At 43.9% G+C, this 129,190-nt stretch overlaps 1 protein-coding gene across 1 annotated transcript; it reads right to left on the reverse strand.

Moving 5' to 3' along the window:
- Positions 1–20,936: 20,936 nt before the first annotated feature.
- LOC143960761 (melanin-concentrating hormone receptor 1-like) lies at positions 20,937–88,178 on the reverse strand. Its single transcript, XM_077469636.1, has 4 exons — positions 87,679–88,178; positions 86,415–87,101; positions 66,926–67,477; positions 20,937–24,990 (listed from the first exon to the last, which is right to left on the reverse strand). Exons 2-4 carry the CDS (start codon positions 86,771–86,773, stop codon positions 24,774–24,776), a joined length of 1,128 nt encoding a protein of 375 aa, XP_077325762.1. The 5' UTR covers positions 86,774–87,101; positions 87,679–88,178; the 3' UTR covers positions 20,937–24,773.
- Between the last annotated feature and the right edge of the window lie 41,012 nt (positions 88,179–129,190).

A 129,190-nucleotide genomic window follows, 5' to 3' on the forward strand; every position in this document is an offset into this window, starting at 1 on the left:
GGCACTTTTAACCCTCGCTAGCAGCCGAAAAAGAGCTAAAACTGCTCGCAACCCGCAGCTGCAGTGGTGCTTTGTCAGCGCTTCGTCTGTGCTGCCCGTTGATTTCAATGGGCAGGGGCGCTTTAGGAGCAGTGTATTCACCGCTCCTACGGCGCTGCAAAGATGCTGCTTGCAGGACTTTTTTTGACTTCCTGTCAGTGCAGCACCCCAGCGTGAAAGCACTCGGGCTTTCACACTGGGATTGCAGCTGAGGTCTTTACAGGCGCTATTTTTAGTGCTAAAGCACCCAAAAAAAACACTTCCAGTGTGAAAGGGGTCTTACTGCTGACCTCTGCCTTACTACTGTCCTCTTGTCAGTCAGGGCTGGGCTCAGCCCTTCCTTCTCTGCGCTGGTTGCTCAGCTGTCGGCTAATTGCCAGGCACATCCTGATCCTATGTTACCTTTTAGCCTTGAGGTTGATGCTTTTGAGACTGGTGTTGGCTCCCCTTCTGTCTCAACGTCCTACCTCTGAAAGTGCTATGCATCCTTGTGGCTACTTTTCCAAGAAATTGTCACCTGCAGAGTGCAACTACGAGATTGGTGCCAGAGAGCTGTTGGCGATCATTTTAGCCCTGAAAGAATGGAGACATCTGTGCAGATTCTCATTCTTACTGACCATAAGAATCTCACATTCTTGTCTGAGCCTAAACGCCTCTCTCCCAGAACAGCACAATGCGCTCTTTTCTTGTCAAGTTTCGTTGTCTCATACTTACGCGGTACTAAGAATGTAAGGGCTAACTCCTTGTCGCAACAAATTTCCTCCACTTCCAGTTGGAGTCAGTTCCTGTGATTCCTCCTGATTGTATTCTGGCTATGGTTCATACCAGTCTCACTTCTCCTTTGGGTGACAAAATACTTGCTGCTCAGGTCCATGCTCCTCCTGAGAAATCTTGTGACCGCTGCTGTGTCCCAGAGAGTCTTCATACTGCCACGCTCCAGACTTACCATTCTCCCAAGGCAGCTGGCCACCCTGGAAGAATAAACTCGTTTGGGCCATTTCCCAACAATTCTGGTGGCCTAGTCTACTTGCTGATGAAACTGCCTTCATAGCTGCCTGTTCCGTGTGTGCTTAGTAGGGTTATCCCAATACGATACTAGTATCGGGACCGATACCGAGCATTTGCGTGAGTACTTTTACTCACACAAATGCTCCCGATACTTGGGAGAGGCGGGCGGAATCACAGGCTGTGTGCAACCGGAAGTCAGTGGGCGGGGTCAGCGGATCGGGGAGCGAGTCCATAACGGCAGTGGAACTAGTTAGGTAAGCCGACAGGGCACAGACGCATCAGGATTGGTGACCGGAGCCATCACATTCGGTCACCGTCAGCGGTCAAACATCCCAACACCTTTTTTGGTACACCCTACACCCGGCCGCAATAAGCCAGCAGCGGACATTGTGTTACACCCAGCCCATATAGTTCAGGCTGGGTGTAACAAGATGTCCACTGTTGCTTACTGTGGCCGAGTGCAGGTTGTACCAAGATGGGTGTCGCAGCATAGCATTACAAAATAAATCCTTTCCTCTCATGTCATTTATTGCTGCATTTCAGTGCCAGCAACCTGTCAGTGCCATCTATTAGTGCCAGCCACCTATCAGTGCCCATAAGTGCCGCCTATCAGTGCCAGCCACCTATAAGTGCCATCTATCCATGCCAGCCACCTATCAGTGCAAGCCATCAGTGAGTGCAACCTATCAGTGCCCATCAGTCAAACTGTCACATGACATAAAAAAAAAGGATCGGTATCGGCGAGTACCTGGAAAAAAAAGTATTGGTACTTGTACTTGGTCTTAAAGTGGTATTGGGACAACTCGTGCTCAGAGTAAAGCCGCGTACACACGGGCGGACTGTATGGCCAACTTAGTCCGTCAGACAATCCGACGGACAGTCCGTCCTACTTTCTAATGAACGGACTTGACCACACACGGATGCAAAACAGTCCGTCGAAAGTTTGCGCGATGACGTGTACAGCACGTACGACGGGACTAGAAATAGGAAGTCCAATACACAGCAATGCAACCTTTTGCCATGTAAATCCTTTCTGAGCATGCGCCATACTTAGTCCGTCGAACTAGCCTACTCACGAGCGGATTGTCCACTGAAACCAAAGTACGACGGACAATATTACGGAAATTCCGAAATACTTAGTCCGCCAGACTGCACGCTGAAAAAGTCAGCTGAAGCCCACACACGAGCGGAGTGTCCGCTGAAATGTGTTTCGACGGACTAAGTTGGCCAGACAGTCCGCCCGTGTGTACGCGGCTTAAGATTCCTCAACACCTTCCAGTGGGCCTCCTACAACCCATACCCAATGGAGAGAGGCCCTGGACCCACCTGTCTATGGATTTCATTGTGGAGTTACCCAACTCCCAAGGCAGCACTGTAAGCCCTTGTACACACGGTCGGAGATTCCGACAACCAAATCCGTCGGATCTTGTCCGAAACTGTTGCATACACATGGTCGGACAAAGTTGTCGGAAAATCCGATCTTTCAGAACGTGATGACGTAATTTCGTTACGATGGGACTACGTTCAGGCTAGTAGCCAATAGCTCTGATGTAGGAATTTGATTTGAGCATGCGTGGCACTTTGTCCGATCGGAATTCTCTACACATGATCGGAGTATGTCCGATCGGAGCAGTTTGTCGGAAAATATTTCCAGCAAGTTGGAAAATTTGGTCCGTCGGATATTCAGATGGAAACAGTCCAATGCATACCACACACAGTCGGAATATCCGACAAACCGCTCCGATCGGACACATTCCGACGGAATCTCCGACCGTGTGTACAAGGGCTTATCCTTATGGTAAAAACCAAAAATACCAAGTTGTACCGGCGCTCAACCTCCCCCTTGCTGTGCTTGAGGGTCCGCTGCAATCCCAGTCTTAGTCCCCCCCAGAAAAACCAGGGTAAGTGAATGATGTATATATATATATCTTTAGGGATTGCGCCTCCCACTCACTATTTATACTACCCCCTTCTCAATAGAGTATGCTTAATAATAATATTCACTAAATAATCACTGTGCCCCCATATTATCCAAAATATATACACAAGACATTAATTTATAATTGCAAAAAATATAGCGTCTTTATTGTGCGATATTTTAATTCGATTGCTCCAACTGTGCCGTCTTAATCACTGATCATCTTCTAATCAAAAGTCCACTTGTGTCAACTAAAATAACCAAAACCGTGCCACCGTCACCAAGCAGAATGGCCACTCACCAGATGTTCCCAATCAGTAAGCCTTCGGTTCATTCAACGGATAACCAATCCACAACGCATTCCTCCCGTTAGCAATTCCTCAATGTCCATATATTCATACAAAATTAAATGGAACCAATATAGTGTAAAACCTTTTTGACTTTAATGGAAAAATCAATAAAAAACGTAATGCACTCACATTTCAATGTGTCTATTGGCCGACACCAAGCCTTTCCAGCAATGAGAAAACCGTTCTAAAATCGGGCAAGCCACTGATGTTCCGCAGGTGGTGTTAGTCTCCCTCCACTGGGCCGACCTGTTCCTGGCTTGTATTCAAGGACCGTATGTCTCCCACATACCTTACTTACTGCTGTCCTCTGCCTTACTACTGTCCTCTGCCTTACTTACTACTGTCCTTGGCCATACTTACTGCTGACCTCTCCTGTCCTCTGCTGTTTCTGTCTTACTACTGTCCTCTGCCACACTTACTACTGTCCTTTGCCATACTACTGACCTCTCCTGTCCTCTGCCTTACTACTGTCCTCTGCCATACTTACTACGGACCTCTCCTGTCCTCTGCCTTACTACTGTCTTCTGCTATACTTACTACTGACTTCTCCTATGCATGGTGTTGTCATAAAAGTGTTCGGGGACCTGGGTCCTGCCCCAGGGGACATGTATCAATGCAAAAAATGATTTTAATAATGCTTAAAGTGAAACCATAAAAGTGAAATGCCTCTGCCTTACTACTGATCTGTGCATTACTTTGTTTATTATTTCGTACCTGGGGTGTGTCTATAGTATGCCTGTAAAGTGGCACATTTTTCCTGTGTTTAGAACAGTCCCTGCACAAAATGACAGGAGAAAAAGTAATTTAAAATTACTTGCGGCTATAATGAATTGTCGGATCTCGGCAATACAGATAAAAGTCATCGAAAAAACGGCATGGGGTCTCCCCAAAAATCCACACCAGGCCCTTTGGGTTTGGTATGAATATTAAGGGGAACCCCGAACCAAAATTTAAAAAAAATTGCGTGTGGTCCCCCCAAATTCCATACCAGGCCCTTCAGGTCTGGTATGGATATTAAGGGGAACTCTGCACTATTTTTTTTTTAAATGGCGTAGGGGTCCCCCTCAAAATCCATACCAGATCCTTCAGGTCTGGCATGGATTTTAAAAGGAACCTCATTCCAAAATAAAAAAAAAATGGCATGAGGGTCCCCCCAAAAATCCATACCAGACCCTTATCCGAGCACCCAACCTGGCAGCCCGTGAGAGAGCGCTCCCCCCCCCCCCCCTGAACCGTACCAGGCCACATGCCCTCAACATGGGGAGGGTGCTTTGGGGTAGCCCGCCAAAGCACCTAGTCCCCATGTTGATGGGGACAAGGGCCTCATCCCCACAACCCTTGCCCGGTGGTTGTGAGGGTCTGTGGGCAGGGGGCTTATCGGAATCTGGAAGCCCCTTTTAACAAGTGGACCCCCAAATCCCAGCCCCCTCTGGGGTCTGGTACGGATTTTTGGGGGACCCCTACACCATTTTTTTTTATTTTGGCGTGGGGTTCCCCTTAAAATCCATATCTTCAGGTCTGGTATGGATTTTAAGGGGGGGCCCCTATGCCATTTAAAAAAAAAAACTGGAGCAGGGTTCCCCTTAATATCAATACCTGACTTGAAGGACCTGGTATGGAATTTGGGGGGGGGGCCCATGCAATTTTTTTAAAATTTTGGTTTGGGGTTTCCTTAATATTTATACCAGACCCAAAGGGCCTGATATGGATTTTTTGGAGGACCTCCCTGTCGTTTTTTTCAATGACTTTTATCTGTATTGCCGGGGCCGACAATTCATTATAGCCGCGAGTAGTTTTAAATTACCTTTTTTCCTTTAGAAATGTAATTTTGTGCAGGGACTGTTCTAAATACAGGACAAATGCGCCACTTTACAGGCATATTATAGACACCCCCAGGCACAAAATTTAAAGTAATATTTTACTATTATTGTTTCACTTTAAGCATTCTTAAAATCACTGCTCCCGAAAAAAAGGCTGTTTTTAAAACTTTTTTTTGCATTGATACATGTCCCCTGGGGCAGGACTCAGGTCCCCAAACACTTTTTTTGACAATACCAAGCATACCAGCCTTTAAAATTAGCACTTTTGATTTCTCCCATAGACTTTTAAAGGGTGTTCCGCGGCTTTGGAATTTGCTGTGAAAACCCCAAATTGTTCTCTATTCAGCGAACAGGGAAACATCCGATGTTCGAGTCGAACTTACATTCAACTCTAACATTGGGCTCATCCCTAGTAGTAATGCAGAGTTCAGGGATCACTATTAATACAGAGTACAGGGGTCAGTAGTAAGTAATGCAGAGTTCAGAGATCAGTATTAACAAAGAGTGCCGGGACCAGCAGTAAGTGCTCACTTTAACCCTCCTGGCGGTATTCCCGAGTATGGCTCAGGGTGAAAATTTAGTACCAATAGCGGTAACCCCGAGCCAGACTCGGGACCGCATCGCTGGATCCAGGAAGAGGTTACTTACCTTGTCCCCTGGATCCAGAGATGTTTCCCCGCAGTGTGAGTGAGCCGTCCCATCTATCACATCGCCGGGCTCCGTTCCTTGCGAGCGTTGCAACGCACGTGGCCCGAGAACTGCACCAAATTTAAAAAGTAAAACACACGCATTACATACATTATAATGTAATCTTACAGATTACATTGCTGTTTGTAATTATTTCACATCCCCTTTGTCCCTAGTGGTCTGCCCAGTGTCCTGCATGCAGTTTTATATTATAAAAACTGTTCTTTCTGCCTGGAAACTGGAGATTGTCCATAGCAACTAAAACTGTCCCTTTACATCAAAATTGATTTCAGACCAGCTAGTAAACAGAGATAATAAATTGGAATCACTCGTCCTCAAACACTGAAAAGTAATGACAGTGACAATTCTGCAACTGAGCAAATTTCAGTGTTTTTGATTTGATTACATTATTGAATAATTTTTATTATTGTTATATTATTATTTGGTATAATTATTTATAGTTATTTATTATATTATGATTTCATTTTTCAAACTTTATCATACCCGGTATGTCTGCTAGACTCTTGTTTGGACAGATTTATGTGAGTTCTTCCTAAGAATTACAGGACTACAATATAAAATGCCAAATTTTCATGCAAAATAATTGTACCGCTTTCAGCACCTAAAATCTGAAATAATAATACCGCCAAGGAGGTTAAGCATTATTAAAATCACTGCTCCCGAAAAAACTGCAGTTTTTAAAACTTTTTTTTGCACTTATGCATGTTCCCTGGGGCAGGACCAAGGTCCCCAAACACTTTTTATGAAAATAACTTGCATATTAAAATGAGCACTTTTGATTTTTCACGTTCCCATAGACTTTAACGGTGTGTGCGTGTTTGATAAAATTTTTTGCCTGTTCGCATGTTCTGCTGCGAACTCCCGGGGGTGTTCGGCTCATCTCTACTTACTACTGACCCCTGTACTCTGCATTAATAGTGATCCCTGAACTTCACTTTACTACTGATCTTTGAACTCTGCTTTACATATATTGATCCCTGAACTCTGCATTGCTTACCACTGATCTGTACACTCTGCATTAATAGTGATCCCTGAACTCTGTTCTGTTTACTACTATTCCCTGAACTCTGAATTACTTACTACTGATCCCTGAACTCTGCATTACTTACTACTGATCCATGAACTCTGCATTACTACTGATCCACTTAGGCCGCGTACACACGGGCGGACTGTTCGCCCAACTTAGTCCGCTGAACAGTGTTTCAGCGGACAATCCGCTCGTGTGTGGGCTTCAGCGGACTGTTTCAGCGCACAGTCTGACGAACAAAGTCTTACGGAATTTCCGTAAGACAGTCCGTCCAAACTTGGTTTCAGCGGACAGTCCGCTCGTGTGTAGACTAGTTCGACAGACTAAGTTTGGCGCATGCTCAGAAAGGATTTACACGGCGAAGGTTGCATTGCAGTGTATTGGACGTCGAATTTCTCGTCCCGTCGTACGTGCCGTTCACGTCATCGCGCACGCTTTCAGCGGACTGTCTGCTCATCGTGTGTGGTCAAGTCCGTTCATGCAAATTTTGAACGGACTGTCGGATTGTTTGACGAACTTAGTTGGGCGAACAGTCCGCCGTGTGTACGCGGCCTTACTCTGCATTGCTTACTACTTGTCTCTGAACTCTCTGTTAAATAGTACTAACCTCCACATTACTTACTCTTGCCCCTGAACTCTATGTTACATACTAATGACCTCTAAATTCTGCATTATTTACTACTGAATCCTGCACTTAAAGCACATCTTCATGTCTGACTAGTCCATGGTGAGCCCCCAGGGGTCCACAGTGCACCATCACTACCCCCAGTCTCCCCATATGACTGCTTATTGTCATGATTGCCGGTATAATTGCTTAAGTATTGTCAAGATTACCCATTTGTTGCCCATGTAATCTAACAATTTTCAGTATCCCAGAGAGCATGGATAACTTGCCACAAATTTGTAGCAGTGTTGAACATTTTCACTGGCAAGTTGTACACTTGCAGAACACTTGAAGCACAAGTTCTTGTTGACACTTTTCCAATTTGTTCAAATTTGCGTAGCAAGTCTCTAGCAAGTGCAAAGTTGCAGTGGTGAGTCTACAGCAAGAGCTCTGCAAGTCTACAGCTTGAAAATTTGGCCACAGGGACCCCTTAGTGGGATGACTATTGCACAACATAACTGAACCAGAACTTGCTGCAGACTTGCAGAATATTTGCAAAGGAAGTTGATCTGGAGTCACACAATGCAGACTTGCTGCAATTGTACTACAAACTTGTGAAGCCTGGCAAGTCTAGCAGTTGCTTAGCATATAATTTTCAAACTCACAGCTCAATTGCTTGCTATCTGGGATAGGTGACATATGGAAGAAAAAAAAATGTGGGTGGTCTTGGCGTCAGGACCTTGGAAACTGAACAGACATTGCAGTGTAATGTCAAGGACTGGTAAATACAATTGAAGGTGGAATTTGTGCTGGAGACACTTTTGGTATGGTGGGTGGCAGTGGCAGCCATAATGCAGGGCGCAGAGGCGCTGCCTCCTTATCTATGCGTCCGGCCCCCTCATCTACATGTGGGACACATGGGTTCAAATGTTTTTTTTTTTTTTGTTTTTTGAAGCTCGTGATTAGAGCCAGAAGCTCTAACAGGCTTCAAAAAAGGGTGGGCTCTGGGTACAGAGCACTTCGCCCTAAGCCCACCCAGCTGAGTAATGATAGTGAATGAAGCGGGACTTGAGACGCATTTCCTGATTGGTCGAAAGGAGAAGCAATCCTATTGGCCTAGGAGGAGGAGGGAGGAGACACATGGCCACCGTAATGCAGAGGAGAAGACGCAGGGGAAGCCGCCACTCTATGAATGGTCCCTCAAGCATGTAGTCAGATAGAGTACAGATAGCTGAAAAAGTTTTCCCAATGTGGCTCTTTATTATTTGATAAGGTTTTGTTAGTTGTCCTCTCCACAATCTTGGCCGATGCACCTTGTCCAAGCCTTCTCTTCTTGGGAAAGCAGGATAGATTTCTTAAGCCAATCATTACTGTTCCCCGCAAGGCAGATGCCACCTTCAGTTCTCCTCTCTCTTTCCTGTATGGATACACATACAGTGGGAAAATAATTATTTGATCCCCTGCAGATTTTGTAAGTTTGCCCACTTACAAAGAAATTAAGGGTCTATAATTATTATCATAGGTGTATTTTAAATGATAGAGAAGGCATATCAACCAAAATCCAGAAAAAAAAAAACATGATACATATTTTTCCCACTGTATGTAATTCCACCAATGCAAACTCACATCTCACAGAGAAATCATTCATTGCAAAGATTGTTTAATGGCCAAGATGCTCATACACATCCAGCTGCAGTGTAATGTAGGCATCTTGAAGGTGAGGTATGTGCAACCTCCCCTTCTGGCTATGGGCACTTTTAGAAGTAAAAAAAAAAAAATACAAATAACTTGATAATTTTCAGAACAGCCAAATATCATTTTTTTCCAGTTTAGGGTTTGTGAAGATTGGTTGGGTGTAATAATTAAAGTACATTGCATCCGGAAAGTATTCACAACTCTTCACTTTTTCCACATTTTGTTATGTTACAGCCTTATTCCAAAATAGATTCAATTTATTATTTTCTTGAAAATTTACAAACAATACCCCATAATGACAATGTGAAAGTTTGCTTGGAATCTTTGTAAATTTATTAAAAACTTAAAATTTTTAAAACCACATGTACATAAGTATTCACAGCCCTTGCTCAATACTTTGTTGAAGCACCTTTGGCACCAATTACAGCCTCAAGTCTTTTTGAGTATGATGCTACAAGCTTGGCACACCTATTTTTGGGCAGTTTCTCCCACTCTTCTTTGCAGGACCTCTCAAGCTCCATCAGGTTGGTTGGGGAGCGTCAGTGGACAGACATTTTCAAATCTCTCCAGAGTAGTCCAATTGGGTTAAAGTCTGGGCTGTGGCTGGGTCACTCAAGGACATTCACAGAGTTGTCCTGTAGCCATTCCTTTGTTATCTTGGCTGTGTGCTTAGGGTTGTTGTCCTGTTGGAAGATGAACCTTTGCCCCAGTCCGAGGTCCACGGCACTCTGGAGCAGGTTTTCATCAAGGATGTCTCTGTACATTGCTGCATTCATCTTTCCCTTGATCCTGACTAGTCACCCAGTTAGTCCCACTTAAAAACATCCCCACAGCATGATGCTGCCACCAACATTCTTCACTATAGTGATGGTATTGGCCAGGTGATGAGTGGTGCTTGGTTTCCTCCAGACATGACGCTTGCCATTCAGGCCAAAGAGTTCAATCTTTGTTTCATCAGACCAGAGAATTTTGTTTCTCATGGTCAGAGTCCTTCAGGCGCCTTTTGGCAAATTCCAGGTGGGAGGTCATGTGCCTTTTACTGAGGATGGGCTTCCGTCTGGCCACTCTACTATACAGGCCTGATTGGTGGAGTGCTGCAGAGAAGGTGTTCTTCTGGAAGGTTCGCCTTTCTCCACAGAGAATTGCTGAAGCTCTGTCAGTGACCATCGAGTTCTTGGTCACCTCCCTGACTAAGGTCCTTCTCCCCCCGATCGTTCAGTTTGGCTGGGTGGCCCACTCTAGGAAAATTCTTGGTAGTTCCAAACATCTTCCATCTATGGATGATGGAGGCCGCTGTGCTCATTGGGACCTTCAACGCAGCAAAATATTTTCTGTACCCTTCCCTAGATCTGTGCCTCGTTACAATCCTGTCTCAGAGGTCTACAGACAATTCCTTGGACTTCATGGCTTGGTTTGTGCTCTTACATGCACTGTTAACTGTGGGACCTTACATAGACAGGTGTGTGCCTTTCCAAATCATGTCCAATCAACTGAATTTACCACAGGTGGACTCCAGTCAAGTTGTAGAAACATCTTAACAGCTTCCGAACCAGCGTACACCGATATACGTTGGCAGAATGGTACTGGTGAGCAAAAGAGCATACAGGTACATCCCCTTTAAAAAGCAGCACTGTGCGTGCCCACCACTTTCTCCGTGACCTCGGGTCCCGCAGACTCGATGTCCGCCGGGTGCCCGCGATAGTATCACGGAGAGGTAGAACGGGGAGATACTTTTGTAAACAATTCATTTCCCTGTTCTACCTAGTGGCAGGACAGAGATCACTGCTCTCTGTCGAGAGCAGTGATTGATGTCATGTGTGTTGTAGCCCCTCCCCTCCACAGTTAGAATCACTCCCTAGGACACACTTAACCCCTTCATCGCCCCCTAGTGGTTAACCCCTTCACTACCAGTGGCATTTACACAGTAATCAATTCATTTTTATAGCACTGATCACTGTATAAATGACAATGGCCCCAAAATAGTTTAAAAAATGTCCGATGTGTCCGCCATAATGTCGCAGTCCCGATAAAAATCGCAGATCGCCACCATTACTAATAAAAAAAATGAAAAATAAAAATGCCATAAAACTATCCCCTATTTTGTATACGCTGTAACTTTTGTGCAAACCAATCAATATACGCTTATTGCGATTTTATTACCAAAAATATGTAGAAGAATACATAGCCTAAACCGAGGAAAAAAATCGTTTTTTTTTTATATATATTTATTATAGCAAAAATGTAAAAATAATGTGTTTTTTTTTTTCAAAATTGCCGCTCTTTTTTTGTTTATAAATAAAACCGGATTTGAGGTGATCAAATACCACCAAAAGAAAGCTCTATTTGTGGGAAAAAAAAGGACGTTGATTTTATTTGGGTCCAACGCCGCACATCCGCGCAATTGTCAGTTAAAACAACGTAGTGCCGAATCGCAAAAAGTGCTCTGGTCAGGAAGAGGGTAAATCCGTCTGGGGCTGAAGTGGTAAAGGATGATCGGTTGGAAACAGGATGCACCTGAGCTAAATTTTGAGTGTCATGGCAAAGGCTGTGAATACTTATGTACATGTGATTTTTTTTTTTTTATTTGTAATAAATTGGCAAAGATTTCAAACAAACTATTTTCATGTTGTCATTATGGGGTATTGTTTGTCTAATTTTGAGGAAATGAATGAATTGAATCCATTTTGGAATAGCGCTGTAACATAATAAAATGAAAAAAGTGAAGCGCTGTGAATACTTTCTGGATGCACTGTAAATGTAAACTCCTCCTTATGCTGACTCATTTGTGTTTTGATGGTACTTTATGCTTTGCTGATATCTTTTATTTCTTTATGGAAATTACTTGTTTTGTACAATGTTTCTCACTCTTTATCCCACAGGGTTTTCTTTGTTATCTAGTGATGGCTGCATGGATTTTCCTGATGGTGACAACATTGGACATTGCTTGTGTAATGTGAGTTCAAACGGCCACTTGTAGTCTTCATTGGGAGCCCATGTGACCATGTAGGAGCACTGAGAGACCAGGACTGAATGTGGTCACCCTATAATAGGAAGAACCTGAATGAGGACTTTCATGGCAGGATCACCAGGTAATATTATAATAATGTTGAAATTTAACTTGCATGTTAAAGTTTATTTGAGATTTTAGTGACTAAATATACAAATACCTTTATGACAAATTATGAATCAACTTTCTCTCATCAGTACAAAATAAAAGTCATCTTTATTTTCTTTGTTTCCAAGCAAACAGCAACAAATATATTGGGTGTTGAGAGATACATATGAACCCATCACAATATTATATTGCATGTTAGGACCTTAAATTATAGTCACATTAAAACAATATTTGCTGTAGATTATTCCTATAGTTACAGATCAGAGTTGCTAGGGTCACTGTTTGGTCCACATTATGGGATGAATTTACTAAAGGCAAATTTGCAAGTGCAGTTTCACTCATTTTCCCAAGAACTTGGTGAGTGTGGTAAAGCTCTGCTGATTTCCAACATCCAATCACATGCAAGCGAAAATGCATTTTTTTTGTTTTTTTCCCTTGCACGTGATTGGGTATTTTTTACAAAGTGAAGCTTCGCAACATACGCTAAACTCTGCACAGTCTACTTGCCTTTAGTAAATCCTCCCCAATGTCTGGATTCACTGTTACATTGTATTCTGGAGCTGCCACATTTACATTTCCAAAAAGTGCATAGAAATTCTTCAATGTTTCATGTTGACCTTGCTCCCTCAGACACAGATATTTGTGGGTACAAATGGGGAAGATTGCTAATGTCACACACCTATCTTATGCTAGCCAGATATCAGTAATCCTGACGGCTATTTTGCTCTGACAGCCAGCACATGCAGCTGTCAGAATACGCAGTCACCGTTTGCTTGACAGTGTTCCATCTGGCTCCCTGACAGCACCACCTATAGCTCCAATTTCTGCTGATTCAGCAGGGTTAAAACTAAAGCTAAAATCCAAGCTATCTACAGCAGTGTTTATTAGAAACTCCAGCATAAACAAACCAGCTATGGGAGGTCTTATTAATTTGACCCTTTCTCAAAGCCAGGATATTCACAAGTAAAGTTTTTACAAATTTGACTTTACAAAGATACCGTATATACTCGAGTATAAGCCGAGATTTTCAGCCTCTTTTTTGAGGCTGAAAGTGCCCCCTCGGCTTATACTCGAGTCACCGCTGTCTGACTGCTCGATCAGCGTATCGAGCAGACAGACGGCGGACATTAAAATTCAAAAGCCGCGCCTCCTTCTCCGCCTCCGCCTGTGATAGGCGGAACACTGAATTTCCCAGCAGTCAGTGTTCCGCCTATCACGGACATCCGCTCATTCTCATACTACGGACGAGTATGAGAGGATGTCCGTGATAGGCGGAACACAGGCTGCTGGGAAATTGAGTGTTCCGCCTATCACAGGCGGAGGCGGAGGCGCGGCTTTTGAATTGTAGAATGGCCGCCGAGAAGAGCGGCGATCCTGGAGCGGCGATCCATCGGCACGACACGGGACGGAGGAGGCACGGAACGGAGGAGGCACGGGACGGAGGAGGCTCGGGACGACGGCGGCTCGGGACGGAGGCTTGGGACACAGGTAGGCTGGACACACACACAAGGCTGCACGGACACACACACACACACACACACACACAGGGATGGATGGATGGATGGATGGATACACACACACACACACACACACACACACACAGGGATGGATGGATACACACACACACACACACACACACACACAGGGATGGATGGATGGATGAATACACACACACACACACACACACACACACACAGGGATGGATGGATGGATGGATACACACACAGGGATGGATGGACGGACACACACACAGGGATGGATGGATGGATGGATGGACACACACACAGGGATGGACGGACACACAGGGATGGACAGCCATGTCTCACCCTCGGCTTATACACGAGTCAATAAGTTTTCCAGTTTTTTGGGGGTAAATTGGGGGCCTCGGCTTATATTCGGGTCGGCCTATACTCGAGTATATACGGTAAGTGAACATTTTTTTTTCGGTTTGCAATGCATTTTTCATGCAAAATCCATATATACTGTATATTGAGGCTTTTCTCCAATTTTGTAAAATCTTATATACGGTAACGCTTAACCGCTTAAGCCCCAGACCATTTGGCTGGCCGAAGACCAGAGCACTTTTTGCGATTCGGCACTGCATCATTTTAACTGACAGTTGCGCAGTCGTGCGACGTGGCTCCCAAATAAAATTGATGTCCTTTTTTTCCCCACAAATAGAGCTTTCTTTTGATGGGATTTGATCACCTCTGCGGTTTTTATTTTTTGTGCTATCAACAAAAAAAGAGTGACTATTTTGAAAAAAAATGCATTATTTTTTACTTTTTGCTATAATAAATATTCCCCATTAAAAATATAATTTTTTTTTATTTTTCCTCAGTTTAGGCAGATACGTATTCTTCTACATATTTTTGGTAAAAACAAAAAATCGCAGTAAGCCTTTATAGATTGGTTTGCGCAAAACTTATAGCGCCTACAAAATAAGGGATAGTTTTATGGCATTTTTATTAATATTTTTTTTTTACTAGTAATGGTGGTGATCAGCGATTTTTATCGTGACTGCAACATTATGGCAGACAGATCGGACACTTTTGCATTGCTTTTTATACAGCGATCAGTGCGATTAAAAATGCATTGATTTCTGTGTAAATGTGACTGGCAGTGAAGGGGTTAACCAAAAGGGAGCACTGCAGGTGTTAAGTGTGTCCTAGGGATGTTTTTAACTGTAGGGGGGGATGGACTACGTGTGTCATGACACTGATCACCGCTCCCGATCACAGGAGAAATGTAGCAGAATGTATTTTGGCCATACATTAATGAAGAAAGAGTACTCATTTGCAAAATGTTATCACAGAAAAAAAGAAAAACATGTTTTTTTTTCCAAACTCTTTTGCCCGATATTTGTTTATTTAAGAATTAAAAAATCTCAGTGATGATTAAATACCACCAAAAGAAAGCTCTATTTGTGTGAAAAAAAATAAGAATTTCACACGGGTACAGTGTTGCATGACTGAGCAATCGTCATTCAAAGTGTGACAGTGCTGAAAATTGGCCTGGGCAGGAAGGGAATAAAAGCGCCAAATATTGAAGTGGTTAAGGTATATATTGCTATATGTGTCTTTGGTGGGGAGATAAGCTCTCACTTCCTGTCTGGACAGGAAATGTTGGAAAATCTCTCCACCAGGAACAAAAACAAAATCAAATTGATAGTAGAATGAGGAAGGATTCGAATATTTGACAATGTCTTCATTGCTATCTGTGCCTTCCTATCCCTGTGAGGATCACACTTCCCATTTTATGTAGTTACAGGCTTCACAGGAACAAGAAGTTGGGAAGATCTCCCGAATGGGGTCACAGACAGAAATTAAAAGATAAACAATTAAAAAAAGAAAAAGAAAAATTGGCTTGAAACTAGTTTCATTTAGTATACCCGCATTCCAAATATCTAGAATGGTGAAAAAATTTTGGTTTCAATGTATTTGAAATTAGAAAGCAAAATCAGGAAAGGAAAAAAGAAATCAGCCAGTAGATGTAAATCAGTGATCAGGAAAAGGTCAGTATCAGCAGGGCAGTCAATATGGTATTTTGGCAGGCAGGAGATGTATCCAGTTATCAGGCAAAGATCATTATTAGATGGACAGGTCACTGTACAAAACAGATATGCAGGAGACAAAAATCAGTTATAAGGCAAAGGTGGGCAGGGCAGTAAGTATGTGACAATCAGCAGTCAGTAGGCATAAATGAGATGGGAGACAAGAGTCAACCTCGGCTGTACTACCTGTAAAAGGAAATATTTGGAGCAGTGGTGCTGAGAAAACATTGAAATTCTGATGTTTCTGTTCTGTGTGTTATTTTCATTCTATTCTCAATGCATATTGGCTCCGAGTTCCAGTAAGCTGCAGTGTTACATTCCTCCTCTGGATGGTGCCTGTGTGTTGTATATGCTTATTTACCCAGCTCCCTGTTATGAAACCCCAAAAGCCTTGTGATATATTCACTTACTATTCCCATTCTACCAGTAGATCACAATTGACTGGTTACCAACCATGATTTTAGACACTTTAATAAATAGGGGTCAATAAGTCAGTAAGTAATCCATGTTGAAGAGCAGTGTGTGCTGTAGGAGACTGATATTTACTCTCATTTACTATTGCACATATTACAAATTGTGAGGATTTCTTATGTGTTTATTTAAAAAAAACTGAGAAAATAAATGTGTCTGCATTGCCCATAACAACTAATCAACAAAAGTTTTAGCTTTTAAAAGGAATCAAAAAAAAAATTAAATAAATCATACTCACCTAGATGGCTGCAGCTGTCCCCCACTGCCTTTAAGACCGAGAGCGGATCGATCAAACACCAATGAATGCTCAGCTCTCAGTCCTTAGCCTGCAGAGAGCTGGGCTGTGGAGGAGGTAGGAGCAGCTGGCTCATGCTCTCAGGAATGAGAGGCGGCGCAAACTGCCGTTCCAGGAATCTGGGCAGGTCCCGATTATAAAGTCAGGATCTTTCCCGAGCCTGGACCTCTGTGATGTCAGCTGACAGCAAGCTTTAGAATAACTGCACTCCTGTGACCCACAGAAGTATAGTCAAAACCACTTTGGCCATACTTCTCCTTTAAGAGTCAGGTCTTAAAGCACATCCTAACCCAAAGACATTTGAATATATTACAGCTTACCAGTTCTTAGATGAGGAGGCTGCATACTGTAAGTGTTTTTGTTTCAGGTTTTTCTTCACCCTGTAATAAAATTAATAACACAATTCTAACCCTTGGGTGGCTATGCTAACTCCTTCTCTGTATCTATAGAGGGAGCCATGGTTGTCTTCCGGACTGGATTTCAGACATGTCTTTTTCTCTTCATCTTCTTTACACAGGTGGGTGGGGAGTAATAATTTTATGGAAGGAAGATAACATTGTTTGTACATTTAGTTCAGCTCATAGGAAGTAACAGGCACTGCATTTTGACAAGATAAACTGTCTTTTTTTGTAGTTGCTGAACATTTTTTGAAATTTAAAATGAAAATGAATGCAGCCATTACAAGGGCTAATTAGTTGCAATATATAACTTTTTTTGGGGGGGGCTAACATATGTATTAAAGTTCCACTCCGCTTATCCCCCCCCGCCTCCGGTGTCACATTTGGCACCTTTCAGGGGAGAGGGTGGAACAGTTACCTGTTTTTGACAGGTACCGTTATCCACTTCCGGAGACGGCGCTGTCTCTCGGAAGTTCGGCTCCCCCTCCACCTTCCTCCACCGCTGGGCCAATTAGAAAGAGCAGCGCTCTTCGCGCATAAGCAGTAGGAAGCTGACTGTAAAGCCAAAAGGTTTCACTGTCGGGTTCCTCTACCAGTAATGATGGTGGCTGCACCCAACAGTCGATCCAAAGATTGGCTGGGGTGCCGACATTGTGGGCTCCCTGGACAGGTAAGTGTCCATATTTTAAAAATCACCAGCTGCTGTATTTGTAGCTGCTGACTTAAAATTTTCTGTGGTGGGCTGGATCTCCATTTCAGAATAGTTTAGAAAATGAATGTAGACATAACGCTGTATGCTACTGCCATCATAGACTTTCAGTTCTTACAGGCATTATGAAATACAGGGGCGGCCCGTCCATTCAGGATGCATGAGCGCCGCCTCCCCTATCCAGCACTGCCCCCCCATTCATGCATCCCATCCCTTGCAGGATGCCGGGCGCATGAATTCTTATGGCGGGGGTGTTTTTTTGAAGCACTGATTAGAGCCAGAGGCTCTAATAGGCTTCAAAATAGGGTGGGCTCGGTGCACAGAGTGCCCTCACAGCCCACCCAGGTGTGTTAAAATAGCGAATGAATATTCGCTATTGAAACATTGATCCTCCTCCCAGCCTATTAGGAAGCGAGTCTGAGACGATTGGCTGAAAGGACAGGCGATTCCATTGGTTGCCTAGGAGAAGGGGATGAGGCGAATGGCAGAAACGAGGAGAGGACACAGGAGCCGATGCACGCTGCTCGGATGCCCGCCATCTAGGTGGGGTAAGTGCCAAATCGGCAGACAGCAAAGCTGGCGCACGGGGAGGGAATTGTGGTGCCGCCAGGGGGGTTGTTTGCTGCCCCCCCCCCCAAAAAAAACAGCCGCCACTGTATACATATAAAATACACATATACAATACAAATATTTAGGACCTGATTACATCTTCAGAACACCCTATCAGATTCAGAAGTGCAGTTGGAAGTACAGTTTGGCTCAACTTCGTTGCAGCCAAAGCATGTGAATAAATATTTTATGAGGCAGGTTGATGAACAAGCTCCATGCCAGCTGATTTAAATGGATCAAGGATACTGGTCAAAGGCAAAGACAGGTGTATGTGTTTATATACAGCACATTTCATGGTTCATTGTCTTTTACTGTAAATCTTTATATACAAGTGTAATATTTTATTACAAAAATAACAGCATAACAACAACAGGATGCAGAAAAATTGCAATGTACACATAATAACATTTCTCTGAAAATTTTATATAGATTTGAAATAATATATAACTTGCATATAGTTACTCAGTATGAAATTTTAATGTGTTTTTAGCAAAAAAATAATAACCTGTTACTCTCTTCTGTTAGACACTTGGTGGGCATAATGGAATTTGTAAATGGAGACCTTCAAGTTATCCAAGGGCTCTTTTACACTGATCCATTTTTCATGTGTTTTTGGGGTAAAAAAGCAGAAGCAAGATGCATGATGACTGTATCCTTTTAAAGTGGTTGTAAACCCTTACAACCAACTTTGACCTACAGGTAAGCCTAGATTAAGGCTTACCTGTTGGTCTAAGAAATATCTCCTCAACCTACACGGTTTAGGAGATATTTGCCGAAAGACAGGCACTGCTGTCTATGGCACATGTGCCATAGACAGTGGCGCGCAGGCGCACTGAGCGCGCCGCTGTCAACGGCGATATGCCGCGTGTGGCCGCTCTCGTGCGCATGCGCGGGAGCGACGCCACCACGGCTTCGCTGAATGACTGCGGCGGAGCAGCGAGACCCACCGAGAAGATGGATGCTCCGGACTACAGGGGACAGCGGTGACTTCGCTGGCTCCTGTGTCAGGTAAGTGACACATAATGGACTACTATGCGATGCATAGTAATCCATTATGCTTTACCTTTGCAGGGAATCAAAGAGGAAGTAAACTCATCAGGGTTTACTTCCTCTTTAAACCCTGTGGGTGTGGTACATTTTTGAAAGTACTGCATGCTGCATCTTTGGTGCACATTTCAAAAGCACGCAAAAACACATCTCCCATTTATTCCTATAGAAAACGTAGCAAAAACACCCACAGTGCATTTTTTGTGTGCGTTTCTTGAGTCGCATATCCAGGTTTCATGAATAAAGTCAGGAGTCCAGAAAACATGGCAAAAATGCATCAAATATTTGTTTTTTACAAAGTTTATTTCAATGGGCAGTGTGAAAGCAGCCTAAATTCTTCTGTGAATTGAAGCTGCTATTTTAAACACTCTGCTACTCTTTTTTTTATGGTATGAAATTGATCGGGGAACTTATAAACAAACTTTATATTTGTAGATCACTTTGTTTTGCATTTAAAGGTAAGTGGGTTTAGATGCCTTCATAGTATCTAATCTGTTCCTGGATGCAATGATTTCTATTTATTCCAAATGCAACTAACAGAATGCACCTGAACGAAAGTTTACCACAGTGTGAATTATGCCATTTTAAATCATTACATACATTTATATCTGCTTCAAAATGACCCATAAAGTTTATTTTTAGTGGGCTGTTCATTTTTATCTTGCTATTTTGGCTGGGTTTCTTATTAAAAAAAAAAACTTCATAGTATATGTCATACATTCACTAGGTATATCTTGCTAGTAATGGGTTGGACCCCCTTTTGTCTTCAAAACTGTCTTAATTCTTTATGGCATAGATCAACAAGGTGTTGGCAACATTCCTCAGAGATTTTGGTCCATATTGACACGATAGCATCACGCAGTTGCTGCAGATTTGTCAGCTGTACATCCATGATGCGACTCTCCCGTTCCACAACATCCCAAAGGATATCTCTATTGGATTAAGATCTAGTGACTGTGGTGGCCATTGGAGTACAGTGACCTCATTGTCATGTTCAAGAAACCACTTTGAAGTGATTTGAGCTTTGTGACATGGCGCATTATCCTGCTGAAAGGAGCCGTCATAAGATGGGTACACTGTAGTCATAGGGATGGACATGGTCAGCAACAATACTCAGGTTGGCCATGGCATTTAAACGATGCTCAATTTGTACTAATGGGCCCAAAGTGTGCCAAGAAAATATCCCCCACACCCTTATGCCCTGTAGACACAGTCAGACATTCCGACGACAAAATCCGTCGGATTTTATCCGATGGATTATGGCCCAAACTTGTCATGCATACAAACGGTCAGACAAAGTTGTTGGAAAATCTGAGTGTTCAGAACGAGGTGACATAACACACATACGACGGGACTATAAAGAGGCCAGTAGTCAATAGCTTTCTTGCGTGGCACTTTGCGCATCGGAATTGTCTACACACAATTGGAATTTAAACAATCAGAACATTTTAGATCCAGCTCTCAAACTTTGTGTGTCGGAAATTCTGATGGGAAAAAGTCTGATGGAGCCCACACACGATTGGATTTTCTGACAACACGATCCGATCGCTCATTTTCCGTTGAACAGTCTGAACCGTTGATACAAGGCAGGATGGATCCATGCTTTCATGTTGTTTATGCCAAATTCTGTTCCGACCATCTGAATGTTGCAGCTGAAATCGAGACTCTTGAGACTAGGCAATGATTTTTTAATCTTCTATTGTCCAATTTTGGTGAGCCTGTGAGAATTGTAGTCTCAGTTTCCTGTTCTTGGCTGACAGGAGTGCCACCAGGTGTGGTCTTCTGCTGCTGTAGTCCATCTGCTTCAAGGCTCGATATGTTGTGCGTTCAGAGATGGTTGGTTGTAACAAATGGTTATTTTAGTTATTGTTGCCTTTCTATCATCTCAAACCAGTCTGCCCATTCTCCTCTGACATTAGCAAGGCATTTTCACTTTCGCTCAGGCACATTCAGAAAAAATATAAATGAGTGCACCCAGAATCAGATTAGATACTCTGAGCACCTCTAAACCCATATATCTAGATGCAAAATAAAGTGATCTAGGAATTAGAAAGTTAAACTTCATAAACTGATTTCTCCTGCATTTAAATAAAACAGATGCAGAAGTGTGAATGAGGGCTATGAAATCAAAGACTGATCAATACAGTTTTTAGTGATACTGCAGTTTAGTAACTCCTCAGTCTGAAAGTTTTAGAAGAAAAAAAAAGATTTCAAAAGGGATGTTCTTTTTGTGAAGTGGAAGAAGTGAGGCCTAGAGGCTCCAGTCCTTTTTGCTTTGGGCTCTTGAGTTTCTGTGGACAGCTGATAACTTTTTTTTAACCACATAATATAGCCAAAGGTTTTGGCCTAGTAAAAGTTACACTTTTAATGATCCTCACATAATCAACATACACGGGCTCCTCAATGGCATGTATTCTTTGATGTTTAGGGTCAGGCAAGGCAATGCCAAAGTTGCTTACCCTTCTATGTCCTCTCCTAGGAGAAATGGTTGTCCTTTATACATAAGGATGCAATCAGGTACAACTTAAATGCATGCTGTCAGGCATTGCCAGAAGAAAGCCACTAGGACCTAGCTGTTTTATTTAATTCCAGAACTCCAGTGGAAATGCACTGCACACTTTCTTACAAAAAGAGAGAAGGAAAAAGAGCCTTGGTCAATGTGCATGATTCATGGAGCAGAAGTGGAGATTCGCCAGGTTAAAGACAGTGCCCGAATTTGCAGGAAGACAGACAGAGCACATACTGTTTTTCCATCAAGGTAAAAAGCCCAAACAGACAGATATATATTAAAAAGAAAAACATTTCCATTAGCTAAAAGTAATGGTAGGCAGGATTCAGGTAAAATTGATTAACAGACATAGGTCAGAGCTGGCTGCATTCAGGCGGAATCAGTTTAGGCTTGGTTCACATGGGATCTGACTTGTGAAACCCCAAGTAGCATGACATGTCAAATGCAATGTTTCCCTATGAGAGCCATCTTAACTGATGTACACAAGTCTCTCCAACTTTAGGAAGTTCCTGCACTACTTTGATCTGACTTGGGTTTGATTTCAGCCCTTGCACAAGCTCCTAAATAGCATCCAAGTCGGATCAAGTTGGAAGGAAGTTGCAGGGGAAGTCGTATGACTTTGCCGTCACAGCAGTGTGAACCAAGTGTTAAAGGGAAGTTCAAGCAAGAATCAAATTTAGTCAAAATTAGATTATAAGTTAAAATATGTGCTACACATACAGTGCCTTGAAAAGTATTCATACCCCTTGAAATTTTCCACATTTTGCCATGTTACTACCAAAAACATAAATTTATTTTATGTGATAGACCAACACAAAGTGGCACGTAATTGTGAAGTGGAAGGAAAATGATAAATGGTTTTCGATTTGTTTACAAATAAATACAGTATCTGAAAAGTGTGGCGTGCATTTGTATTCAGCTCTCTTTACTCCGATAGTCCTAACTAAAAATCCAATGGAACCAATTGCCTACAGAAGTCACCTAATTAGTAAATAGAGTCCACCTGTGTGTAATTTAATCTCAGTATAAATACAGCTGTTCTGTGAAGCCCTCAGAGGTTTTTTAGAGAACCTTAGTGAACAAACCGCATCATAAAGGCCAAGGAACACACCAGACAGGTCAGAGATAAAATTGTGGAGAAGTTTAAAGCAGCGTTAGGTTATAAAAAAATATCCCAATCTTTAAACATCTCAGGGACACTGTTCAATCCATCATCTGAAAATGGAAAGAGTATGGCACTGCAAACCTACCAAGACATGGCCGTCCACCTAAACTGACAAGCCGGGCAAAGAGAGCATTATCAGAGAAGCAGCCAGGAGGCCCATGGTAACTCTCGAGGAGCTGCAGAGATCCACAGCTCAGGTGGGAAAATCTGTCCACAGGACAACTATTAGTTATGCACTCCACAAATCTGGCCTTTATGGAAGAGTGGCAAGAATAAAAACATTGTTGAAAGCCATAAGAAGTCCTGTTTGCAGTTTGCAAGAAGCCATGTGGGGGACACAGCAAACATGTGGAAGAAGGTGCTCTGGTCAGATGAGACCAAAATTCAACTTTTTGGCCTTAAAGCAAAATGCTATATGTGCAGGAGAATTAACACTACACACCATCCCCACCGTGAAACATGGTGATTGCAGCATCATTTTATGGGGATGCTTTTCTTCAGCAGGGACAGGGTAGCTGGTCAGAGGTGATGGATAGAGCCAAATACAAGGCAATCTTAGAAGAACTTGTTAGAGTCTACAAAAGACTTGAGGCTGGGGTGAGGTTCACCTTCCAGCAGGACAGAGACCCTAAACATACTGCCAGAGCTACAATGGAATGGTTTAGATCAAAGCATATTCATGGGTTAGAATGGCCCAGTCAAAGTGCAGACCTAAATCCAATTGAGAATCTGTGGCAAGACTTGAAAATTGCTGTTGGCAGACACTCTCCATCCAATCTCATAAAGCTTGCACTATTTTGCAAAGATTTATTGGGTAAAAATCTCACTCTCTAGATGTGCATAGCCTGTAGAGACATACCCAAAAAAGACTTACAGCTGTAATTGCTGTGAAAAGTGGTTGGGGGGCTGAATACAAATGCACGCCACACTTTTATGATATTTTTTTTTTTAAACCATTTATCCATTTCACAATTATGTGCCACTTTGTGTTGGTCTATCACATAAAATCCCAATAAAATAAATTTATGTTTTTGGTTGTAACATGACAAAATGTGGAAAATTTCAAGAGGTATGAATATTTTTTTCAAGCTACTTTACCTAAGCTCAGAAAAATTTAAGCAAACTTTGGGGATGATACTTTAAAAATATGAAAAAGAAAAAAAGAATACACATGTAGTTAATGTTAACATCTCTTGCTCTTATTTTCTTATGTCATCTTTTAATGAATCATCCCATGCATATTTGCTGTCTGTTCATGCTTTTGTTGCTATACTCTTTTAGGCCAGCAGACATGACAGTATGTCCTGCCCAAATAGACAGTGCCATGTGAATGGATGCTGGCCATGTGAACAGAGGACTCACAGCTGCCCTCTGTGGGTGAGTGGGAGCTGCCAGTTCTTTGCAGCAGCTATTGGCCAGTTTTGCTTTTTGCTTGGAGTTACCCTTTAAACCAAAGAAAACACTGCAACTTTAATTCCAGGAGCAATAAACCTGAGAAGACAATTCACTGGTACACAAGTTGTTTGCAACATTGTACACTAACAATATTGGTTTAAACACTTTAAAATACAACAAAACAATTACTGCACAGCTAATTCTTATCCAGCACTTCAAAATCTGCATCCCTTGTGAAAATTGTACTGGAAAATTGATACCTGGAATTTGACTGGATGCTTTGTGTTATTTCTGGGGCAAGAATATATGTGAGGATCTGTAGCTGTATTTTGTGCTGATCATAAAATGCTGCTCTCATCCCTTACTCCCAGACTGATCCTAGTGCTTTCAGTGATGGAACATGGTGGGGTCTCCAAATGTATTGTCCTTCTTCGATGCTGAGGGGTGCACAATCCATCAAGAGGTGGACTATTAACAGCAGAAGTTGGTGCATGGTGGGGTAAGGCTGAAATTGGCCAGAATCCTGCCCAGCGACGGAAAAGAAAACGGCAACACCTATAAATAAAAATGAAGCAGAAATAAATGATTGTGGCATTTGAAACACTAAAACAAGTTCATTGTTGAGTTGTACACATGCATATCATTTTACATTATAGCAAACAGTCAAAAAAATGCAGAGCTCTACAAGGAAATATCCTAGGTATCAGTTGCAGTCTACAGGAGGGTGCTCAGGCTACGATGTCCTCACAACAGCACGTAATCGGCAAATTCCAATAGAAGAAGCCGACACTCCAAATACTTAGTGAATGGTTTATTAGGTACACATAAAAGGGTACAAGGGGCTAATGTTTTGGCACAACCACCTTGATCGCCTTTTACATTATTGTCTTACCCTTCAGCCAGTGGCAATGTCTGGCTGTTATAGATGCCTATACTTAGCTATTCTGAAGCTGCTCTGGTCCGGACACATGATTGGGTCCCAGCACCGGCTTCAGTGTAGTGTAGAGGAGAGGCAGCGACAACGGCTGCAGAGCCTAGGCGATGATGTCACCTATAGGCTTACTATGGGGCAGCCGTTGTTGGCTGTACCTTCTCTGCACTCAAGCTGGCGCTAGAAGCTGGTCATGTGACTGGACCAGCTTCAGAATAGGTAAGTATAGATATCTTTTATTTTACAGGGTAGATAGAATAGTCTTAAAATGGGGGCGGGAACCTTTAGGGAATATTTCTCAGGCCTCTATAATCTAACTCCATCATCATTATTGGAGGATAAGGGAGCTGGAGACGATATTATTGGGGAATATGTGCGGGAAAATGCTATTCCGACAATAGATAATGTTACTAGGGAATCTTTGGATTCTCCATTTTCGCTCGAGGAACTATTAGAAGTAATTGCTAATACTCCAACAAATAAGAGCCCAGGTCCCGACGGGTTTACATCAAAATTCTATAAGACGTTTAAAGAGCATATAGCCCCGTTTATGCTTCAAGTGTTTAATTCTATTTCTTCTATGAACCAATTTCCAATACAGACCTTGGAATCTCATATTACTTTGATCCCCAAACCAGAAAAGGATTTAACACTTTGCTCTAGTTATCGACCTATATCATTGATTGGGATAGATTTAAAGATATATGCTAAATTGATTGCACTCCGTCTTCAACCACTCCTCCCAAGCTTAATACATACGGACCAGGTAGGATTCGTTCAGAATAGAGAAGCACGCGATAACACGATCAAAACTTTTCTGTTGATGAACTATGCACAAAGGGCTAAAATTCCAGTATGCCTTCTTTCAGTTGATGCAGAAAAGGCATTTGATCGGGTGGGATGGCCCTTTCTTAAACACTCTTTAATGCAAATAGGATTGGGGTTGAATATATTGCATAAGATCATGGCACTTTATACTAAACCGGCAGCCAGAATAAAAATTAATGGTTCATTGACAACAAGTTTTAATATACAAAATGGTACCCGCCAGGGATGCCCGTTATCCCCTCTACTTTATGTTATAGTAATGGAATATTTAGCGACGGCTATTAGACGGAACCCCTCTATTTCTGGTGTACAGATAAAACAGAAGGAAATAAAAATGGCTTTGTTTGCTGATGATTTACTACTTTATATCACTAATCCACACATTGCAATTCCCTCTGTGTTAGCTGAATTCCAGCGGTTTGGAAAATTGAGCAATTTTAAAGTAAATGTATCAAAATCAGAAATTCTCAACGTGTCGCTCGTACCCGAACAGGTTGCAAGGTTGAGAGCCAATTTTATGTTTAGGATTTGCCCTGTAGCTGTAAAATATTTAGGTGTTAAAATCACCCCGGACTCAAAGTATTTATACTCAATGAACTATGTTCCTCTTCTGCAACGTACCCTACAAGATCTAAAAAAATATGATGTTAAGCAATATTCATGGTTTGGGAGGATTAATATACTGAAAATGGATATAATACCGCGGTTTCTGTATTTTTTTCAAACTATCCCAATTAGTGTCCCTCGATCATTTTTCTCCACTCTGCAATCGGCTTTTACAAAATGTATTTGGGGACATAAAAAACCAAGATTACAAAAGAAATTATTATTATTACCTAAAACGAAGGGAGGTGCGGGTGCACCTGATCTATATTATTATTATGTTTCGGCTGTTTTGACTAGACTGGTGGACTGGTTTTATTGCTCGGAAACCAAACAATGGGTAAAAATAGAACAAGGGTTAAATCAACTGGATTTAAAGGTGTTACCATGGTTAGATCTGTCTGATAGCAATTTAAATCAGGAGTTGAAAGAGTCTATGCCCTCCCTCACATCCCATGTGCTGAATATATGGGGAAAAACAGCTATAAAATTGGAACTTTCCTCCTATGAAGGACCTATGACACCTTTATTTGGCAACCCTTTCTTTCCACCGGCATTAAATAGGACAAGTTTTCTTATATGGAATAGGGAATCCCATTATAGATTGAGCAATATTCTAAGCCAGGGGACAATTCCGTCTTTATTAAATCTATTCTCTACACAGCGACCATCACCTATGCAAATGTTGGAGTTTTGGCAGTTGCGGTCATTTTGGTATACAATTCATTCAAATAAGTCTCTGGGTAGAGATTTAACAGAACTTGAAACCCTCTTGACACAAGATCAGAAACCAAAGCATGTTATATCAATACTGTATAAGATGTTTATCATTAAAAATCACCCGGAGCCCCCAGAATATATAAACAAATGGGTTAATGAGATCAACGCTCAGATTACGGTCGGGGAATGGGAGAAGGCATTTAGTTTCACTCACTGTTTATCACTGTCGATTAAAGCACAAGAGACGAATTATAAATTGCTCTCAAGATGGTATTGGAGCCCAGTGACACTCCATCGTATATACCCAGAAAAATCAGATATATGTTGGCGGTGCCATAGAGACAAGGGTACATTGCTCCACATCTGGTGGGAATGCCCCCTAATTTTCAGATTTTGGGAAAAGCTTATGCAATTATATACAACAATCACTGGGGAGGTAATTCCAAATACACCACAAGTCACCCTTGTTTCTATGTTACCAAGAACATATAAAAACGTTAAAAAGAATCTTCTGGGATACTGGTTGACGGCGGCAAGAACTGTGATACCGCGGCATTGGCGATCATCCCAATCCCCTACGATAAACGAATGGGCTTTAGAAATGGATAACATAGAGAGAATGGAGATACTCTTAGCTCAAGAATTAGATACATATGAAAGGTGTCTCTTGGTCTGGACTCCCTGGAGTCAGCATAGGAAATTGGTAAAGGACTGAGGAATTAGGAGGGAAGAGGGGGGAGGGAGGGACTTGTGGAGGAGAGAGGAGTGAGAAGTGGAGGAGGGGGAGAAACCAGATATATATTCTTCCCCTTTTCCTCCTTTTTGTGTTTTTTTTTTTTCTCTTTGGAGGGAGGGAGGGAGGGAAGAGGAAATAAAATAATAAATGTGATTATTATATATGTAAGCAATATATAATCATATGTATGAAATTGCTTAATTATGTATAATGTTTTATAATAATTGAAAATAAAAACAGAATTGGAATAAAATGGGGGCGGGAGCAGATGTAGCCTTATGCTGCGTACACACAACCGGACTTTTCGACGGACTAGGTCCGACGGTCTTCCCGACGGACTTTCGGCGGAGTTTCGACTGACTTTTCCGAATGAACGGACTTGGCCACCCACAATCACACCAAAGTCCGACGGATTCAAACGTGATGACATACGACTGGACTAGAATAAGGAAGTTCATAGCCAGCAGCCAATAGCTGCCCTAGCGTCAGTTTTCATCCGTCGGACTAACATACACACGAGCGGATTTCTCGATAGGAACTGGGTCCGGCGGAGTTCCGTCAAAAAAATTTGAAACATGTTCCATTTCTAAAGTTCGTAAGATTTTTCGACAGCAAAGGTCCGATGGACCCCACACACGATCGAATTGCCCGACAGATTCGCTCTGTCAGACCTTTGCTGTCGAAAAGTCTGGTTGTGTGTACGTGGCATTAGTTATAATTGTACTGGGATCACACTTCAAATGAAAGAAAAGAAAGTGTTAAAAAAAAGTTCCAACCATAATAGATGTTCTGGATAAAATCTACATTTACTGTCAAATGTTCACAAGTGAATGCAATTTTATTCCATTTCTTTAGTGAACCTGTGAAAAAGGCACCATTACCCTAACTTATGTTGTTGCCAATCCAACTTGATCTTATCCTAATGTTATGCTAACAATTTATGCAAACAAATTTTTATTTTCCCATGTGCATCGCAATGTAGCATTGAGTTCGGAATAAAGCCTCTTCTAAAGAAAAAATGCTAATGTTTACTTTGAGCTTTACCACTCTGCTCCACTATGTAAAATTCACACCCATGTGGTATATTTTTAATAAGTAGACCTTGTTGGTTATATTGTGGGATAAATATCTGGGGATATGCAAATTACTTAAAAGATGCTTTGGGAAAAAAAAATAAAAAATCACAAGAAAATTCTTTTTTTCCAAACTGCATAGTAAATAAAAATCTATGTATTTAAATCTGCTACCAAATCAAATCCCTATCTGTCCTAAATAAAGCAATATATAGCATACAAATGCAAAATTGGAATATCATCAAAAAGTTAATTTATTTCAGCAATTCAATTCAAAAAGTTAAACTCTTATATTCTATAGATTCATTACACACAGAGAGATTATATTTCAAGAATTTCTTTATTTTCATTTTGATGATTATGGCTTACCGTTAGAGAAAACCCAAAATTCAGTATCTCAGAAAATTTGAATATTACATAGCACCAAAAAAAAAAAAAGGATTTTTAATACAGAAATGTTGCTTACTGAACAGTATGTCCATGTACAGTATAGTATGCACTTAATATTTGGTCAGGGCTCCTTTTGCATGAATTATTGCATTAATGCGCCGTGGCATGGAGGTGATCAGCCTGTGGCACTGCTGAGGTGTTAAAGTGCAACTAACCCCCCCTATCATTTTCAGCCAAGGAAGCTGACATCTTTGCCTCTGTTTAATCTACAACTGCCATGATGCTGCACATGTAATCAGTTATAACACCAAGCATTGGATGGTTTGACAGTTTGGTTGAGAGCACAATAGGAGTGTTACATTTCCGGCACGTGCTGGAAACGAAACTGTTTTTTGAAACTGGTAAATGGATGGGTTTACTTCTGCTTTAAGGAAGCCCAGGTTGCTTTGATAGCAGCCTTCAGCTCGTCTGCATTGTTGGGGCTTGTGTCTCTCATCTTCCTCTTGACAATACTCTACAGATTCTATGGGGTTTAGGTCAAGCGAGTTTGCTGGCCAATCAAGCACAGTAATACCGTGATCATTAAACCTGGTATTGGTACTTTTGGTAGTGTGGCCAGGTGCCAAGTTGTGCTGGAAAATGAAATCAGCATCTCCGTAAAGCTAGTCAGCAGAGGGAAGCATGAAATGCTCTTGAATTTCCTGATAGAGGGCTGCGCTGACTTTGGACTTGATAAAACAAAGTATACCAAACACCAGCAGATGACATAGCTCCCCAAATCTTCACAGACTGTGGAAACTTCACCCTGGACCTCATGCAACTTGGATTCTGTGCCTCTCCACTCTTCCTCCAGACTCGGGGAGCCTGATTTCCAAATGAAATGCAAAATTATCTGTCATCTGAAAAGAAGACTTTGGACCACCAAACAGTCCAGTCCTTTTTCTCCTTAGCCTAGGTAAGACGCTTCTGACGTTGTCTCCGGTTCAGAAGTGGCTTGACACAAGGAATGCGACAGTTGTAGCTCATGTCCTGGATACGTCTATGTGTGACGACTCTTGAAGTACTGACACCAGCCGTAGTCCACACCTTGTGAATCTCCCCAAAATCCTTGAATCTCCTTTGCTTCACAATCCTCTTAAGGCTGCGGTTATCCTTGTTGCTTGTGCACCTTTTTCTACCACACCTTTTTCTTCCACTCAACTTACCATTAAAATGCTTGGATACAGCACTCTGTGATCAGCCAACTTCTTTAGCAATGACTTTTTGTGACTTACCCTCCTTGTGGAGGATGTCAACTACTGTCTTCTGGACAACTGTCATCACCAATCTTACCCATGATTGAATAACCCACTGAACCAGACTAATAGACCATTTAGGGGCTCAGGAAACCTTTACAGGTGATTTTAGTTCATTATAAAGCATGCTTGTTATATTGTACTCACTGTGGAACCTAAGGGGTTAAACCCCTGCATTGTGTAAAAAGGCTGCTTGATCCTGTCTTCTCAAATCCTCCCCTTCTTTTACTGTCCCCAATCCATCTCCTGATGCAGAATGCAGTGCAGAATCTTGAGGGCACATGCTCAGTTTGGTGTGTATTGCTAGAGAGTTTTTTTTGGGGGGGGGAGGGGAAGGAAGGGTGCATGTGATCCGCACTGTCCAGACAAAGGGTCAGGGATCATGCAGCTTCGTTGGACAGTCAGAGGAAAATGAAAACTCATCCTACAAGCTTTAACCAGTGCTTGGCTGGACACTAATAGAAGTCACAAGACTGCTATAACTGCTGATTATAAAACACAGTTTATATTTACTAAAATAATTGCATTTCCATTTACTGAGACCAGATAGAGTGAATGCATAGTCCTGGGTTTAGTAACACTTTAAAGTCTCATTTACAGCCAATTAAATTATAACTGGCATCACAGTACAAGTATGTTTGTCATGGTAAACACCCCTGCCTCAACTGAAATCTGTTACCGTGGCCTAAACTAAAAGGAGGTATAGGATTTCCTCACCCAGCGCTATACTACACAGCAGTCCAGATGACTAGAGTAGTGGACTCGTGCAGACACCAGACTCTTAAACTTTGGGTCATGTTGGAACAAGGCGGTGGACGCACCACTTGTTGGGCTGCCATGGGCAGGTAAACAATATGTATCTCACCTTACAAGCCACCCACTAATAGGCCCTGTCTTAGCTGAAATAGGTAGATTTTTTAAATTGGCCTCATTGGAGAGCTTCCCCTCACCTATGTCGCCAATGATAGGACATCTGAGATTTCTACCCAGACTCGCTGGTCCATACTTCAGCTCATTATCACCTCAAGGCCCAATGCACACCTCTCAATTCCTGTGTACCGATGGCTGCCTTGCAGCAAGGATTTTGTTCCCCAATTCATCCACCTCTCTGCTGCCTCAATGGAGGGAACTCCAGTTGTCCCATTTCTTGCAATCTTTGCCAAAACATACATTGTTCCCAGGAGAATTGCATGCATTTGAAGAGCTATATCTAGGAAGGGACCCGATCCGAGGATCTCTTTCTACTTCTTACAAATACCTTCTGGAACTTCATGCTTGTTCCGACCCGTCCCCCTTGTTAAATGGGAAATGGAACAGGGGGTGATATTCTCTGGCCCACAAACTGAGCTTATACTCTTTTTTTTGTACATAAATCATTCCCGTGTAGCAAATACCAGGAAACCACATACAAGTTAATGACACGTTGGTATAGAACTCCATCGGTCCTTGCCAAGTTGTTTCCTGAACAGAGTGATAGATGCTGGCGATGTCTGAAGGCACTCTCTTACACATTTTCTGGGAGTGTCCTAAGCTTTGCACTTTCTGGCAACCTGTGCTATGACTTATCTACAAATTTACCAACATTTCCCTAAAGGATGACCCAGCTGCAATACTGCCTTATCTCACAGCGCTATCCAAGAAATATTCACAAATATTTGCTTAAGCACCTGCTAAACGCAACGCAAGCTTGCATCCCTGGTATGTGGAAACAACAATCTGCCCCGACAGTTACACAATGGCTCGCAAGGCTGAATGATATCGAGCAACTGGAAGACCTTACCTCGGCCCTCCGTGACAAAACCGAAAAGCATAAGACCAGATGGTTCTATTGGAATCTCTTTTGCTTCTTTAAAGAATACTTGCAATACGTCTGATCCAAACAATGTCTGAGCCTGTGCTCTTCATTGAGTCATGGCCCAGACCTACTTTACTCTGACTCCCCCAGCGGTGGGTGACCTTCTCTTACCCCTTCCCCCCTCCTCCTCTTTATTCCCGCTTCTCCCCTCTGCTTTCATTTTCCTATTCTTTCTCTGTATTATACCAACAGAAACACTTTTGGATATACTCAGATTAAAACACTTATCGCCTTATCTGACTTTTGTATCTAGATAGACTGGGCATTGAGGTTTCCCAGAAATAGGTTCCTGAGGGGCGTGGCCTGGCGATGTGCTAGAGCAGACGTGTGCTCTGTGAGCTCCGGGGCCGACATCGATAAAACTGCATAAAATCATCCAATAAGTCCTCGTTTTCCTGCCTGGACGATGGGCCGGCGGACGGGCAAGTCTCTGCCCAAGAAAGGTGCCTCAACGGGGTCGATCAAGCGGTTCCTCTCCGTGGAACCGGACGATGCGGAGGAGCAGGATGACCTAGGCCGCAAGCCGCGTGGTGGAGTGGACCTCGCCTCCCGCGATGGGCCGGACCGGAGGTCGCGCTCGCCCGAGTCTTCTGCGGGCTCGGACGATGAAGTGGATCAGCATTCTTCCGCCGGAGCGGCACCGAGGGTGAGCGGCCTACCTACCACTTCTGACCTGGCCTCTATGCTACTGAACCTCGAGCGGGTCATTAAGAAGGAGGTCTCCGCAGTCCGATCGGATCTCTCCCAAGTGTTGTTACGAGTCGAAGAATCGGAGCAACGTCTAGACCGACTTGCGAATGCTATTCGGTCCTTGCAGGCGACTACACGTCAACTTGCCATTTCGCATCGAACGACCGTTTACAAGCTCGAAGACCAAGAGAATCGCAACAGACGTAATAACGTTCGGATCCGGGGTCTCCCCGAAGCGACTGGGGACGACGACCTTTTACCGTCCGTCAGAGGCATTTTTAACAGTCTTCTGGGCTGAGCTGCTGATGCCCCCTTGAAGATTGATCGGGTGCACAGGGCGCTCAGACCCCGCAATTTTACTACGGACATCCCACGGGACGTCATCTGCCGGGTCCATCATTACCCCGAAAAGGAGCTGATTATGCAGAAGGCTAGGGGAGCTACACTGTTTGATTTTGATGGGGCGCTGTTATCCTTTTTCCCGGATCTGGCGAAGGAAACCTTGGATCGACGCAGGGCCCTGCGTCCCCTCACGGAACTGCTTCGGGCGGCATCCATTAAATATAAGTGGGGCTTCCCTGCTGCCCTGATCGCTTCTAGGGATGGCAAAACCGCAATACTTCGCTTCCCGGAGGATCTGCCCAAATTCTGCAATGATATGAATGTTACTGTCCCGGAACTGCCTGGCTGGCAGGATGGCATTCCGCCCCTGCCCGCCGGGGCCGACCAAGGTTGGCAGAGAGTGAGCCGCGCCCGCCGCACTTCTGCACCTGATTACCGCCCTTGAAACGGCAATATGCCCTACAGCTTGCTTCCCTGTTCTGGATGATTACTTGCACTTGTGGGGCATACCGCCTGAACGAGGTCGTGAGGGCTTCCATACCATGGTTGTACGTGGATGTCGACTGCTTCTGGCGGCAACTGGAACTTGCGAGGCCGTGGGTGGCTCACCCTTGGCCGTGTGGCTCACATCCTGGCACCGCCTTGGGGGCCCCTGCCCGAGAGTGGACATTGCTATTTTTTCTTTTTTCTTTTTTGTTCTGGGTCCTCTGATGGTGTTGCCTGTGTTTTCATATGTTTCATTTAATGGCGTTTCACTTCTCCCTCTCCCTCCCCTTGCCTTTTGAACGTGATTGGCTTGCGGTATCCCCCCTATATACCTTACCGCCCTAGCTTCATATTCATATTGTTCTATACAGGCGTTTTACTGTCCTATGTACTGGATGATGTGATTTCTATATTTTTATGTTTTGGTGTCGGCACCGGGCCGCGGGGCGCTGCTTCGGACCTTTAAGGTGTGGTTTGCGCCCGGTCGCCCGAGTCCCGTCCCCTCCTTTTTGAGCGGGGGCTGCCCAGCGCGGGGCCCTGGCGTCCGTACCCCTGTTGGGGTGGGGGGCGCGGGGGCCCTGTGGCGGTCGCGTGGCCCGCTCGCGCACGGCATGGAAATGCGTGCACTACTAGCTGCTATCAGACAGCATTTTTTCTGGTTCATTTTGTTTTTCCCACTACGGTGGGGTCTTTCATTTTCTTGTTTCCTTCTCTTCTCTTTTCCTCCTTTCTTTCCCCTCTCTTGTCTACTGCCTGCACCTCCTCTGATCCCCTCCCCCCTATTTAGCGGCGGTCCGCCTCTGTGTTGCATTGGTAATGTTATGGTGTTCGCGGTTCCTCCTCCTGAGACCCCATGGCTACTGTGAACCTTATATCTTTTAATATACGGGGCCTTCATGCCCCGGGGAAGAGACACAACTTATATAGGGAGCTGGACCGTTTGCGGGGGGACGTGGTCTTCCTCCAGGAGACCAACCTCACGCAGACGACCCTGGTTAGATTACACTCACCGAAGTACCCCACGTGGTACTACAGCCTCTCCGACATTTCTAAAGCAAAAGGTGTGGCCATTGGGATTCGTAGGGGAACCGCGTTCACATTTGAGGATATGTTGAGTGATCCTGCGGTACGTTTTCTGTTTCTCCGGGGCACCCTGGGCAGCATGCAGTGTACTTTGGCCACTTTGTATTCCCCTAACAAAAACCAAGCGAGTTTTCTTGCCTCCACACTCAGCTCCTTGCGGAGTTTTGCCCGTGGATGCATCCTACTAGCGGGCGACTTTAATGTTCCCCTGGAACCTACTTTAGACACCTCTAGGGGTGGTTCCTCGCTATCCAGCAGAGGATTGAGGTTTATACGCTCTCGACTCCATGACCTGCAGCTGATGGATGTCTGGAGAATTAATCACCCGCAGGAAAGGGACTTTACATACTATTCCTCCGTACACCAAACATATTCTAGAATTGATCTGTGTTTCATTGATCATCATCACCTACCGCTCATAGTGAAGTCAAGCATTGACTCCTCCCCCTTGTCCGATCACGCACCGATCTCCTTAACCATCAAAGTAGAGTCCATACCCCTGAAATCCACTAATTGGAAATTGAACGAGGACCTGATAGCAGAGGAGGCAGATAAAAAGGTGATGGGTGACAATTTAGAGTTTTATTTTAAGACTAATGTAAGTCCTGACGTCTCACCGGGAGTGTTATAGGAGGCCCACAAGGTGTATATTAGGGGTAAGTTCATGGAATTGGGATCTAGGAAAAAGAGGGAGCGCATGCTACACCAGTCTACCCTGTTGCGTGACATTGCAGACTTAGAACGCCAGCATAAACTGAACCAGACTCCGGCCCTTTTCCACGCCCTGACTGAGAAACGGGAGACCCTAAAGTCCCTCCTTCATTTGGACCAAAAGCGACGATCTCGGATAGTAGCTCACCGATTTTATGAGTGGGGGGATAAACCCAGTAGGTTGTTGGCCAACTCTGTGCGACAGCGTAAAAATGCGGCGTTTATTGCTAAAGTTAAGACCCCCTCGGGAGACCTGGTGTTTGATACCCCCCGTATAGCCCGGACATTCAGGGACTTTTATCAACGTCTGTATCAGGTGCACCAGGACGTCCAAGATAGAGACACACGGGGACGCCTTATTAGGGACTATCTGGCCCGTGCCGCCCTCCCGACGCTCTCCGTGGAGGTTTTGGCTTCCTTGGAGGGTGAGTTTACGGCCGCGGAGCTTCTGGGCGCCATGAAGAGTATGGCCTGTGGTAGGGCCCCGGGACCGGACGGCCTCACGGTGTCTTATTATCGAGCGTACGCTGACATACTGCTTCCTTACTTGACCAATTACGCTAACGTGACCTCGACCGGCGGAGACCTTCGCCCGGAGACCACTCATGCCTACATCACTGTATTACCCAAGGCGGGCAAGGACCCTAGTGACTGCGCGAGCTACCGTCCTATCTCGCTCTTGAATATTGACGCGAAGATTTATGCTAAAGCTATAGCGAACAGGCTGCTCCCCTTGATACCACAATGGATCTCGCGGGATCAGACGGGATTCATCCCTGGGAGGGAGGCGCGGGATAACTCTCTTCGCACACTTTCACTGATGGCATATGTGCGGCGGACTTCCCAGCCCACCCTGTTACTCTCCACGGATGCTGAAAAGGCGTTTGACAGGGTGGACTGGGACTACCTTATGGCTACGCTGGCGCACCTAGGCATTGGTCCCTCTTTGCGCTCTAAAATATCGGCGTTATATCACCGCCCCACTGCTCAGATACGGATTAATGGCACCCTTAGTGACCCCTTCACCTTATACAATGGCACCCGCCAGGGATGCCCACTCTCGCCAATTTTATTTGCGATCTCCCTGGAACCCTTTCTCTCCCTTATCAGGCAAAACCCGAGTATACATGGCATATCAATAGGTAAGACGGAACACAAATACGCGGCTTACGCTGATGATATATTGTTTTATGTACAACAACCATTGATCACCCTCCCCAATCTTATGTCTGAGTTTTCGGCCTATGGCTCGGTCTCGAATTTTAAAATTAATATGTCCAAATCGGAACTGTTAAACATCTCTGTCCCTGCCAGACAGGTGTCTCACCTGAAACGGAACTATCCCTTTACTTGGCAGCTGAGCTCCATGAAATATTTAGGCATCCAACTTACGCCCTCCCTATCGTCCCTTTTCCGAGCTAACTTTCTACCCCTGCTCAACACACTTAGGTCTGATATCCAGAAATGGTCCCAGCTACGACAGTCTTGGTTGGGCAGAATTGGGCTGGTTAAGATGAATTTGCTGCCCAGGGTGCTCTTCATGCTTCAGATGGTCCCGTTTGGGATACCGGTGGGATTTTTTACAATCTTGACATCTTTGGTATATCGATACATATGGAATAGGAAAAGACCCAGACTGCCTAGATCTCTCCTCACCCGTCCTAAATGTAAGGGTGGCTTAGCAGTGCCAGACTTTAAACTTTATTATAGATCCATTGTGCTGACTAGGCTTTCTGATTTGAAATATTGCAAAGACACGAAACTCTGGGTGACTTTAGAAACTGACCTAAGTGGCGCTGAACCTTCCACACTGATGTGGATCCCGAGGAAATTCCGGACTCTTTTGCCTACCACGTCACCGCTAACGCACTCATCCTTGATGGTATGGGACTCTATCTGTAGGACGCATGGCTGGTTGTATAACTCCCCCCTGATGCCCTTGGTGGGTCACAATTTCTTCCCACCGGGTAACATGGACCCTCAGATTCATCCGTGGCGGCTGGGCAATATCGTCTACCTACATCAATTCGCCGGCCCCTCCGGCGTTTTGTCACTTTCTTCCATCATGGGTGATTCCCCCATATCCTATATGGACCGCTGGAAACATCATCAACTGTTGAACTTTGTTCGCTTGCTCCCAAAACCCTTGCGCTCCTCGGCGGAGCTTACACCTGTGGAAACCGCATTTGCCGACCCTAGCCCGACTGAGAGGCCGGTTTCGTACTTTTATCAAGCACTGCTGTCCCTCATCTCTACTGGTACTCCCACATTCCTACGGTACTGGGAAAGGGAACTGCATACGGATCTCTCACCGTCCCAGAAATCACAAAGCTTAACCCTGGCTCATACATCCTCCGGATCCTCTAAAGCATCAGAAATGGCGTATAAACTTTTGACCAGATGGCACTACACGCCTGTTGTATTACACAGGTTTTCTCCTCAGTCCTCCCCACTGTGTTGGCGGGAGTGTGGAGAGGAAGCCACTCATGCTCATATTTGGTGGTACTGCCCGAGGATCCGCGCATTCTGGCTGGCGATTCTATATTGGATTAAAGAGATCCAGGGTTGGGAAGTCCCTAACGACCCGTGGTATGTTCTGTTCCACTGCACGGGGAAGCCGACGGGCCCTTATAAAAGGTCGATTACACCACACCTTCTAAATGCCGCCAAAACCCTCATCCCACAGTTTTGGAAACTGAGGAAGATCCCCACGTTCCGGCGTTGGTTACTCAACGTGGATAACACCTATTACATGGAGGACATGACTCTCTCCCTCCGGGGTAAATCTGAGCTGGCGACGAAGATCTGGGCCTGTTGGGTTGCCTTTAAATATTCCTCTAGTTATGCAGCCATAATGTCTCAACCAATGTGATGTGATCATAACTCTCTTGCTCTTACGGTTTCTACTGTAATTTTGGAGTTGTATATCAGAGGTGGACCTGCCTTCCTTCCCCCCCCCCCCGCTCCCACATCCCCCCTTATTTCTCTACATCTCTTTCTTCCTTTTTGACTTTTCTTTACTCTTTCTCTATCTCTGTCTATTGTATTCTCTCTTTAATAATGGAAGAGAGGGGTGTATTTGTATTACTGCGGAGGTTGTTCGTTCCAGCAGCGGTGATTTATACCTCTGGTGGCTAGACCCTCGTGGGCAGTAGATTGCTCTGATCCATAGTAACTAACGATGTAATAACATTGCCCCCGGTATTGGTTTATGTATTGATTGATATGCTATTGTACATGCTTCTCTTCTTCAATAAACATTAATTAAAAAAAAAAAAAAAAAAAAAAGAAATAGGTTCCTATTTTGCAACATATCCTAAACTCCCGGAGACCTAACTTCACTTTCAACTGAAAATCTACCTTAAAAATGTTTCAAAACAATTGTCAGACTTGTTTATACAGTTATGTATTCTTTTATTAACTGATGCAAATCCTCTAAATAGAAAAATAAAAACTAGTGCAAAGAAAAAAGTTGATTTTATTTTTAGGGCTGAAGCCGCGTACACACGAGCGGATTGTATGGCCAACTTAGTCCGTCATACAATCCGACGGACAGTCCGTCATACAATCCGACGGACAGTCCGTCATACTTTCCACTGAACGGACTTGACCACACATGGATAGTCAAACAGTCCGCCGAAAGCTTGCGCGATGACGTACAGCACGTACGACGGGACTAGAAATAGGAAGTCCAAGACACAGCAAAGCACCCTTTGGGCTCCTTCTGCTGACTTTGCGTTAGTAGAAGTTTGGTTAGAGACGATTCGCGCTTTTCAGACTTCAGCTTAATTTGTCCGTTTTCTGCGGCGCAGTCTACCTGTGAAGTTTGTATCTGTCTTTCGGTACGCGTGGATCAGTTGGTACCTGTTGTTAGGCGCTTCTGGTCCGCTCGTTTCTGGGTTTCAGGTCGTTCTTCATAGGTCTGGCTGTTCTTCAGTGCGTTCAGTTGAGCTTGTTTGTCCAGCCGACCGTTTCAAAGCCATGGAGAGTGGACGTACTCGTGAACGAGTTTGTGCTATATTGGGGCTTGGTGTTGGGGTTAATACTTTGACCCGAGCCCAGTCTGTGAACAGGGTGAGGAGGAGTTCATGGACAAAGAATTGGTTGCGCCAGCGTGACCAATTCTCGCATATGCCTTTACTCCGTGAGATCCGTGAGAATAATCCTGATGATTTCAGGAATTATCTCAGGATGACGGACCCTGTTTTTCACCGTCTGCTGGCTTTGCTGACCCCTTATATCAGCAGGCAGGATACCTGCATGCGGCAAGCCATCACTCCGGAGCAGAGGCTCGTCGCCACGTTGCTCTACTTGGCGACAGGGAGAAGCCTTCAGGACCTCAAGTTCTCTACAGGCATCTCCCCCCAGGCTCTGGGGATCATTATTCCAGAGACCTGTTCTGCCATTATTCGGGTCCTGCAGAAGGAATATATGAAGGTAAGTTTGTTCTTTTAATATTGCATTATATGCATTGTATGTTTGTATTAATTTCATCATGACTTTTAATATCCATGACAGGAATATGCTGTGAATGTCCCCTTTATATGAATGCATGCATTTATTTTTTTTATTTTTTTTGATGTATTTTTTTTTGTGTCATTTTTTTAGAGCTTTTTACCTTTTTGTGTCCCACGTGCATATTTGCTTTCACTAACGTCCCCAGCATGCAATCCTGGGCCCCTATACACCCACAGCCGAGACTGTTTTTCTCTAATTCATATTGTCAGCTCCATTGTACTGTTTTACTGCCCCCCCCACCCTTTGTATACTCTTTGTATACACCCTTTGTGTGTATGTATATATATATATATATATATATATATATATATATAGGGATTGTATACTCATGAATTAGTCCCCCACCCCACTCAAATTGGTTGCAGGGATTGTATACTCATTAATTAGGCCCCCACCCCACTCAAATTGGTTGCAGGGATTGTATACTCATTAATTAGGCCCCCACCCCACTCAAATTGGTTGCAGGGATTGTATACTCATTAATTAGGCCCCCACCCCACTCAAATTGGTTGCAGGGATTGTATACTCATTAATTAGGCCCCCACCCACTCAAATTGGTTGCAGGGATTGTATACTCATTAATTAGTCCCCCACCCCACTCAAATTGGTTGCAGGGATTGTATACTCATTAATTAGGCCCCCACCCCACTCAAATTGGTTGCAGGGATTGTATACTCATTAATTAGGCCCCCACCCCACTCAAATTGGTTGCAGGGATTGTATACTCATTAATTAGTCCCCCACCCCACTCAAATTGGTTGCAGGGATTGTATACTCATTAATTAGGCCCCCACCCCACTCAAATTGGTTGAAGGGATTGTATACTCATTAATTAGGCCCCCACCCCACTCAAATTGGTTGCAGGGATTGTATACTCATTAATTAGTCCCCCACCCCACTCAAATTGGTTGCAGGGATTGTATACTCATTAATTAGGCCCCCACCCCACTCAAATTGGTTGCAGGGATTGTATACTCATTAATTAGGCCCCCACCCCACTCAAATTGGTTGCAGGGATTGTATACTCATTAATTAGGCCCCCACCCCACTCACCCACCTAACTTATGTCCCCTGGTCCATCAGAGGGCTGAGTAATATGTGAATTGGGCCGTCTTTTTTTTTTTTTTGCTGAAATTTTTTTTCAATATTTCTGTTTAACTGTTGTTCCAAAATGTTTTTGAGTTTTCTTTGTTATGAATTGTTTGGATTTAATGACTAATTTTTTTTTTTCCTGTGTTTGACTCCCCAGTTTCCATCCACGCCACAGGAATGGCAGACTGTGGCTTCCCAATTCGCTGCCCGTTGGGACTTTCCCAACTGTGGAGGGGCGATCGACGGGAAACATGTGAGGATTGTGCCCCCACCCCATTCGGGGTCCTACTATTGGAATTATAAGGGGTTCCATAGTGTGGTGTTAATGGCGGTGGTGTCAGCACAATGTGACTTTCTCTATGTGGATGTGGGGAAGAACGGCCGGATGTCTGACGGAGGAGTGTTTAGGCAGACCGAGTTCTGCCACCGTCTCATCACTGGTGGCCTGGACTTGCCACCAGATGCCGATAATGTGGAGGGTCTACCTTTTGTTTTTATTGCTGATGAAGCGTTCGGTCTGAGTGACCATCTGATGAAACCCTTCCCCCAAAGGACCCTCACCCCGGAGAGGAGTGTTTTTAATTACCGGCTGGCCAGAGCAAGAAGGGTTGTGGAGAATGCCTTTGGTATTATGGCCAGCCCGTTCCGTCTGTTTATGACAGCAATCAACTTAGCAGAGTATAAACTGAACTATGTAATTCTTTGCTGCTGCATTTTGCACAATTTTTTACGCAAACTTTCTGGAAACCAGTACCTGCAACCAATTGGGCCTGAGGCCGGACTAATATTACCTGAACTCACAGGGCTGGATCATGCCCATCCTGGCTTAGCCCCCCAAACAGCACGTGAGGTGCGTGACCGGTATGTCACCTATTTTAATGGTAGGGGGGCTATTCCAATGCCAGCTGACCAATAAAAATTTCTTTTTGTTTAAATATGTATTGTCTGATCAAATTTTTAAGTTTGGTTCTTGTTTGCTTTTCACGGTGCTTGTCTCCTACATTCTCCTAATTCAGGGATATGCAATTGGCTGACCTCCAGCTGGTGCAAAACTACAAGTCAATCATGCCTCTGGTTCTCATGCTTGTGGCTGTCAGTCTTGCTATGCTTCATGGGACTTGTAGTTCTGCAACAGCTGGATTTCCACTAATTGCATATTCCTGTCCTAGTGCATTTGTATTGCAAAGTGGTTTTTGCCAATAGTAAATAAGGCCCTTTGTGACAGAAAACACAAAATGACTTCCCAAACTGGTATTCAAAGAAGTAGACACACACACACATCTTTTTTTTTAATTTTTAATAGTGCACATTCCAACCAGTGCCTCTTTTTTAGATATTTTTATTTTTGTTTTGTTTTGTTTTTGTAAACATTTTTTTTTTGTAAACATTATATATATATATATATTATATATGAAATAAAATTTAAAAAAATACATAAAATCGAATTTTTAACTATTTACAGAAAACAAGGGGTAAAGCCAAATTTTGAAGATGCACACCAAAAATTGGTAATGTCAACATGTGCTATCTACCATCATGAGTGATTAATGGACGTGTTTGGTGGGTGCAATCCCTTCCTCTCACATACTAGAATGAGGAAGGGTTTGCAAACACAAAATGCGTACATTGCGTTCCTCTGATGGCACATAGCACATGTTGACACACCGTGTGCATCTTCAAAATTTGGCCTCTAAAAACAATGTTCTAAAAACATTAAAAACTTTTTTTACAAGGAAATGAAGAACATGATCTTTCGTTTTAGGGAAAAGGGGCTTAGATTCTCCCTAAAACATCGATCATGTTCTTCATTTCCTGCCTCATAGTGTCCAGTTCTCGTTGCATGTTAATCATCTTGTTCTGCATCTGATCGATCTTGCCATTCCAGGCCATGATCTGACCAATCAGTCTCTGGGCACTGTCAGAGGTAAATGGCTCCGCGGCTTGTCCTTCCACAACCAGATCATCACCTAAAAACATGTGTAGATAAAAAATTTGTTAAAATATACAGCCATTAATTGTTTACCTTAAGCTGGGTTGTCAGACACTCACTTTGTGGGGTGCGTATCTCCACCACCTCTTCCTCCTCCACATCTAGCCCTGGGCTGGGCTGCTCCAGCTCTGACACTGGGCTGGGCTGCTCCAGCTCTGACACTGGGCTGGGCTGCTCCATCTCGGACACTGGGCTTGGGCTAACTGCCCAATCAGGCTGGTGAGGTCGGGGGGTCCTGGGCTGCTCCGCCTCTTGTCTGAGTCTTTGTTCCCCTATGAGAATGAAAAAAACAAAAAAAAAAGGTATACTTTTAAGCACAGTGATATTTGAGTTCAGAAATTGGAATATGAAACATTGGTTTGGAGTGGTGTACAATTATTAGCTGGTTATTACAAGATCCTAGTTTAATACATCATTAAAATGACATTTTTTTAGTTAGGCTGTGTTCAGACTGCTGCGATGTGCGAACGCTGCAAATCTACTGTGGTTTCACGCATCGCATGCCTCCCGGAGGCAGTTTACACTGCCCTATGTGACCTGCTGGGAGTGTCAGTGTAAAGTTTTAATGACACCTCCAAATTATTTCTCATATCACAGTGCAATCTTTAAACTCGGACAGGAATCGGACCACATGGTGTGAACACCCATGTGATCCGATTCTGCTGTGGACTAAAAAAAGGGCCATGTACAAGTTTGGGCCCGATTGCGATGCGAATTCAGCCATACTATATGTATGGCTGAAATCGCATCAAACAGAGATCACATGTGATTTGCAGTGCGGTGCAAATCACATTCGATCTCGTACATTGCAGCAGTGTGAACCTAGCCTTTAACCAAACTGCGATACTTTATATTGTGGCAGCACGCAGGTAAAGTCACCTGGTTGTATCCAGGATGGGAAATATGTGTGCCCTAGATTCAGGCTTTATGCAGACTTTTACAATTAGAGGGGAAGAGTTAATGAGCCCAGCTGAAGTAAGTGGGCTCATTAAGACCTCTACAAAAAACCCCAGCATGCTTAGGGAGATGCTCCATCCTGGAACCAGTTTTGTGTTGTATAGACTGGGGAGTGTGATATCTGTTCTGTGCGGTGAGTTAACGCCTGTGTGGCAAACCTCTACAACAGAGACAGGGACTGGTGCAGCACAAGGCTGCACTCAGTTGTTAGACAGGGAATCTAAGTGTGGAGTTAGAGGTCAAGCTGACCAGGATTTATTTTCATGTTTTATTTTTGTTTGGCTGTTATATGTATCACTGCATGTAGCATAAATAAACTGCATCTTTTGTTTTTTGCACCTACAACGCTGTCTGCTGTGCCTGATTTTGTGTTGTGAACCCATCCAGGGGGTCACACACACCCGCTGCCGAGCAAACCCCTCACAGTTGGTGGAGAATTTTGGCAGTTTTTTTTCAATTTTTTTAAAGGCCAGCATGGAGGAGATACTGAGACAGCTGGCTCTAGCAAATGCAAATCAGCAGCAAACAAATGCTGCTTTACAAAAGAGCCTTGCAGCTCAACAACAGAGCCTTGCAGCCCAGCAGAAAGCTCACCTGCAGAGTCTGGAAGCTCAGCAACAAGCCCAGCAGCAATCTGAAGCCCGCTTTATAAACCTGTTGCAGAAGCAAGAGCAGAGTTTTCAACAGAAAATAGAGACATTAATACAGCAACGTCCGCAGACCAATGAAGCAAGTGGTTACAATAATACCGCATCCTTTGGTGTGAGCCGTTTATTGACAAAAATGACTGGAGAGGATGATCCGGAGGTGTTTTTGACCACATTTGAAAGGACTGCTGAAAGGGAAAAGTGGCCTAAGGAGCAATGGGCTGGACTGGTGGCCCCTCTGTTAACTGGGGAATCGCAGAAAGCTTATTATGACCTAGAGCCTGACCAAGCAAAAGACTATGTGGTGCTAAAAACAGAAATATTGGCACGGCTGGGTGTCACCCTGGCCGTCCGGGCTCAGCGTGTGCATAATTGGACTTTTCAGGTTGGAAAACCCCCCAGGTCTCAAATGTATGATCTCATTCACCGGAGCAGGAAGTGGCTGCAGCCAGAGACTTTGACCGCACCAAACATTGTGGAACGTGTTGTTGTGGATCGTTTCCTGAGGGCTCTTCCTACTGCCATCCAAAAATGGGTAAGCCATGGAGACCCAGAAAATGCAGATTAACTTGTGGATCTGGTTGAGAGGTACTTGGCTACAGAGAATCTGACCACCTCTTCCAGGGACTCACGGACTTTCCACCCTAAGACCAGATCATCTCCAGTGGCGGGTAAGATGACTCCAAGGGGTGAGGGTGGAGAGAGTGAGAGGGTGGGAGTTCTACCTAAAGTCTGGCGGGAGCAGTCCAGGAAGCCCAGGCTGCAAGAGACAGCGAAAAAGATTATTTGCTACCGCTGCCGGCAAGAGGGACATATTGCAGCTAATTGCCCCGTTGTGGATGAGCCTATGCAATGTGACTTTATAAGGGAGAGACGTCAGTCGCTGTTTGCGACAGTTGCATGCACTGCCATTCGGGGACCTGAGAAACATTTATGTAAAATGTGTATTAATGGTAGAAATGTTGATGTGTTGCTGGATTCAGGTAGCCTGGTAACATTGATAAAAGCTGAATTAGTTACTACAGAGGTCTCTGGGAAGAACAGGGTGTCTGTTATTTGTGTGCATGGGGACACCCGAGAGTATCCTGTAACTTCAGTGTTTTTTGAGACCCCCAAAGGTAACCTCTCTCATCAGGTGGGGTTAGTGTCTCACTTAGCACACGATGCTATTGTGGGAAGGGATTTTCCAAAATTCTGGGAACTCTGGGATTGTCCTGAGCCCCCCACTGGTGCCCCTATAAACCAGGAAGATGACCAGAATTCCTCTGGGAGTGGTGAGGACTCTCCTGAATTTCCCTTGTCGGTATTGGCGGGGGAAACTCAAGAAACTGGGGAGGAGCCAACATCCTCAGATGAAAACATGAAGTCTGTGGAGTTTTCGGATCTTGAGGTTCACAGGGAAAATTTTGCCACAGAACAGTTAAAAGACCCCACCCTAATAAAGGCACGGGAAAATGTGGTGAAAATAGATGGCGAGTTAGTGAACCCAGATAAGACTCGCACTTACCCGTACTTCATTTTGGAAAGGGACCTGCTGTATCGAGTGGCTCAAAGGGCAGAAGAAACCATTGAGCAACTTGTAGTGCCCAAACCTTACAGGAAGTTGGTGTTAGAATTGGCTCATGGGCACATTCTGGGAGGTCATCTGGGGACAGAGAAAACCAGAGAGCGGATATTGCAGAGATTCTATTGGCCTGGGGTCATGAAGGAAATAGAAAATTATTGTTCCTCCTGCCCTGTGTGTCAGAAGTCGGCACCTATGCCACATTTCCGTAACCCACTGGTACCTCTTCCTATCATTGAGGTCCCCTTTGAAAGGATCGCAATGGATTTGGTAGGTCCGATAATGAAGTCCGCCAGGGGGCATTAGTACATTTTGGTTATATTGGACTATGCCACCGGTTATCCGGAAGCAATTCCTCTCCGAAATACCTCGGCCAAAACCATAGCCAAAGAGCTATCTCTTGTTTTTAGCCGCGTGGGTATTTGTAAGGAACTGCTTACGGACCAAGGTACACCCTTTATGTCCCGGGTTATGAAAGAATTATGCAAGTTGTACAAAGTGACGCAATTGCGTACATCTGTGTATCACCCCCAAACAGATGGGTTGGTTGAAAGATTCAACAATACCCTTAAACAAATGTTAAAGAAGGTGGTGGATAGAGATGGAAAGAATTGGGACTGTCTAATACCCTATCTGATGTTTGCCATTAGGGAGGTACCCCAATCCTCTACGGGTTTCTCACCCTTCGAGTTGCTCTATGGGAGACACCCAAGAGGGCTGCTGGATATCGCCAAGGAAACTTGGGAAAATGAGAGTTCTCCTCACAGGAGTGTGATTGAGCATGTCGCCCTGATGCAAGATAGGATTGCACAGGTAATGCCAATTGTAAAGGAACATTTAACCCAAGCGCAGTTAGCACAGCAGAGAGTGTACAACCGTGGGGCCAAGACCCGTACTTTTTCCCCGGGGGATAGGGTCTTGGTGCTAGTCCCTACGGTTGAAAGCAAATTTCTGGCCAAATGGCAAGGTCCATATGAAGTAATTGAAAAAATGAGTGAGGTGAACTACAGGATTAGACAGCCAGGAAGGCGAAAGCCGGAGCAGATCTATCACGTCAATCTGCTGAAAGCCTGGAGGGATAGGGAATCCCTAGTCGCAGAGACTTTGTCACAAGTACAGCCTGATTGTTTAGTTCCTGAGGTTGGAATAGCAGACACCTTATCGAAACCCCAACAACAGGAGGTTAAAGAGTTTGTACTTCGTAACAAAGAGATTTTCTCTGAGCTTCCAGGACAAACATCTGGCGTAGAGCATGACATTATCGTCCCGCCAGGAGAAAGGGTAAAACTAAAACCTTATAGAATACCAGAGGCCCGACGGGAGGCAATACGTGGGGAGGTTCAAAGGATGCTGGAATTGGGTGTGATAGAGGAGTCCCAGAGTGACTGGTCCAGTCCTATCGTACTAGTGCCCAAACCTGATGGGAGCTGGCGGTTTTGTAACGATTTTCGACAATTAAATAAAGTTACAAAATGTGACACCTACCCCATGCCGCGTATAGATGAGTTGATTGACCGGCTGGGAACAGCCCGATAAATGACAACTCTTGATCTCACCAAAGGGTATTGGCAAATTCCCCTGGCCGAGTCGGCCAAGGAGAAAACTGCGTTTGTAACCCCAGATGGGGCATTCCAATATAAGAGAATGCCGTTTGGGTTACAGAATGCACCGGCAACATTCCAGCGGAAAATGGATAAGATTCTGAGGCCCCATCAGAAATATGCTGCAGCTTACCTGGATGATGTGGTTATCCATAGCACAGACTGGGTCTCACATTTGCCAAAAGTACAAGCAGTCCTAGACTCTATCCGGGAAGCTGGGTTTACGGCCAATTCAAAGAAGTGTACCATTGGACAGGAGGAGGCCAAATATCTTGGGTACACTATTGGGAGGGGGGTGATAAAACCCCAAGTCAATAAAGTCGAGGCCATACAGAGTTGGCCACGTCCCAACAGCAAGAAACAGGTACGAGCCTTTCTGGGAATCGCTGGCTATTATCGACGATTCATTCCCCATTTTGCTTCTCAGGCTGTGCCCCTCACCAACCTGACAAAAGGGAAAGAATCTGTTATGGTTAAATGGTCCCCAGAGGCTGAAGAAGCATTCCAGTCCTTAAAAACAGCCTTATGTAGCCAGCCGGTGTTGTACTCACTAGACTTCTCTAAGGAATTTGTTGTACAAACTGATGCATCAGACGTTGGGTTAGGAGCAGTGTTATCCCAGGTCTGGAACGGGGAAGAGCACCCAGTCATTTACCTCAGCAGGAAGTTGAAGTCCCATGAGGTAAATTACGCCACGATTGAGAAGGAATGTTTAGCAGTGAAGTGGGCTCTAGATTCCCTTCGGTACTATCTGCTAGGTAGGCACTTTGACCTGGTGACTGATCACGCTCCTTTAAAGTGGATGGCTCAGAACAAGGAGACCAATAGGAGGGTAAATAGGTGGTTCCTGGCCCTACAAGAATTTAACTTTACAGTTAAGCATCGCCCTGGTGTTAAAATGGGGAATGTGGATGCTTTGTCTCGGATACATGCGTGTCTGATTGCTTGTGTTACAACCCCCAAGGTTGAAAAAAGAGGGGGGGGGGGTATGTGGCAGCACGCAGGTAAAGTCACCTGGTTGTATCCAGGATGGGAAATATGTGTGCCCTAGATTCAGGCTTTATGCAGACTTTTACAATTAGAGGGGAAGAGTTAATGAGCCCAGCTGAAGTAAGTGGGCTCATTAAGACCTCTACAAAAAACCCCAGCATGCTTAGGGAGATGCTCCATCCTGGAACCAGTTTTGTGTTGTATAGACTGGGGAGTGTGATATCTGTTCTGTGCGGTGAGTTAACGCCTGTGTGGCAAACCTCTACAACAGAGACAGGGACTGGTGCAGCACAAGGCTGCACTCAGTTGTTAGACAGGGAATCTAAGTGTGGAGTTAGAGGTCAAGCTGACCAGGATTTATTTTCATGTTTTATTTTTGTTTGGCTGTTATATGTATCACTGCATGTAGCATAAATAAACTGCATCTTTTGTTTTTTGCACCTACAACGCTGTCTGCTGTGCCTGATTTTGTTTTGTGAACCCATCCAGGGGGTCACACACACCCGCTGCCGAGCAAACCCCTCACAATATCTTTTGTCCAAGTTTCACAGACGGACACACTCGAATCATCCCCTGGAGTACCTGTGTGTGATTATGTCAAAAAATGTTCTATGATGTCCCAAACTACACTAAATGATTCCCAGTCCAGATGTTGAACCAGCATTTTATCTACCTATCTATCTATCTCTTTTTTTTATTTAGACTACATTACACTGTATACATTTATGAAACAGCTGCAGCTATAAAGACATGTACACAAAGATATCCTAAACTGAGTGTGACAATTCAGTTTATCATGAACAATACAAAAAAAATTAATAACTAATTAAAATCTAATCCAACACCAGATAAATTTACACCATATACAAATTCATGCTATTTACGTCCACATATACGAACAAGCATATTCGCTCATTACATGGACTATTAACCACACGAACGATCAAATTCGCCAGATTTACAAATATATCATATACCTATACGAACGATTATGTCCGACCGTCACGATAAGCGCAGAGTACTCACTTTTTTCAGGGCCTTTTTGATTCTATGGTATTGGTCCGACTCCCTGGATTTGATGTCGGACCATCGTTTCCGGAGCTGATCTTTGGCTCTTCGGACCCCAAATTTGCTTTCCAAAGTTTCTACAACTATATTCATGATGCCATTTTTTCTGATATTGGGTTTGGGATACGGGCCATTTTCCCCATCGTAATCCTCCCTTCTCAGTATATCCACCATCTCCACCATCTCTTCAAAGGCCATGTTTGTGGCCTTATACCTCTTCCTTGCTCCGGAAGCATGGGGTTCAGGGCTTTCCTCCGCGCTGAAATTCTGTCCGCCATTTTCATCTATCAATCTCCCACAGCGGAACGAGGGTAAAAGGGGCGGGGAAATACGGTCACACGGAACGTCAGGGGGGGGGGCAACGTGGGCGACGCAGGCGGAGCTTGAACGCATGCGCTGTATATAAAGCGTTACTGCGAGGCCGTACGTTTGTCCGAACGGAAGCAGCGAGTGCTACACGCGACGGTAAGATGGTTATCTTTTTATTTCTAGGGTTTTAGGCCTGCGTTAGGAATGTATATAGTGGGATTTCACCTTGTGGATGGTTAGTTGATTTTTATGTGGGTTGGTGGTTGAGTGGGGTTGGTGTTTTGTGTGGTAGTGTGGGGGTGGGGGTGGGTGTATGGGGGGGGGGTAGTGTGTGTGTGGGGGTGGGGGTGGGTGTATGGGGGGGGTAGTGTGTGTGTGGGGGGGGGTAGTGTGTGTGGTAGTGGGGGTGGGGGTGGGTGTATGGGGGTAGTGTGTGTGTGGGGGGGGGTAGTGTGTGTGTGGGGGGTAGTGTGTGTGGGGGGGGTAGTGTGTGTGTAGTGTGTGTCTCGCCTACATTGTCACAATATAAATAGTGTGCATTTGGTCTGACATTAGTATTTATGTTTTTTTTTTTTTTTTCAGAAATCAAAATGCAAAAGTACACTCCAGACCCCTTTAAGGAGGAGGCCTTCCTCTCCACATTTATAGATATGTTAGAGATGCACAGGAGCCTGTGGGATTCCAAGCACCCACAATATTCCAGCCGTCCTGGCCGGAGGAAGACACTGGGGACAATTTTGACGTTTGTGAAAACCCGACTCCCCCAGGCAGACCTTAACTTTGTGAGCTCCAAAATTCAGAACCTGCGTAGCGTGTATAGGCGGGAGCGCAAAAAGGTCCTAGACTCCCAAACATCAGGAGCAGCAGCAGATCAGATCTATGTACCTAAGCTGTGGTATTACGACAGGCTGCGTTTTCTGGATGACACGTTAGAAGCCAGGCAGTCACTTTCCACTCTTCCGTCTACCCTTCCCTCCACCCTTCCCTCCACCTCAGGTGAGCCACCCCAGGAAGATCCAGACCCTTCCTTGCTGGACGAAGTTGATGCGCCCAGCTGGAGCCAGGTATATTTTAGTTTCTAAAGTTAGGATTGCTAAAATATTAATGATGTAAAGTTCAATGTTTGAATTGCTTCCAAATCTAGGATTTCATCACAAATTAAATTAGATATAAGGATACAGTAGTTTCCACAAATGTGGCTCAAATCTTGGTGAACTGATGGAAAAATGATGGTGTCAAAATGATAGCCTTTTGTATTTCAAGACAAATGTATTTGCAAGTGAGAACTGTAAAATTGTCAGTGATTGATGATTTCAAAATAGACATATTTTATTTCTTTATTTCTTTATTTTTTACACAGGATGAGCTCACCCAGGAGGAGGCCAGGACCAGTGGTATGGAGGAGGAGACCAGCCACACGCAGGAGCTAGCTGGGCCCAGCAGGAGTCGGACCGAAAGTCAGGTCCCTCCCCTCCGCCTAGCCAGCAAAAGGCCCAGGAGGATGACGCAGACAGAGGAGGAGTCATTGGCGCTTATACGCCAAGCCATCCAAGTGCTGAGTAAACCCCCCAATCCTGAGGAGGCCTACGCTACATATTTGGCAAGCAAGTTGCTTGAAATGGAGAAGGCACAGCGCAACTTGTGCGAAGCCATTTTTTTTTACACTGTTCAACGGGGTCTGAAGGGTGAGCTAACACCAACCACCAGACTGTACAACACAGACCCTACTGCTCCTCCTCCTCCTACCACAAGTCCACCACCAGAGGCACAGCCTCCAGCGAAGCGTGGAGGGAAGGCTAGACGGAAGAGTCGGAAGTGACTGCCTGGCTTCAGTCTGCTCTGACAGAAGACGCAGGCTGTTGTAGTACCACAGTCTGGGGACATAGATCTCATCTGCTGCTGTTCCTGGTCTGTGGGATTCTAGGACCATGTTGTGCTCCCTATTTTCATGTTACACAGGTTCTGAATTTTGGTGGCCACTCACTTGATGTGTGCCTGGGGGACAAAAGGCTTCACAAACTTCAAAATTGTCTCCAGTGTTGCCTCCCTCTTGATTTTTGTCCTCTCCCACTGCCATATCAGTGACCTGAGGGAGCAGTTTAATTACACGCCCGGTCATACGACAGTGCTTGGGCTTATCCTAACCAGATATGGAGGAGCAAGGTGGGGACAGGAGGGGAGAGAAATGCTGCAAAACATAAAAATAATGTTACAGTTTTGTATAATGCCGCATACACACGACGAGACTTTCCGACAGACTAGGTCCTGATGGATTTTTGGTGGAGTTCCGACGGACTTTCCGAACGAACGGACTTGGCCACACACGAATGGACTAAGTCTGTTCGAAAGTCCATTAGTTTTGAACGGGATTTAAATGGGACTAAACAAGGAAGTTCAATAGCCAGTAGTCAATAGCTTCCCTTGGGTCGTATTTGGTCCGTCGGACCAGCACACAGACAAACGGTTTTCCAGACTTTAGTCCATCGGAGTTGAGTCTGTCAGATTTGAAATATATTCTATTTCTAGGTCCGTCTGATTTTTTTTTTTTTGAAAAGCGATCAGACTAGCCCACACACGATCGGATTGTCCGATGGACTAACCCCTTCTGACGAAAGTCCGGTTGTGTACGTGGCTTAAGGCCGTGGCCATCAGCTAAAGGTACATCTGCACCTGACATCTGTTAGATGTGGGATGTTTGTGATAAGAAGGCTGAGCAGGAGGATAACCATGGTGGGTTTTGAGGCCCATTGATAACATAGGTAGCACATTTAAAGCGGAGCTCCACCCTAAAGTGGAACTTCTGCTCATCGGAACCCTCCCCCCTCCCCTTTCAGGGGGGAGGGGGGTGCAGATACCTGTATAATACAGGTATTTGCACCCACTTCCGGGCATAGATAGCTGCAGATTCTGCGGCTATTACACCACTTCCTGCGGGTCCCCCGCTGTCTGCTAGGAAACACACGGATCCCAGAGAGAGCAGGGACCATACTTATTGCACAGCGTGACTCGTGCATGCGCAGTAGTGAACCGGGAAGTGAAGCCACAAGGTTTCACTTCCTGATTCCCATACCGAAGATGGCGGCGACAGCACCCGAGAGCCAATCGAGAGATTGGCTTCGGGTGCCGACATCGCGGGCACGCTGGGCGGGTAAGTGTCCATATTTTAATACTGCAGCTGCTGACTTTTAAAAACAAAAAACGGCGGAACTCCCGCTTTTTGAATGCATTGTTTAATAATAAAAAAAGCATGAACATGCACATTGGAAAGTTGGAACCTAGCAGTAATGATAAGGCTGTTATCATTAAACCTTGTTTGAGTGCAAAATATTTATTAAAAGTAAACATATTCAGTGCATTTGTACAATACGTGCACATTTATTCTTGTTTGTAACTTTACAAAATTTTGCAAATATAGATAAATACCTGCTGTTCTGACAGAAATCCAGTGTACTCATAACTTCCTATCTGGAATGACAACACTGTGCCTGTCCTGCTCTAAAATCCTAACGAGTGTTGTCAGCCTCGTCTACTAGACTAGAGAGCTCTGCCTACCTAGCTACCACCCTCTTTGTCCCACTCCACATGCATACATGATTTAATATCCAGCAAAACTACTGTACTGATGCCTTGACTTCCAAGAGCTTGCCCACATATTGTAGAAACGTACTGTAGTTCTGGGAGCATGTCTATGCAACTGACTTAGCTCTCAGCAGCTGCCTCTGCAATCACTGTATAAGTCTAGTGATGCTGTCACAGGAAGTAAGGAAAAAAGAAGAAAAGTAATGCTGGGACATGATTCAGAGGCGAAGAAGGATGTTTGTGGTTGTGAAAAATGTAAAGTAATGGAGGATGCTTTTGTAAATAATAAGATGACCGCAACTAACATTTACTGCTTGGAAACAGTAGTGAGGAGAGAAATTAGAGGTTCAGGAGCTTACAGGAGATGTTACAAGAAGGCAGAAAAACACAGAAAGACACCACTTCATGAAAATTGTTTATAGGGCCCTGAAAAGAGACGTATGGGTTCTTTTTAGAAAAAAAGGATATTGCTTAGTTTCCTGGTAAGTTTATTTAAAGATTAGAAGAATTTAAAGTGTTAATAAACCCAGGAGCCTGCATTCACTATATCTGGTCTCCCACAGTACACAGAATATGGAAATGCAATACATTTTTGTAAATATAAACTGCTAGATACCTTTTCTCATCAGCAGTATATAGCAGTCTTGTGACTTCTATCAGTGCCTGTTAAAATCTTGTTAGGTATTTAGTAAGGTTGAAGACACCAGTCCATCCAGTTCAACCTGAGTGAATGTGGGTGCATGTCTACAATTGTCTCTATCCCTATACATTGTGTCTCATTAAGATGCTCCTTTATTACATATTATTAATTTAAGGTACCCATATAGTGCCGTCAATTTACGCAGCGCTTCACACATACATCGCACACTCACATCGGTCCCTACCCTCAAGTAGCCCACAATCCAAGGTCCCCAACTCAAATTCATATACAAGGGCCAATATTTGGACAGAAGCCAATTAACCTACCAGCGTGTCTTTGGAGTGTGGGAGGAAACTGGAGTACACGGAGGAAACCCACGCAGGCACGGGGAGAACATGAAAACTCCAGGCAATTATTGTCATGGTTGGGATTCAAACCAGCAACCCTTTTTACTGCTAGGCAACAGTGCTACCCACTACACCACTGTGCCGCCGGTTGTAGAAGGATTTTTTTCCTATCAGGATCCAGGACCCCTGACCCTCTGTCTGGACAGTGATGATTGGCCATGTGCTGATCACATGCACTCTCCCAAGAAAAATAAACTCTCTAGCAATACACATCAAATTGAGCATGTGCAGCCTGACTCCAGTAACTCTGTCTTATCCGGAGGAGGATCGGTGCATACAGGATCAAACAGCCTTTTTTACACAATGCAGAGGATTAACCCCTTGGGTTCCACAGTAAGTATAACAAGCTTGCTTTACTACATACAGACTGATCGTACCATTGTGGGTTTAGTAACACAGATTCTCAATTGGATTTAGGTCTGGGCTTTGGGCATTTCTAACACCAGAATATGCTTTAATTTAAACCATTCCATTGTAGCTCTGGCTGTATGTTTAGGTTCATTGTCCTGCTGGAAGGTGAACCTCTGCCCCAGTCTCAAGTCTTTTGCAGAGTCTAACAGGTTTTCTTCTAAGATTTCCCTGTATTTGGCTTCATCCATCTTCTCATCAACACTAATCCAGCTTCTCTTCTGTCCCTGCTCAAGAAAATCACCCCACAACATGATGCTGCTTCACAGTGGGGATAGTGTGTTCAGGGTGATGTGCAGTGTTAGTTTTCCGCCACACATAGCATTTTTTGCTTTTAGGCCAAAAAGTGCAGTTTTGGTTTCATCTGACCAGAGCACCCTTTTCTTCTACATATTTGCTGTTTTCCCTACATGGCTTCTCACAAACTTAAACTGGACTTCTTATGGCTTTCTTTCAACACTGGCTTTCTTCTTGTCACTCTTCCATAAAAGGTCAAATTTGTGGAGTGCAGGACTAATGCCCCGTACACACAATTGGAAATTCTGCCAGAAAAAGTCTGATGTGAGCTTTTGGTTGGAAATTTCAACCGTGTGTATGCTCCATCGGACTTTTGCTGGTGGAACTTCCACCAGCTAAAGATTGAGAGCAGGTTCTCTATACTTCCGACGGAAAAAGTTCCGATCGGAAATTCTGATCGTCTGTAGCAATTCTGATGCGCAAAATTTTTACGCATGCTCGTGTTGTGGATCTCTGCAGCTCCTCCAGAGTTACCATGGACCACTTCCCTGATTCTCTGATTGATGCTCTCCTTGCCCGGCCTGTCAGTTTAGTTGGGCGGCCATGTCTTGGTAGGTTTACAGTTGTGCCATACATCGTTTTCAGATGATGGATTGAACAGTTCTACATGAGATGTTCAAAGCTTGGGATATTTTTTTTTATATCCTAACCCTGCTTTAAACTTCTCCACAACTTTATCCCTGACCTGTCTGGTGTGTTTCTTGGCCTTCATGATGCGGTTTGTTCACTAAGGTCGCTAATAAACCATTGAGGGCGTCACAAAATAGCTGTATTTATACTGAGATTAAGGCAGAACTTCAGTTTTTTCATCTTTCCATCTATTAAATCTTCTGCCCTTGTTTTAAACTTTGGATAGTAAAACATTTTTTGCCAGTAAATGCCTTATACAGCCTACTTCCGGTTTCTTGTCTGGTCATTAGCCTGGGCTTATGACATCTAGCACAGCTCTCTCTCTCACTCTCGTGAAAGTTTGCCAGGAAGGGAGGGGGTGAATCACAAGAGGGCCAATGAGAGCTGCAGGTGTGCCTCTGTGTGTCTGTGCAAATCCAGGAAGTGAACAGGCAGCAGCTTCAGCTGCCCAGTTAAAATTATTGCAGCCAGACTCAGATTTTTGCAGCATATTTGGCAAGTACAGAATCACAGTATATATAAAATAATATGCAAAGTGGTTTGAGGGAAGCTTCAGAATGGCAAACATGTTTTTATTACAAATTATGTGAGCAGACTGCAGTTCCTCTTTAAATTATGCACAGGTGGACACTATTTACTAATTAGGTGACTTTTGAAGGCAATTGGTTCCACTAGATTTTAGGTAGGGGTATCAGAGTGAAGGGGGCTGAATACAAATACACACCACACTTTATTGGTAAAAAATTTGAAAACCATTTATTATTCTCCTTCCACTGCACAATACTGTGCCACTTTGTGTTGTTCTATCACATAAAATCCCAATAAAATACATTTAAATTTTTTGTTGTAACATGACAAAATGTGGAAAATTTCAAGGGGTATGCATAAGTTAACATACCCTGGCAGAATCTGTGATTTCTTTTTTTCAATAAGGAGACACTTGAAGAAAGATGGGCTGCATGGTCGAGTCGCCAGAAGAAAGCCATTACTATGCAAATGCCAAAATGTATCCCGCTTACAATACGGCATAGAGACGTGCCTCAAATCTTCTGGCACAAAGTAATTTGGAGTGATGAGACCAAAATTTAGCTCTTTGGCCACATCCATAAACACTGCAGTTGGAGAGGAGTGAACAAGGCCTATGATGAAACACCATTCCTACTGTGAAACACAGAGGTGGATCGTTGATGTTTTGGAGATATGTGAGCTACAAAGGCGCAGGAAATTTGGTCAAAATTCATGGCAAGATGAATGCAGTACGTTATCAAAAAATACTGGAGGAACATTTGCATTCATCAGCCAGGAAGCTGTGCATGGGACGTATTTGGACATTCCAACATGACAATGATCCAAAACACCCAGGCCAAGTCGACCTGTCATTGGCTACAGCAGAATAAAGTGAAGGTTCTGGAGTGGCCATCTCAGTCTCCTGACCTCAATATCATTGAGCCACTCTGGGGAGACCTCAAACGTCCAGTTCATGCAAGACAGCCCAAGAATTTACAGGAACTGGAGGCTTTTTGCCAAGAGGAATGGGCAGCTTCACCATCTGAGAAAATAAAGAGCCTCATCCACAAATACCACAAAAGACTTCAAGCTGTCATTGATGTTAAAGGGGGTAATACATGGTATTAAGAACTGGGGTATGTAAACTTTTGATCATGGTCATTTGGGTAGTTTCTGTTTTGATTAAGATTTAAAAAGAGTAAACACAGTTGATTGATAATAAATGGCTTCAGCCAAACACTAACCACGAGTGAAAGAAAAGTTTTTGTGTTATTCATATTCTCTGAAAAATGGCCAAGGAATCATAAATTCTGCCAGGGTATGTAAACTTATGAGTACAAATTATATATATTTATTATACATACACACTGTATATATTTTAGGGGATCAGAGGGGTGAAGAGCTGGCTCAGAGGCAGTTCAGTAAAATAAAATTGGCTTTTATTCAGCAAAACAAAACATAAGACCAGACAGACTTGTCTTATCACACGGATGTGCATACAGGTACAAGTACCTGCCTTCTTCAATTAACCCCCTCTTAACCCTGCCCCAGGCTGACCCTCTACATATCCCCCCCCCCCCTCTGTTCCAGGCCAGGGGTCTGGACACCACAACTCCAGTGGCAGTAGACCCGGGAAAGGGCATCCGCATTCTGATGTACCTTTCCCGGTCTATGTACCACTACAAACCTGAAGTCCTGTAGAGCAAGGAACCACGGGTGATTCTGGAGTTTTTATCTTTATTTTGGGCCATCCACTTAAGGGGCGCATGATCTGAAACTAACTTGAAGGGTCGGCCCAACAAGTAGTACCGGAGTGTCTCCAAAGCCCATTTTATTGCGAGACACTCCCTTTCCACAATGGAATAGTTCCTCTCAGCTGGTGTGAGCTTCCGGCTCAAGTACACAACAGGGTGCTCATCGCCCCCAATCATCTGGGACAGTACTGCACCCAGACCCAATTTTGAGGCATCTGTTTGTACCAGGGACTCTTTTTGGAAGTCGGGAGCTACCAACACTTTTTCCTGGCACAAAGCTTGCTTCAACCGGCAGAACGCTGCTTCTGCCCTCCACTGAACAACAGTTGCGTTCTTACCCTTGGTGAGATCAGACAGAGGTGCTGCTAGACTGGCAAAGTTGGGGACAAACCTCCTATAATAGCCCACAATGCCAAGGAAAGAACACACTTGTTTCTTTGTGAGTGGACGGGGCCATTTCTGAATAGCCTTCACCTTGTTTAGTTGGGGCTTAATCACACCTCTGCCTACAACATACCCTAGGTAGCGGGCCTCCTCCAACCCAACCTTGCTCTTTTCCGGGTTCACTGTGAACCCCGCCCTTCGGAGGGCATCCAAGACCAACTGGACCTTCGGTAAGTGACTCTCCCAGTCCTTACTAAAGATGACAATGTCATCAAAATAGGCTCCTGAGAATTCCTTATGAGGTCTCAGGACGAAGTCCATGGCCCTCTGGAAAGTGGCTGGGGCCCCATGTAACCCAAATGGCATTCGGGCATACTGCCATAAGCCCTCAGGTGTGGAAAATGCAGTTTTTTCTTTAGGCTCTGGGGAAAGTGGAATCTGCCAGTATCCCTTGGTCAAGTCAAGAGTGGTGATGTACCGGGCCGGTCCTAATCTCTCGATTAATTAATCGACCCGGGGCATGGGATACGCGTCTGGCTTGGAGACTTCATTTAACTTGCGAAAGTCATTGCAGAACCGCCAGGTTCCATTCGGTTTGGGTACAAGGACTATAGGACTAGACCAGCTACTTGAAGACTCCTCAATGACCCCAAGGTCCAACATGCTCTTAAGCTCGGCCGAGACAATATTCCGGCAAGCTTCAGGTATGCGGTAGGATTTGAGGTTTACTCGAACGCCAGGGTCTGTAATGACATTATGTTCAATTACCGAGGTTAGGCCCGGTAGGTTTGAAAAAATGTCTCGATTCCTCTGCAAAAACTCCCAGGGCTCCTGTTTTTGAGAAGGGGAGAGAGCCTTTGCAATCCCTACCTTCTTAATCTGAGCATCAGGGTCTTCCGGGACTTTCAGACTAACTGTCAAAACCTGTCTATCTTTCCATGGTTTGATCAAGTTGACGTGGTAAATCTGGTAGGGTATACGATTGGTAGGCTGATGGACTTTATAGTTGACCTTGCCCACCCTCCCAACTATCTCAAAGGGTCCTTGCCACTTGGCGAGAAACCTACTCTTGATGGTAGGTACTAAGACCAGCACCCGATCCCCAGGTTTAAACTCGCTAATCTTGGTAGATCAGTTGTATACATGACTCTGGGCGTTTTGCGCAGCCTGCAAATGTTCCCGTACTATGGGCATAACTTTTGTTATTCGGTCCTGCATTTGAGACACGTGTTCTACCACACTCCGATACGGGGAAGCTTCTTGTTCCCACGTCTCTTTCATTATATCCAGTAGTCTACGGGGGTGTCTCCCATAAACCAGCTCAAAGAGGGAGAAACCCGTGGAGGCCTGGGGTACCTTTCTTATGGCAAACAACAAGGGAGGCAACAAGCAATCCCAATCCCGACCATCCTCCTCAACTGCTTTCTTTAGCATTCCCTTTAAGGTTTTGTTGAACCGCTCCACTAACCCATCAGTTTGTGGGTGATACACTGAAGTCCGCAAGTGTTTAATCTTAAACAGGTTACAGAGTTTCTTCATCACTTTTGACGTGAACGGGGTACCTTGGTCGGTCAAGATCTCGGATGGGAGCCCTGTTCTCATGAACATCTGAAACAACTCCCGTGCGATGACCTTGGATGAGCAATTTCTTAAAGGGACCGCTTCCGGATACCTGGTGGCATAGTCAAGGACAACTAAAATGTATTGGTGTCCCCTAGCTGACTTCGGTAAGGGGCCCACCAAGTCCATGGCTATGCGATCAAAGAGAACCTCGATAATTGGAAGCGGTACCAGTGGACTGCGAAAATCGGGTATTGTAGCGGTTCTTTGACAGGAAGGGCAGGACTCACAGTAGTCCTTAATTTCTCAATATACACCGGGCCAAAAAAAACACTGTAAAACCCGTTCCTGAGTTTTAGCCGCTCCAAGGTGACCCCCAAGGTTTGGGTACCACCAGTTGTTCCAACACTTCTTGATTAACTTTAGTTACTCGGTAGTCATGATTCACAGCAAAATGGGGGAACTTCACGTCCATCCCAGGGTGCTGTGATTCACCATTTAGGACCGTGGCCTGTTTCCTGGCGGGGATCAAAGTGGGGTCCCTCATCTGAGCACTAAGGAAATCTTTCCGGGAGCCCCCGAGATCTGACATGTCTGGCTCAGAGGAGATACTTTCCGCTTCTAATCCCGCAAACACCTCCAGGGGACCGGGCTCACTTTCTGCAGGTTCAGCAACCTGGTACTGATCCTTAGTAACAACCTCCTGCAACACAGTATTATTCACCACCTCTGTAGGTTCTTGCTTTCTGGGGGAAACCCCAGAACCTTTGAGCTTTTGCTCATACAAGTCCCAAAACATGGGGCAGTCTCGCCCGATTAGTAAATCATGAGGTAGTCCTGGGACCACCCCCACTTTTAGCTTAGCCGTTCCTGCTGGTGTACACAGGGACACACAGGCCACCGGATAGTTTTTAACATCACCATGTACACAGATGACCCCAACCTGTTCCCTTGGTACCAGCTTTCTTGGCAACCTGTCCAATCAGAGCAGGCTAACGACACTCCCAGAGTCAAGGAGTGCTACCACCTCCTGTCCATTGACCCGCACCACACACTCATGCGGATTTAGATTGGTTACAGCACATAATGCATGGCTATACATGGATCGACGGCGACCCATGTCGCACTCCATTGGTTCTTCCCGACTTGGGCACTGGGCCACCAGATGACCCAGTTGATGGCAGGACCAACAGCGAACCTCACGGGGTTCCCCCTGTCGGTTCTCTGGAAGCTTAGGTCCTGTGGTGCTCTTGGTAGTTGTATTATGCCTCCGAGCAGCCACTATGCGATCACCGGGAGGCACACTGGTGCTGGAATGCACTTCTTTGAAATGGGTCAACTCTCTTGTGGCAGAGGGACTCTCCTGGAACTTTTCCACACAACTGTAGCACTCAACAGCTGTAGCCATCTCATCCAGTGACTGAGGCTCGGACTGAGCCACCCATCGGTAGAGCTGCCTGGGTAGTCCATGCAGGAAACGATCGAGTGCGACGCTTTCCACAATCTGAGTGAGTGTCTTTTCCTCAGGTCTCAGCCAATCTTGGAACAAATGCATCAGATGGTAGAGTTGCGCACGGGCAGGCTTAGCCTTGTCAAAGTGCCAGCCATGGACATGGTTCGCCCTTAAAGTGACAGTCACTCCCAGCCTTGCTAGGATTTCTGCTTTCAGGAGCTTATAATCGCGTGCTGATTCCTGGGCCAAGTCACAGTACGCTTGTTGGGGGTCTGCGGGTCAGGAAAGGAGCCAGTACATCTGCCCAGTCTTTATCAGGCAGACCTTCCCTTGCTGAAACCCGCTCAAACATAGCTAGGAATGCTTCCACATTGTCTAAGGCCGTCATCTTTTGCAGGGTCCACTGCACTGCCTTCCGGGGGTCACTCTTTACAGCGGGGTCATCTTTCGTAATTTCAGCCTGCTGGGTCACCATCTTTTGTAATCCCGCTATCTGTTCACGCAGTAAGCGATTTGTTTCCTGTTGTACAGCGACTGTCTGCACCAGGATCTGCTCCTGCCGAACCTGTGCTTCCTGATGGCGGGCCTGTGCTTGTACCAGGGCCTTCTGATGGCGGGCCTGTGCTTGTGTATTAGCCAGTACCAGATGCTTAACCACATCCTCCATGGCTTGTTCAGAAGATTTCACAGTCTGTGCAGCTTTAACCCAGGACATGGGATTAGACTGGACCCCTCAAATTGCCCGATGCACGCTCCACCAATTGTAGGGGATCAGAGGGGTGAAGAGCTGGCTCAGAGGCAGTCCAGTAAAATAAAATTGGCTTTTATTCTGCATAAACAAAACATAAGACCAGACAGACTTGTCTTATCACACAGATGTGCACACAGGTACAGCTCACAGTTCATCAGCCCACAGGCTTAGAGGTAACAGTTCATGGCTCCAAACACAGCTAAAGTCCTTTTGTGGTTTAAGCTCACCCAGCAGGTACACCTTCCAGCAATGGACATTTCCACACAGCATGCTGCTATGTCACTCTCTCCTACTCAACAATTCCACACTGACACTTTTAGCACACCTGATAATAAGCAGGCCTGAAGGGGAAGTACCTGCCTTCTTCAATTAACCCCCTCCTAACCCTGCCCCAGGCTGACCCTCTACATAATATAAATATATATATAGCTATATATATATATATATATATATATATATATATATATATATATATATATATATATATATACACACACATACAGTGCATCTGGAAAGTATTCACAGTGCTTCACTTTTTCCACATTTTATTATGTGGCAGGCTTATTGCTAAATAGATTAAATTATTTATTTTCTTCACAATTCTACAAACAATACCCCATAATGACAATCTGAAAGAAGTTTGTTTGATATCTTTGCAAATGTATTAAAAAAAAAAAAAATCTCATGTACATAAGTATTCACAGCCTTTGCTGAATAATTTTTTGAAGAAGCTTTGGCACCAATATCAGCCTCAAGTCTTTTTGAGTATGGTGCTAGAAGCTTGGCACACCTATTTTTGGGCAGTTTCTCCCATTCTACTTTGCAGAACCTCTTAAGCGCCATCAGGTTGAATGGGGAGCGTCGGTGTACAGCCATTTTTAGATCTCTTCAGAGATGTTCAAGTCTGTGCTCTGGCTGGGCCAGTCAAGGACATTCACAGAGTTGTACTGTAGCTACTCGTTTGTTATCTTGGCTATGTGCTTAGGGTCTTTGTCCTGTTGGAACATGAAACTTTGCCCCAATCTGAGGTCTAGAGCCCTCTGGAGCAGGTTTTCATCATGGATGTCTCTGTACATTGCCGCATTCATCTTTCCCTCAATCCTGTCAATAAATGTCAATGGTCCAAAATAATGTCAAAAGTGTGCGATCTGTCTGCCGCAATGTCACAGTCACGATAAAAATCGCAGATCACCACCATTACTAGTAAAAAAAGAATAATAATAAAAATGCCATAAATCAACTACCTATTTTGTAGGCGCTATAACTTTTGCGCAAACCAAGCAATGTACGCTTATTGCAATTTTTTTTTTACCAAACATATGTAGAAAAATACATATCAGCCTAAATTGGGATATCTATTATAGCAAAAAGTAAAAAATATTGTGTTTTTTTCAAATTTGTCGCAATTTTTTTGTTTATAGCGCAGAAAATAAAAACCACAGAGATGATCAATTACCACATAAAGAAAGCTCTATTTGTGGGGAAAAAATTAGAAAGATTTAATTTGGGTACAGTGTTGCATGACCGCGCAATTGTCATTCAAAATGTTACAGCGCTGAAAATTGGCCTGGGCATGAAGGGGGTGAAAATGCTGGTATTAGTTATCAAACATGTCATACTTTGGGTTTTGCACAGAGCAGCCCCGATCCTCCTTTTCTGGGGGTCATCCAGCGGCTCTCCTGGCTCCTCCTCTTCATCAAGTGCCCCCACGGAGAGCTGCATTCCATGGGGGCACTCATGTGGGTGCGCTCCTGAGTCCTGTTGCTGCGCTCATTGACACAGACAGCAAGACTTGGCCCCGACTCCCATGTCACTGAATTTAATTGACAGGAACGGGAGCCAATGGCTCCTGCTGCTATCAATCTAACCAACGAGGACCCGAGACAGCAGCTGGAGCTGTTGGGCTCGTTCTCCTTGCTGGAACAATCGGGTTCAGGTAAAGAAAAGGGGCGGCTGCAGTACAGAAGGTTTTCACCTTAATGCATAGAATGTATTAAGGTGAAAAACCTTGAGACTTTACAACTCCTTTAATAGTGAAATCGATTGACAGTGTTGATTGACAGGTTGCCATGACAATGGGGCGAGAACTTCCGCTGACGCTGAAATTGCTATCGCAACCTGTAATCAACAAGGTGCGCCACACAGTATCATTACTGCGCAGGCGTGAGATCGGGAGGTGCATGCTGCGTAGCCAGCTGCCCACATCCCACAAACAAATAAGAGTGGGGTTCAGATGCCCACAACGGCATTGGCTGCAGCCTGCCTGCTGGATTTATGTGAGTAATTATTGATTTAAAAGCAACAAAACTGATGACAGTAATAGTATCCTAATTATATTGTGCTTTATAAATGCTTTGGTGACTGGAGCTCTGCTTTAATTGAACAAACTGAAGTTAAAAGCTGATTGGCTACCATGCACAACTGCACCAGATTCTGAGTGCACCAGTATTAGTAAGTACCCCCTCAATGTGCTTAAGGCAAGCCATGGAGTAATCAATTTTCTTTTCTTCCACCATGGGTGGGTAGAAGGAAAGAAAGTCTCTTGATTCCCTCATCAAGAAAGTCAGTGTTGATGGCAGGATCCCTCCCTCAGCGCTATAGTTACATAGTAGGTGAGGTTGAAAAAAGACACAAGTCCATCAAGTCCAACCTATATGTATGATTATAAGTCAGTATTACCTTCTATATCCCTGTATGTTGTGGTTGTTTAGATGCTTATCTAATAGTTTCTTGAAACTATGTATGCTGAACACTGCCAGGAAGAGTAGCCACAGTATTAAACTGTCTCAATTTGTCTAACTGTCGGATACCTAAACACTTTGAGATTGCTTTGTATCCCTTTCCAGCCTTATGCAGATCAACTACTCTTAAATGTATGCCATCAGAGAGCTCCTTCGTGCTAAGAATGGTTCACATCAGCTCATGCTTTTTACGAACAGCAATCTTAAAATGTTTGACTGCCTTTTATCAATCAAAGTAGCTCTAGACCACTGCTCAAACTCATTTCATTAATTGGACTCTAGGTGTGCAAATACTGACTCCAATTAGCTTTTGTTAAATGGGTCCACTTACTTTTTTCTCCAGTACTGTGAACTTTTAATGGGTGCGTTCAATCAAGACATGGGAAATTAGAATTGTTTTTTGTGTTATCAGCTTAAGCACGTTGGGGTTGATTTACTAAAACCAAACAGTGTAAAATCTGGTGCAGCTGTGCATGGTAGCCAGTAAGCTTCTAACTTCAGCTTGTTCAATTTTGTTTTGACAGTAAAACCTATTGTTGTGAGTTACAGGAGGATCAGATCACAAAAAATTAAGCAATTATTGACCTTATTCTGAATCCTAGACCTGGGCACTTTTTAAGTCGGGAAAATTAGAGAAATGACAGATGTTCTTTTATGCATGTATGTTGTGGGTGAATGATCCAACGAAGGTATGCCAGGGTCAGCATAGGAGACATCACTGGTTTAAATGCATTTAAAGACTGCATTCTGTTTTTATACCGCTAATAGTATATTACAGCTTTAGCATTAATAGAAAGCTATATATCATATTTAATAAACATAATAATAGATCAGCTTTACTATGCAATGTACAGTATATGATTGATGGGGGAACAAATGCAAATTTATAATCATACTCACCGGGCATGAGGCAACCTCTCCCGAAAGCCCTCAGTGCAGCAGATGACCAGCAGTGGGCTGACACAGCTGTGAGCATAGCCCAGGCAAATAGCAGCTTGATTGAGGTAGAAGGCAGATATTGAAGGAGGCCCACTGGAGAAAAGATTGACAAGCTGCACTGCATGGAAAGGAGCCCAACAAAATAGGAATGCAGCAACAATAGCCAGAGCCATCTTGGTGACTCTGCGGCTGCGCTGAGATGGAGCCCTTTGAACTCTCCTCATAACTCTGGAAAGATGATGAAGGGTGAGGGAATACAATACTACAATGACTGACAATGGCAAGAGGAAAGTCAAGAGACTGTGCATTAATGTGTACCAATATAGCGATGGAGGAGCTCCAGGAAGATCCAGAACGCACAGAGCCACTCCATCTCCCCATTGTACTCCAGAGTAGAGGAGGGCTGGTGTGCTGAGGAGGAGTGAGCATAGCCAAACACAGCCAGTTACTATCCATGTACAACGTACACTCCGTCGCTGGCCCATGGTGGCTGAGTGCACCACTGCCACGTATCTGCCAAGAGACCAGAAAAAAAAACATCATTTTGTTATGAATATTTCATCTTATTTGGTTTACATTGTTATGCTATTACTCATTCATTTTCCACTAATGTTTTTATACTTGATGGGCACACATTCAAAAAATATTCCCTGGATTTGACATTCTTTCTTTTTTTCTATCAAAATAGGTGTCAAAAATGTACTAACACACAATTATTAGGCAATTTTTTATGCCAATTCAAGTAAAGAAAAAACTTACAGAGATAAGAGGATCAGAACCACAGGAAAAGATGATTAAATTGTGGTTCAGCGTTAATTTACAGGTCAAAAACAATGACTGCATATCTACACCCAAGAACAAATTTACCAGACTGTAGCTTACCAGACCTTCGATGAAGTGCCTGCATTCGTTTTATTTTTATTTTTTTTACTTTTCCTATAGTTTTTGATAATCCTACAAATAACATACTTCCTGTCCCTGAATTTAAAACTTGTCTGTCTTTGTTGATCACCACTTGGAGTGAAAGGATTAGTAGTGCCTTCAGCCTGTGCTCTTGCTGGGCTCCCGTGCATACCCGTGCCTTTAGGGAGGGGTGGGCTACCTGCAGGCAAACCTGCTCTAAATCTATCCACTGCTATAAGTGCTCTAACTTGGGAGACTCTGAAAATGATAGAGTTAGGACAGCAGTACACAGAGGAGCTTTGACGTAGGCAGTGTGGCATACGCATATATTTGCAAATGTGTGCAGAAAAAATACTCTGATTTTAACGTGAATTGTTAGACATGGTCAGTTTGGTTGTTTTGCAGGCTAGCTGGTAAATGTGCTGGGAAATCTTTGTTTATGATGTACATTGCCCTTCCATGTGCACATTACTGCAAAGGCTAGTTGTAGGTTGGGTGGTTGCCACTTTTTGTACAGTAACATACTTCCTGTACCTGAATTTCAAACTTGTCTGTTTTTGATGGGCTCCCGTGCTGTTACTGTGACTTTAAGGAGGGGTGGGCTTCCTCCAGGCAAACTTGCCCTTAATCTAGCCATTGGGAGACTCTGATAATTATAGAGTTAGGACAGCAGTACACAGAGGAGGCTTGACATAGACACTGAGGCTTACGCATATATTTGCATAAGTGTGTTGGGAAATCTTTGTTTGTTTTGTGATGATAGGATTAGTAGTTTGCTTCCAGTTCATCTCACCGGAAATGACAAGGATGCTGCATGTCCGGCAAGATCAACACATACCGGTATATTCTGACCGGACATCATATGATATTGCAGTGTAAACAGGAAGAGCCATTGATCGGCTTTTCCTCACTCGCATCTGTCAGGCACGAGTAGAGGAGAGCTGATCAGCTGCTCCTCTGACGGGGGGGGGGGGGGTCTGTGCTGATTGATTATCAGTGCAGCCCCCCAGAGGATGCCCACACTGGACCACCGGGGACACCACTAGGACCACCAGGGATGTCACCACCAGGTATGCCACCCTAGACCACCAGGGATGCCAATCAGTGCCCACATTGGATGCCAATCAGTGCCCACAATGGATGCCAATCAGTGCCCACAATGGGCATCACTGATTGGAAGACATTATTGTTTGGCACTGATTGGGATCCATCCATACCATCAATTATTGTACATCAGTGCCACCTATCAGTGCCCATCCGTGCCGCCTTTCAGTGCCTATCAGTGCCACCTATGTGTACCCATTAGTGGTGCATATCAGTGCCACCTATCAGTGCTGCCTATCAATGCCGCATATTAGTGCCCATCAGTGCCACCTCACCGGTGCCCATCGGTGCTGCCTTATCAGCGTCCATCAGTGAAGGAGAAAACATACTTATTTACAAAGTTTTGTAACAGAAAAAAAAATTCAAAATTTTCGGTCATTTTTTTTTGTTGTTTAGTAGAAAATAAAAATCCCAGAGGTGATCAAATACCACCAAAAGAAAGCTCTATTTGTGGGAACAAAATTATAAGAATTTTGTTTGGGTAAGTGTTGTATGACTGCACAATTGTCACTCAAAGTGCGACAGCGCTGAAAGCTGAAAATTGGTCTGGGCAGGAAGGTGTATAAGTGCCCTGTATTGAAGTGGTTAAAGCAGAACTACACTGCATTTGAGCACCATAAACCAAAATATTTAATTTATTTTTAATATTCAAAGCAAACTCATTCATCCATGTCTCCATGTTTTATTTTGCTGAGAAATCACTTTAAACACGCCCCAGCATTTCTGGCTGTGGCCATCCTGAGTAAGGGCAACTGATTCATGTAACATCTACTTCCTAGAATCCATCTGCCCTTAGCTCAGGTCCCTCCTCCCCTTCTGAATATTCCTGAGATGTATAGTATCATTTGCCTAGCCCTGGAAACCAGGAAATAACTAAAGTTTAACCCCCCTGACGGTATTCCCGAGTCTGGCTCGGGGTGGAATTTTTATACCAAAAGCGGTATCCCCGAGCCAGACTCGGGACTGCATCGGTGGATCCAGGAGGATGTTTACTTACCTTCTCCCTCGGATCCAGCGTTGTCTCCCCGCTGTACGAGCGAGCCGCGTCTTGCTCGATTTATCACAGACCCGATCTCCGTTCCCTGCGAGCGTTGCGACGCACGGGGACGGAGATCGGCGCCAAATTCAAAAAGTTGAAACACACAGTATACATACAGTATAATGTAATCTGACAGATTACATTGCTGTATGTAAATATTTCACCTCCCCTTTGTCCCTAGTGGTCTGCCCAGTGTCCTGCATGCAGTTTTATATAATAAAAACTGTTCTTTACGCCTGGAAACTGGAGATTGTCCATAGCAACCAAACTGTCACTTTACATCAAAAATGGTTTTAGACCAGCTAGAAAACAGCGATAATAAATTGGAATCACTCGCAGAATTGAGCGATAGCGATTTGTGGGGAGATCCGTCATCAAATACTGAAAAGTAATGACAGTGACAATTCTGCAACTGAGCAAATTTCTGTAGTTTTGATTTGCTTAAATTATTGAATAATTTTTATTATTGTTATATTATTATTTGGTACAATTATTTATAGTTATTTATTATATTATAATTTATGATTTCATTTTTCAAACTTTATCATACCCGGGATGTCTGCTAGACTCTGGTTTGGACAGAATCTCAGAGAGTTATTCCTAAGAATTACAGGACTACAATATAAAACACCAAATTTTCATGCAAAATAATTGTACCGCTTTTAGCACCTAAAATACAAAATAATCATACCGCCAGGGAGGTTAAAGCAAGTAACTATGATATTTTGCCTATCTATTTACTAATGCTAGCAGCATAAGGATTAAAAATAGTCATTGTGGATTGTGAAAGTGAAGTTCCGCTTCAAATTTCACATTTGGGGTACCAGAAGGAAATATTGCACAGGAACTGAGAAGAACATCACACCATTTTTTCCAAACAGTCATACAAAAATAACACCAAATGTACTTCAGTATTCAGTATGCTTCTCATTTTATAAACCCATGACTCAATTCTTCATAGTTTTCACTAATAAAATGTCCTTGATAGACCTTTAAGAGCTTTGTTACCTTTCCCCACATTTTATACTGCAATCATATAGGTCACCCCATTATTAATCTCTCCCTCTCCTTAATTCTTTTGTTTCTAGGGCAACTAAAGTGTCTCTGTCACTTCCTCAGTACCTTTTATTGTAGGAGGTTGTATACTGCTCTTCATGTAAAGGGCATTGCCTCCTCCTTCCCTTGCAAATAAAGTGTAAACCAGATCAGTCCCCAATTTTAGTTACTGTATGTCATGACTCAGAAGGAACCATAGTCTTCAAATTATCCCTTATCCACAGGGGATCTATTTCTAGAGTTCATTCTGTGCATCACAAACATATGGACAGACAGCTTAACAAACCTCTAAGCCTAAAATATAAAAGCCTAAAAAAGTCATGTTCTTGAATAAAAGACACCAGTGACATTTATTAACGTGCATTTTTAAACTTCAGTAGCTTTTTAAAAACAATTATTTGAAATGCATTTTTTTATATGTGAATAGCACCCTTTACATGATCTCATTAAAGGACACTGTAGTTCTTTTGTATCAAATCTGACAAATTCTGAAAAAAGGAATAACAGCTTGTACTTTTTCATTTCGCAAATGTATACACAATAAAATTTCTACCACCCCATAATGTTCAAAGGCAGTCGTTATATAGTTTAAACAAAGGGTCTGCAACTAGTAGTTCAAGTGCCACACGTAGCTGTCAGCTGCCTTTGCTTCGGATAGTTGCTCCATATTTGTATATCTGAACACTTAGCAGACAGCATCGGTTTAAACTTTGAACACGTTGTGCAGAAGTACATATATATATATATATATATATATATATATATATATATATATATATATATATATATACTTTACAGTGTAAAGGGTGCAGGGGCCAGGGGTATGTAAACCACAGAGTGGAGGGGACAGGTATACACAATGCACAAGACACAGAGGCCAGGGGTGTGTAAGGGAGGGAGGGGGGTCAGAGGTATGTAATGCACAGTATGCATGGGTCAGAGGTATCTACTGCACAGTGTGTAAGGGTCAGAGGTACTGTATATACAACACAGTGTGCAGGGGGCAGGAGTATGTAAGGCACAGTGTGCAGGGGTCAGGAGCATATAAGACACAGTGTATAGGGGTCAAAGATATGTAAGACACAGTGTGCAGGGGTCAGAAGTATATAAGGCACAGTGTGTCTGGGTCAAAGATATGTAAGGCACAGTGTGCAGGGGGAAGGAGTATGGAAGGCGCAGTGGTCATGAGCATGTAAGGTACAGAGTGCAGGAATAAAGAGTATGTAAGGTACAGAGTGCAGGAGTCAAGAGTGTGTAAGGCACAGAAAGCAGGGATCGGGAGTATGTAAGGCAGAGGTTGCAGGTGTCAAGCGTATGCAAGGCTTAGATCATGGGTCAGGAGTATGGAATGCACAAAGCACAGGGGGCCAAGAGTGCATAATGAACTGAGTGCAGGAGTAATTAACACACAAAGCAAAGAGGTCAAGAGTAAGTAAAGCACAAGGCACAGGGGCCGAAAATAAGTGATTGCATAGAGCACAGGAGTAAAAAATATGAAACATACAGAGATCAAAAATAAGTAACAACCAAAGCAAAGGGGTCAAACTATTTCTTTCTCCAAGCAAAAATTTCCATTTTCTCCCAATCATTCCCCCCTCCCCAAGAATAAATGATCCCCCAGCTCAAATTACCCCCTTCCTCCCTGAAAAGTAATCACCTTGGCATTGATTTGCATCTGTTGGTGATTCTCCCAGGTCCCAAGGCTGGATGTCCTGGATTTTCTTCCCTTCATTTGTATGCTTTAACAGCTACTACTGGCATAACAGGGTTTTCTTTTCACTGACTCCCAGGCTAAGGGGCCCTTCTTCCACTTATCAACAGTGTAAAGGGCTCTTCATTTTCCACTGTCCACTAAAGTATGAGGGCACATATCTCACTAAACACCGATGTTAGTGGAGCCTTCTACATTGACCACCAAAGTAAAGGGACGCTACAATAAATTTTAATGGCCATCATTTCTGCTGGATAGATGTTATTATTACTGAAAATAACTATGTCTAAGGCACCTTTCACACTACCGTGACTTCAAAGTAACGAGATTTTGCCACAATTTTATGGCCGCAATCTTGACGCGATTTCAGGGAATGCCTGTGTAAACTTAAGGTATATGTACATAAACTCGCATGAAAGTCAGGCAAAGAAGTACAGGGACTACTTTTGTAGTCGGCACATGTATGAATGGTTGTACATGTATGAATGGTTTTCATTGGAAATCATGGGGAACGCATTGTCATGCAACTTTGCAGTCCTAAGTCGCACAAGTGTGAAAGAGGCCTTATAGAAGTGCCGTGTGTTAAAAATATCTGCTCTCGTTTATTCTTGCTTATTCTAGGCACAGCACATTTTTTATCCTTTTATTTTTTGCTATATCTACAACATACTTATCCTGCAAATATATTGTGAACTCCAGATATAATCATTTTATCAAGGGTTCCCTGTGATAAAAAGAACTGTTGAGAAAGGTCAAAACCACTAGCAGATTGCATATTACTAGCCCTAATATTACTATAGGTATACTTTCATAGTTATTGTTTACTGTGGCTTTCAACCACTGGGGTGAACCTATAGCTTATGAATGCAAACCATCAACCTACTCAAAGCACATGATATTTTGAGGCATTTAATAGATAAAAAAGTCACTCAGGAGGCATATGTGCAAAGCTGACTGAGCAGGACATGTCCGTTAGCGCTCCGCACCGACCAGGGACCCAACAGCCAGATATTAACAAATTTTATCAGTCCTCAACCCCCACACAGTTCCTGTCACATACCTGTGACTCCTGGGCACATTCTGACAGGATGCACAGTGTGAGGAAAACGAAGCTGAAATCACAGAAGACTCAGGAATCGCTCACTAAAATGGCAGCATCAGCATCCCCTCATACCGCTCGCTCACATTCACAGCTGCAGCTCCGGTCTCCTTCTACCTTGTCAAAAGGTCAGCCCCTCTCTGACATTGGGGTGACCCCCCATAGATATACAGAATTCTACTAATGGCTCTGACTTATTAAATCAATTTGAAAGGATTCTCCATAGAGCCTTACAAAATACCTCAGATAATATCAAATACAAAGGGTGGATGAAATGGATGTCACTACCTCTAACCAGACTGAAGAACTTGAATCCCTCAAAGATGAATATTCTCTTCTTCAAAACCACACTGAAGATTTTAAGAACAGGGCTAGGAGGTCCAATCTACGTGGTATCCCTGAGGTAACTGAAGATCTTCAATCAACAGTTAAAGCACTTTTTCAGGAATTTGCCCCATTTATTGATATCGAACGCTTAGAAATGGATAGAATACATAGATCCCTGGTCCTCCACAAGGATTCTGGACCACCAAGAGACATTATCATAAAGTTTCATTATTTCCGTACTAAGGAGCAATTATTGGAAACTGCTCGCAATAAAGAATCCGTTACATTCTAGGGACATAAATACCACATTTTCCAAGATCTATCTCAGCAAACGTAAAGCAATGAAACCACATCTACAGGTGCTCCAGCGTCATCGCATATCTTATAGGTGGGGGTCTCCCTTTGTTTTCCGCTTTTCTTATAAATAAACTTCATATGCCTGCAAAACTATTGATAATAAACATCATACAAGATCTTCACCTGTCACTACCTGGAGCACCAATAGAAGACCCCAGACGCCGGGAAACATATGGTCTTCCTCAGAATTTACAAGACTCCCCTGATCATCAATCCTCCTCCAAGAGAAGTCACATTGCTTCACCGCCCATTGCAGAAGGAGATCTAATGGGCTGAAATATTGATAAACTGATGAATCCTGTATAAATATATATAGATAATATATTCTATTAAGGGCTTATCCCGTTCAAGCCTAGTACATTATATCCTCTTGTTAACATCCTCAATTTTATACTTTCTCTATTAGAAAGTTCAATAATAACTACAACTATAGACTAGGTTCTCTATATAGTTAGTTTACCTCCTAGTTATTTGATTCATCCTGTTAAATGTAAAAGGTATATTGAATTTAATTTACAAAACCTCTGTCTTTCCACTTTAGTTATGACATTCTTACTTTACATAATAACTTCCTTCCTGAAAGTTATTTCAAAGTTTTTTAAAGTTTGAGTTTCGTTAGACTTCTAACCTATTATATATATAATTTATTTGTTAGCTGTCGTAGTCCTGGAGACAGCCACTGCACCTCCACAGTTTCCTCGAGTGCCCAACTCAGGTGTTTGGGCACGCCTTGGACTCTTTGTATCCTCTGGTTAGTGTTCTTACACTACCCTTTGGATACTTGCTCCACGTAGGAGCGTTAAACTTTTTTTTTATAATATACAGTATATATATATATATATATATATATATATATATATATATATATATACTCAGTGTTCAGGGTCTCAACTCTCCTCCTAAATGTACCAAAGCTTTCCGATACTTTTCTAAACTCTCAGCTCATGTTGTCTGTTTACAAGAAATACATTTCACGGCAGAGTCCTCAGCTAAATATTTTGGTTGAAAATACCTACAGGTTTTCACTGCATCAGCGAACACTAAACAAAGAGGTGCACTGATTGCTTTCCATCATACTACTCCATTTACCCTAAGGAAAGAACTCAAAGATCCTGAAGGTCGATACCTTAAACTCTCCGGTCTCTTGTTAGATGATTAAGTCACTATAGTTTCTTACTATGCTCCCAATAAGAATCCTTTATCTTTATTCTCACATTTATTATCAGTAGTAGAAACACATAAAAGTGGCACATTCATTCTTGGTGGTTATTCAAATCTAATATTATACCCATTTCTTGACAAATCCCCAACCCCAACCACGGTCCCTCAACTCTCTTATCAAAAACTCCTTAACCAATACTCTCTCTTGGAAATATGGAGAGAACATAACCCAGCCAGAAGACAATATATGTATTATTCCCATCCTCACAAACAGTTTTCGAGAATAGACCAACTTTTGGTGAACATTAGTACCTCAGCACTTATTCTTAACTCAAATATTATGCCTTGTACCTGGTCAGATCATAATGCAGTTATAACAACTCTTTCTTCTTTGGTTCCCCCCGATCAAACCTCCATGCTTGGTATATAAACGTTAGTTTATTGACAAATCCCAAATATCCATTACAAATAGAAACAGCCATACAAGATTATCTTATGACTAACAATACTACTAATACAGACCCCCTAACCCACTGGGAACCCCTCAAACCATATATTAAAGGGGTCTGCATTACCCAAGCCTCACACCACTGTAAGATAAAACGTCAACTCCATGAACAATTAGAAGAGGCTTTCTATAAATCTTATGAGAAATTCCAAACAACACCCTCTCCATCAAACAAGTTAAACTATGACAAAGCTTGTTTAGAACTATATCTTTTACTGACAGAATCAGCAGAAAATATTCTTTGCAAATCCTTTTATATGAAAGCAAATAAGCCAAATACATTTCTAGCCTTAGCACTCCGAAAACTTGATCATACCCCGAAACCTATTCCATTAATACTAACAAAAGACAACTATACCAACATTCCACTCAAAATTTTAAACGAATTTCATAGAAAACTTATCACGCTTTACAAAAGTACAAAAACATTTGATCATTCTCATTTGACCATGATGTTATCCTCTATTAATCTTCCTTCTCTCTCTCTATCATATCAGGAAACTATAGACAAACCTTTCATACTAGCAGAAATTCAAACCGCTATAAAAACATTGAAACCCCTTAAACGCCCTGGAGTAAATAGCTTTTCATCTGCTTATTATAAACCGTTTTCCACAATTTTACCACTTATGGTTGAGGCCTTCAACTCTCTGCTTAATGGACAATCCTTTCATACAGAATTTCTCACAGCTTCCATCTCCATGATACCTAAACCAATTACTGATGATACCTCATGGTCAAATTACACACCGATTTCCATTCTTAACCTAGATATAAAGATATTGGCCAAAATTCTTGCAACCCAACTTAATCCTATAATAGGTACATTGATCCACAAGAACCAAACTGGCTTTATCCACTACTAGTGACAATATTAACCGAGCTACTCTTCTGGTGCATACAGCCCTCTCTCGTCGTATCCATACCTGTTTCCTCTTGTTAGATATAAGAAAAGCTTTTTTTTTTTAAACCATATTTATTTGTAGGAGACAGGGTATTACATCTCAATGTACATGTAAGAGAATAAGAATAATGAAAATGAACAAAGAGGGTAAACATTTGCTGTAGGTAATGTTGATACGTAATACTCCAGTCATTCCTGTTTTGTTTTTCACTTGTAGGGGAAACAAGAACATGAATAGTCAACAGTCATAAATTAACTTGGTACTGCTTAGGTTATTGAGAAAGTATTTATCAGGTGACGGGTCGGCATGGTAGTTCAACTTGTTTGTTGGGCTGGGTAATCCCATCCCACAATCTATTTTGTTCAGTATACGACAGGTCTGTCCTTCTGAAAGGGGTTCTCGCGCGTGATACGCTTGGTCAGCTTTTAATGTTCACGGTATTTCACGTGGGACCGGCGGCATCCCAGATGACCATGTGCGGGGGAGAGGGGGGCAGGCCTGCATCATAGTGGCACCAAAGGGCCATTTCCCTTCTCAAGTCAGGTTGTCCCATGGCGCAGACCGCCAGTTCTTGTTGGGCCACCCAATTCCTCCATTCCTCACCCGTCACCTGGTACTCAACATATTGGCCATCTGCAAATAGGCAGCCATAACCATTCAAGTCATAAAGTACTAGGAAGTAGTTAAGTGAGAAAAAGAAGGGAAAAGAAAGGTGGTTTAGAGCATACCTGAAGCCTCTCGTCCGCCTCCTCTCCGAGCCCCTTCAACCTCTCCATACATGTTGGATGATCAAGAGGGTGAGTGAAGAGAGAGAATAACATCTCGTCCCCCCGCCCATGATTAATGAAATTATAAATTGAGTGTTGGAGTCTCCTCAGCTCCTGGTCCCCATCTGTAAGCCCCGGGAGCGTCCCTTTAGAGATGGCTCCGCCAGTTCCAGGAGGGCCACATTCAAACTGGATGGGATGTGTCCAGAGTCTGATATATAAACTGTCCAGGGCTGACAGATTGTGGTGAAGCGGTCATGGGCCCCCCTGCAAGTAGCAATCCACCCCTCTGCCTCCCGGATGTCACCCACCCTGCGACACCACTCATCCCTACTTGGGATTTGCGGACGCTTCCAGAAAGTAGGGAGCAGCCGCTTAGCTGCATTTAGCAAATGAGGCAGCACACTCTTCTTGTACTGGTTCATTGGCATGGGAGGAATGTGTAGCAGAAAGTGAATCGGGGACAGAGGAATATCTATGCCTGTGATTTCTTTGATCAGAGATTTAATGTCCTCCCAATAAGGTCTGATCGCAGGGCAATCCCACCAAATGTGCAAAAGAGTCCCCTTGTGACCACAGCCCCGCCAACATTGATCTGACGTGGATGGGTATATCCTTGCTAAATCTGACGGCACACAGTACCAGCGCATCAGTAGCTTGTAGTTAATTTCTTGCGTCTTGGAGTCAATTGAGCTGGACCGGGTAAGTTGGTAGAGGCAAGATATTTGGGCAGGGGTGAAAATTATCTCCAAGTCCCGTTCCCAGGCTCTGAGGTAAGCAGGCTTCATTGTGGGGGATGCAGAGTTAAGCAGTTGGTAAAGTTCAGAGACCATGTGTGGTATTGGTTCTTCCGCTATGAAGAGAGATTCGAAAGGTGTGAGGGTGGAGATGTCCCGTATGGAGTCTCCCTGTGTTTTAAAAAAAATGGTGGAGCTGCCTATACCGCCAGAAGTCCATAGGGAAGCTCCGCCTTCGATCTTGTAGAGTTTCTAGGGACATTAGTTTACCATTCTGCATTAATTTACCACAACTAGCGTCTCCATCATCCACCCAGGGGCCAAAGAAAGCACCCTATTCCCCCGGGGGGAACCATAAGTAACCTCCCAGTGGGGCCAGTGGGGACACAGGAGGCGCCAGTGTCAAGTTGGCATTAAAGCGGTTTGGTACCTAAAAATGAAACTTCATCTTATTAAAATCACCAGATTGAATACTTACCTAAATGAACCCTGAAAAAAAAATTATTCTTTACTTACCTTTTATTTCAGATGTTTCTGCTGACTTCCGGGTTGTCCTCCCGTGGGAGTAGGCGTGGTTATCGTCCTCGCAATGGTCCCTGGGAAATTTCTAAGCTATTTCCCAAGAATCCATGGGGGGACAATGAAATTGCGAAATCTCGCGAGATTTCGTTAGGACGCCGGTCACGTGACGAGGGCGTGTCCGAATTTGCCATTTTTAAAGTGGGCAGGCAGCTGTATCTGCCATTACCACTATTGCACACTGAGCATGTGCGAGATGGAGCGGAGCATGCTGGGAGCCGAGCGTCATCGATACACAGGAAGTAAATGCCTGTGGGCTTCAGACGCCCACACTTAAAATGGAAAACGCCAGAACACTTTTTTAAAAGTCATCCCGAGGAAAAGAATCGTCGCGCCGGGGGTCAAAAAAAACGCCGGACGTGGATGCCAAGCGAAGGTAGCAGTCGCCCACCTGTAACACAGGTAAGAAAAAAAAAAAAAGAGCGGAATCCCGCTTTAAGTCGGTCCCAGGTTCTCAGGGCCTGGATCGTCAGCGGGGAAGTAATAAGAAAAACATTTGACTCGCTATCTTGGCCTTATCGTCATACAATTCTCCAGCACTGAGGATTTGGGACAGATTTTTTACGTTGGATCTATACTTTTATATCAAAACCCAAAAGCTTATATTTATTATTCAGGATACTGTTACGACCCCTTTAATATCGAGAGAGGTACCAGACAGGGATGCCCATTATCCCCTCTCCTCTTTGCCCTAGCCATCAAACCCCTAGCACAACTTATTCAATCTAACCCAAACATCCAAGGACTGGAACTTGGGGGTCATCACCACAAATTATGCCTGTTTGCAATGATGTCCTGATATTTCTTTTTTTTTTTTCAAATATAGTTTTTTATTAACGCCCAACGTGGGCTAAGAAAATGCAATACAGACATAAAAAAAGGGAAGTCATAATCACCATCAACATAAAAGAAAGAGAAGAGACAAGGCTTCATATGTACATTTGTTTGTATAGCTGTGTAATAAGTAAGAAACCCTTCCAGCATCGGTATTGAATAACCGAAGCCTTCTCTATCAGTGAGTACCATTTAGAGAGAGCCGACGGGAGAGAGGAAGCCTAGGCCACCCTCAATGATCTCCTCTCCCATTACCCTCTCTCCTCCCGCCCCTCCACTCCTCTCCTCCTCCCACTGCCCCTCCTCCCCCCCTCCCCAAAACGCCCCCCACATCATCTAGGTCGGGGTCTGCAGTAAGAAGCGAGGAGGGATGGAAATAAAACAACCCATAGTAACAAGAAAAAAGAGAGAAAAAGAAAAGAATGGGGGGGGGGGCAGGGGGGAGAGATGGAGGAGAAGGTGGGGTGGCATGTTGGAAAAGGGGGGTATAGGGTAGGGGCTGATAGGGTGGGTGTATGGGAGGGCCCTGGCTGATTCAGGACAGTCTTGGAACGTAGGCTTGTAGGGGTATTGGCCTTGTCAAGAGGTTCTGAGGGTGGTACCCTCTGAAGAGAGAATGAACTGATTCCAGAGTGCCCATGTCTTTTATTTGTATATTTTTCCTGTTGGTGTCACGCGGTGAGCACTAGGTCTTCCATTTTACTAATGTCCTCTACTTTCCGTATCCAACTACTCACCGTTGGTGGGGTTTGACTTTTCCAATAAAGTGGGATACAGGATTTTGCGGCGTTCAGTGGGTGACGTACAATCGATTTTTTGTATCTCTTAGTTGATATAGTGGAGACATGTAGTAGGAAGAAGGCCAGGTCACCCGGGACATTGTATTCTGTGAACTTTTGAATAGTTGTTCTGACTGTGGTCCAAAAGTGGGATAATTTTGGACAGGACCAGAATACATGTGAAGAGTTCCCTTTCTCCCTGGCACCTCCAACAAAGTGCTGGCATGTTCGGGTAATAAGTATGTAGAGTGTGTGGGGTAAGGTACCATCTTGTTAGGAGCTTGTAGTTTGTCTCCTGCACTTTTGGGCAGATAGAGAATTTTATGGCAAACATTTTGATACAGTGTGTCTAAAGCCGCGTACACACGGGCGGACTGTCTGGCCAACTTAGTCCGTCGAAACACATTTCAGCGGACAGTCCGCTCGTGTGTGGGCTTCAGCGGACTTTTTCAGCGTGCAGTCTGGCGGACTAAGTATTTCGGAATTTCCGTAATATTGTCCGTCGTACTTTGGTTTCAGCGGACAATCCGCTCGTGAGTAGGCTAGTTCGACGGACTAAGTATGGCGCATGCTCAGAAAGGATTTACACGGCGAAAGGTTGCATTGCTGTGTATTGGACTTCCTATTTCTAGTCCCGTCGTACGTGCTGTACACGTCATCGCGCAAACTTTCGACGGACTGTTTGTGCATCCGTGTGTGGTCAAGTCCGTTCATTCGAAAGTAGGACGGACTGTCCGTCGGATTGTCTGACGGACTAAGTTGGCCATACAGTCCGCCCGTGTGTACGCGGCTTAAGTCAGAGTAAATGTACGATTCAGGTCCCTCTCCCATTTACTTAAGAAGGGCATGGCCGAGTGTTCCGTTGGGGAGGTCAGGAGATTATACATTATGGATAAGTCCTGATATTTCTAACTTCGCCCTTGTTATCAGCACCACCTCTCATGGACATTCTTTCCAAATTTGGACAATTATCATACCTAACAATACATTTTTACAAATCCACTGCCCTAAACATGTCTTTATCACCTACTCTCCAAACTCAACTTCATGATTCTCTCCCGTTTGTCTGGTCGACTGCCCATACTTCTTATCTAGGAATTTTACAGCAAATCCATCTGACCTCTACACAGTCAACTACCCACCTATGCTTACAAAACTTACTAAACTCCTAGCTAATTGGTCTTCTCTACCGCTGGCATGGATGGGTAGAATAACAGTGATCAAAATGTCTATCCTCCCTAAACTTTTATACCTTTTTAGAGTACTACCGATAACAATTCCTTCATATTTTCTACGTATTTTCCAACGAAAAACCAACCAATTCATTTGGGGCTCACTCAAACCTCATTTACCCAAATTAACCTTATACTCTCCCCATATTAGAGGCGGTCTTAGTGTGCCAGACTTCACCAAATATTATTTCGCAGCACAACTAGCACAATTACCCAAATATCACGCTACAAAGGAAACTCCATTATGAGTCTCATTGGAATCAATCGACTGTGACCCTCTTTCTATTGCAAATTTACTATGGTTAACTCCTACACAGTAGAAGAAGGTCACAAATCCTGTTACCAAACACAGCCTTTCCATTTGGGACAGATTGAAGACCAGATCCTGACTCATATCCAAACACAATCCCCTCCTCTCCTTCTTACATAACCTTTCCTTCTACCCAGCCTGGTCCTTCCCAAAATATTTTTCAGTGTGGTCAAATTTTGGCTTGATTAGGTATCATCATTTCTTTAAATCTCAAAATACCATTGCCAGACTTATGCAAAAAATATTCCCTTCCATCCACAGAAACCTTTCGATATCTCCAAATTAAAACATTTTTGGAACACAACAAACCCACGGACACACAAACCCCTGATTTCACGGTCTTTGGAAATGCTTGGAAATCTGACCCCCATAGACCTGGACTTATTTCTGCCATATATGAACAATTATGCTGCGTACACACGACTGGACTTTTCGTCAGCAAAGGTCAGACGGAACGAATCCGTCGGACAATTCGATCTTGTGTGGGCTTCATTGGACCTTTGCTGTCTGAAAATCAGACAGACTTTAGATTTAAAACATGTTTCAAATCTTTCCGATGGACTCGCGTTCGGTCAAAAAATCAGTTCATCTGTATGCTAGTCCGATGGACGAAAACCAACGCTAGGGCAGCTATTGGCTACTGGCTATGAACTTCCTCATTCTAGTCCGGTCGTACGTCATCACGTTCAAATCCATCGGACTTTGGTGTGCTTGTGTGTGGCCAAGTCTGTTCATTCGGAAAGTCCGTCGGGACTCCGCCGAAAGTCCGTCGGGAAGCCCGTTGAACCTAGTCAGCCGGAAAGTCCGGTCGTGTATGCGCAGCATTACTCTCTCATGTAACCTCTTCTCCTCCAACATACACAACCAAATGGGAAACTGATCTTCGTCTTCAACCAAACGAACCAGACTGGTCTCAAATTTGGCAAACAACTAAATCAGCCACGTCAAATATAGTGGCTCACGAAACAAACTATAAGTTGCTAACTAGATGGTATCTGGTCCCATCCAGAATATCCAAATTTTCCCCCAATATCCCTCTCACTGTTCTTGAAGCTGTACTACTCTGGGTTCACATGTACATATCCGGTGGAAATGTCCCATAGTAAGCTCTTTTTTGACAGAAATATTCAAAATTCTTTCTACTATGTTCAATATAACCCTTATACCTTATCCCTCAGTAGCACTCCTGAACAGAAAACCACAAATCATAACACACCGCCAATTCAAATTACTTCTTTTTATAACCACAGCAGCAAAACAAACTGTAGCAAAAGAGTGGAAATCAAACTCTCTCTGCATAGAGTCAGTCAAACAATCACACAATCTATGATACATGCTAAAACTGAAGCTATACTGCTAGATAAAGTTGCTAATTTTGAACCCTTAGGAGACCTTGGATTAAACATTATTTACCTCCTGGTTTGGACTGTTCACTAATTTCTCCCTGAGAGTTTATAAAATAATCCTGCTACTATGATTACTTTCACCTGACTCTCTAACCAATGGTCCCCCTGGACATTTCCTTCTCTCTCCCTTCTGTGCCCTATTCCTTCCACTAGGTTTATTCTTGTTAATTATCTAATATACCAACTGTACTAGTAGATACTTTGAATAGTTGGGATTTTTTGACCTATGCACCAGATAAAGCCAAGCCAAGAGAAGGAACTTGGCCCTGGTTTAGCCTAATTTATTCCCCCAGCTATTCTACAACACATTAACTTTATATTTCTCTATAGGGTCATTCAATTCTATTCTCTTCATGGATGACATAATTCTATTATATTATTTCAATCAGCCTAATTTCTCAATTATTTGTTGTCAAATACAGTAGCTGCCATGAAGCTATGATTATGACATTTCATGTTACATAATCTTATCCTACAATCCACTGTTATCTATTTTCATTTAAATTTATAAGAGTTATTTTCCTGAATTAGTACATTTTTTGTACATGCTCTGCTATTGGAATATCTCTATTTCTATTATATTATTGTACATGCTCTGTTAATTTTGTTGATAACTATACTTGATGTGACTATAAAATTCAATAAAATATTTGAAAATAACAAAGTACAACTAAAGGCAAACCCCCTTTTTTTTTGGATGGAGTGGATAGGTTTTTATTCCCTTAATATGCAGGGATTTCCTGTTTTGGTTATAGCACTGGAAGTTAAGGTAGATCAACCAATCCAAACTGTAAAGCATCAAATGTCAAATGGTCAGTATCATAACTGATCACGTGTGCAGCACCATGGAAACTGCAGATCAAACAGAGGTTAAGATGGTAGCTTCCTTGGCTATAAGGCTTTAATACATCATCTCCATTGTTAGTGTTTCGGCAGGACAACCCCCGATGGTGGATGCAGTTAGATTTGGGGTTCACATGCTTCAATAATATAATTTGTTGTCTCTTAAGTGATATTGTATATTGATTTTAAAATGGTAACTTTAGTCAGCACAGTAAACCTTATAAAGCACATTTGATTTATGATAGATAGTCACAAACAGATACAAGGTCATTCTACATTTGTAAGATCTTTAAAATGTCGCTAAACCCACATCATAAAAAAACTATCAATGAATGGTGTATTACATGCTGCCCATACTCCCTCAGTCACTATGAGATTTGTTTTCTGTATTCTGCAAAAAAACCTGGCTGATCCTGCAGCTCTCTATCTCCACTTTCTGTCTATGTCCCCAATGCAGCTAGGAATTTTGCAGCTGTGGTGGCAACTCTGCACATGCTCAGTTTTCAGTGAGCATTTCCTCCATATCACTTCTGAGGAGTCCATGTGACTATAGAGTCACACATGTATACACAGACAGTCCACCCCCTCTCTCCTCTTTCATGCCCACTAACCAGCTAAACACAATGGGGGCAGTATATTAGATGTAGATTAATGAAGGCTTCACTTCCCTCTTATTCTGACTGGCAGAAATCCACCCACACCATGTTATTGCTAAAAATGAATAAAGATTTGATTTCAAATATTTATTTGTATGACAATTTACAAGAGTTTATTGATATTAATCATTTATATTTACTCTGTATTTCAAATACAATTTTTTTTTTTCATTTTGAACATGTGACCAGCAGCAGAGGACTAGAAGCTCCTCTTGCTTACGTTTCCCTGCAGACAGGCTGGGAAAGATGTGGGCCATGCGACAGCTGTGTTTCGATTAGGAAAAGGGTACTTAGATGTTTTTTTAAATTCAAATAATTAAAGCCAACATCCACATAAAGAAATAGAAGGGACAATGTAAATTAAATAGTATGTGTTTAGTATGACTTTAAGATAAAGTCCTTCTTCAGCAACAAAATCTTCTGCCCACAACTGACCTTTATCATCTCCAGTGCCAATAAAAGACAGTCTGGCTCCTGTGTCTGAAAGAAGAAATGTTTGTACTGCATATATTTCCCATACCTCCCGACTTTTTGGGATGGTAACGAGGAACACCTATTACAAAAGTATGTAGACATAGGACACACACCCCCTGCCATACACCCTTAAAGAAGGATTATACAAAAAAAAAAAAAGATTAGTTAAACCCATACGTGCTTTTTTACCACTATTATTCCTTTATATTGTTTTTTGATGTTTACAAATGCAGCTACTTAGAAATTGGATGAAAGGTTTAGCACTGAAAGCTAAATATACAACTATATAGATCAGACCAAAACGAGGGACAAATGAGGAGGAAAGAGGGACAGAGGGACTTTGTTCCAAATCAGAGACAGTCTCTTGGAATCAGGAACAGTTGGGAGCTATGTATTACCCAATTATATTTCCTTTTTATTCTTTCAGTGCAGGTGGATGGATGCAATGGAAAGCACAGTTCTGCTTTCAGACACAGAAAAAAAGAAAGAACTTATTTTACCCATATGTCCTTTCTCTTTTTAGGCTTTTCATAGTCCATTTTGTGCTGCAGCTCAACTTACTGGCACTAAACCTAAGTCCTGAGAACTAAACCTCAGGGCACCAGATCTACGTAGGCTTCATTTCCATGTAAACAAAATGCCTTTCTTGTTTTTCTCAATTACCTGTCCACACAGAGAGCAGTGATGATGCCAACACCTGTGATCTGGTTGTTAAGGTCCAGGGCAGTCACAGCACGGCACAGGATGTCTCCAAAAACCCAGCCTCTGTCATGGAGCAGTTGATGGATAAGAAGGGGCATCCCGAGCAAAGAGAGTAGGTCAGCCAAGGCCAGGTTCATCACATATAGGTCAGACACCAGAGTGTGTCGACAGCTGAGCAGCACTGCTAGAACCAGTCCATTGCACAGTACCCCACAACCGCAGATTATTCCGTACACTACCCCCCACCCAGGACCTCGTATAGACATAACACCAGAGGCAGAGGGTAGGGTTGTAGGCATCCAAGGAAGTGAAGGTGTCATGCTCTCAGGAATAGTTTCCTTAGAAAACTATGAGATTTTCCTTAACAGATGGTATACACTTTTTAGGCCATTGCCTACACATGTCTGTTAAAATGTAAGCATATCCTTTGTTATGGCGCAGTCTGTCCCATGTGACTGTTACTTGCAGTGTATTTGCTGTATGAGACTTAAGCCCTTTGTGGCTGTAGTACTATAAGCATACATACATACAGAGTGAGCCCCTCATTCTCATTGAATTCCACTGCCTACTCTCTACTGTCTCTGATTGTACATTTCCCCAGGTTCAGATTCATTCTGTGCTTCTCACTTTGCCATCAGTGTGCCAGCCCTGAAAAAGAAATAAAGGAAATAGATAGATGGTTAATCACCTCCCTCCTACGCAGAGACATGACACCTGTATGAGTCTGCACCATTGCCTACCCACAGACCAACACACTCAGTATATCATACACATAGGCATACCATACATATGCTCACTTTACAGGCAGACACATTATGTAGCCACTGACACTGCAAGCCCAACACAATGCCTACACACATCTGTGTAGGTACATTCAATATAAGACATACATAGTCATTGCTCATACAAGCTGGCTTTATTGCCATAATCACTTTATAAAAGCCAAGCAACGCTAATGCAGTCACTGCAGCTGTACTGCATTATCACAAACCCCATCATTAATACACTGCAGTATAGTGCTGGAAGACTTGGCTATACAACAGGCATACAAAGATAGTTTGAACAGAAAGCCAAATATAGGTGCTGTCATACAACACAGGCACATCATTTATTTTACATATTTGCATTATACAAATGAAACACTTTTCTTTTATTCTCTAGCCAAACACTCTGATGTCTCAGTGAAACAGATGCAATAATACACAGATGTTTTTCAATGACTTACCTGCTGTGTAGTTGCCTGTGTCTGCATTTAGGTATGTGACAAGGACAAGATCTGTGCTCCGATTACCTGTGACTTGTTGCTTGGCATTGCAGGGAAAGCAGAAAGGAGAGAGAAGGCTAATAGGTAAGAAATGGGCATTGTAATCTACTTATATCTACCCCTCTATATATTTCCCTCCCCCTCCCTCTTCTAATAATCCCTGTCTCTTTCCTGCTTTTCATGATCCCCTCTCTTGCATTCTGTTTGTGTTCATTGTGTTATGTCTCTCCTCCCCCCTACTTTCCACTTGTACTTGTCCATTCTCCGATTCAGCTGGCCACTTCCACTCTCCCTCTTTTTATAGGGCTTTCTGTCCTTCCTCTTCTCCTCTCTATATGTCTTGGCCAGTCCTCAGTTATGCTCTGATTTGATCCTCTCTCTTTTCCTTTCTCTTTGTCATCGTTCATGCGGATCCAGTAGCTAAGCTTTCTCTATTCTATACCCACTCAGATTCTTTATCAAGTGCTGTTGTTTCATCGTCTCTACAAATGCCTCCATCCAGATGTGCTGTTCTGCATCACAAATGATGAAAAAAATAAAAGTACTTTTTACTATATGTTTTACTATGTAGCATGCATGGGATAAGAAAGGTATTTTGGGCTTATATTATGATGGGTTTGATCCTAAATCCAGGGACAAGGAGAATTTTAAATTGCAGTCTACCCAAAACTAAAACATAGCTCCCGACTATCCCTGATTTCAAGGGACTGTCCCTGATTTGGAACAAAGTCCCTCTGTCCCTCTATCCTCCTCATTTGTCCCTCATTTTGGTATGATCTATATAGTTGTATATAAAATGAAATGCACTTTTTATCATTCAAAAAGTGTTTCTCTGTGACAGGCCCGGACTGGGACAAAAAATAGGCCTGGGCATTTTGCATTGAGCAGCCCATGACATGTTAACCGGCCCCTTCCCCACTCTCTTCCCTGACAGATCCCCTGATAGGGGGAGGGGGAACCCACCAGAGGTGTGGGGGAAGGGTGAGGTGGGACCAGGAAAGAGCATGGGGGGTTGGAGAGCACAGGGAAGGACCTTGAGAACATGGGGTGGGGTGAGAGCACAGGGGAGAGGCAGAGAACACAGGGAGGAAGAGGAGAGCACGGGGGGGGGGGGCAGTGTAGAGCATAGGGGGAGGTGGAGAGCACAGGGGGGCAGTGTAGAGCATAGGGGGAGGTGGAGAGCACAGGGGGGCAGTGGAGAGCATGTGGGGAGGTGGAGAGCACAGGGAGGGCGGTGGAGAGCACAGGGGGGCTGGCGGAGAGCACAGGGGTGGTGGAGAGCACGGGGAGGGCGGCGGAGAGCATGGGGGCAGCAGAGAGCATGGGGGTGGCAGAGAGCATGGGGGGAGGTGGAGAGCATGGGGGGTGGAGATTATGTTGGGATGGCAGAGAGCATGGGGGGGGTGGAGAGTATGGGGGGATGGCAGAGAGCATTGGGGGAGGTGGAGAGTAGGGGGGGTGGCAGAGAACATGGGGATGGCAGAGAGCATGGGGGAGAGGGGGAGAGTATGGGGGATGGCAGAAAGCATGGGGGGAAGTGGAGAGTATGGGGGGATGGCAGAAAGCATGGAGGGAGGTGGAGAGTATGGGGGGATGGCAGAGAGCATGGGGGAGGTGAAGAGCATGGGGGAATGGCAGAGAGCATGGGGGGATGGCGGAGAGCATGGGGGGATGGTGGAGAACATGGGGGGAGGTGGAGAGTATGGGGGGATGGCAGAGAGCATGGGGGGGGAGGTGGAGAGTATGGGGGATGGCAGAAAGCATGGGGGGAGGTGGAGAGTATGGGGGGATGGCAGAGAGCATAGGGGGGAGGTGGAGAGTATGGGGGGATGGCAGAGAGCATGGGGGAGGTGGAGAGCATGGGGGATGGCAGAGAGCATGGGGGGAGGTGGAGAGCATGGGGGATGGCAGAGAGCATGGGGGGAGGTGGAAAGCATCGGGGGATGGCAGAGAGCATGGGGGGAGGTGGAGAGCATGGGGGGGGATGGCAGAGAGCATGGGGGGAGGTGGAGAGTATGGGGGGATGGCAGAGAGCATGGGGGAGGTGGAGAGTATGGGGGGATGGCAGAGAGCATGGGGGGGAGGTGGAAAGCATGGGGGAATGGCAGAGAGCATGGGGGGAGGTGGAGAGTATGGGGGGATGGCAGAGAGCATGGGGGAGATGGAGAGTATGGGGGGATAGCAGAGAGCATGGGGGGAGGTGGAGAGTATGGGGGGATGGTAGAGAGCATGGGGGAGGTGGAGATTATGGGGGGATGGCAAAGAGTATGGGGGGGTGACAGAGAGCATGAGGGGAGGTGGAGAGTATGGGGGGATGGCAGAGAGCATGGGGGGAGGTGGAGAGTATGGGGGGATGGCAGAGAGCATGGGGGAGGTGGAGAGTATGGGGGTATGGCAGAAGGCATGGGGGGGTGGAGACTATGGGGGGGTGGCAGAGAGCATGGGGGGAGGTGGAGAGTATGGGGGGATGGCAGAGAGCATGGGGGAGGTGGAGACTATGGGGGGATGGCAGAGAGCATGGGGGGGAAGGTGGAGACTATGGGGGGATGGCAGAGAGCATGGGGGGAGGTGGAGAGTATGGGGGGATGGCAGAGAGTATGGGGGGTTGCAGAGAGCATGGGGGGAGGTGGAGAGTATGGGGGGATGGCAGAGAGTATGGGGGGTTGCAGAGAGCATGGGGGGAGGTGGAGAGTATGGGGGGATGGCAGAGAGGATACATGGCAGAGGGGACTGAAGCCGCAGCCTCTTCCTCGGCTCTGATGACTTCCTCCACACAGACAGCAAGAGAAGAAGAGACACTGCTGTGCATCTGTGGCTCTGATCTGAGGTCTGTGATTATAACACACACGTGCAGGGGGGGGGGGGGGGTTAAGCTGATAAAAAGGAGTACTTGACTTGCAGTGACCCCCCTAAAACAGAAAAATAGGAATACTTGCATTGATTTGGGGGGAGGGAAGCAAACTGACAGAAAGTAGTACTTGCAGCGATTTGGGGGTGGTTAGGAGGATACTGTATGTGCTAGGCAGGGGGCACTTTGGGAGGAGAGAGGACTTGTTCTAGGAGGGAAGGTTGGATATGAAATCTGACTCCCCTTCTCCCAGAACAAGTTCTTTCTCCTCCCAAAGAGCAAGTGCTCCCTAGCACATACAGTATCCTCTTATCCACCCTCCCCCACCCCAAATCAGATAGATACTGGCTGCTACACACGGGACAATGATTGCATCTGGGCACCCTGCTAGAGATGCGGGGTAATCACCCCAGGTGCTCACACTACTGCCCCCCTGCCAGGCAAGTTAAGGGAGTCGGGTGGCGGAACTTTTTTCAGAACTGGGCTCCAGGACTGGTTCACCCTATGAATCACATGGGAACACACTGTGCGTTCCTGTGCAATTGACATGCATTCCACGTGCAGTGCAATTTAAGCCCATTTGAATTTCAATTTGATGCATTGATCTCTTGTATCATTGCTGCAGTCTCTGACCATCTCTTGTATCAAGTCTGCAGTTTCTGACCATCTCTTGTATCATGTCTGCAGTCTCTGACCAATTCTTGTATCATGTCTGCAGTTTCTGACCATCTCTTGTATCATGTCTGCAGTCTCAGACCATGCCTTGTAGTATGTCTGCAGTCTCTAACCATGCCTTGTAGTATGTCTGCAGTCTCTAACCATCTCTTGTATTTTGTCTGCAGTCCCTGACCATCTCCTGTACTGTGTCTGCAGTCTCTGACCATCTCTTGTATCATGTGTGCAGTCTCTGACCATCTCCTGTACCATGTCTGTGGGCTCTTTCTAACAGACTCTCTAACAGAAGCCCTCTCTGTGTCCATCAGAGAGACCCCCCCCCCTCCAGGTCTCATTAGTGTACTCTCTTCCTGTATTTGTTTATTGTTAAGAGATCATGGGAGGATCCCAGGGTAATCAAGACTCCTTAGGGGAGCATCTCTATGTTTGAGTCATTGCCATAGAAACATATGTAAAGGGGAGGAATTAGTAAGATGACCATGCCCATGTGGGGGCACCAAAAATATTTCGGCACCCAGGTGTCTGTGGCCCTAGGATCGGCCCTGTCTGTGAGCCAGCCGCCTGTGCGGCCCTGTCTGCCCCAGCCGCCTGTGCCACATGTGAATACATTTGCGGTGTAGGTTAGGGGGAATCGCTTATTATTGTGAATTGTGCATTCATCACCTTGGAACTTAACTGTGAGACCATTGCAAAATTTTTCACTGATAGAAGGCTCCCTTCTAGTTCTGGAACATACAGCACTTTCTTTAGAAGGATACTCTGCTTGCCTTGTGGTGTAATATATTTCAGGAAGCCGTGGTCTTTACCTTCGGAGGTGATGCTTTTCCCGTTTACTAGGAAAACGTTGTCTTTTGCACTGTAATCAATGTTTGTAAACTTTTAATTGCTTGTGATGTAGCTTGTCGCAGCTGAGTCTATGCACCAGCCACGTGGCTTGCCACTCTGTGTCACTTTAAAGGTGCCCCTCCATGATGTCTCTGCAGTTTCCTTTGTGATTGCTTCCTTTTGTGGCTAGTTCTAGCTTTCACTGCTCGGCTTTCCAGATAGAACAGTCCTTTTTTATGTCACCAGTCTTTTTACAGCAAAAACAGGCTCTTCTTTCATTGTTGTGTTTTATGCTTTTGTACATTTTAAGAGCTTTCTCACCATGGTGCATATTTTCTTTCCTTCTGTCATATTCATCAATTAATTTCCCTTTGAGATATTCCAGTGTCAGCTCTGGTTTCTAAAGTGTTAATAAGAGCAGTATATGTCTCTGGAAGGCTGCAGAGGAGCAGGGCAACAATAGCATTATCTTTGATGTCCTCTCCGATGGCACGCAGCTGCTCTATGATCTCTAGCATAGCATTCATGTGATCACACATTTGCTGGCCTTCTTGTAGTCTCATCTTATACAACTTTCTTAGCAAAAACAGTTTGCTGTTTAGACTTGAACGCTCATGCAGGTTTCGTAATGAAGTTCACATACCTTTGGCTGTTTTCTCTGTTCTTATGTGGATAAGCTGGTCATCTTCCACTAATAAGTAGACATGTGCAGAACAAAACAATTTGTTTCATTTCGATTCACTATTTACATAAATTCGTTTAGGTAAATTAGTTTCATGAATTTTCTGAATTTGTTTTCGTTTATTCATTTTCAAATGGATAGAATTTTTTGAATTTGGATCAATCCAAAACGTTTTTGAATCCGTTTCGATTCGTTTTTGAATTTGAATAGTTTTCCAATTTTTAAAGAGAATACAATCGAATAGAAAACAAAGGAATAGAATAGAAAAATATAGAATAGAATAGAAAAGAATATAACAGAAAATAAAAGAATATAATATAATTGAGTAAAATAGAACAAAATATGATATAAAAAAAGAATAGCATAGAATAGCATAGAAAGGAATAGAATAAAAAAATAGAATAAAATAGAAAGATTATAACCATGTCCTGAAATTCAAAAAGAATAAAAAATAATAGGATTAAAATAATAGAATATAATAGAAACATTTTAACCATTTTCCAAAATTAAAATAGAATCTATATGAATTTGGATATAATAGAAAAGAATAGAGTAGAATAGAATAGAAAATAACACAATAGTATAGAAAAAAAAAAGAATTGAATAGAATGAATATAATCATCTTCCTTTCTCATATTTTCTATTCATTTTAAATTCAAATTGATTCTATTAGAATTTTGAAAATGGTTATATTCTTTCTATTCTAATCTATTCTATTGTTTTTTTTAAAACTATATTCTTCTTTATTTTTCTATTCTTTTCTATTCTATTATTTTATTTTCTATTCTATTCTTCTATTATCTATTCTGTTCTATTCAAATTTATTCTATTTGAAATTCAAATTTCAGGAGATGGTTATATTCGTTCTATTCTGTTTTTCTATACTATTCTGTTATTTTCTATTCTATTCTAATCTTTTCTATACTATTCAAATTCGAATTTATTCTATTTGAATTTTGGGAAATAGTTATATTCTTTCTATTCTATGTTTTTTTTTATTCTATTATTTTCTATTCTATTCTAGTCTATTTTTTTGTATTCTTTTTATTGGAAATTTTCACTATGAAGATACAAAAAGGGGGCATTGGGGCATACCCTAGCCAATTGGTGCACATAGTCATGTGTATAACAGCGTACAACTCACTATGCATCACAAAACTAAACATATTTAACTAAACTAAAAAACAAAACAAAACAAAAAACACAAATTCAGTACCCATGTTTCACATGATAGGATGGTGGCAGGAGATATCTTTTCCTGCGGGACTACTTCTCCCTCTCTTCTAATCTGAGCTGGACGTTATGGTATCTAACCAGGGAGATCCCCAATGGGCTGATCATTCGTTGTAGATTTAGAGTCCGTTCACAGGTGCCAAACTTTTTCATATTTTTGTGGGCATCCTCGAGACAAATATGTTGCTTTGTAGAGGGGTATCATTGTATTGATTAACTTTTTCCATGAGGACATGGTAGAGGGAACAGCTGACTTCTATTTTAGTACTATAGCTTTCCTTGCGTTAAAAAATAGGATACCTATTAGAGTGCGGATTGTTCCACAAAGCCGAGGAGACAGACGTTGATTGTCAGAGAAATAGGTATGGTAGTTAACCCATGGATAAAGTGGGTCACCTCCCTCCAATACTCTTAAATAGAGATGGACGAACTTCCGACGGGACGTTTCGCGAATGCGAACTGCGAACGCGGCCGAAAGTTCGCGAACCGCAAAGTTTGTGGCGGGCCCCATTGACTTCAATGGTAGGCAAATTTTAAAAACCTACAGGTCATATTTCCAGCCACAAAATAATTACTAGCTGTGCACACATAGTCCCACCACATGGCCACTGACATAACACATGTATGAAGTGAATCTGGGATCGACAACTACAAGCATTCTTTTTTTATATGTGAAATTCTGACAATTCAGGACTCAGGAGCCCATGAAGGCAATGGAGGAGAGGAAAGGCCAGGGTAGGCTATGAAGAGGGTGCAGGAGATGATCACCAGCACCGAGATATAGAGCACTGACACCAGCACCGTGATAGAGTTCACTGACACCAGCACCGTGATATAGAGCACTGACACCAGCACCGTGATATAGAGCACTGACACCAGCACTGTGATAGAGTTCACTGACACCAGCACCGAGATAGAGAGCACTGACAGCAGCACTGATACCAGCAACTTGTTGCTGGGCCCCAAAAATATGACATCGCTCAACCTCTTCAAACAGGAGGGTACGGGCATATAGTACGGTGTTTTTTTTGTACAAGGAAGTGAGCCAAATGTAGAAACAAGATCTGTGTGTTTGATTAAATAAATCGTTTATAGAGATATACATGGTCTACTGGTCACATGTGTTGAATTCCTCTGAGATCCATGCCTCATTAATTTTTAGAAATGTGAGGTAGTCAACACTGTCGTAAGCTAGGCGAGTGCGCTTATCGGTCACGATCCCCCCTGCTGCGCTGAACGTCCTTTCGGACAGGACACTGGACAAGGGGCAAGCCAAAAGTTCCATTGCAAATTGGGCAAGCTCTGGCCAGAGGTCAAGCCTGCCCACCCAGTAGTCCAGGGGTTCATCACTCCTCAGAGCGTCCACATTGGCCGTTAACCTGATGTAGTCGGACACCTGTCGGTCTAGGCGTTCCCTGATGCTGGATCCGGATGACACCTGTCGATGGGTCGGCTGAAAGAATGACCTCATATCAGAAGTTACCAACACATCTTCAAATCGCCCTCTTCTTGCAGGCGCTGTTGGATTGGTACCTGCAACTCTTTCTCTGGGAGTGGGAATTCCTCCTCTGCCAGCGCACGCAAAAGCAGAATGCAGCATTTCTCGAAGCAAGGCCTGGAAGTGCTCCATTCTGACAGCCCTCTGTGACGGCGGTAACATTTCTACCATTTTGTGTTTGTACCGGGGGTCTAAGTACATTGCCACCCAGTACTGGTTCTTGACCCTTATGCTTTTTATACGGAGCACTGGAGCATGAAGGCCCCCATTTGCACTAAACTGGAAGCGGTGTGGTGGCCTGGCTCCTGATCATCATCCAGGATAATGTCGTCCTCCTCGTTCTCCTCTCCCCATCCACGCACAACAATCCCAGAAAGGTTTAAAGCATGCTCTTCTTGCTCCTCCTCATCCGCCCCGGCACCATGCTCCTCTGACGCCTCTTCAGACTCCTGTTGTTGACTTGTCTCAGATAGAGTAGCCCCCCCTGGGAATTCATCCAGCACTGCCACTTCCTCATCTTCCCGCTCCTGCTCCTCCACAGCTTGATCAATGACACGACGCAATGCACGCTCCATAAAGAAGGCATAAGGTACCATGTCACTGATGGCGCCATGGTTGCGACTGACCAGTTTGGTGATCTCATCAAATGGCCGCAGAAGTCTGCATGCGTCACGCATGAGCAGCCACTGGCGCGGTGAAGAAAAACCCATCTCCCCAGAACCTGTTCTGCCGCAGAGTTCATACAGGTAAACGTTAACTGCACGTTTCTGCTGGAGCAGCCTATCAAGCATATAGAAGGCTGAGTTCCATTGCGTCGGGCAATCGCAAATAAGACGTCTGACCAGCAGATTGTGTCGTCGGTGAATGTCAGCAAGGCGAGCCATGGCCATGTAAGATCTTTTGAAATGGGCCGAGATTTTCCTTGCCTGCCGCAAGATGTCCTGGACCCCAGGGTATTTGACAACGAATCGCTGCACGACCAAGTTTAAGACGTGTGCCATGCATGGCACGTGCGTAATTTTGCCCTGTTTCATTGCGCTTAGCAGATTGGCATCGTTGTCACACACCACTTTACCAACACTCAAATTGAGCAGTGTTAGCCACTGATCTGCCTGTGAACGCAAAGCTGAAAGGAGTGCAGGGCCAGTGTGGCTCTTGGCTTCCAGGCACAACAGATGCAGCACAGAATGGCAACGTCTCACCTGGCATGTCGAATAGGTTCTGGGGAGCTTGGGCGGTGCAGCGTAAGAGACGCTAGCAGCGGAAATGAGGAGTCAGTCGAGGAGGAGAGGGAGGAGGATGGAGTAGGAGAAGGAGAAGAAGAGGCAGGCCTGCATGCAATCCGTGGCGGTAAAACCAAATCTACATGGGTGCCACGGATTACATGCTTGACGGCTGTCAGAAGGTTCACCCAGTGGGCAGTAAAAGTGATATACCTTCCCTGCCCGTGTTTGCTAGACCACGTGTCTGTGGTCAGATGTATCTTGGCACCAACACTGTGTGCCAGAGATACATTCACTTGCCGCTGAACATGGCCATATAGCTCTGGGATGCCCTTCTGTGAGAAATACTTCCTTCCTGGGACCTTCCATTGTGGTGTTCCAATGGCCACAAATTTTCGAAAGGCCTCCGAGTCCACCAGTTTATATGGCAGTAGTTGGCGGGCTATCAGTTCTGACAAGCCAGCCGTCAACCGTTGGGCAAGAGGGTTATCCGGCGTCATCATTTTTTTACACTCCAACATTTGGCCCACGGAAGCCTACCTTTTTGCAGAAAAACATGAGCTCGGCGTGATGGAAAGTGGAGTGGAGTACAATTGTGAAGAGAGAGGAGAAGGAGAAGTAGAAGACGAGGCTGCACGGTGAGAGCCTGGAGTGTGGCTTTGTGTGTTCCGTTGCTCCCACTGGGCTCGGTGATGGCAGCTCATGTGCCTTCTTAACCACCTTCAGACCGGACCATTTTGCTGGTAAATGACCAGAGGTCTTTTTACACTTTGGCACTGCGCTGCTTTAACTGGTAATTGCGCGGTCATGCAATGTTGTACCCAAACGAAATTTGCGTCCTTTTCTTCCCACAAATAGAGCTTTCTTTTGATGGTATTTGATTGCCTCTGCGATTTTTATTTTTTGCGATATAAACGTAAAAAGACCGCAAATTTTGAAAAAAAATGATATTTTCTACTTTTTGTTATTAGAAAAATCCAATAAACTCAATTTTAGTCATACATTTAGGCCAAAATGTATTCAGCCACATGTCTTTGGTAAAAAAAAAGTCAATAATTGTATATTTATTGGTTTGCGCAAAAGTTGTCACATCTACAAACTAAGGTACATTTTCTGGAATTCACGCAGCTTTTAGTTTATGACTGCCTATCTCATTTCTTGAGGTGGTAAAATGGCAGGGCAGTACAAAACCCCCCCAAATGACCCCATTTTGGAAAGTAGACACCCTAAGGAAATTGATAAGAGGCATGTTGAGCCCATTGAATATTTTATTTTTTTGCCGCAAGCGATTGAATAATGACAAAAAAAATTATTTTTTTTTTTTTACACAAAGTTGTCACTAAATGATATATTGCTCACACATGCCATGGTTATATGTGGAATTGTACCCCAAAATACATTCTGCTGCTTCTCCTGAGTACGGGGATACCACATGTAGTCGACTTTTTGGAAGCCTAGCCGCGTACGGGGCCCCGAAAGCCAAGCACCGCCTTCAGGATTTCTAAGGGCATACATACCGTATATACTCGAGTATAGGCCGACCCGAATATAAGCCGAGGCCCCCAATTTACCCCCAAAAAACTGGAAAACTTATTGACTCGTGTATAAGCCGAGGGTGAGACATGGCTGTCCATCCCTGTGTGTGTGTCCGTCCATCCCTGTGTGTCCATCCATCCCTGTGTGTGTGTCCGTCCATCCATCCCTGTGTGTGTATCCATCCATCCATCCATCCATCCCTGTGTGTGTGTGTGTGTGTGTGTATTCATCCATCCATCCATCCCTGTGTGTGTGTGTGTGTGTGTGTATCCATCCATCCATCCATCCCTGTGTGTGTGTGTGTGTATCCATCCATCCATCCATCCCTGTGTGTGTGTGTGTGTGTGTGTGTGTGTGTGTGTCCGTGCAGCCTTGTGTGTGTGTGTGTGTGTGTGTGTGTGTGTGTGTGTGTGTGTGTGTGTGTGTGTGTGTGTGTCCGTGCAGCCTTGTGTGTGTGTCCAGCCTACCTGTGTCCCAAGCCTCCGTCCCGAGCCGCCGTCGTCCCGAGCCTCCTCCGACCCGTGCCGTGCCTCCTCCGTGCCGTGCCTCCTCCGTCCCGTGCCGTGCCTTCTCCTTCCCGTGCCTCCTCCGTCCCGTGCCGTGCCTCCTCCGTCCCGTGCCTCCTCCGTCCCGTGCCGTGCCGATGGATCGCCGCTCTTCTCGGCGGCCATTCTACAATTCAAAATTCCGCCTCCGCCTGTGATAGGCGGAACACTCAATTTCCCAGCAGCCTGTGTTCCGCCTATCACGGACATCCTCTCATACTCGTCCGTAGTATGAGAATGAGCGGATGTCCGTGATAGGTGGAACACTGACTGCTGGGAAATTCAGTGTTCCGCCTATCACAGGCGGAGGCGGAGAAGGAGGCGCGGCTTTTAAATTTTAATGTCCGCCGTCTGTCTGCTCGATACGCTGATCGAGCAGTCAGACAGCGGTGACTCGAGTATAAGCCGAGGGGGCACTTTCAGCCTCAAAAAGGAGGCTGAAAATCTCGGCTTATACTCGAGTATATACGGTATGTCATTTTACTCCTCACTACCTATCACAGTTTTGAAGGCCATAAAATGCCAAGATGGCACAAAACCCCCACAAATGACCCCATTTTAGAAAGTAGACACCCCAAGCTATTTGCTGAGAGGCATGTTGACTCCATGGAATATTTTATATTTTGCCACAAGTTGCGGGAAAATTACAAACTTTATAAATTTTTCACAAAGTTGTCACTAAATGATATATTGCTCACACATGCTATGGGCATATGTGAAATGACACCCCAAAATAAATTCTGCTGCTTCTCCTGAGTACGGGGATACCACATATGTGGGACTTTTTGGGAGCCTAGCCGCGTACGGGGCCCCGAAAACCAAGCACCGCCTTCAGGCTTTCTAAGGGCGTACATTTTTCATTTCACGCCTCACTACCTATTACAGTTTTGAAGGCCATAAAATGCCAAGATGGCACAAAACCCCCCCAAATGACCCCATTTTAGAAAGTAGACACCCCAAGCTATTTGCTGAGAGGCATGTTGAGTCCATGGAATATTTTATATTTTGCCACAAGTTGCGGGAAAATTACAAACTTTTATTTTTTATTTTTTTTTCACAAAGTTGTCACTAAATGATATATTGCTCACACATGCCATGGGCATATGTGAAATGACACCCCAAAATAAATTCTGCTGCTTCTCCTGAGTACGGGGATACCACATGTGTGGGATTTTTTGGGAGCCTAGCTGCGTACGGGGCCCCGAAAGCCAAGAACCGCCTTCAGGCTTTCTAAGGGCGTAAATTTTTGATTTCACGCCTCACTACCTATTACAGTTTTGAAGGCCATAAAATGCCAAGATGGCACAAAACCCCCACAAATGACCCCATTTTAGAAAATAGACACCCCAAGCTATTTGCTGAGAGGCATGTTGAGTCCATGGAATATTTTATATTTTGCCACAAGTTGCGGGAAAAGTACAAACTTTTATTTTTTTTTATTTTTTTTTTACAAAGTTGTCACTAAATGATATATTGCTCACACATGCCAGGGGCATATGTGAAATGACACCCCAAAATAAATTCTGCTGCTTCTCCTGAGTACGGGGATACCACATGTGTGGGACTTTTTGGGAGCCTAGTCGCGTACGGGGCCCCGAAAACCAAGAACCGCCTTCAGGATTTCTAAGGGTGTAAATATTTGATTTCACACCTCACTACCTATCACAGTTTTGAAGGCCATAAAATGCCAAAATAGCAGAAAACCCCCCAAAATGACCCCATTTTGGAAAGTAGACACCACAAGCTATTTGCCGAGAGGCATGGTGAGTATTTTGCAGCTCTCATTTGTTTTTGAAAATGAAGAAAAAAAAAAATAATGTATATTTTTTTTCAATTTTCAAAACTTTGTGACAAAAATGAAGGTCTGCAAAATACTAACCATACCTCTCGGCAAATAGCTTGGGGTGTCTCCTTTCCAAAATGGGGTCACTTGGGGGGATTTTGTGCTATCTGGGCATTCCATGGCCTCCGAAACTGTGATAGGCAGTGAGGAATGAAATCAAAAATTTACACCCTTAGATATCCTGAAGGTGGTGCTTGGATTTTGGGGTACCGTACGCTGTTAGGCTCCCAAAAGGTCTCACACTTGTGGTATCCCCGTACTCAGGAGAAGCAACAGAATGTATTTTGGGGTGTAATTTTACATATAACCATGGCATGTTTGAGCAATATATCATTTAATGACAACTTTGTGCAAAAAATAAAATAAAAAAAATAATAATGTATTTTTTCCACAACTTTTGTCAAAATATAAAATATTCCATGGACTCGACATGCCTCTCAGCAAATAGCTTGGGGTGTCTACTTTCTAAAATGGGGTCATTTGGGGAGGTTTTGAACTGTCCTGGCATTTTATGCACAACATTTAGAAGCTTATTGTAATTTTTTTTTCATGCAGCCTGTGGGCTGAACGAAAAAAATATATTGATCGGTGGGTATGCCCACCATTAGATACCACCCTTCATCCACCCACTTTCTAATGGTGGGCATACATGCACCATTTATATATGCCGAAGCATGGGGGCATCCTCCCGCAAAAGGTAGGAGCAGATCGCTCCTCCACCCCTTATGCCCCCATGCTTCGGCATATATGCTCTTTTTTAACTGTGGTGGTGAAATCACCCCCGACAGTGCTTGAGTCGCGGCTTTATGTATCATGGGAGCAAACGCTGTTGCTGTCAAGATAAATAAATCCACGCTGCAACTGAATGGCGTACCTGCTAAGCAAATGATGGTTAACAATAAAACAAAGTAACATTACAGTATAACAGTAAGACGTACCATACCTGCAAAGCAAATACAAAAAAAATAGCAAAAAATAACACATTTAACACAATCTGTGCCTAAAATATATATATGCCGAAGCATGGGGGCATCCTCCCGCAAAAAAGTTATGCCACGTACATACATTCAAACTTTTCCACGGGCAAGCCCTCCGTCGGAATTTTGACTGTATGTACGTGGCATTAGGAGCAAAATCGCTCCTCCACCCCTTATGCCCCCATGCTTCGGCATATATGCTCTTTTTTAACTGTGGTGGTGAAATCACCTCCGACAGCGCTGGAGTCGTGGCTTTACGTATCGTGGGAGCAAACGCTGTTGCTGTCAAGATAAATAAATCCACGCTACAGCTGAATGGCGTACCTGAAAACAAAAAATGGTTAACAATAAAACATTGCAGAATAGAATACAGTACAAAGGAGCAGAACAATAGAGAGAGAATAGAGAGAGAGAGAGAGAGAACAATAAAACGACAACTATTTTTGGTTTTTTTATTTTATATTTTTTTTGTTTTTTTGGTTTTTTAACTTTTTTTTTTTTTTTTAACACTTTTTTATGTAACTTTAACACTTCTGTTGTGTCGGTTTGGGTCTCTCAAAATGTGATGGCATCTTGGGAGACCCTGTGAACGTGTGCCTAGCCTGTGCAATGCTGTACCCTACGCTAATACTCAACTAGTTCATGGTAGCGTTCAAAACACTCACCCTGACAAAGACCAGGATTGCCAGGACAGCGGGGACAATAAGAACGGGTGTCACGCCTAAATCCGCGCTTTCTGCAGACACGACATTTTCTTTGGGGGGCTCGTTGGGTAGGGGTACTCGGGAGGACATAAGAATAATGCCTCTCATGCAGCCGGCTTACTGCATCTGGTAGGGGAAGGTGAGGTGGAGCACCGCCTGGATACAGAAGGGCTCTGACGATATCCTCCTGGAATTTGAGGAAGGATCCAGTCCGTCCTGAAGCTTTGTGTAGTACATAAGCATTCAGTATAGCCAATTGGAATAAATAAACAGACACTTTTTTGTACCAGCGTCTGGACTTATGGGCAACTAGATACGGCGCCAACAACTGGTCATTGAGGTCCACCCCTCCCATGTTAAGGTTATATTTGTGGACACAGAGGGGTTTCTCCACAATACCAGTCGCCGTAGGAATTTGGACCGTCGTGTCTGCATGAAGGGAGGTAAGAACAAAAACATTCTTATTATCCCTCCACTTCATAGCGAGCAAATTATTACTGCGCAAGCAGGCTCTCTCCCCCAGCCTAAGACGGGACTCTACAAGCCGCTGGGGAAAGCCCCGGCGATTAGGTCGCACGGTGCCACATGCTCCAATCTGCTGATCAAACAAGTGACTAAACAGTGGCACGCTTGTGTAATAATTGTCCACGTACAAGTGGTACCCCTTTCCGAATAAGGGTGACACCATGTCCCACACTATCTTGCCAGCGCTTCCTATGTAGTCAGGGCAGTTCTCCGGCTCTATGTGACTATCTTCACCCTCATAAACCATGAAACTACATGTATAGCCTGTGGCCCTGTCACAGAGCTTATACATCTTGACCCCGTATCTGGAACGCTTGTTGGGGACGTATTGTTTGAATGACAAGCGACCAGAAAATTTAATCAGGGACTCATCAACGCAGACAACTTGATCGGGAGTAAACAAGTCTGCAAAACGTTGGTTGAAGTGGTTTATGAGGGGCCGAATTTTGTAGAGCCGATCGTATTCAGGGTCTCCACGAGGACGACAGAGTTCATTGTCGCTGAAGTGCATGAACCGCAAAATCTGCTCGTATCGTGCCCTGGACATGGAAGCAGAGAACACGCGCATATGGTGAATTGGGTCAGTGGACCAATATGACCGCAACTCACTCTTTTTGGTTATGCCCATGTTGAGGGAGAGGCCCAGAAAGATTTTAAATTCGGAAACCGTAACTGGTTTCCATTGTCTGGCAAGGGCGGACTGGGGAATAGTGGCGATGTGTTGAGCAGCGTACAAATTGGTTTGGTCCACAATAGATCTATAGAGATCTTCGGTGAAAAACAGTGAGTAAAAGTCAAGTGTCGTAAAATCAACTGTTTCCACGTTAATGCCAGGTTGGCCAGTGAATGGGGGAAGTACGGGTTCTGCAGAAGTGGTGGGCACCCAAATTGGATTGGCGAATTCTGCAGGAAGGGCACTATGGGTACGACGGGCCTGTCTTTGTCTTCTTCTTGGTGGCAGCGGGACACTACTTGTGCTTGCCACCTCGCCAGCTTGAACTGCACTTATGGGACTCGCCACGTCACCACGTGTTACTGCAGTGCTGGATGTAGGTCCAGGGTGTACTAGGCCGCTGGTGCTTGCCAGTTCACCAGAAGGATGAGCGGCTCTAGTACGTCTCTGCTCCATACGAGTGGCCTGCGGTTTATGCACCTCAACAACAGAATACATTCGGGATCGGGCACACCTGTCCCTAACAGAGGCCTCATCTCCGTCGTCAGAGCTATCTGTCATGGAGCCGCTGTCCTCTACAGGATCGTATTCTGAGCCTGAATCTGACAGATGAGTGACTATCTGTTATGCTCAGAAACGTGTAGGCCTCTTCACTAGTGTACCTTCGCTTTGCCATTTTGGGCTCTAAATTTAGGGGTACACTAGTGAGACTCACAGGTAAAAAAGCACCTAGCCTGTCAGCGACTGTTTCAAAACGCTACAAAAAAAACTGTTAGCGATCGCAGGGATCAAGCCTGACTCTGCGAACGCTGCAGTTATGTGTGTTGTGTTTTGTAAGTGACAGTGATCGATCGATACTGCACTTGGGTGGGCTGGGCTGGGCTTGGCGGAGGGGCTAAACGCAGGTGCTAGCAGCTATCTGGGCTGATCCCGCTAACAATGCGCTTTGGGAAACCTAAAATGCTGGCAACGCTAATATAGATCTGATCAGATACTATATTACTAAGGGAGGTGTATGCTTTGCGCGTGGGTGTTAGCGGTACTGGCACTAACCTGACGCTGGGGCGACGCAGACCTTATCTGACCCTCAAACTTATATCACCCGCCGGGTGATCAGGGGGTTAAACCTTTATTAGGTAATAAATGGCAGGTGCCCTGAAACAAAAAAAAAATAACTAACCAACCAGCGTCACCTGTAACAGTTATATGGTGATCACTGGTGAAAGGGTTAACTGGGGGGCAATCAGGGGGCTATGCGGTAGTATATGGGGGTCCCTGACGCTATAAAAAGCTGCAGCGAACCTAAATACCTACCTGCCTAACTAGCGTCACCTGTGACACTAATACAGCGATCAGAAAAACGATCGCTTATTAGTGACACTGGCAACGGGGGGTGATCACGGGGTTAAACCTTTATTGGGGGGGTTAGGGGGGCACCCTAGAGCTAAAGGGGGCTAGCCCTAACTGCCCTAACAGTTATTACAGTCACAAATGACACCAATGCAAAAAAAAAAAAAAAGAAAGAAAAATAAAAAAATATGCAATTGGTGTCACTGTGACTGGGGGGGGCAGGGGTGATTGGGGGGTGATTGGGGGGTGATCAGGGGGGTGAAAAGTGTGCCTGGCGTGTTCTACTGTTAGTGTAGTGTTAGGTGCAACTCACGATCCTCTCTCCTCGGTGCCGGAACGAAAAAGACTGACACGAGGAGAGATTACATCACTTCCTCTGCCTGTGTTTACATTACAGGAGAGGAAGTGATGTCACCGAGCATTTTCATTCGTCGGGAGCGATCGCGAGGGGGTGGCCATGAATGAATGGCCGTCCCCTCGTCCGGGATCGCTCCCGAACGAATACCGACCGCCGCAGGCACCGGGCGGGGGCCCGATCGGGCCCCCGACCCGCGGGCAGGCAAGGACGTACATGTAAGCCCTTATGCCTGCCCGTGCCATTCTGCCGACGTACATCGGCGTGCGGCGGTCGGCAAGTGGTTAAGGCGGTCATCCCTAGGTGAGTGTTGGGCTTACCGCGACTTATGCGTTGACTGCAAAGATTGCAGATGGCAACACTATTGTCAGCAGCGGACACGTTAAAAAAAGCCTACACTGCGGAGCCATGTGTCGGCGTCCTGGGAGCGCCAGATGTGAACGTACATGGTTGATGCCTCGCTCCTGATACAGTCGCAGTCTGCTTTGTCCCTCCTGTGCAATCTAAGTTCTTCCTGCTTCTCTTCCCTATCTGCTGGTCCATATCTCCCTCTGAACTCCCCTCCTCTTCCTCTCTTGTGGGCACCCACGTGACATCACTAGACACGTCATCATCGACGTTACCTTCCCCACCGCTATAATTAGAGATCTCGGAGTAGGCAGCAACAGTGAGGACCAACCTCCTCCTTGGGCTGATCTGGGTACTGCCGTCAGACTGCTGAGTGGCGGTTGTTGCTACCTCCTCTTCCTGATCCAATGCCAAGAGTGGCTGTGAATTGGAAATGTCTTGATATGGATCGGAAAATAATTCCTGTGACTCAAGCGTAAGGTATATGGTGGTGGTGTTGGTGGTAGTGTCTTTGGGGGTGCACATAGCAGAGAGTGAAGAAGAGGGTGCAGATCGAGAGGATGAGGAGGGTGCAGAAGAGTAAGGCTGAGTGAGCCACTCAACCAAGTCTGGTGCGTCCTTTGACGTAATCGCACGCACCTTCTGCAATTTGCCACTTTGGCTCAAGCCTGTTGCTCCTGCCCTACCCCTACCACCCCTATGGAAGGGCCTGCCTCTTCCTCTGCCTGTCATTTTTTAAATGACCCTGTGACAAAAGTCTCTAGAGAAGTGCAGTATGTATGTGGAAGAAGGTATATAACACCCCGCTTCAATCTGTTGTTTTTGGGGGCCACTGGTTTATTACACCAGTTATAATACTTTTTTTGGATTGCGTTTGTCACTCTTTGTAGTATCGCTGCAGAACCACTCAGCAGTCACAACGCTGCACAGTGGAAACGCACTATACTTTGCTTTTTTATATGTGCAAGTATTTTATACGTGTATTACACAACTATATACTGCACACCAAATAGTACACCTATACCAGTCCTTATAAGGACCTTTGTGGAACTAGTAGCTAGTGATTAGCAGAGTGTACCTCAGTTCCTACACTGATAAAGGACTGCTGCAGAATAGGGCAGCAATCTGCAGCAGTGCACCACAACCCTATATATTGTGGACCTATACCAGTCCTTACAAGGACCTTTGTGGAACTAGTAGCTAGTGATTAGCAGACTGTACCTCAGTCCCTACACTGATAAAGGACTGCTGCAGAATAGGGCAGCAGTCAAGTAAAATATTCTTTCTATATTTGGACGAAAGTATATTATACGTGTACAACGCTATATACTGTACTACACCTATACCATACCAGTCCTTAAAAGGACCTTTGTGGACCTAATAATAATAGCTAATGATTAAACTGACTGTCCCTGCTACTCACAGCGTCCTGTCCTTCCCTGCACTCACAAAAGACAGGCGGCTGCAATCACAAGCACAGCAGTGCACTGAACACTATATACTGTACACCTATACCAGTCCTTAAAATGACCTTTGTGGACCTAATAGTAATAGCAAGTGATTAAACTGACTGTCCCTACTCCACACAGCGTCCTGTCCCTCCTTGCACTGACAAAAGAAAGGCTGTTGCAATCACAAGCACAGCAGTGCACTCAACCCTATATACTTTACTACACCTATACCATACCAGTCCTTAAAAGGACTTTTGTGGACCTAATAGCTAGCGATTTTGTGTCACTGCAGTCTCTCCCTGCTCCACACAGCAACCCCTATAGTGACATACGAAAGAATGTAAAATGGCCGCTGGATCTGGTCTATTTATAAGTTAGGGGGAGTGTCCAATTGTCCATGTGCTGAAATGTCTCAATTGGCTGTCCTGTACCCCATGATGGATGTGTCATCATGGGTCAAAGTTCTTTCACACTGCAAACACATAAGTCCGCCGGGCGAACAGCGGCAATAGTCCGCCAATCGGGCGAATTGCGAACAGGCAAAATTCGCCGCAAACCGACCGCTGGGCGAACCGTTTGGCCATCCCTACTCTTAAACCTGTAGGCAATCCCAGAATATATGTAAGAAGCCTGCAGGGGTAACAGAGCATCTCCAGCATGTGGCCTATGAGGTTGGGTATATGCGGTGAAGGTGCTGGGGTGTATAGTATATTCTATGCAGGATTTTGAATTGGATTAACTTAATCCCTAGTTGCAACTAATGAATTAAGTGGATAATCCCACATGTCCTCCCAGTCTTCACTGTCCAGTTCCTGCACCTCCGCTCACCACAGATCACGCAACCCATCCAATCCAACCTGAATGGATGGCAGCAGTGCTCGGTATATTTGAGATAGTGGCTTTGAGAGTTCAGTAGCGTTTCGAGGTTTTCACGCTCAATATGGAACTGGACCAATTTAAACTGCGAGTCAAAGGAGTGAAGGAGCTAGAGGAACCTGAAGAATTTAGAATTCAGAAGTTGGAATTTGTTTTTCGGTCTGTCAAAAGTGAACACCCAGAACCATCACAGATATCGTTCAAGTATTTGATGCCCCTGCTGGCCCATAGTCTGGGGTCTTGTAAAGAGTGAAATTCCCTCAGCCTCGGATTACACCAGAGCAGTGTACTAGGGGACCATATGGTTTTTACCGGGTTAGGTTTTATTACTATTGTATCCCAAGCCTTAACCACTACAGATCCGCGCTATTGCCAAATGACGGCATCAGCGCGGACCTACATTTCCGGGACTACATCTATTGACGTCGTCCCGGATACGAGCGGCCTGCGCGCCCCCTGAGGGGCGCGCGCGGCACGCTCTGTGATCGGCGAGTCCGTGAGACTCGCCTGATCACCGATCCGTGCAAGGGGTCGATCCCGACCCCTTATCACGTGATCAGCTGTCAGCCAATGACAGCTGATCATGTGATAGAACGGAGCCGGTAATCGGCTATTATTCCTCCTCGCGCTGACAGCGCGAGGAGAGAAAAAAAAAGCCGATCACCGGCGGCCATGATCGGGACATCAGTCCCGATCACGGCCAGCAATACAGCTGACCACCTGCCCCCTGCCAGTGCCCACCTGCCCACCGCCGTGCCATCCTGAATAAAAGTAAGTGCCCCCCATCAGTGCCCCCCATCAGTGCCCATAGTGCCCACAGTGCCACCCACAATGCCACCCACAGTGCCATCCAGCAGTGCCACCAACAGTGCCACCCACAGTGCCCACAATCTGCCTCAAAGGTGCTGCGACCCAGTGCCGCCCATCAGTGCCCAGCAGTGCCGCCCATCAGTGCCCAGCAGTGCCGCCCAGTGCCGCCCATCAGTGCCCAGCAGTGCCACCTATCAGAGCCACCTATCAGTGCCACCTATCAGTGCCCATCAGTCCCATCTATCAGTGGTACCTATCAGTGCCCATCCGTGCCACCCATCCGTGCCACTTATCCGTGCCACCCATCCATGCCATCTTATCTGTGCCCATCTTTGCCCATCAGTGCCGCCTTATCTGTGCCCATCGGTGCCGCCTTATCTGTGCCTATTAGTGCCGCCTTAACTATGCCTATCAGTACCCACCAGTGCAGCCCATCAGTGCCCACCAATGCAGCCCATCAGTGCCCACCAATGCAGCCCATCAGTGCCCACCAATGCAGCCATCAGTGCCGCCTAATCAGCGCACTTCAATGAAGGAGAAAAATGACCCGTTTGCTAAATTTTATAACAAACTATTAAAACATGATTTATTTATTTTTATTTTTTTGCATCTTTTTTTGTTTGTTTAGCAAAAAATAAAACTCCGAGCTGTAACTAAATACCACCAAAAGAAAGCTCTATTTGTGGGAAAAAAATGATAAAAATTTCATTTGGGTACAGTGTTGTATGCCCGCGCAATTGTCATTCAAAGTACATCAGCGCTGAAAGCTGAAAATTGGTCTGGGACTGAGGGGGGTTTAAGTGCCCAGTAAGCAAGTGGTTAATGACCGCTCTCATAGCCTGTGTTAAAAGTGTAGGAGAACCCCTCTCATCCCCCTATAAAGAGCGTTTAAAAGGGCCTTATAAGATCCAAAATGTGCTGCCTCTAGGACTACTGATGCACTGGTGTCGTTCGAGACCAGCCAATTGTGGGCATGAGTAAGCATAGCTGCCAAGTAGTACGTGTGAAAGTCAAGGCAGGCAAGTCCCCCCTGCGTCCAGGGCCTACGTAGAATTCTCCTACTAAATCTGTCTGGATGTGATTGCCACAAGAAGGCAGCTACTAGGGAATCTAGTTGATGGAAGAGGGTTTTAGGTATCCTGACTGGGGAATATCTTAAAATATACAATAGAACTGGAAGCAGTTTCATTTTAATTAAATACATTTTTCCTATAAGAGTTAGTGGGAGATTTGACCAGGCCTTTAAAGGGGTTGTAAATCCCTTGGCAGAGATCCGCTGTACTCTCTGCCCGGGGTTCTCAACTCTTGATTGGATAGATTGATCGCAGCGAAGCCATTGGCTCCCGTCTATGGACTATGGACGCAAGTAGTCCATCTGAACCAGGGGATTTGTTGTTGGGTAAGGAGTAGATTGCATTTTCTATCTCTTGGTGCGTTAAGGGCTTTATCTAGTGTGTACCTTTCCTCAGAAAGAGAAGGCAAGGTGATTCCCTCAAGTATGGCTTCAACCGAGGTAGGGTTCGGCTCGCCATATCATTTGCTTATTCTAGTCTATTCTATTCTTTTTTTTCTAGTTTATTCTTTTCTTATGTATTCAAATTCATTCTATTTGAAATTCAAATTTCAGAAGATGTTTATATTCTATGTTATTCTATTCTAATTGTTGCTATTATATTTTAGTCTATTCTGTTATTTTATTTTCTATTCTATATTGTTCTGTTTTACTCTATTATATTCTATTATTTTATTTTCTGTTATATTGTTTTCTAATCTATTATTTTTTTTTATTCTATTTTATTCTATTTGGAAATTGGAGAACGATTCGAATTCGAAAAGTATTTCACATGTCACATGGTAAAGCATGTGACATATAAGGTATCTATTTACTCAGCGTAACATCACCTATCACATTTTATATTGGATATTATATTGTGTTTGTGTGCATTAAAATTCACAAAAGTATATTTTTTTCTAAAAATTTGCATTTTAAAAATGGCTGGACAAATATCAAGCTACATAAAAAATTGCAACAACCACTATTTTATTCTCCAGGGTCTCTACTTTCAAAATATATATAATGTTTGGGGGTTCTATGTAATTTTCTAGCAAAAAAATGCAGAATTGTTTAGATTTAAAGAGGTTGTATTGTATGTAACCAAATCAGTATGAATCCCTTCAGATTCTGTTGCCAAAATGAAATGAAACACAAGCTGTAATGCTTTGCGCCTATCTCTTAAGTTCTTGTGGTAAAACCAAGGAAGCTTAGACTACTATATCAATGCTATACGAAAACAGAAAGGCTGCACATACAACTGTAGGGTACACAATACAACACAACTTAGCTTACAAAAATATGCCTGCAAATATAAGCCTGTACAATATGTATGCATTAACCACTTAAGCCCGGGACCATTTTGCTGGCCAAAGACCAGAGCACTTTTTGCGATTCGGCAGTGCGTCGATTTAACTGATAATTGTGCTGTCGTGCGACGTGGCTCCCAAACGAAATTGACGTCCTTTTTTTCCCACAAATAGAGATTTCTTTTGGTGGTATTTGATCACGTCTAGAGTTTTTATTTTTTGGCAGACACATCTGAAATTTTTGACAAATTTTTGGGACCATTGTCATTTATACAGCAATCAGTGCTATACAAATGCACTGATTGCTGTGTAAATGACACTGGCGGTGAAGGGGTTAACCACTAGGGGGCAGTGTAGGGGTTAAGTATGTCCTGGGGAGTGATTCTAACTGTGGGGGGGGTGGCTACATGTGACACGTCACTGATCTCTGCTCCCGATCACAGAGAGCAGAGATCAGTGACCTGTCACTAGGCAGAACAGGGAGATGCTTGTTTACATTAGCACCTCCCCATTCTTCCTCCCCGTGAGACGATCGCGGGTATCCCCACGGACATTGAGTCTGTGGGATTCATGACCCAACTCATGGAGCTTGCCGTGCATGTGCCCCCAGGCTGCCTCTTAAAGGGCAATGTACAGGTACGTTAGTTTGCCTGTATGAGCCCTTCTGCTGACATATATCGGCGTGAGGCGGTCGGCAATCGGTTAAGTAAACTAAACAGTTACTCAACTTAGGGTTTAAGATGTAATGCCCTTCATGGTTCTTTGCTCAGTCCAACTCAAAACGTCTCCAAAGTTCTCGAGCTACTCGCATCCTTGTCTTCCTTTTTCTCCTTCCAAACCCCTCTGTTTTCTGACCACATGTTTCTTTCAAAAGCTCAATCTCCTCCCCCTTAGTCCTTGTACACATGGTCGGACATTCCGACAACAAAATCCGTCTAACTTGTGTTGCATACACACGGTCGGACAAAGTTGTCGGAAAATCCGATTGTACGTAATGTGATGACGTTATTTCGTTACGATGGGACTACGTTCAGGCTAGTAGCCAATAGCTTTGGTCTAGGAATTTGATCTGAGCATGCGTGGCACTTTGTCCAATCAGAATTCTCTACACACAATCGGACAAAGTACGATCAGATCATTTTGTCAGAAAGTTCTATAGCCCAGCTCTAAAACTTTGTCCATCGGATATTCCGACGGAAACAGTCCGATGGAGCCCACATACAGTCGGATTATCTGACAACACGGTCCGATCGGACATTTTCCATCAGAATGTCTGACCGTGTGTACAAGAGCTAACTCCTGCTTACATGACATCCTGCCAAGAACTTCCTGTTCCAAAAAAAAATTCCAAAACAAAACCTATCCAACTGGTTTATTTACATATCAATTAGGGGGGGGGGGGGGGCTGGCTTCTCTGCATACATATGCTCTTAAAAATCTAACTCTATATTATTGCTATCAAGACAATACAAATTGTCATAGCAACACATAGCACCTCTTGATTTTATAGCATAATATGGGGGAACTTCAGCATCTTAAACCCTTTTGTACAGGAAAGGGCGAAATAAACCCTTGTATTGTAAATGGGAGGAAAAAAATCCCTTTCGACCCCTGTAACCGGTGGTCAGACTTTTGTTTTGTTGTACCTGGAAGGCTGCAACATTACTTTTGAGCAGGGTTAACAATGTCTTTGGCAGTTTGTGGAAAGAAAGTCCCAGATGAAAGTCTCTTGTCCTCTTGGTCATAAAGAAATGCTCAGATGAAAGTCCACTCCAATTCAGCCACCATCAGGGAATCATCCGCATCTTCCTCAGGCTCTCTTCTGGTCTGCCTCCTCCCATCTAGCATAGTCATCTGCTCTGCCTGCTCCACCTCTCGATGCTCAGTTCCTGAAAAGAGTAAGAGACAAAGCAGATTATATGTTCCTTCCAACTGTGCCAACAACATAGCTCACTTCTCACATTTCTCTGTCTTCCCATTTCTAACTGCAAAACTATTGTAGGGTGCCCATTGTTGCCTTGAAACACTTTCACGGAAAGGCATTGACTTCCAACATAACAAATAAGCTTGCATGTCTCTCCGTGCTATCCTGGGAAGAACACAGGCCTGCTGTTGACCTGTCTTCACAGCATGGCATATTTTTGCAAAGTGCCCCATTTTATGGCAACAGAAACACTTAATGTGACTGAATCTACCATTCCCAACCACTTGCTTCCACTTCTTAAGCAATGCTGGTGTAGGAATCCCATCTATTTCCTCTCTAGGGATCCCCACCTTAAGTAAATCAATCCACATGTGTCTCCTGGAGATCATAGGCCTTGCCTTCCTTGTATCTGAATCAACTTGAGCTGATCAAATCCTCAGCTTCCCGCTTATGGGAAGTAACAGTGGCACATGTTCTACTTCTCCTTACAGGCTTCGGGCCTTTATCCTTTGTTAGGGCATCATTAGACTTGTTCATGAGGGCTGCACACCGCTCATTCAAATCTTCAGCTCGGCCTACAGGGGTTTGAACACACTTCAAAGTTACTGCAGGTTTAACTTTGATTACCCTACTTTCTAAATATGTTGCCTTGCTTGCAGTTTCCTCCAGGGTTACCTTAGGTATCTGTGCTGCCTCTCTGATTAATGCCCTCCTTGCCCGGCCCGTGAGTTTTGGTGTGCGGCCATCTCTGTTGTGCCATGTTCTTTCCACATGGTTATGATAGATTTGATGGTGCTTCTAGGAATCATCAAAGATTTGGATAATTCTTTATTTTTATAACCTAAACCTAACTTGTACTTCTCAACAAAATTGTCCCTTACTTGTTTGGAGAGTTCCTTCATGGCAGTGTTTGGTTAGTGGTGCCTCTTGCTTAGGTTTTGCAGCCTCTGGGACCTTTCAAGAGGATATGTATATGTAATGACAGATCATGTGACAATTAGATTGCACACAGGTGGACATCATTTCATTGATTATGTGACTTCTGAAGGTAATTGGTGGCACCAGAGCTTTTTATGGGCTTCATAACAAAGGGGATGAATACATACACACATGGCAATTATCAGTTATTTCTGAAAAATAGTTTTATGTATATTAAAAAAATTTAAGGGAGAAGGGGAAAAGAGAAACCTTCACACAAAAGACCTCAAGGAAAAGTGTTGGTTCTATTGGACTTTTTAGGCAAAAATAAAAAACGATATATTCAAAAATATTATTTATTTACAAAAAAAAAAATTAGAACAAAAAAAGAGGGGGATTGTAAAAACATATCAAGTTCTGCTTAATATCCTGTCAAAATTAGTACAGTCTGGACAAAATCCATATTCATTTCCATATATATCCAAAAAATGACAAATTATACATTAATACAGGAAGTAAATAAGACTCAGATATGTTCTGGCCCTCTACATGTTTCGCATTTTTGAGCAACGCTTCCTCAGGAGCTTTAACAATTTTGTTTCTTCATGGGTACACCCCAAGAGAAATGCGCAGGAGGGAGAAGAAAGATGAAAGGGAAGTGTTTTTCCAAGTAGATAAAAGACCGGTTTTCACTTCGGCAACACACTTTGATCTATATGAGAGCCTGCGGTTTAGCATAAAGGCTTTAGGTACTATGTAGTGTAAGGTGGCCAAGAAAAACAGGAGGGGGTTATAGTGCCCCGTATTCTTTAAATTTAATTGGTCACTTCTTGTGGTGTCTTAGAGCAAGTAGAATAAAGACAGACTCTCCCAAATAGTCCAAGGGGAAGAGGGGATCCTTGTAACCCCTATAATATTTCGCCTGGTAAGGAGGTGGGACCCACCAGGCAAAATATTATAGGGGTTACAAGGATCCCCTCTTCACCTTGCACTATTTGGGAGAGTCTGTCTTTATTCTACTTGCTCTAAGACACCACAAGAAGTGACCAATTAAATTTAAAGAATACGGGGCACTATAACCCCCTCCTGTTTTTCTTGGCCACCTCACACTACATAGTACCTGAAGCCTTTATGCTAAACCGCAGGCTCTCATATAGATCAAAGTGTGTTGCCGAAGTGAAAACCGGTCTTTTATCTACTTGGAAAAACACTTCCCTTTCATCTTTCTTCTCCCTCCTGCACATTTCTCTTGGGGTGTACCCATGAAGAAACAAAATTGTTAAAGCTCCTGAGGAAGCGTTGCTCAAAAACGCGAAACATGTAGAGCGCCAGAACATATCTCAGTCTTAGTTCTGTACTTGATACCCTGTCTTATTTACTTCCTGTATTAATGTATAATTTGTCATTTTTTGGATATATATGGAAATTAATATGGATTTTGTCCAGACTGTACTAATTTTGACAGGATATTAAGCAGCACTTGATATGTTTTTACAATCCCCCTCTTTTTTTGTTCTCATTTTTATTTTTTTAAATAAATAATATTTTTGAATATATCGTTTTTTATTTTTTTATTTTTGCCTAAAAAGTCCAATAGAACCAACACTTTTCCTTGAGGTCTTTTGTGTGAAGGTTTCTCTTTTCCCCTTCTCCCTTACAATTTTTCAATTGAAGTTATGATTAGGACGTAGCAATTGTTTTTTTTTTACTTTTTAGTGTATCCACAGATACCACCCTGTGATAGATACACACCCCTATTTAAAGTTTTATGTATATATTTTTCTAATTTTACTTCACCAACTTAGACTATTGTGTTCTGATCCATCACATATGATTCAGATTAAAAAAACATTGAACTAAAGGCTGTAATGTAACAAAATAGGTAAAAAGCCAAGGGGGTGAATACTTTTGCAAGGCACTGTATGTGCACATTTGGTAATGGTATTGTGAATGACATTTCTTTCTTATACCTTTGTTAAATGACCTCTTCATTAAATGATAAAATCCATAAAGAGCACTAAAGTGCTCTTGCTGTACCTTCTTTCCTAAGAATTCTAATTCTGCAAGCTCTCTATATCCTTCTAAGTGGGTAAGATGTAAGAAAGAAATGATGAGAGGTGTTAATGGGTTACAGGGTATGCATGAGAGTAATTAGAGAAGAGTAAAATTCATTAGTCTCAGTCTCAGTGAAATACAGTAATAATGTATGGGGCAGGGGTTGTAGAATGATGTGTAAAAGGCTTCTGTGTCAGGAATAATAAGAGACTGTGTAATCAGTGATACATTTTGTGTCAGCTATGTCAAGCACGTGTGGGTGGCTCTTCTTGCTGGTCGATTTAATGTGTGTGCAGTATATAGATCTGATATCACTAATAGATACTGATACAGCTAGATTTGTTAGTCTCAGTGGTGTAATCTGCACTAAATCTCATGTAAAATACATGAACATAAATATATACAGAGAAGAGTTTATGTACCCCCAAAATATGTAATCTCACTCCTAATGCTGAACTCAGCACAGTGGCTAAGTGGTTAGCAATTTAACCTAGCAGCACTGGGGTCGTTGGTTTGAATCCCAACCATGGCGTTATCTGCATGGAGTTTGCATGTTCTCCCTGTAGTGTAAATTAAGCTTTGGCGCTAAAACCTTTTTTACGTGCACTGTGGGTGCCCAAATTATGTATATGTGTGAGGTGATCTATTATCTCTGCTGATGATCTAAAGAATTAATGTGAGCTAATGTGGAAATCTCCCAAAATCCACTATATACGTGATATCTGCCAAAATGCGTGTGTTAAGTGTGTGTCTATTGACTTGTAACTCAAAAATGCACATGTGTTGCAAGAAAATAGTGAATAAATCGCATGGAAATAAACCATTAAAAATAATAATACATGTGGCTCCAGATGACGTCGCTCTGACGAAACGCGTAGGGCGTGGCCTAGGACGTGCACCTCATATTGGTATACAAGCAGCAACGCCGGCGCAGTTACTTTTAAGGCGATTTGTCTTTATTGGATATTGTGAGTAACCTGATTTTTAAATAAATAAATCGTTCAACAACAGTATTGCACTATGGTTGTACTTCTGTTTCCTCCTATGTGTAATTGCTAAACGGACTATTTGTGGAAGGAAAAGTGTAAAGCATTCCCCCAGCACAGCAGAAGCAGAGCCCAAGGAAAGCTGCACAGTGGCTCATACTGTGACTGCTCGGTTAACCCATTGTGGGTTTTTGGTCTGGTGAGCGCATATATATACCTTTTTCTTAACACAGAGTGGCGCACCAGAGAGGAATGCATTTAACCCTTCTGCACTAGTCACCTTGCTCTACCCCCCTCATTTGACAAAAATTCCATGCGTTTTCCAGCAACTAAATGATGCGATTTTAAAAAAAAATCTGTTGGACATTGAAAGATTTTTTGTTATTTTTTCTTGGTACTCTCACAAACGCTTTTTGATTGTCACTTTTTGAGGATTCTGAACATAGAGCATAATTTATAGATATTGGTTTATGATTTGCATATGATTTTTTTACTAAGCACACATGTATTATTATTTTTATTTTTAATGGTTTATTTTTAATGGTTTATTTCCATGCGATTTATTCACTATTTTCTTGCAACACATGTGCATTTTTGAGTTACAAGTCAATAGACACACACTTAACACACGCATTTTGGCAGATATCACGTATATAGTGGATTTTGGGAGATTTCCACATTAGCTCACATTAATTCTTTAGATCATCAGCAGAGATAATAGATCACCTCACACATATACATAATTTGGGCACCCACAGTGCACGTAAAAAAGGTTTTAGCGCCAAAGCTTAATTTACACTTCAGATTTTCAGCCTACTCCTACATTTAGGGACAGGTTTCAAGCACAGGCAGCTTTAACCTTTGGAGTTCATTTTAACCCATTTTTATTTGATTTCACTTAGTTTTCCCCCCAACCTGTGGAGTGAACAGGTAGAATTTGTCCAAAGCGCAATCTTATTTATTTTATTGTTACTTCATGTTCTCCCTGTGCCTGCGTGGGTTTCCTCTGGTTCCCTCCCACACTCCCAAGACATAGTGGTAGGTTAATTGGCTGCTGTCGAAATTGGCCTTAGTATGTGCATGTATGAATGTGAGTTAGGGACCTTGTATTGTAGCTCTGAATTCATCAATTTTTAGATATAACCTTAAGGGGTAGTATAGACACAGGCAAGATCAACAGCAGCTCCTTGAGGGCAGGGACTAATGTGTATGTACAATATATATTAGTACAGTGCTACAGAACTTGATGACGCTATATAAGTGTAAAATTATCCCCTCATAGGGCTGCTGGTAAATGTCTCTCCTACTCCTGCACAGTCAGGCAACACGCATTCCACGCTTGCATCCAAATACAAGAAATCAATCCCTTGGCTTTGTTTTGAAGTTTTGTTAGGGGTATTAACTTGGATAGGGTGAAGGGATTTATGGGATGGCCAACTGGAACCAAGGAACAACAAAAGGGAAAACTACATTCCTCTGTTCAAAAGATTCTGGACTGCTTCCCTTCCTGTACACACACAGTCTTTTGTGGATCAACAGCAAAAGCACAAAAATGAGGCCAGCTGTATGCAGGAGTGTATCCCTTCCAGATGTAGAACTGCTCCAAGGGCCACTGCTTGCAAGTACTACCAGCCCTCCTGGAAGTTTTGAAGATCTCATACGGCAAGGATAACAAGGGTTAAACACAGCGCTGTCCTTTTAGAAAGCTTGTTACATGTGGCAGTCTCTTCCCTTGAAAATCCCTGGGTGTGCCCATGTACTTACTCTGTCCTCTTTGCTGCCACTGCTTCTCAGACAAGACTCCTAGACAAACCATGATGCTGTAAGGGTCTTCCCAAGCCAGTCTAGAGACCCCCCCTAGACCTAGGGATTCCCTCATAGGCCACGAACAGCCTCCTCAGCACTCCATCTTCCACCCGTTTCCCCTGCTAGCATGACTCATCCATATGTAAGGGCTGACCTAGCCACCCTGCCAGGACAGTACCCCTTGGGATTTTCCAGGCTCCCTCAAGTAAGCAGATCAACCCTCCTGGCCTCTGCCCACTAACTTCTAGAAGTTTCTACAAACTTCCCGATCCAGGGGGAGGCACCAGAGACCTGCCTCTGTGAGTCATCCAGCCTGAGCTGCAGTAAACTCTGACCCAGATTCAGACTTACTTTACTTGGAGTCAATAAAATTTGCCTGCACTAGAGGGTGCTCCATTAGTTCCTAAAAATAAAAATAAATATATACATAAACAAATTAGAACTCTTTGAGGTAATACAATGTCCATCTTTCAGATATACTTTTCAAATGAGCGTGAATTATGTCTCTTTGTTATCCTAGACATCATGAATTGAACATATTACCTCCAAATCTTTACCAGAGAAATGCAATTTTATGCTGAACTCGGATAGTACTATTTTCAGTGTTATTGACACCAATGATATTATTTCAGTGGAAACAAAATTATTAATATTTAACAGACTCTAGCATATAAGAAAATTGTTTACATAAGTAGAAAGTATCTACCCATTGTTTCCAATATTTGACCTTTCTCAACAAAAAAGGAAAGCTAATGTGTACCAAGCAGTTCTATTACATCCTACAGCTCAACCATCAAACCTTGTGTGACAGTTTGAATGTGTTTAAACACCTAGCCATTCACTCACATCCAAATCCAACTTTAGGTATAAAATGATCATTCAATCTTTGATCATTCAAATTTGTGATTGTTGTTGTTTTGTAGAGATAACCCCATATCAGGAGTAGGGATGGCCAGAACAACCCCCTGTTCTGTTCGCACCAGAATAGCAAAATCCATTGAACTCTGTGGGACCTGAACTGTACAAATTGCCCATTTTGAAGGCTTATATGCAAGTAATTGGGCATACAATGGTTATGGGGATCCAGGTACTGCCTGGGGGACATGTATCAATGAAAAGCAAGTTTGTAAAAAAGTGTAATTTTTAAATGAGCAGTGATTTACTAATGCTTAAAGTGAAAACGTAAAAATTAGAAATAACAATACAAATGAAAAAATCCTTTATATATATAGGTCCTGGGGGTCCCCTTAGTCAACCTGTAAAATGGCACATCTGTACTGTGTATAGAAGCTGCTGCAAAAAATGAAATTTTCCTTGCAAGCTTTCTATATTTTGGAAACAAAGGCTTGGGGAGCCAGTCTGTATGATGAGGCCACAATGTAGTCCACTGGGAAAAAAAATTGAGATTTTTTTGATAAATTCTGGTGTCTCTTCCACAGACTTTAGTAACAGGTGTGGAAAAATTGGTCTTTAGGTGTCGATGGCACCTTCACACCATACCCCTATAGAGGTACTCTTGATGAAATCAAGAATTTTCCTTGCTGTCAAAAATTTAAATGATATGAACCTGTCAAATAGGTGCGGAAAAATTGGTCTTTGGGTGTTGGTGGAGCCTTTACACCATAACCCTATAGAGGTACTCTTGATGAAAGCAAGAACAAGAATTGGCCTTGCTGTCAACAATTTAAATGAAATGCACCTGTGAAACTGGTGTGAAAAAATTGGTCTTTGGGTGTTAATTGTGCTTAAGAAACCTACACCAACAAAAATTCTTCCAGATAAAATCAACGCCCACAATGCTAGGCAGCCTAGAAGTCTTGCAGAGATTCCACATCCCAACAACACTTAATCAGCAACATCGGCATCAGGGGCTTCATAGCAGCTGGTAATCCATGACTGATTCATTTTGATAAATGTCAAACGGTCCATGGAGTCTGTGGACAGACACACTCTATTATCAGTAACAAAACCTCCAGCAGCACTGAATGCCCATTCGCAAAGCACACTGGATGCAGGGCAGCCCAGCAGCTCAATTGCATACTGGGCAAGTTCTGGCCAGTGGTCTATTCTTATGACCCAGTAACCCAGTGGATCGTCAACTGAAAAGCTCTCCATCTCTGTTTTCGCCCCTAGATAATCATCCACCATATGATGGAGACGCTGCCGATGGGATGTGGAGGCTGACAGGCCTGGGTGCCGAGGACTAAAAAAATTGTGAAATATATCACTTCTCCACTACTCCTCTCTTGACCAACAGAAGCCTCAAAACTGAGTTTTCCATGACCCTATAACCTACCAGAGTCAAGAAATGCCATTAGATAAACTCCTCTTTAAGGTGTCCTCAAGAGATTTCATCATCTGCACCCACTGTGGGGACAGGGTGAGTTCTGAGACTTTCCCCTTGTAACTGTCGTCAAGGAGGGTTGCCAACCAATAATGATCCTTCTCCTTGATGCCATGTATTCTTGGGTCCTTTTGCAGGCTTTGAGGCATGAGGTAGGCCATGCACCACAAGTTTGTTGAGGCATGAGAAGCAGACTCCTCAGGGTCACTGAGGATTGCAGTATCTGGAACTGCCTCCTCCTAGCCAAGTATTACTCCCAAGGGTTCTGGGGATGGAAAACCACCTGTTAAGGTTTAATGTATATCTTCCTCTGCTTCAATGCCTCCAAAACTGCCAGAATCCTCCTCCTCCCTCTCCCCTTGTGTGTTCTGTGGCATAGGAAGAAATGTGTCTGCATAAAGTGGGCCTTGAGAGGAAAGGAAGTCCTCCTCTTCTTCCTGCTGCTCTTCGAGTACCCTGTCCATAATGCCACACACAGTCTGCTCCAGCAGGAACACAACAGGGATTGTGTCACTGATGCATGCATTGTCATGGCTCACCATCCTTGTGGCCTCCTCAAATGGTGACAGTACAGTGCATGCAGCCGGCCTCCTCATATGGTGACAGTACAGTGCATGCAGCCTTTATAAGCAGCCATTGGCGTAGGGAAAAAAAGCTGAGCTGGCCTGAGCGCGTTGTTGTGCCATTCTATGCGCAGTAAAGAACAGAAATATATTGCGTTAAACGTGCAGTAATGCACAGAAGTGTATTGCATTCAACGTGCGCTAATGAACAGAAATATACTGAGTTAAACATGCAGTAACGCACAGAAAATATACCTCATTAAACGCACACTAACGTGCTAAACTATACTGCAGTAAACCTGCCCTCACAAAATAAACTGACACTAATGTAAAAATGAATGGTCTCTACACTCACACTGACTGAACTACCACTAGATTCACACTAAACTCATATTCTACACTGACAATAGAATCACAATAGTACACTAACTCTAGTAGCACTGAAAAGAGCAATAGAGTGTCAGGTCACCTGAGACCAGGTGACAGATGCACTCCGTAGGAGTCGGAAGTGCACCGCTAGGTAGTGGACCTTAGGACTGATTGCTGCGGATTGTACCCAGGGAGATTCAGGACACAGGTCTACAGGATCACTAACACAGATCCCAATGGGAGCTGGAACATAGATTCCCCAGGGCGCGGAGTCTAAGAGCCAGCGGGTGTTCGCCAGAGCCTCCAGTGGTGAGGATAGACTTCTCTGCGAGGATCTCACAGCTCACGCTCACAGTAGACTACAGGAGAAGGAAGCAGCAGGCTGGAACGACAAGGATAGTAAGGGGATAGTAAGGGGATATGGTAGAGGTCAAGGCAACTAGCAGACAGGAACAACAGAGTACACGCCAAAGGTTCAGGGTCACAGGCAGACAGGGATGGTCAAGGACATGCAAAAGGTCAAGGTCACAAGCAGACAGGAATTGTTGAGAACACGCCAAGGTTGGTAACAGAGTTAAACATAGAGCACAAGGCAAGCAGGAACCAGGAAGCTAAACACACAATGAATACACAATGGTTGATCAGCACTGTTAGCTTGCAGTGCACAGGTTAATATAGGGTTCCCTGATAGGGCGTGGGGTGGAGCCATGCTTAGAGGAGAGGTTATAAAAACCACCAGGTGGAAGTGGCTGGCCTTTTAGTCAGAACACATGAGGGGAGGTAAGCAACCAGAGGAAGATCACTGCATAACCATGACATAGAGTTTGATAAAAATCCTGGACAGCCGCACTCAAAAAAATATTTTTGCCTTTATTAAGTGAAAAATCAACAGTATATGCCACAGCAGAACGGACAGAAGAGCTGACGCGTTTTACACTACAAACAGTGCTTAATCATGATTAAGTACTGTTTGAATTCTGTAACGCGTCAGTTCTATTATTTATTTTTTTCACTCAATAAAGGTAAAAAAAAATTTTTGAGTGCGGCTATCCAGGATTTTTCTCAAACTTCATTGCTATAAGCATTGCCAGCACCTGTGTCTTCCAGTCTAAAGGAGAGGTTTGTTCCTGATTGACCTGCCTGGAGCAGTGATATATCTTTCTCTGCACTGAACAGACCACTGTTCTATCTCTTTCCATGTGGATATCACACTACAAATGGCTGCTATTGAAAGAATAGTTTTATAGTGTGGGGCGGGACTAAGAGCAATGAGCCATGATTGAATAGAGTCATCATTGCATTCTCCAATCATGGCTCTGACGGTGCTATGTGCCCTGATTGGGCAAAGCCTTCTTTGCTTCAGCCAATCAGGGCTTCTAATGCACTGTGCCCATTGTGGTCATTCGGCAGGCTGAACAAATGGTCGAACACCCCAATAATTTGGGTATTCATTGAACGGGCAAATAGCCAATGTTCGGTCCAAACTCATGCTCGGGCTGAATCGTTCACCCATCCCTAATCAGGAGTGTCTGCTTAATTCATAAACCTGCATGTTCATCAAAAACATTGTGCATGCAAATAAGATGCCTTGCCAATTTCATAGTCCGACAATCATCTTGTGTCTGCGGATTGCCTAAAGCTGCTAAAAACAGTGTGAAGGATGCACAATCTGGTAGCCACTAGATGATCTTTATACCAAGATCTCCATACAAATACTGTAGGCTAATTCATATTAGACTAACTTGTAAGTTTTGAGTATGAAGACACAAGTCTATCTAGGAGAAACAATAGTACTCAGTGATCGATTTTCTCAGCCAAACATTTTCCTGAACAGCCTCATTTAGAAAGGTCATGGCTCAGTGTCATGGAAGTGCCCACAAACATAATTCTCTTATAATACTCTTTAAACAGCTAAATTGGGCACATGTCTTCTAATTGCTGTAGGCACCTTCAGGTGACCCTGATGACAATGTCCTCAGGAATAATAAAAATGTACCAGGAACCCCTGCTATGCAGTCCACTTTTACTAAAGCCAGCCATCAATTCACTCCAGTCTGGTATGAATTGATGGGGTAGACCTTATGCCCATTTGTAATAGGCAAACATTGTGAAAAATTACAGCCAAAGTAAGTAAACTAGTAGCAGTCCAGTGAACGCACTCACTCAATAACACACTGTTATTGAAAGAGTGTTACCAGTCAGACATTGTGGAACTACAGCTAACCATGAAAGTTTTGCAGTGTGATTGGTTACAGCCCCAAGATGTGTAATTGGTTACATCTTACAGTGATAAAATATATTTACTGAAATGTGGGGCTGCTGCTAGTTTACTTATTTTGGCTGTCATATTTCTGAGCAACTAAAGTCCAGATGCAGACTCCTCCCCACTGCAGAGCGTGTAGATCGGTATCAGCACTGTTACAGTTGGGATGGTATGGATATTTCTGCACGCCCTTTCTTTGCTCCAGCGTGCAACACCCTACGTGACTGCCTTTGCTACCTCAGGGTTGGTCCAGCACTGCCTAATAGTATACAAAAAGTTTTAAAGCAAGCCACATCTGTAAAATATGACAGAATGTGTTTACCCTTCCAGCTGCCTGCGCCACTGCCAAATGTTGCTCTGATGCTGAAGTCTAAAGAAAAACGAACACTTCCAGGGTTGTCAATCTTGTAGGTGCCCCAGAGTGCTTACTGGTTCCTCCCTCTGACCTCTTCTCCATTACAGCACAGAATACAATAATTATGTGCAAGCCAGAAAGAGGAACCAGTGAGAGCTGCAGAGGACCTAAGAAATTGACATTCCTAAAAGTGTCAGTTTCAATGTAGAATATATATATATATATATATATATATATATATATATATATATATATATATATATATATATACAGTGGTGTGAAAAAGTGTTTGCCCCCTTCCTCATTTCCTGTTCCTTTGCATGTTTGTCACACTTAAGTGTTTCAGAACATCAAACCAATTTAAACAATAGTCAAGGACAACACAAGTAAACACAAAATGCAATTTGTAAATGAAGGTGTTTATTATTAAAGGTGAAAAAAAATCCAAACCATCATGGCCCTGTGTGAAAAAGTGATTGCCCCCCTTGTTAAAACATACTATAACTGTGGTTGTCCACACCTGAGTTCAATTTCTCTAGCCACACCCAGGCCTGATTATTGCCACACCTGTTCACAATCAAGGCATCACTTAAATAGGAGCTGCTTGACACAGTAAGGTCCACCAGAAGATCCTTAAAAGCTACACATCATGCCGAGACCCAAAGAAATTCAGGAACAATTGAGAAAGAAAGTAATTGAGATCTATCAGTCTGGAAAGGGTTCTAAAGCCATTTCCAAAGCTTTGGGAATCCAGCGAACCACAGTGAGAGCCATTATCCACAAATGGCGAAGACATGGAACAGTGGTGAACCTTCCCAGGAGTGGCCGGCCGCCCAAAATTACCCCAAGAGCGCAGCGACGACTCATCCAAGAGGTCACAAAAGACCCCACAACAACGTCCAAGGAACTGCAGGCCTCACTTGCCTCAGTTAAGGTCAGCGTTCATGCCTCCACCATCAGGAAAAGACTGGGCAAAAATGGCCTGCATGGCAGAGTTCCAAGGAGAAAACCACTGCTGAGCAAAAAGAACATCAAAGCTCGTCTCAATTTCTCCACAACACATCTTGATGATCCCCAAGACTTTTGGGACAACATTCTGTGGACCGATGAGACAAAAGTGGAACTCTTTGGAAGGTGTGTGTCCAAGTATATCTGGCGTAGAAGGAACACTGCATTTCATAAAAAGAACATTATACCAACAGTAAAATATGGTGGTGGTAGTGTGATGGTCTGGGGCTGTTTTGCTGCTTCAGGACCTGGAAGACTTGCCGTGATAAAAGGAACTATGAATTCTGCTGTCTACCAAGAGATCCTGAAGGAGAATGTCCGACCATCTGTTCGTGTACTCAAGCTGAAACGAACTTGGGTTCTGCAGCAGGACAATGATCCTAAACACACCAGCAAGTCCACCACCGAATGGCTGAAGAAAAACAAAATGAAGACTTTGGAGTGGCCTAGCCAAAGTCCTGACCTGAATCCTATTGAGATGTTGTGGTATGACCTTAAAAAGGCCGTTCATGCTCGAAAACCCTCTAATGTAACTGAATTAGGACAATTCTGCAAAGATGAGTGGGCCAAAATTCCTCCAGGTTGCTGTAAAAGCCTCATTGCACGTTATTGCAAACGCTTGGTTGCAGTTGTTGCTGCTAAGGGTGGCCCAACCAGTTATTAGGTTTAGGGGCAATCACTTTTTCACACAGGGCCATGATGGTTTGGATTTTTTTTCACCTTTAATAATAAACACCTTCATTTACAAATTGCATTTTGTGTTTACTTGTGTTGTCCTTGACTATTGTTTAAATTGGTTTGATGTTCCGAAACACTTCAGTGAGACAAACATGCAAAGGAACAGGAAATGAGGAAGGGGGCAAACACTTTTTCACACCACTGTATATATATATATATATATATTATACATAGTATCTCACATTTTTGTAAATATTTGATTACATCTTTTCATGTGACAACACTGAACAAGACACTTTGCTACAGTGCAAGGTAGTGAGTGTACAGCTTGTATAACAGTGTAAATGTGTTGTCCCCTCAAAATAACTCAACACACAGCCATTAATGTCTAAACAGCTGGCAACAAAAGTGAGTACCCCCCTAAGGGAAACTGTCCGAATTGGGCCCAAAGTGTCAATATTTTGTGTGGCCACCATTATCTTCAAGCACTGCCTTAACCCTCTTGGGCATGAAGTTCATCAGAGCTTCACAGATTGCCACTGGAGTCCTCTTCCACTCCTCCATGACGACATCATGGAGCTGGTGGATGTTAGAGACTTTGCGCTCCTCCACCTTCCATCTGAGGATGCCCCACAGATGCTCAGTAGGGTTTAGGTCTGGAGACATGCTTGACCAGTCCATCACCTTTACCCTCAGCTTCTTTAGCAAGGCAGTAGTTGTCTTGGAGGTGTTTTTGGGGTTGTTATCATGTTGGAATACTGTCCTGCAGCCCAGTCTAAGAAGGGAGGGGATCATGCTCTGCTTCAGTATGTCACAGTACATGTTGGCATTCATGGTTCCCTCAATTGAACTGTAGCTCCCCAGTGCCGACAGCACTCATGCAGCCCCAGACCATGACACTCCCACCACCATGCTTGACTGTAGGCAAGACACACTTGTCTTTGTACTCCTCACCTGGTTGTCGCCACACACGCTTGACACCATCTGAACCAAATACGTTTATCTTGGTCTCATCAGACCACAGGACATGGTCCCAGTAATACATGTCCTTAGTCTGCTTGTGCTGCAGCTCAGTTTCAGGGTCTTGGCAATCTTACTATAGCCTAAGCCGTCTTTATGTAGATATATACAAAAGCCTCTGATATTGATAACACTTACTGTGGCAAAATTAGACTACAAATAGACAAGGATGAGCTTCCCTATGCACCAAAAGGCCACTTAACTAAGACATAACCTTTATTGTAAATCATAAAAGTGTGTAAATGACCATATCAGGTATACCTATAGTATGAGGTCAATGCCATTATATATAAAAATCAACATTCTATCTCTATGTGGATTTACATATCCTCTAATACAGCCTGCCGAGAGCATTTATATTGAATACAGGAGGAAATTATAACCCTCATATTGTCTATACATATATATTCTAGAGAAGCTTTCACCATTTAAACTTGGTAGATGTTAATATTACCACATAGAGGTAGAACGTTGATTTTTATATATAATGAAATTGAACTCATCCTATAGGTATACCTGATATTATCATTTACATACTTTTTATGATTTACAATAAAGGTTACGTTTTAGTTAAGGGGTCTTTTGGTGTGTAAGGAAGCACACCCCGTCTAGTTCTCATCTTTATGTAGAGCAACAATTCTTTTTTTTAGATCCTCAGAGAGTTCTTTGCCATGAGGTGCCATGTTGAACTTGCAGTGACCAGTATGAGAGATTGAGAGCGATAACACCAAATTGAACACACCTGCTCCCCATTCACACCTTAGACCTTGTAACACTAACGAGTCACATGACATCGGGGAGGAAAAAAGGCTAATTGGGGCCTATTTGGACATTTTCACTTAGGAGTGTACTCACTTTTGTTGCCAGCGGTTTAGACATTAATGGATGGGTGCTGAGTTATTTTGAGGGGGCAGCAAAATTACACTGTTATACAAGCTGTACACTCACTACTTTACATTGTAGAAAATTCTTTAACAGATATTGTTTGCTTTAAAATGTTTTCTATAGTGGCAGGGTTGCTGTAAACCTAGACATTTGGAGGTTGATATACTAAACCCAGAGAGTGCAAAATCTGGTTCAACTGTGCATGGTAGCCAATCAGCTTCTAACTTCAGCTTGTTCAATTAAGCTTTGACAAAAAAAAAAACTGGAAACTGATTGGTTTCTATGCACACCTGCATCAGATTTTACACTCTCTCTCAGTTTTAGTAAGGCCCCTTTCACACTGACGTCCCGTTCAGGCCCGCCTGTCAGTTTTTCAGGCGGACCTAAACGGGTGCTCCATAGAGCTCTATGGAGCGTCGGATGTCAGCGGTGACATGTCCGCTGACATCCGACCCGCTCCGATCCGAAAAAGTGTGACGGAGGAAAAAGCTATTTTTCCATCCGTCTGCGGATCGGATCGTGTGACGACGGGCACTGCGGTCCGTCGTCATCCGATCTCCCATAGGGGAGAGCGGCGCTGTAACAGGTCCGTCCCTGCGCAGTGTGCAGAGACAGACCTGTCATCTCCCTGCTCAGCGGGGATCGGCGGAGTGATCCCCGCTGAGCAAACGGATATCCACGGGGCGGATCAGAACTGATCCGCCCCGTGTGAAAGGACCCTAAATCAACCCCATACAGTCCCGTATCTCACTGTGAGGCAACGCCCATCGTTAAACATATAGCTACTGCACAGGAACCCACCATGACCTTGTCTCTCGGTCATTGTGGTAGAATAGTGAAGTCTAAAGGTAACTGCAGACATTAATGATGCAAAAGATTGTTGTATAAACATGCATGTTTGCATTGGGGAAATGTGCATACTTTTTGCCTAATTAGCTTGAAAAAATCCAATCCAAATGAT

Source organism: Lithobates pipiens, unplaced genomic scaffold (genome assembly GCF_037356315.1).
Source record: "Lithobates pipiens isolate NorthernLeopardFrog02 unplaced genomic scaffold, aLitPip1_a1.2 Scaffold_8, whole genome shotgun sequence".
NCBI lineage: Eukaryota > Metazoa > Chordata > Amphibia > Anura > Ranidae > Lithobates > Lithobates pipiens.

Coding starts and splice junctions, on each gene's coding strand:
- LOC143960761 (XM_077469636.1), bottom strand. CDS start 86,773: ATGACACCTTCACTTCCTTGGATGCCTACAACCCTACCCTCTGCCTCT. Junction 67,478..86,414: donor ACTGCTCTCTGTGTGGACAG/GTAATTGAGAAA, acceptor GTCTCTTGGCAG/ATACGTGGCAGTGGTGCACT. Junction 24,991..66,925: donor GAGAGGTTGCCTCATGCCCG/GTGAGTATGATT, acceptor TTTTATTTATAG/GTGTTGCCGTTTTCTTTTCC.